This window comes from Neomonachus schauinslandi, chromosome 7, assembly GCF_002201575.2.
Source record: "Neomonachus schauinslandi chromosome 7, ASM220157v2, whole genome shotgun sequence".
NCBI lineage: Eukaryota > Metazoa > Chordata > Mammalia > Carnivora > Phocidae > Neomonachus > Neomonachus schauinslandi.
The window spans coordinates 101,568,259-101,694,187 of NC_058409.1; the positions used below are offsets into that span (position 1 = coordinate 101,568,259).

General features: G+C 38.2%; 1 protein-coding gene across 1 annotated transcript; it reads left to right on the forward strand.

Annotated features, from left to right (window-relative positions):
* Positions 1 to 40,199: 40,199 nt before the first annotated feature.
* Positions 40,200 to 95,293, forward strand: RNF145 (ring finger protein 145). Its single transcript, XM_021697856.2, has 11 exons — positions 40,200 to 40,567; positions 46,391 to 46,593; positions 55,007 to 55,115; positions 66,545 to 66,636; positions 73,798 to 74,033; positions 76,600 to 76,775; positions 80,428 to 80,568; positions 83,565 to 83,747; positions 90,201 to 90,348; positions 91,246 to 91,602; positions 93,674 to 95,293. Exons 2-11 carry the CDS (start codon positions 46,410 to 46,412, stop codon positions 94,055 to 94,057), a joined length of 2,010 nt encoding a protein of 669 aa, XP_021553531.1. The 5' UTR covers positions 40,200 to 40,567; positions 46,391 to 46,409; the 3' UTR covers positions 94,058 to 95,293.
* Positions 95,294 to 125,929: the final 30,636 nt, after the last annotated feature.

Consider the following 125,929-nt stretch of genomic DNA (forward strand, 5'->3'; position numbering starts at 1 on the left):
GACTCCCATGTGCTACACACACACACACACACACACACACACACACACACACACACACAGGCGCGCGCGCGCTCTCTCTTGCTCTTGCTCTCAAAAAGGAGGGGGAAAGAAAACCCAAAATTAAAAGAATTTGTACAAAAATCACATGGTAGCAGTTCAGCCGAAGAGATGGTCAAAAAACAAGGGACTGAACTCCAGAATGAATTATAATTTTCTTTCAACCCAGTCTGTTCCTTGTTCATGTGCTAACCAGCTGCTTGGCCACTTTATATTTTTTACTGTTTCTTGAGAAGCTTGTTTTTGTTAATCATAAATGTCAACTAAGACATTTTAAATTTTAAATCTAAGCAAAAGGATGCATAAAGAAATTCTTGATAAAATAACCATTGTATGAAGAATCTGATAAGTTTGGTGTTACTCAAGCATAGATAATTTAATAATTGCAAGCGTTGAACAGTGGTATTTCTTAGAGAATAATGGTAGCAGAGTATTTTGGACAAATAGTCCATTTAACAGAAGATTTGCCCATATCTCAGTTCTTCCAAGTCCATTTCTATTTAGCTAAACATTCATGAAATAAAAAAAATCTTAAGAATTAAGGAGCTGGAAATTTAAGAAGTCAGGAAACAAGAAATGTTGGTGTGGATGCGGAGGAAGAGGAACCCTCTTACTCTGTTGGTGGGAATGCAAGCTGGTGTAGCCACTGTGGAAAACAGTATGGAGTTTCCTCAGGAAGTTAAAAATAGAGCTACCCTACCACCCAGCAATTGCACTACTAGATATTTACCCCAAAGATACAAATGTAATGATCTGAAGGGGCACGTAAACCCCAATGTTTATAGCAGCAATGTCCAGAGCCCAGATGTATCGACAGATGAGTGGATAAAGAAGATGTGGTATATATATACGATAGAATATTACTCAGCCATCAGAAAGGATGAATACTTAAACTTGCATTGATGTGGATGGGACTGGAGGGTATTATGCTGAATGAAATAAGTCAATCAGAGAAAGACAATTGTATGGTCTCACTCATGTGGAATATAAGAAACAACACAGAGGATCATAGGGGGGGAAAGGGAAAACTGAATGGGAAGTCATCAGAGAGGGAGACAAACCATGAGAGACTTTTAACTATAGGAAACAAATTGAGGGTTGCTGGAGGGGAGGTGGGTAGGGGGATGGAGTAGTTGGATGATGGGCATTGAGGATGGCATGTGATGTGATGAGCACTGGGTGTTATAGGCAACTGACGAATTATTGAACTCTACATCTGAAACTAGTGATGTACTATATGTTGGCTAATTGAATTAAAAAAAAAAGAAGAAGAAAGGAGCTGGACTCCTGGGAACTAGGAATAAATACAAAATGGACATTAAAAAAGTTCTCAGAGCAACTCACAAAGTGTCATTAGGAAGAGAATAATTAAATAATTAAATTTCTCCTTCCTATTGCTCACTAGATCTTCCCTTCTAATGTGTGGAGAGTAATATATTTGTGCCTCACTCATAATTCTTTGCAGCAACTAAAGATGCCTGGGAATTCTTCCCTGGGTTTTGATAGGTTGTTAGGTCTAAGAGACTAAAATAAATACGGAACCAATTTCATAAAATCAGATGATAAGCTGCTGACATCACTGTGATCATATTTGGATTAGAAGGCTAAAGGACTTTCCTGCACCCCAGCCAGAAATCCACCACCACCTTGCTTTTATCCCCACATTCCCCTGACCTGTTTACTTCCTTCCCCTTTTCTCTCAGGCCATTTTCTCTCTCCTCCCAGTTGAAAAACTATCCTTTCTTCCTCCTTCCCTCTTTTCTCCCTCTCTCTTTTTTCTTTCTTTCTTTCTTTCTTTCAAATTTAGATACTATAGCACTTTGTTTCTCCTAATACCTATTCCCTTGCCTTTTCCCTGATGGCAGTCAGGGTGCTGAAAATGATTAGAATATGCCCCATAGGGCACACTCTACAGGCCCTTAATTCAGGCTGGCAAGTTTACTATCTTTCTCTATTTAGCTTGCTTTCCCAAATGACAACTTAAAACCACAACTCTCTTTAAACCTCAGATCTTCCAATTTACATCCTTGTTCTTGGTGGATGACATTGTCTTATATTTTTGATAAGAAAATGGAAGGTCTCTGGGCGCCTGAGTGGCTCAGTCAGTTAAGTGTCTGACTCTTGATTTCGGTTCAGGTCATGATCTCAGGTCATTGAGCCCCATATCACACTCCGCTCTCAGCTGGGCATCTGCTTGAGGTTCTCTCTTTCCCTCTCTCTCTGCCCCTCCCCCCTCAAAGAAAAAAAAAGAAAATATAAGATCTCAAAGAGGAATTAACTTCAGACCTCTGAATCTGTGAACTAAGTTACATCTGCACCTGTCTTTGCTTATTTTGCTTGTTTTTATATGGCAATTTCCTTCTATCTGAAGCCAACCCTTATACTTGTGCTCTGGCTCCTTCCTTGTCAGCCTTCTTTAAATCTAGTATCCTTTCTGGCAACTGTATTTTTAATCTTTCTCTCTACTGGTTAATTTCCATCAATGATAAGCATGCCATGGTATCTTGCCATCAAGATACCTTTCCTTTCATAGTTGGGCATTTCAAAAACATAGTTTACCTTTTGCCTAAAGTTTACCAAGTTTACCTAAACTTGACACAATCTGTAATTGTGTATTTATTTCAGAAAATTTTTTTAGTGACAGTCTCTCACTGTACTGTAAGCTTTGTGAGGAACCAGACCATGTCTGATTAATTCACCATTGTATCCTCAGAGTCTAGCATGACGTTGGCTAAAGCAGGTAATCAAATATTTGCTGAATGGATGAATATTAATGAATAGAACGTCAAGTAATGAGAGCTTGTTATATATTATGCATATAATAATACATATCCATGAATGATTATAATTTGTATGTGGCTTTGGATGCATAGGAAAGTTCTGAAATATACACCAAAATGCTAACAGTTCATGGCACCATAGGATACACTCAGTATTTAAGTGAGTTAATTGAAATTATCTCTGGATGGCATCATAGAGCAAGTGCTTTTCATCATGTTTTTCTATATTTGGATTTTTTACAATGATTTTGCATTCTTTTTCTTTTTGATATAAGAAATTAATGAAGGCATTTTTTAAAAAAAAATTCAAATAATACAGATATATCCTTAACACATAATTTAATGCCTATCCTTGCAAGTCTTTTCTATGCTTTAGATGTATATACATTTGTATGTACAGTTTATATATACTTTTAAAAAATAATTATAGATTTATAGGAGGTTGCAAAAAGATCATATGCACCCTTCACTGAGTTTTTTTCTAATGATTATGTCTTTCATAGCCTTAGTACAGTGTCAAAAGTTTGACATTGGTACAATGTGTGTGCATATAATTCTAGGCCATGTGTTACCACATATCGATTCATATAACCACTACAATCAAGATACAGAACTCTTCCATCACTACAAAGATGCCCTTGTGCTACCCATTTATACCCACCCCCACCCCCATTCCTCTTACCATTCCTAGCCCTTGGTCATTAATCTGTTTTCCATCTTTATGCTTTGTCATTTCTAGAATATTATGTAAATGGAATCCTACATATAGGCCTTTTGAGATTTTTTTTTTCCCACTCAGCATAAGACACTTGAGATCTATTCAAACTATTGTTTGTAGCAACAGTCCATTCCCTTTTATGGCTGAGTAGCATTTCCTGGTATGGATTTACCACAATTTGTCTAATTATTCACCTGTTTGAATTTTTTTTCCAGTTTTTGGCTTTTACAAATGATATAGACCATTTGTATGTAATATAATTATTGATATATTAAGGCTTCAGTCTGCCAATTTATTGTTTTCTGTTTGTTCCTTCTGTTTTTGGTTTTTCTGGGGTTTTTTTCATGTCTTTCTGTTGGTTATTTGAACATGATTTTACAATTCCACTTTGATTTGTCTGTAGTGTTTTTGAGTATATCTCTTTGTATGAATTTTTTAGTGGTTGCTCTAGGTATTGCATTATATATACCTAACTTACCACAGTCTACTGGTGATGGCGTTTTACTAGTTTGAGTGAAGTATAAAAACCTTAACTCTGGGGCGCCTGGGTGGCTCAGTTGGTTAAGTGTCTGCCTTCGGCTTAGGTCATGATCCCAGCGTCCTGGGATCCGGCCTGCATTGGGCTCCCTGCTCAGCAGGGAGCCTGCTTCTCTCTCTCCTTCTCTCTCTCCCTCTGTTGCTCCCCCTGCTATGCTCTCTCACTCGTTCTCTCCTTTTCTCTCTCAAATAAATATATAAAATCTTAAAAAAAAAAAAAACAAACCTTAACTCCATTTATGTTTCTTTACCCTCCACAGTTTATGATTGTCTTAAACATTTCTCCTACATACATTGAAAACCATATCAAACAATATTATAATGTTGGCTTCAATCATCAATTATAATTTAGAAAATTTGAGAAGGAAAGTATTTACCCATATTTTCACTCCTTCCATTGTTCTTTCTTCCTAATATCCCAAGTCCCTTCTATCATTCCCTTGTTGTTTAGAGAACTTTTAGCCATTCTATTAGGATAGCTCTGCTGGTGCAAATGCCTTGAGACTTCCTTCCTTCGAGAATGTCTTGACTTCCCCTTTATTACTAAATGATAATTTCACTGGATACAGAATCTGGATTGATAGTTCTTTTGGCACTTGAAAAATGTGCTACTTCCTTTTGGCCTCCATTGTTTCAGAAGAGAAATCTCATCTGAATTGTTCTTTCCTACTCTTTGTAAGCTGCTGTTTCTTTCTTACTGCTTCAGGATTTTTTTTTTTTGTCTTTAGTTTTCAGAAGTTTGACTGTGATGTGTCTTGGTGGAGATATATTTAGATTTATTGTTTGAGGTCCACTTAGCTTCTTTAATCTTGGTTTATGTCTTTTGCCAAATTTGGGAAGTTTTTCAGAAATTATTTCTTTAAATACTTTTTCAGGTCCACCCTCTTTCTCCTCTCCTTCTAGGACTCTACTGGAACAAATGTTAGATCTTTTAGAGTAGCCCACAGGTCCCCAGAACTGTTAATTTTTTAAAAATCTATTTTCTTTTGTTCAGATTGGGTCATTTCTATTATCTGTGTTCAGGTTCACTGATTCTTCTATAATCCTCCATTCTTCTGTTGAGCCCATCCACTAATTTTTTTTAAGTTTTATTTTAGGGTATTGTAATTTTTCAGTTCTAAAATTTCCATTTGTCTTTTCTTTATATCTTCCATTTCTTTGCTGAAACTTTTTGTTTGTTTCAAGCATGCTCATGATTGTTTATTGAAATATTTTTATGCTGGCTGTTTTAAAATCCTTTTCAGATAATTCCAACATCTGTCTTATCTCAGTGTTGACATCTGTTGATTGTCTTTCTCATTCAAATTGAGATTTTCCTGGTTGTTAGTATGACAGGTACCTTTCTATTGTAGCCTGAACATTTTGGATATTATATTAAGATACTCTGGATCTTATTTAAATCTTCTGTTTAAATAGGCCTTCTCTGATACTGCAGAGTGGGGTTAGGGAGATTCTACCTTATAACTTCCTGGTTGAGGTACAAGCTCATATTCCCATTAGGCCCTCTTTGTTACCCCATGTGGGCAGGAAAGGGCACCTCATTACTGTTGCATAGGAGTGGGAGTTCAGTTTCTCCACCAGGCTTCCACTGATACCCCCCTAGTTGGGAGGTCGAAGGATGCCTCATCACTACTCCCCACATGGCCTCCACCAACATTATGGGTGGTGTGGGGGAGGACCTCATTACCACTGGAAGATGGTACAAGTTCTGGCTTCCCACTCAGCTTTCTCAGACACCGTCCTCATAGAGGGATTGGGATAATTCATTATAGTCTGGCATGAGTGAAAGTCTAGGTTTCCCACTGGGCTATTGCTGACAGAGGTGGGGGTGGGACCACCACTTTTTCTGTGATACTTGGAGTATGGCACTATGTTGGGGGTCTCCATGAACACTCTCCTGTTCAGTGATTCACTAGGAGTACTCACTGGACTCAATATACAGTTGTATTCACTGATGATATTTTCAGCAAAAGGTTACAAAGCACAATCAGCAAAGAGAAAAGTTTTGTGGAGTGAAGTCTAGTGAAAAACAGGCACAAGATTCTAAGAGTTCTCTCCCAATAGAATTGTCCAGGATGCACTTAATTTTTCCATCAGTGAATTGTGACAATAGGTATTAAGTATTGTATTCCAGGGACTTTTTTTTTAAGATTTTATTTGTTTATTTGACAGAGAGAGAGAGCGTGCGCACAAGCAGGCAGAACGGCAGGCACAGGGAGAGCAGGGAGCCTGATAGGGGGCTCGATCCCAGTGATGACCTGAGCTGAAGGCATGCTTAACTGACTGAGCCACCCAGGCACCCCGAGTCTTCCAGAGAAGTTTATTAGAGACTCAGTACCCAAGGTTTTTTTGCACTGGTCATATAGGTACCCACTGCCTAGCACCAATTCCAGACCCCCAGAGGGAAAGCGGGTGTACAGCATAAACCATTATCACTTGCATGAACAGTCTAGGCACAGTGAGACATCCATATCATTTAGGGAAAGTTTAATATCAATGTAGGGAACTGTTTTATCAGTGAAGCTTCTAGATGATAGCCAAAGGCCAACCTTCAAGCAAGACTTTTTATGGCTCAGGCCTCCCACGTTAACTTTTTTCTGCATGAGTGGTAATTAACCAAATTTTTTTTTTCCTTGCAAGGCTGTGCCTTTCCTGGTCCTTTGTCTAGAGAGAGCAGGCTTTTGGGGGCAGTTTTTGTCTGAGCCTGCTGGCATTTCTAGGTTGTCTGCATCTGCCGGACCCAGTCTGAGGAATATGAAGCAAAAGGAAAACCCAGGGAACTCACTGCCATGTCTTTCGAGATAACTAGCCAATCTGCCTTTTCTCTATCTTTCAGAGTCTTCCTGTATTTGTTTCATAATACCATTCAGAGTTTTTAGTTGTACTTAGCAGAAGGAATCGGGAGAAGTGCAATGACTCTGTCTTGTCCCCGACCTGGAAGTCTCTGTATTACTTTTATTATTAGGAAAAAAGAGATTTTAAAATTTTCCATTGTTTTCATTGAAAACAAAACATGTATATGACATAGATTTAACTTTTTTATTGAATTAAGAACACTTAACGTGGGATTTATTCTCTTAAAAAAATTTTAAGTGTACCATATAGTATTGTTAACTGTAGGCACAAAGTTGTAAGGTAGATCCCTGGGACTTAATTTTAAGCCTGAAATTGGTAGGTTTAAATTAATATAGGGTCTAAAAATTACCAGTTGTAGGAAAAAAATCATGATTTGATTCTACTTATTCTGATAGTAAAGTGTATTTCTGCCAATTATGAAAATAATATGTATTCATTGTAGAAAGTTGATTTTATTTTTCTTTGTTTAATAAATGGAATGAGACTTTAAAGTCAATAAAGGCTACAGGGTGGCAGAAGATCCAGATTCATTTAACTTTGCCATCATCTTATAGGGAAAATATCAAGAGGAGAAATTTTCCTGTAGTTGAAGTATAGAATTTAAACAGGTCTCCATAGGTGGCCCTGCAGGCAGTTTCCCATACCCAGTGTTAATGTTAAAACTTGTGCTTCTTGTTTATATCCAAAGTTCGTGCATAGGAGAGAATATCTTTTCAATTGTGGGAGAAATAATTACAAATGTCCCTATCCACCAATTCTAGACTAATGAACTATTTCTGAAATGAAAATTTTAGTATAATATATTGCTAACTAAGCAACATTCAATTTGAAATCTTAAACAAGAATATCAAATTGTTATTATGTTGCAGCATTTCACATTATGAGGGCAATTTCATTTATTTGTTTTTTATATCCATGGTGACTCAAGTGGATAAATTAATATCTCCATTCTTCAAGAAATATTAATGAAATGTCTAGACTGTTACAATCTAAACATTTACAGCATGACAAAGCAAGTTTTGATCACCAATAAGCTATCTATAATGAATAGGCTACCATTATTTTATTCATTATACTTCTAATTGTCAGGAAACATTTCTTCAGCAATGTGTTTATGTCCAAAGAGCATTAGAGAGGGTTCTAGAAGCAGCCTTGCCTAAAATTATCCTCCTGACCTTGAGGTAATCAATTTCCCCTGACCTCAATCCCTGTTTATAAAAATTAGCTTATTGAATAAACAAAAGATTTTTTAAAATTCTGTATTTCGGAATCTCTAGGGTTTAATTCAATAGTTCCTAAACAACATGGTATAGACCTGTACTAGATTATGACATAGTTTCCATCAGTCTTCTGCTTACAAAATGAGAAATAAAAAGATCATGTAGTGCATTGGTCATAAGGCCAAATGGAAAACCATGTTCTTTCTTTTTATTGATAACTATTATTACCTCTCTCTTGTCTGCATTTATCTTTCCTGGAATTTCCAGAGCTTCATTATTCACATTGAAATAAACTTCACAGAATCTACATTTACTATTTAGAATTTCACTGGTAATATAAAAGTGGTACATTTTTTGATGCTATATAAATATTACTTTGAATGATTTGTTTTGAAATATTTTTTCTGGTTTTAAATAATAGAAACTTAATCAGCTAGCTTGAGCCAAAAAGATGGGGCTGGGGAGGGAAGAGAGGTGTCAGGAGGGCACAGTACCTGGCATAGGGAATTAGTTGAATGTTGTTGAACCAGGAGCCAAGGCAAGTTTAAAGTCCTTAACAATAAATCTATAGACCTTATTTATCCCTAGAGTACCGCTACTAATATGACTCTGATTCCCAGTCTCTGTCACTCAGCTCCAAATCCCCAAATCCTGAGATAAGATCTTAGTGGCCTAACTTAGGTCATATTACCTCTGGACTGATCAGCTCCTCAGAGTGCATCAGGTTCTGCCTGAGCCTGCCCTTGTCTACCGGGAAGGGTTCTAGAGAAGAGGCCTCTCTGTAGGTCAAACAGCCACTCCTGAAGTGTCCTCTACACGGACAGTCAATGGTGTCAGTTCTCTTCCTGACCACTCTCAGTATTACTCTTTTTCTCTTCTTAACATTCTAGCTAATTCAGTATTCATTTATCCATTCTCTTGTTTAATGATAGTCACATTTTATCAATAAGCAAATCATTCATTTTCTTTCTCTCCACCCATATCGCAGCTCTTTGGATTTACATTAGTTTTAAATTTTGCCACCTGCAAATGTATTTTATGCTGTCACCGTTACTAGCATTTATAAGAAGTATTAAACCATTCCAAATTAGTTCATGGTTCTCAAATATTGAAATGTTTCAAATTTTAAAATAATGTGAGTCTCTCCATTAAATTTTTCTTAGAATTGCACCCTCTGAATTTGATTACATTTTAATAACTCCAATTTTGACATGAGTCACAGTTACTGTTCTCTTTTTGGTATAGTGAATCTAACCTGTAGCTTTTTTTCTCTTCATTACTTTCCCATAATAATATTTCTAATGGTAGATCTAATAATGATATTCCTGCAAGCACCATAGATGTGTTATTTCATTTAATTCTGACAACAACATTATGGATGTCAGATTAAAATATTTTTTGTCCCAAAACAAAAAAAGGGCAAACTATGTTCTGCATTTGGCTCATGGTTTGAGAAAATCATTGGCAGCAGTCTGTTTAAAACTAGAATCTGTTGCTTGGTGCTCTACCTCTGACCTCAGTTTAATTCAGTTTCTACGGGGGAATGCAAACTTAGGACTCCAGTTAACATCCACAGACATCTCATTGGTGTTGCTTTTTACATGTATTGATTTTTATTTACAATCAACGGTTAGCATATCTGATGTCTGATACCATTCCCTCCAAATTTCTTCTGTAACAACTAATATGGACATGATACTTCTATGACCATGTTATTGGGAAGTTTAAGTTAAACAACTGAAATACTATCTTCAGACTATCGAGAGACAGAGAAAATGACATTCACTTTTAAATAAATTTATAAACACTATCTTAAAAATTACAGTTCGATTGAGCTTCCATTTGAGCATTCGTGTAATCACATAATGACAGCAGAAAGACTAAAGAAGAGAAAATTGAAAAATACTTTAGGAGACAAAATTATTGTGTTTTTCTGGATCAGTGGAAGAGACTTATTTAATAGCAACATCAAAAATACTATACTTTATGTAGAAATTGAATAAAATGCAAGCAATTTACTAATGAAACTCCCATTTATGTAATGTATATTTGTGAAACACTGTCCTGAGAATTGTGATTCTATCATGTTTCCATTTGAGCACTTGTATATCACTTAACTAATAATAATAAAGCTAAAAGAGAAAATACTCAAAATTATTTTATAAGGCAAAATTTTTGCTCTGTTCCTGGATTATTTTAGTGGACTTGTCAACAACAACAAAAATACTGTAATAATCATACCTACAAATAGAATAAAATGGAAGCAATTTCCTTTTAAGATTCATGCTTAAATAATCTACAATGATAAAACAATATCTTAAGAATGATAATTCTCTCCATCTTCCACCTGAGGGATGGAATGATCACTTAATAGCAGTAAAACTAAGAGAAAATATCAAAATCACTTTAGGAGAAAGCAAAAATGCATTTTTCCTATGATTCTGATCTTGGGCTCATTAGAAGCCTAGATCAATTGTGAATGTGTCTCACTTGTGTGGACAAAAAAACAAAATCCAGCACTTGTTTAGAGATGTTTCTTATTGCCAGTAGAGAATGTGCTAGGCTATGAACATCCCTCTGTGGAAAAGATTCTTGGGGAGGCCCAAACTGGCTTTCCAGAAAAAAGAACATGACAGGAGGTCTCTTGTCAGGAACCATTTCCTGGGACCCACCTGTGATATCTGACCTCTGATAGGCAGATGACTTAGAAGAACAGAGCCTGGGTCAGCTGCCTTCCATTCAGCTGAAAGGATTGAATCTGGCATAATTAAATGGCCAAGATCATATGTGGTATCATTCTATTGGCCTGTATTTCTGAAAATGTATATGTCTTAGAGTTGTCCAAGGAAGGTTTTGAGCATCTGCCAGCATGAGGAGCATCAGGACAAGTTCTGTCTTGCTGTTGTGGAGAAAATGCTATGTCAGGATGGAGTTGGCCTGATTGGAGAATGTGGTCCACACAGACACAAGATTCTGGATCTTTGAGCCATCCCAACTTAGAGGACCCCCTTCCTCATACCAGGGAATTCCAGCACCTCTTTGAACCTCTGGCAAATGCCCCTTTTAGAACACCAGGGACATAAAGATACTTTTTGCAAAGTTGAGATTTAAATTCTTCCTAAATCATCATTTTTCCTGAAGTATGGATTTTATTTTCTTATCAAAGTTTTTTTTTTTTCAGCCAACAGATATCTCACCAAATATCATGAGCCTTTTTTTCCTCATGATAATTGATAATCAGAGACCCAGTGATTCTTTCTGATTTTCTAAAAGGATTTGGCTTATATTCTGTAGGTGTCCACCTCTTGGCATGCATAAAGGATCTTCTCATCTGCTTTGGACAGATTCTTTTCTTCCTTTCCAAAGTAAATCACTTTAGGTGGAGTGCTCCATTGTCATGTTACTTTATTGATGTAGTTTTGAAATGACTAGGTTTCTGCTGAAGCTCTGGAATCTCACTTTAAAACTGGATTTTCTTTTTTTAAAGATTTTATTTATATATCTGAGACAGAATGAGAGAGACAGAGAGCACATGAGAGGGGGGAAGGTCAGAGGGAGAAGCAGGCTCCCTGCCGAGCAGGGAGCCCGATGCGGGACTCAATCCAGGGACTCCAGGATCATGACCTGAGCCGAAGGCAGTCGCTTAACCAACTGAGCCACCCAGGCGCCCTGGATTTTCTTTTTTTTTAAGATTTTATTTATTAATTTGTTAGAGAGAGAGGCAGACAGAGGGAGAAGCAGGCTCCCTGCTGAGCAGGGAGCCCAATGTGAAGCCCGATCCCAGGACCCTGGGATCATGACCGGAGCTGGAGGCAGACTCTTAACCAACTGAGCCACCCAGGCATCCCCAAAACTGGATTTTTCTGACTGCAACGAAGCTTGTGAGTTTTTGTGACTAATATGATCTCTAAGTACCTTTATTATTTTTACTTCTTCAGATAATTTAATGTATATTTGGTTGCTTTTTTTCTTTAACAGTCTTTAAAGGCACATTTACTTTAGCCACATAAATCCAGTTTATTCAAAACTCCACTTGGCTAACATAAGTAAATCTTCATGACCTTGGATTAGGCAATGGCTTCTTAAATATGATGCCAAAAGCGCAAGTAACAAAAGAAAATATTGATAAGTTGCATTTCACCAAAAGTAAAAATCTTAATCAAGAAAGTGAAAAGACAATCCACAAAATAGAAAATATTTGCAATCCTTTATCTCGTAACAGTCTAGTATCCAGAATATACGAGGAACTCTTACAACGCAACAACATAAAGACAAACAACTCAATTACAGATGGGCAAAGGAGCTAAATATTTCTCCAGAGAAGATATATAGATGGCCAATAAACTTATAAAAAGATGCTCAACATCATTAGTTGTTAGGGAAATGCAAATCAAAACCACAATGAGACTTCTCACCCATTATGGTGGCCATTAAAAAAAAGATAAATGTTGGCAAGGATGTGGAGGAAATGGACCCTTGTAAACTATTGGTCAGAATGAAAAATGGTTCAGCTAGGGAAACAATTTGACACTTCCTGAAAATGCTAAACATAGAGTTACCATAAGATCCAGCGATTACACTCTTAGACATACACCCAAGAGAATTAAAAACATTTTTTGAAACAAAAATTTGTATGCAGATATTCATAGCATTATTCATTACAGCCAAAAAGTGGAAACAACCTAAATGTCCATCAATGGATGAATGAATAAACTGTGGTAGATCCATGCAATGGAATAGTATTTGGTCATAAAAAGAAATGGAACTGATATATAGATGAACCTTGAATACATTATGTTAGCTAAAAGAGGCCAGATACAAAAGGCCACATATTGTATGATTCCATTTATATGAAATGTCCAGAAGAGGCAAATCCATGGAGATAGAAAGCAGATTAGTGGCTGCCAGGTGGGGGGTGGTGGGGCAAGACTGGGGAAGCAGTCGAGTACTTATTGGGCATGGGGTTTCTTTTTGAGGTGATGAAAGTGTTCTGAAATTAAAGAGTGAGGATGGTTACACACATTGTGAATGTAGTAAAAGACACTGAATTGTAAACTTTAAAATGGTGAATTTTGTGTGAATTTTACCTCAATTAAAAAATTTGTTAATATCCTATGAAATCTCCATTGTCTAATGCATTCATTATATCCAATTCCAAGATCTCATCCATGTTCTTTTTTTTCTTTTTATAAGATTATATTTATTTGACAGAGAGACAGTGAGAGAGGGAACACAAGCAGGGGGAGTGGGAGAGGGAGAAGCAGGCTTCCTGCTGAGCAGGGAGCCCGATGTGGGGCTCTATCCCAGGACCTTGGGGTCATGACCTGAGCCGAAGGCAGCCGCTTAACGACTGAGCCACCCAGATGCTCCTCATCCATGTTCTTTTGTCTAAGAACAGCAACCCAATCTCCCATCTTCTGCAAGTGTTTCTTTTTTTAAAGTTTATTTGCTCTTTCTTTCCATCCTTTAGCTTCTTATGGAAGCAGATTTATGCTTTCCTGCAGGTAGGCATTTTCATCCAAACCAAGCTTTATTGCCACCTTGAGTTTTTCATTAGCTATTGTATTTTTAATATTGTTTGGTTGCAGCTACTTGAAACTGGGTTCGTTCTGATGCATTTTTTTTTTAAAGTAGGCTCCATGCCCAGTATGGAGCCCAAAAGGGGGGTTGGTGGGGGAGGGCGCTGAGGTCACAACCCTGAGATCAAGACCTGAGCTGAGATCAAGAGTCGGATTCTTAACCAACTGAGCCATCCAGGTGCCCCTTGTTCTGATGCATTTTTAAAAGATTTAAGTCTCTCTTATAATATCAGCCATCAGCTTAACTTGTTCCAAATGCTTGGATATCTCTTCAAAGTCTCTCTTTTAGCCCCAAGTAAAGAGTTGGATATTTCCAAGTATTTATTAGTGGCCACCAGTTTTTGTGTTAATGATCTTGTTCTCAAGCCTGGTTTACATTAAAAAAGATTGAAAACCTCCAAATTCTTTCTGAATAAGGCTAAGCTTCTAAAAATATTGATCTCTTTTCTCCATAAGGGCAGGAACTCCAATGGGCAGTCTTTTGTTTTTGTTTGCATAAAACCGTATCTTTTAAAAAAAATCTGACTATGACTGGAAATACCATTATAGCTCACAGCTACTGATGGGTATCTGTGAGAAGCATTGTCTAATTGAATTTTATTCTTCAGCTATCAGCTCAAATGCCCGTTCCTCATGTAGGCTTTTGTGAATTCACAGACTAGGTGAGGCCCTTGATTATGAACTCCAGAGAAACACAATCCTTTTCTTCAGAAACTTATCATAGTTCATAATCACATGCCCCATCTCCACCCAGAGATAGCCATCATCCTGAATTTGGTGTTAAGCATGCCCTTCTTTGCTTTATAGCACGCCACATAGATATATACCTCTAAACTATTATTCAGTTTTGTCTGTTCAACTACATCAATTAAATCATATTTGGCATTCTGTGATTACTTTTACTCTTTTGGAGTTCAGCCATTTTATGTGTGTGCTTGTATTAATTTTCACAGCTGTATAAAAAATCCATGACATAGATAGATCACAAATTTATTATTTGTTTTATTGTCAATAGAAATTTGAATCTTGCCAAAGTTTTTGCCTATTGGGAACTATTATGGGCTATTATACATCGGAGTTTCTTAAAGGTGTCTTTTGCTTTACATGTGAACAGATATTTTAATTTTATTTATTTATTTATTTTTTTTTAAAAAGATTTTATTTATTTGACAGAGAGAGACACAGCAAGAGAGGGAACACAAGCAGGGGGGAGTGGGAGAGGGAGAAGCAGGCTTCCCGCCGAGAGGGGAGCCCGATGCGGGGCTCGATCCCAGGACCCTGGGATCATGACCTGAGCCGAAGGCAGACGCTTAACGACTGAGCCACCCAGGCGCCCCAGATATTTTAATTTTATACTTAGGAATAGAATTCCTTGATATATGATCTGTGCTTGTTTGACTCTATTGGGTGATGCCAAATTGCTTTCCAAAGTTGTACCAAACTGTATCTCCATGAAGAGAATATGAGTTTACCCTGTCCTACATTCTTGTCAAAACCTTGGTAGTATCTCATTTGTGCCAGTCTAGTGAGCTGAATTGTTTCTCACTATGGTTTTAATTTGTGCTTCCCTGATTACTGATGGGGTTAAACTGATGCCCCCATTTCTGGGCATTTGGATTTCTGCTTCTGTGAAGAATCTTTTTGCCTATTTTCTATATGGTTGTTTGTCTCTTTCTATTTGGGTAATAGGAGTTGTAGATTGTGGATACTAATATGTTGTGCATTATATGTGTTGTGAACTATCTTCTTCCAGTTATACTTTTCCTTTTCATTCTCTTTATCATGTCTTGTTGAACAGAAGTTCTTAATTCTGAGTATGTTTAATGTTTTATCTTTTCCATGATGGGTTGCTCTCTTTGTATCTTGTATAAGGAATTTTTCCTTAGCACAGATCATAAAGATATTCTCTAGTTTCTTTTAAAGCTTTCAAGTTTACCTTTTATATTTGATCCATGGAAATTAAATTTTGACTATGGTATTGGGTAGGAATCCATTTTCACATGGGCTTGTTTCTCTCTTATGTAAAACAAATCTGAAGGTAGGCAATCTAGCAATGCTACTCCAAGGTATATGCCCTGGAAAGAGACTACTGGACGGATGTACCAGGAGACATGAACAAGTTCATTATAACATTATTCATAAGAGAAAAAAAACCCTGGAAACAACAGAAGGAATTTAATATGGAGAACTAGTTAGAGAGCATTGGCAGAGCTGAAAATGAAAAGGTGAGGCATCTCAGAAATCAACAATTGTAGGGAGCTTCAGCCATCCCTAGGGAAGACAAAAGGAAGAGAGAGTGTCTTTAGAGCCTAGGAACCAGGGTATATGGCAGGATCTGGAAGTTAGAGGAAGAGCCTCCAGCACCACTGGAGCCTGACTATGTAGCCGGAGTTGCCCAAAAAAGCTGGAGCCATGGTAGGGTGTGAGCAGCAAGTCACTGCCAGAGATGCTGCCCAAAGCAGAGAGAGAAGGAGAAATACTATGCCTTCTCCCCCTCATCCTGCCCTCTAGTCTATCATTGGTGCCTCTATTGGCCAAACCTAACCAGAAGCCAGTGGGCAAGGCAGCCTGAGAAATGTGGGTTAACAAGGTCAGCGCCCTGTGATACAGAGGTAAGCAGAAGGACAGGGAATGGATCTGAGCACTAATAGGCCAATGATAGGCACAAGACACCTCTCACATCTGGCCCTAATGTATCTTCCTTCTCATTTCCACCACTCCCTGCCCCCTTGTACTATTGTCTCAGTCATGTCAGGTTATTGGATATTTCAAGGCTATGTTGTGCACATTCCCATTCTCTAGGCCTTTGTTCAGATCATCCCCTCAGCTTGGTATTCTTCCTGGTCTCCCTTGAAGTCTTATTCATCCTTCAAATATTAGTTGATGTCCTCATCCTTGAAACCTTTCATCCCAGTCACATTTGTAAGTTTCTCACCCTCCAAACATCCTTTAGGTATTGGGGTTCATAGGATTCTGTCTTTGGTCCTCTTTTTATCTTTTATTTCAAGTTACTGGGTGACCTAAGTAGGTGATTTCATCCACAACTTCCACTGAAGTAGTGATGATTCACAAATTGTGTCTTTCCTAAACACCAGACCCACATATATAGCTACTGATTAGACGCTTCCACTTGCCTTTTTTATAATGCCTCAGACTCATTATGTCTAAAACTTAACTACCAAATTCCCTCTCCTGGTATACTTCTACTATATTTTACTCAGTTGCCCAAGGCCAATATTTAGAAATCACCCAATGCTACTCCTTTCCTCTGATCCCTTCCCCAATTATAATCAATCATACCAAGTCCCATCAGTGCTACCGCATTTACATTTCTCAGAGATGTGCTCTATAAATTTGGCAACATATATTAAAAGTCTTAAAGCTATGTCATAGGTTGAATTGCGTCTTCCCAAAATTCATATGTTGGAGTCCTAACATTTAACACTTAAGAATATCATTTTATTTAGAGATAGGGTTATTGTAAATGAGGTCATAATGGAGTAGGGTGACCCCCTAATACAATATGGCTGGTGTCCTTATAAAAAGGGAAATTGTGGACACAGACAGGCAAATAGGGAGAATGTCATGTGAAGATAAAGACAGAGATTGGGATAATGCAGCAGAAGCCAAAGATGGCCAAAGATGGCCAGCAAACTGCCAGAAGCCAGGAGAGAGTCATGGAACAGATTCTCACGCACAGCCTACAGAAGAAATCGACCTTCTGACAGCTTGATCTTCACTTTCTAGCCTCCAGAACTGTGAGACAATAAAATTCTATTGTTTAAGCCTCTTGGCTTGTGACACTCTGTTCCAGCAGCCTAGAAAACGATTATAAATATGTGTACTCTTTGACCAGAATTATCCCACCTAGTAATTAATCCTTTGAAAATAATTGCACAAATGAACAAAGGACAGCAATAGTGTTCACAACTGTATAATGGGAAATAACCTAAGTGTCTTAACAGTGGGATACCAAGTCCATCAAAAAACAGTGGGATGCCATATAGCTTTTAACAGTAAAGTACATATAATGCTTGAGAGAAAAAGATATTCACAATATAATTAAGTTAAAGGGGGCTACAAGAGCTATTACGAGGCGATTTTTTGCAGCTTAAATGTATGTGTATTATAAATGCATAGGAAAAAGTCTGAAAGTATAGTAGACATATTTACAATAGTAGAATTTCAGGTAATTCGCATTTTCATCTTTTTGTTAATCCACCTTAAGAAATGTGGTTTAAGGGCGCCTGGGTGGCTCAGTTGGTTAAGCAACTGCCTTCGGCTCAGGTCATGATCCTGGAGTCCCTGGATCGAGTCCCGCATCGGGCTCCCTGCTCGGCAGGGAGTCTGCTTCTCCTTCTGACCCTCCCGACCCTCCCCCCTCTCATGCTCTCTCTCTCTCAGTCTCTCTCTCAAATAAATAAATAAAATCTTAAAAAAAAAAAGAAATGTGGTTTAAAAATTAACCAGTGTTTCTAGTTTTCTTTCTCCACTAGTCTCTTATAAAAAGGATACTATCTTTGCCTGTTTAAATTCACAGTCCCTCCCTAGCTTGGGAAGGAGGAAGGAAGAAAGAGTAGGAGGGAGAGGAGGAGGGGAGAAGGAAAGGGAAGTTAAATTGATTAAAGAATTAGAATACAAAGATTAGGGAATTTAGAAAGCAAAGTATCAGTGTGAACTGTAGGAGAAAAAGTTTTGGGGAGGTAAAGTTGTGAATGAGAGAATCCAAAGCAATACAGGTTGTGGGAGAAATGTGGAAGAAAGAAAAAGGACATAGGAAAAATGTACCTGGGGGTTAGAAATGAGATCCTCTGCGGGGTGCCTGGCTGGCTCAGTTGGTACAGCACGTGACTCTTGATTTTGGGGTCTTCATGAGTTCAAGACATTGGGCCTAGAGCTTACTTAAAAATTCTAGAAGAATAATAACAATAAAACACTTAACAAAAAAAGAAAAAAGAAGAAGAAATGGGATCCTCTGTAAAGATTTTTTTTTTTAAGATTTTATTTATTTATTTGACAGAGAGAGACACACAGTGAGAGAGGGAACACAAGCAGGGGGAGTGGGAGAGGGAGAAGCAGGCTTCCCGCTGAGCAGGGAGCCCGATGCGGGGCTCGATCCCAGGAACCTGAGATCATGACCTGAGCCGAAGGTAGACGCTTAACCATCTGAGCCACCCAGGCGCCCCCTCTGTAAAGATTTTTGAGCAAAGAAAATTAAAGCTCAGAATTTCATTTCACTTTTTAATCATTTTTAGCTGTTTAGACTGTACTTTTTTGGATGCATATAGAGAAAAGACCCAATGAGTCTAGGATTTATTGTTTATCGTTTCTGCACTAAACATACAGACTCCAGTTCACAAACTGAAGTATGCAAGAAATGTGACTTTATTTTTCTACCTCTCAGCTTAATTTTTATTTTTTTGTAAGTATTCTACTAGTGGCAGACACTGCAAAGTTTCCTGAGGTAACATTTAAGTGGAGGTAGGGAGTAAGCACAGGCTTAGTTAATATGAGTCATGTGGGAGGCCCATCTGGGCCTCAGTTCTTAGGACAGTGGCATCTTTTGAGATGTGCATCATCCCATCTGGTCTTTGGTCATCTGTCCACCCACATTCCTGTCTTTTCTGGTCTCGTGAGTCATTTTGCTAGGGCCATGCTGTTTTGAGGCAAGGAGGACACTTTAGGCAAGGGTCTACTTTATTCCCTGAACCACACTGGGCCATATCTACTTAACTCCCTACCACACTGGGCTGTGGGTAAACTCTGGGGTCTTGTCACCTTCAGAGCTTAATATGGGACTGGGGTAGAGGCCCATAAATCCACTTAAGCTACCAGATGAGAGTTTGTCACTCTCGATTCTTTCTAGGGTTTCTGCCATTGGATCTTTAACTCCCTAGCTACCTCCCAACACATACCATGAGTTCTTCCAACTTCTTTCTCAAGGAAACTTAATCAATATTTATCTCTTTTGCTTTATCTCCAATTCCCCACCCTGCCCTTGGCCCTGGGAAGTCTTGCCACAATTTTGTGCTTTCTAGATTCGTTTTAAGCTTCTGAGCATCCCTTCACTGTCTCTTTCTTACTTTCATTCTGTCTTCTGTCCATGCAATATTCAGCTTCCTAGCATTCCATTTTTGGCCCACCATCTCTCTGTTTTTCCAGGTTCCTCTTCCATTCCCAGAGATTTAACTACCACTTCTATGCTGACTCCTGAATGTACAGTTCCAGCCCAAAATCAATGTCCAGTTGCTATATATCTCTTCTTGATCTCCCACAAGCCAATAAAAACTCAACTTATCCCAAACTCTATGTATCTTCTAGAAACCTGTTCTTTCTGTCTTTGTTCTGCATATTCTCTCTCCGCCCCCCCCCACCACTTGGTAGATATGATTATAAACTGATGAGGTTATTAAGGAAAAGTACTTAGTGATCTGAGGGTGTTCAATGAAACCATTTGTTTGAGATAGGGAATGGGGATGCAAAGAAAGGATTTCTCACTTAGATATAACTGCAGTTGGCGTTTCTGTACCTGTACAGCTCAGGAACCTGACCATGTCACTTTGCTCCACATCTTGAGGAAGAACATGCAGTGGTCTACCCAGGGGAGTGGCCACTTGACAGAGGGAGTATTTTATCATTGTTTAGAATTGTTGGCAATGTAGTCATTCTTATTGTTTTCAAATACTCCACAGTCAATGCAGCCCCTTTTTGTCTACACCCAGGGTGGACCATTCTAGTTGCCTTCTCTTTGGTATGTCACTGAGAATCTGGAGGTCTCCACCCTCCTCTCCTTATTCCCTTCTGCCTTTCAGGTAAGGTTCTAAAGACTGCTTTGCTATTTCTCACATCTGTGGTTTTTGTCATGCTCTCTCCTCTGCCTGAAATTCCCCCATTCCATACACATACTTCATCTGGTTTCCCTCTACTCTTTAAGATTCAGTTTAGTGTCACCTCCTCCAGGAAGCTCCCTCTGCTCACTCAACTATGAGTCATGTGCCCCTCTTGGGCTTCCATAATATCTTCTAAATGCTGAACTCCTGCATTGCCCCCATTGTACTCAAATCTGTTCATGACTCTGTCTTCCTCATTATTATGCACAAAACCAAGATAGTTTTATTCATTTTTATATCTCCAAGATCTAGGGAAATACTTGTCACTTAGTATGCCTTCAACAGAGGCTTACTGAAAGAATGAAAAGATGAGGTCATCTTTTATATTTCACTTTTTTTATTAAGGGTTAACACATTTAGTGTTTTTCTGAACTATTAGATGTACAAGCTGATGATAAAGGGTGTTTAGTATTATTCTTAGGACATAGGTTATAAATTCTACAGAACACTTACTTTCATGGAAAAAAATGTTTGGAGCAATCTCTTAGTATCTTAGTATCTTCTTCCACTTCCTTTCCTGATGCCTTTTAGAAATCCTTATATGAACTTTCCACATAACTTTTTAAGGCCTGGGTCAGTCTCCACACAGGCTGCCTTGATTCTGCAACATTCACAAATTGGAAAACATTTTTTGAGTTTTAAAGAATGTTCTCTAGATCTCTACAGAGCTTTCATTTTAACAAGACAGTTACACTCAATGACTGAGAGTTTGGAATTTAATTATTATTCCGTTCATTTAACTATACCAGTAAATGGTGATAGAATTCAGAATTCTGAGCAACAATAAGGTGGAATTTTAAAGAGACACTTGAAATCCTTGACAGCCGAAGCAGGGACATTTAAAACACACATGACAGGGAACCAAATTCTGAAATGTTCTCTTTACAGTCTTCTCCAAAGAGATGTGTTTGGAAATGACTCCTTTCTCCATGGGAGAAAATAACAATCTGCTCCTCTTTTCCTATTGCTGTCATTAATAAACCACCAAGTCTTACAGATTTTTTTCCTCCCAGTGTCTCTTATAACTATCACATGTGTTTTAACTGCAGCAGCCTTATGAATGTTCTACCACTTCTTACCATATCTTATGTAGTGATTCTTTAGTGTTGAAATATTTTTCAAAAACTGGAAGCAGTGGTGTGCTAGTAAATGTATCACAACCGGCTCTTTGGGGAAAGAAGCTCTGTTTGCAGCACTTGCCAATTTCCATGGTGTAAATACTCCCACCAAGGCAGATTTCAAGCTATCAACTTGATGTCACTGAATGATGAGTTGGAGAGAGGTACATACATTCAGCTTTCACGAGCCAGTGCAAGCTGCTACAGGTCCGCTCCAGCACACCACTGTCTGGAAGATTAATTTTTCTCAAGCACCATTTAAATCAGGCTACTCTCAAATTCAGGAATCTACCTGGAATTCTAATGCTGATTGTGGAAACTGCAAATATGGTCTGTTCACATTTCTCTATCACAAGTACTATGCTAGGCCACTTGATTGAAGATGCATTAGCCATTTAAATGATCACCCTGCTTCCACTCTGGCCCTAAAATTCTTCTCCACACAGCACCCAAAGTGATCTTTTAAAACTCCTAATTTGATTATGTCACCTGCAGGGAGGCCGTGTTGTGCTGTACCAGGGACCCTGCTGGCTGTATTCTGTGAAGTTCTATTCAGCCCCAGCTGTACAATCAGCCTTACTCAGCACCTCTGGGCTCTGCTTAAAATCCTTGGTGGTTTTTCATTACCCTCTGGGATTTGTATAATATTTGTATTTGTGTAATGGATGGTGTAACATGGCCTCTGAGGGTCTATCTGATCTGACCTAAGCCCCCTCTCAATCCAGCTCCATCTATTCTGTTCTAGCACATCAGGCCCTTCCCAGGTCACCACCTGGAACTCTCCTCTCCTTGATCTTCCCATGGAAATCCCTTTATCTGAAGTCTCTGCTCACAAGACACTTTCTTAGAGAGGACTTCCTTGAAGCCCTAATCTAAATTAAGTCCCTTCAATTAGTCTTCTTTTTCTTCTAGACAAAGACTATCAAAAATATGAATAATATTTTTTTATTTTCATAAGAGAAGGCTTTGTACTTTACTGTCATTAATTCTCACATTTAAGTTAAAATGAATGGAGGGGTGCCCAGGTGGCTCAGTCAATGGAGTCTGTGACTCTCGATTTCGGGGTTGTGAGTTCAAGCCCCATGTTTAGTGTAGAGATTACTCAAAAATAAAATCTTTTAAAATAAAATACAATCTAGGATTTTATTTTTCTATTAGTCTCTTTCATGACACCATATTCTTTCCCTTCAAGGCACTAGAGTGGGTACTGTCAGTATGAGTTTTTTTGGTGTCAGTGGCAGTTTTATGCCCAAAAGAGATTATATATGATTAGTTTGGTTTTAAAAATTAATACTCCCCTTAAGGTTATAAGATCAAAAATCTATTCATCCATAAGCTTCTAAATTCAAAATAAAAATGATATCATTCTATTTATAAATAAACAAGAATTTTAACATTCCCCTTTATTAAAAAAAATTTTTTTTTTTATAGCTGACACACAATGTTACATTAGTTTCAGGTGTACAACTTAGTGATTTGACAAGGTTATACATTATTTTTTTTTTTTTTAAAGATTTTATTTATTTGAGAGAGACAGAATGAGAAAGAGCACATGAGAGGGGGGAGGGTCAGAGGGAGAAGCAGACTCCCCGCCGAGCAGGGAGCCCGATGCGGGACTCGATCCAGGGACTCGATCCAGGGACTCGATCCAGGGACTCCAGGACCATGACCTGAGCCGAAGGCAGTCGCTTAACCAACTGAGCCACCCAGGCGCCCAAGGTTATACATCATTAACATTCGCTTTTAAGGGGGCCTTGGTTAATGTGTAAGCCCATTTACAAACTTAATTTTAGTTTCTCAAACATTTAAATTACATTTATAAATTTAATGTAATTGTTTTTACTTTAAGACATTCAATGCCTAACAAAAATACCTTAAGTAACTGTAATGTATTAAACACACAGAGACGGTGAATATTAGGTTCTCTTAAACATTCCAGTGCTGCCTTTAAATTTAATAAAATTATCTTATTAATTGAACTTAAAATCACAAGTCTAATCAATTTTCAATTACATAGTATAATTTGAAACCACAAGGCAATTGTGTTTGATTCGTTAATATACTAAATTCTCTAAGACATAACAAGTATTCCAAATAGTTAAGCATACCCCTATTATTCCTCTACTTACTAAATACAATAGGTTTGAATTAACCAGTTATCATCACTTACTCCATTATCTTTAGTCTCTATTCTAAATCTTCCTGGAATTAAAATGGACAGATGAAGCAGACAATTACACATACCAAACAATTTAGGGTTATCTTTCGAGGAGGAGGGCAATGAAGATATACATTGACCCATGATTTGGCTGGAACTCAGGATTTTGTGTTCTCCCAACATACCAAGGCCTATCTGTGTTCATGGTAACAGGGATTCCATAGCCGGCAAGGGTCCCATGTCCACGTCTATAATTCTAGTCAAATTTGAATCTATAACCCCTCACCCAGGTTGTTTCACTTTATGATTGGATTAATTTAATCTCTTAAATTGTCTTCTAAATTAAATTATTTCTAAATTCTTATTCTTCCTAGCTGGCCAGGGTCAGCTTTTTTTGATATTTATTTATTTTTTATTTTTTATTTTTTTAAAAGATTTTATTTATTTATTTGACAGAGAGAGACACAGTGAGAGAGGGAACACAAGCAGGGGGAGTGGGAGAGGGAGAAGCAGACTTCCCACGGAGCAGGGAGCCCGATGCGGGGCTTGATCCCAGGACCCTGGGATCATGACCTGAGCTGAAGTCAGACGCCCAACGACTGAGCCACCCAGGTGCCCCCGGAACATCTCTATTTAGTGACAGGGATGGATCTCAATCTACAAACTCAGGTATACAAAAACTCTTACTTTTTTTTTTAATATAACTCACCTTAATTGGTAATTTGACTCTCCATTCAACCAGGAATTGAAAACAATACTCAGAACAGTCAGTTTTCACCCCTCCTTTTCTTCCTTGGGTTTTATCTAGGTTCCAGGGAGCTTATTGAATGCCATGACATTAGGGGAGAGAAATCTGGCCTCTGACAGCCATCCATTCAAGCTAATCTCTGCTGTGAGGGCCCTCATCCCTTCAGTTTCACAGGAACAGCCTACACCAGCCTCTGCTGTCACCTCCTAGCTCCTGTCCAGAGGGCCCTCCAGGCACTGCTCTGCCTTGCTCCTCCCAAATACCCTATAGGCCTGGGACAGTCCATTCTGTTGCTCCTGCACCATGCTAAGCTAGGGAAAATTCTTTGAAGCCTTCTAACACCCAATGCGTGATATGATAAATAATTATATTTGGTCTTTGTTTCTGGCTCCTGGCACAGTGCTCCTAAAACTCTAGAAATTTCCTGATAGTCGTTAGTGTCTTTTGTCATTCATAACAAGCCCCTTTCCACCACACTTGAATTTATTCTAATGAGATGATTCCTGGCCTTTGGATGGCTTCAGGGTGGGGGCTGGTTACCAGAGGAAACAACCACATGATCAGAAGGTTGGAACTTTCTGCCCCAGTCCCAACCTCAGAGGAGAGGGGCTGGAGATTTGAGTTCAATCACCAATGGCCAACGATTTAATCAATCATGTCTCATCATTAAACTTCAGTAAAATCTCTAGAACAACAAGGTTTGGGGATCTTCCAGGTTGGTAAGCATGTCCTTGTGCTGGCAGGGTGGTGTGCCTGGAGAGGACATAGAAGCTCTGTGTACCACTCCCCACTCCTTGCCCTATGCATCTCTTTCATTTAGCTGTTTCTGAGTTACATCCCTTACAATAAAACTGTAATGGTAAGTATACAGTAATTCCCCCCTTATCTGTGATTTTACTTTATGTAGCTTCAGTTAGTTACCCATGGTCAACCATGGGTAGTCTGAAAGCAGATGGTCCTCCTTCTGATGAATCATCAGAAGGTCGATAGTAGCCTAATGCTACATCACAATGCCTATGTCCTTTACCTCACTTCATCTCATCACATAGGCATTTTATCATCTCACACGATCACAAGAAGAATGGTGAGTACAGTGCAATAAGATATTTTGAGAAAGAAACCACATTTATATAACTTTTTTTTACAGTATATTGTTATAATTGTTCTATTTTATTATTGTTGTTGCTAATTTCTTACTGTGCCTAATTTATAAATCAAACTTTATCATAGGTATGTATATATAGGAAAAACATAGTATATATAGGGTTCAGTACTATCTGGTTTCAGGCTTCCACTGGGGGTCTTGGAATGTATCCCTCTTGGATAAGGGGAACTACTGTAGCACTTTCCTGAGTTCCTTGAGTCATTCCAGTGAATTATCAAATCTGAGTGGGGAGGGGTCATGGGAACTCCCAAATGGGTAGTCAACTGGGCAGGTGCATGTAGCTTGGGGACCACATTTGTGGCAGGCATGTGAAATAGGGGCATTTTTGTGGGACTGAGCTCTCAACTTGTGGGTCTGGCTAACTCTAGGTAGTTCATATCAAACTTGAATTGGATTGTTGGATGCCCTGTGAGTATCAAAGAATTAGAGAATTAGTTGTCAGAAAATGACAGAGATGCTGTCAACAAAACAATGCTATGCTTCTTTGGAATATTACTCCTCTTTAGATCAGTTTGCTTTTCTGCGCCAAGGGGAAGCACAGGCAATTCTGTGAGGCTTCAAAGGTGAAGTGCTTAGACCTATCACAAAGCCATTTCTTCTCCGAGGTTGGTCAACTTGTTGAGAAAGGGAGCACTGTTCTCCTCTGCTGTCATGTGCCACAAACCTATCTTGGATTTCTGTCACTCACTGGAGCATGGCGTGGGCAATGAGATAGGATAGAGGCTCCCTTTTCCAACAGCACCTAACCTCTAATCACTTCCCTTCTGACACTCCTCTCCTTCAACCTTTGGAAATGTCTCCAGTCTGTAGACCCAGAAGCCTTTCTGACTCATCAAGTATTTTCCTAAATCACTATTCATCCCAGAGTTATGTTCCTGCCTTCTAAAGCGTAGATTTTGAAACTTAAGAGCTAGGACAAGATTCCTGTTAGTTATGTTTTGGATTCCACTGTGTCATACCTTTTCTGCGTCATTACATACAGAATACTGAGCTGAATGAATGGGTAAGGGCCAAAGAGAAACAGTACTAGGGATAAAAACCACATTGATTAATGTTACAAAAATACTAGGCCAGCACACACTTTGGCAGTTTGGCAATTCCAAAAGTTCATGGAATATTAATACTTGATATCAGTCTTCCATTAGATTATAAACACTATTAGGGCAGAGAGCATGTCTCTGTTGTTTATTATTGTATTAAAAAGTACCTAGAATATTACCTAGCACACAGTAGAAACTCAATAAATATTTGTTGAAGGCATAAATAAACTTAAACCCATTAGGTTGATATTCAATATATTTAACCAAATGATGATAACTCCTTGTTTTGATAAGCTAATTTTACTTCTGTACTGACTAACTTTCTATGTCACCTGAGGTAGTACAGTTATAGCCTCTGTTTGTCACTTATTCAAGAAAAAAAAGTCACTTTTTTGAATATTTTGTTTTCCTTGCTAAAAAATTCTCTCTCCTCTCTAATAGTTAATCATCTTTTCTCCTTTCAAACTATGCCTTAAGACCTCCAAAGAACCTTCTATGCTTGACCTTACTTATCTGTTCACTCAGTTTCATTCATTCCTCCTTTTAAAATATATATATTAAACAGTTACTATGTATTAGACACCATTTGGGGCATTGGAGACAGAAATATAAATACGATGGAGACAGTCTTTGTTCAAATAGCCAAATACATAATTAAGGTATTTCCAAATAGTAGTGAAGGCTTTTAAAACAGAAATATAGGATGGTGTGTTAGAAAGTGACTGGAGCACAACATTAGGTCAGGATTTAGGAAATAACTTTTTGAGGAGGTGATGTTTGAGCTGATGGGAAGAAGATGTGAGGGTGGAGCACTTTCAACAGCATTTCTGGCATGAAGATGAACAGGTACAGAGTGCCTGGTACAGGCATAAAGTACTCCTGGGAAAGCAGGGGTGAGATCACGACTGGAACTGTGTGAGCAAGAGAGAGAGTGGTAGGAGTCAGGGTAGAGAGGTGGGCAGTGCCAGATCAAGCAGGGACCTGTAGGCTAAGAACAGGAGTGTGCATTTTATTTTGAATGTAAGCGGGCATGTTATGGTCTGATTTGTGTTTCAAAAAAACTCATTTGGCTGTTGGGTTGGAAGCAGAAAGTGGAAGCAGAAAGACCAGGTAGAAAGTAGTTGCAGTCACTCGAGAGATGGAACTAGGGTGGTAGCAAAAATGGAGCAGACAGATTGGGGATCTATTCTAGAGGTAAAGCTAATAGGCTTCTTTGGATTTGTTGGGGGTGGGAATGGAGGCTGGCATGGATGTGGAAAGAACAAAATCAAATTTAATTTCTAGATTTCTTTTTTTATTTGAGCAACTGGGTGTTGGTGCTATATACTAAGATGTGAGAACAGGGAAAGAAAGATTAAGATGGGAATGGGGGGGTGTCAGACATTCTATTTAGTTCATGCCTAAGATGCCTATTAGACATGTAGGTGCAGATGTCAAGTTTGAAGTTGAATGTATGAGCCTGGAGCCCAGTGGGAAGCTAGAGTATATACTGTTCAGGAGAAGAGGCTCTGGACCCAGCTTACCCAGGTTCAAATCCTGGCTCCTTCTCTCTATGTGGGCTTGGACAATTTATCTAACCTCCTTGTGCTTCACTTTCTTCATGGGAAATAAAAATAATACCCCACAAATTTGTTGTAAGGATTAAATGAATTAATACACAATTAATTACAAGCTTACAGTCGGGTCTGGCACATAGTAAGTATCCAATAAGCGTTAACTACTATTATCAATATGGTTACAGGTAAGGGCTGGAACATAAATTTGGGAGTCATCAGTGGAAATTTAAAACTGTGGGATTAGATGATATCTCTTCGGGAGACAGTGTATTTAGAGAAGGCAAGGGGCCCTGGGCCAGGACTTAGGTCCCTTCACTGTTTAGAGCTGAGGTAGGGGAAGCAAAGTAGCCCCAGAAGGAGAATGGGGAGGAGTAGCCAGGAGAAAGGAGGAAAACCAGCAGTGTGCAGTCACAGAAGTTATACTGAGTTGAATAGTGCCTCCCCATTCATGTCCATCTGGAATCTCAGAATGTGACCATATTTGGAAATACGGTTTCTGTATATGCAGTTAGTTAATTCAGATTAGGTCATATTGGCTAATGGGATAATGGTGGCCCCTGAATCAAATGACTGATATTCTTATAAGAAGGCCGTGTGTGACAGAGGCAGAGATTGGAGTGATGAGTCATCTGTAAATCGAGGAATGCCTAGGATTTCTGGAGCCACCAGAAGCTGGAAGAGGCGAGGAGTGGTTCTTCCCTGGAGCCTTCGGAGGGAACATGGCCCTGCTGATACCTTGATTTTGGACCCAAGTCTCCAGAACTGTAAGAGAATAAATTTCTCTAGTTTTTAGCCTCCCAATTTGTAGAACTTTGTTACAGCAGCCCTAGGAATCCACTGCAGAAATCAAGAACTGGAAATGTTTTAGAAAGAAGATGGCGGACTCTCTGGAATGTTATTGGTAGTAGGAGTGAATAAGATGAGGACTGGCCAGGGACCATTGGAACTGCTGTTGAGGAAGTCTTTGATGACCTTGCTAAGAACGGCTTCAGTGAGGTATTTATGGTGGACTTCCAAGTGGAGTAGGTTGAGGGGCAAATGGACGGTGAGGAAGTTGAGACAGTATCTATAGACAACTCAGAAAATATTCACACTGAAATGGGGGTGATGGTTTCAGGACATGAAGTTAAGGGAGGGATTTTTTTTTAAAGATTGTCATCCTAAGCATGTTTGTATGCTAGCGGCAGTAATACATGAGAAAAGGAAGAGAAGTTGATGGTACAGGGAAAAGGGGAATTATTGCAGGTTCTAAGTCCTTGAGACAGCAAGAGAGGCTGTGATCCAGATGGCTAGTGGAGGACGACGTGACCTTTGAAAGGAGCAGGGAACCCTCTCCCACGGAGGAGAAGAAAGGCCTAGAATATCACCACAAAGGCTGGTAGATCATAGCAGAAAGACGAGGAATTTGATTGACTGCATCCATCTTTTTTTTTTTTAAGATTTTATTTATTTTGACAGAGAGAGAGAGAGAGAGTACAAGCAGGGGGAGCGGCAGGCGGAGGGAGAGGGAGAAGCAGGCTTCCCACTCAGCAGGGAGCCTGTTGCGGGGCTTGATCCCAGGACCCTGGGATCATGACCTGAGCTGAAGGCAACTGCTTAACCATCTGAGCCACCCAGGTGCCCCTGCATCCATCTTCTTAGCTACTCACTCAGCTGAAAGTGAGTGGAGGAGAGTGGGTGGTATCGGAGGTTTGAGAAGAAAGCAGAGTGAGCCACTCTGGGGAGTCGAGAACAATCTTACAAGGACAATGCAGTGCTGAAGGCTAAGCTTTGAGATTCATGGTTGCTTGTATGGTTTATCCAGCAATATCAGCCTCACAGGTGCAGGTGCCGAGCAGATGGTGGGGAAGAAAGTTAAAAACATTTATAAGTGAGAAATTTAAATGATACACTGTAGAGTCTATGCTGGGTAAAGAGAGATGTAAGGACATAAGGATGGTATGTAAAGAGTTGGTAGGGTCAGTGGATTGGAAGCTTGAGGCTGAGAAGAACACATGAGTATATATAAAAAAGAATCACAATATTTGTAGGAGTGATTGGAGAGAAAGATGCTCAAAATTGAGGGTTTGGAAATTGATGTTAATGGCAGTTTAAGATGTAACTATGAGAGAAAATAGGAGGGAGGAAAAGATCATTTAAGTGAGAGGGTTAAAGGAGATTAGGAAGGGGAGAATGAGAAACAGCAGCTTAACAGGCATGGGGTTCCATTTTGGGGCAATAAAAATGTTTTAGACCTAGACAGAGGTTTGCACAGCATTGGAAATATACTAAAGCCACTCAATCATTCAAGTCTTTAAAATGGCTAATTTGATGTTATGTGAATTTACCACAATAAAAAAAAGAAAAAGAAAAACACCCCACATGGATTATCTATATTGAAGTCACCAAGAATAAGGACACATTTAATGCTACAAAAATACTATGAAGTGAATAGGGTAATTATCTTCATCCTAAAAATGAAGGAACTGAAGCGGTCGAGTAACTTGCCCAGTGTCACACAACTAGTCAAGAGTAAAGCTTAGATTGAACTGGAGTTTGAGTTCTAGACTCTGAGATGTGGAGGCGCCTGGGTGGCTCAGTCAGAAGCATCCGACTCTTGGTTTTGGCTCAGGTCATGATCTCGGGGGTCCTGGGATCAAGCTTTGCGCATCGGACTCCACACTGAGCACAGAGTCTGTTTGTCCCTCTCCCTCTTCCTCTGCTTCTCCACCTGCTCATGCTCTCTCTCTCTCTTTCAAAAAGATAAATAAAAATCTTTAAGGGGCGCCTGGGTGGCTCAGTTGTTAAGCGTCTGCCTTCGGCTCAGGTCATGATCCCAGGGTTCTGGGATCGAGCCCCGCATCGGGCTCTCTGCTCTGCGGGAAGCCTGCTTCTCCCTCTCCCACTCCCCCTGCTTGTGTTCCCTCTCTCGCTGTGTCTCTCTCTCTGTCAAATAAATAAATAAAAACTTAAAAAAAAAAATCTTAAAAAAAAATTTAAAAATAGACTGAGAGATGTGACCCTGTGAACAAACTCGTTACTTCTTCTGTTATGGTTAGTCTGATAAGCAGGGTACAGTGTGATAATTCATGTGAACCACCTAGTACAAAGCCAAGAACACAGTAAGTGCCCAATAACTATTAAACTCTCTTGCGCAAACTCCTCAGTATTGCTTCATTTGCTGTTAAAAGTCCAGACTCCATAGCATGGCATGGAAAGTCTTTCCCTAGCTCCTGAATAGATCCCAGTTTACTTCATCTCTCCCTACATTCCCTCTGTAAATCTTTGATCCGGTCATAATTATATTGCTTTTCATTTCTTGCATGTACTTTACACTCTGGGGGGTATCTGATTTTGTTACCCACTAGCCCTTAACATTTTTATTTAGTAAATTTATCTTCCCTGCCCTCCAATGCAAACTTGGGCAGATTCCAAGACTACTTAATTAATGGGCAGTCACTTTAAGTTACAAATCGCAGTCTTGATTCGGTAATTAGAATGTGTCCAGTCAAGAGATGAATTTAATGCTTCAATCTCCCTTCAAACAGTGAGAGTTCTCTCCATATGACAGAGCAGAAGTCCTCCACTTCCCTCTTTCCTGTGTACCAGCAGCTGCATCAGACCCCACCTGGGTGGAAGCTGCCCGAAGCAGGGCAGGTCAGGGATGGGGGAATTCATACTTGTTTGGTGGCCTTCAACTTCTCTGGATCTGGCAGATGGCTAAACTTCAATCTTTCTCTTCTGGTGCCTGGTGCACATTCTTTTTTTTTTTTTTTTTTAATAGGAGTTGATTGAGAAGGATATTTGGGTAATACAGCAGAAAGTGACATACTGATGAGAGAGGACCCACAATATCACGGACCTGCTAATGGCCCTAGGATGCTAGTCCATGCAGTGACTTAGAAGGGGGACCTGCTTGCAAGACTGCTTGGGCTGCTTCCACTGTGGTTACTAGTTATTTTGTAGAATCTGAACAATCAGCACCGGACTGCTACTGGTATATCAACTAGGAGAAGCTCACTCGCTTTTTATAATTGGTCAACTAAGGCAAGATGTTGGTGACCCTCGTTGGGTTGGGTTGTTTGAAGATTCTTATAGTATCAATGACCTGGGTGGATGCCTCTCTATTCTATGTGGTCACATGTGACCCTTGGAATTGGGTTTTTATCTCCATCCAACTTTTTTTTTTTAAAGATTTTATTTATTTATTTGAGAGGGAGAGAATGAGAGACAGAGAGCACGAGAGGGAAGAGGGCAGAGGGAGAAGCAGACCCCCTGCCGAGCAGGGAGCCCGATGCGGGACTCGATCCCAGGACTCCAGGATCATGACCTGAGCTGAAGGCAGTCGCTTAACCAACTGAGCCACCCAGGCGCCCAATCTCCATCCAACTTCTTACTATCAGTTCCTCTGCCCTTCTATTTAGTCCTATTGTATAGGACCCCAGACGACTGGGGCCAGCCTTGTTTCCCATGTGGTGCACATCTGCCCCATGGGAAACACCCACACACCTCTTGCTTCCTTTGACAAACTCTAGCAATGATTATCTGTCCCAAGACATCCACAGTTGCTTTCACTCTCTCAGGTGTGCAGCAGGCACCAGCCCTTTGCAGGGAACGCATTTCAAACTCTGTGAATGGTCCCATGGAAGATCTCAGCACCATTAGACCATAGGAGGAGGCAGGGTCCTCCATGATGTCTCCTTTGCTTGGCAGTACTGACAGCAACAGCTCTCTCCAAAGAAACCTTTCTCAAATCCTCTCTCTGCTCACACTTTTACACCATTTAATAAACTTGTCTGGCTAAATGGGTCCAGGAATCTTGAAACTAGCTTGCTCACATTCCTTTTGTAAATTATGCCCACAGGAGAATTTGCTTCACACCCATGCTGACATCTGATTCTAATGTTTTGGCACCTCACTTGACACTGAGTTAGGAAGTGTCCCATGCTAACATCCTGAAATGTGTGTGTGCAATGTGTGCTCTTCCCCTCTGTGCCTCCACTCTTTACTCACCAGCTGATTCCTATCTATTTTTCAACACTTAGAATGCCTTTCCCTTCCTTCCACCCCATGACCCCACAGAATAGGCAAATCCATGCCATTTGTATTTCCATGGTAACTTTTGCCCACCTTAGCATAACCAATCCATTTCACTTTATATTAAAACCATTTATGTGTCTGTCCCCAAGCCCAAGAGATTGGAAGTTCTTGGGGACATGGACTCTTGAGATTTACTGTTACATATCCAAAGATTAACATAAAATGTAAATTACCATTAGCAGTAGCATCAAAAACATAAAATATCTAGGAATTAATGTCATAAAAGGTAATGTAAGACCTTCATGTTGAAAACTAAAAATCTCAACTAGATCTTAGGAAACTTGACAAGCCAAAATTCCAAATTTGATTCCAAAATTGATAAGGAAATGCAAAGAGCCTGTTCTTTCTCTTGAAGAAAACAAAATAAAACAAAGAAACTCAAGGGAAAGGACTCGCTTTACCACTTATCAAGACTCTTTAGCTACAGTAATTGAAACAGTTTGGTATCCACACAGGATAGACAGATGAACCAGTGGGATGGAATAGTAAGTTCAGAAACAGACCTACTCAGATATACACACCTGACTTGGGATGGCACTGTGGAGCAGGGGGGAAACAGGCTTAAAAGAAGCATTCAACATAAAAAAACAAACAAACAAAAAACACATTAAATTAAGAATTTATGCTCATTAAAAACACAATTTAAAGAAAGAAAGGGAAGATATGGAATAAGATTTTTGCAGTGTATATATTTGACAAAGGACTTGGATTCAGAATATAAAGGATTATAAAACAAAAAGCAAAAGACAACCTAGGAGAGAATTGGGCAAGAGACTTGAACAATTCACAAAAGAGGAAGTCTGAAAGGCCAGTAAACATATGAAAAGGTACTCAACCTCATCAACATTTGGGGAAATGCAAGTTTAAAACCCCACTAGAGTGTTTAAAATTTACAAGACTGACAATATCAACTGTAGGCCAGAATATAGAGCAATAGGAACTCTGAGGGAATGCTGTTGGGATTGTAAATTGATGGAAACACCTCGGAAGACAATTTGGAGTCATCTAAGAAAGTTGAATACCTGCAGACTATGGCCCAGCAATGCTCTTCTAAAGAAATGTGTGCCCATGTGCACTGGGAGAAAAGTGCAAAAATGTTGATAGCAGTGTAATTTGTAGTAGCCCCAAACTGGAATTTGGGTGTTCATGAACCTAAATGTTCATATCTAGCAGAATGAATAAATAATGTTCTCTGCATGTGAGAGAATTCTACACTACAATGAAAATGACTGAACTACAGTTTCACACAAGAATATAATTGACTCTCAAACACAATGTTGAGTGGAAAAAGCTGTTCACCAAAGAATACATACTGTATGATTCCATGTATATAAAATGCAAGTACAGGCAAAACTAAACAGCATTTAGAGATTCATACTTAGGTGGTTAAACAAAGCAAAGGAAGTGACTATATTAAAGTCAGAAAAATGGTTACCTCTGTGGTAAGATAGTTGTGATGGGAAAGAGTATGTGGGGATTTTTCTGGGGTATTAGCAAGCTTCTATTTCTGGAGAGTGGTTAAATAGTTGTGTTTTGTAATAATTTGTTAACTTATACAACTTTGTTTCTACTTATCATAATTATTTTTTTAAGTTACATCCTATGTTTATAAAAGCATATTACTCCAACAAATTAAAAGGATTGAATGCCTTAGGATTCTTTTAACTGCAAATAACAGAAAACATAACCCAAACTGGCTAAGCAAAAAAAGGTAATTTATTGGCTAATATAGTTAACAAACAGGAGGTGGACATGCTGGCTTCAGATGAGGGTTAGAACAGGACTCAGACACTGTGACCAGGTCTTGGTTTCTTTTTATGTTCTTTTACCTGCTTTGAGACATTTTCAGGTTCTTACCTTTTGGATCCAAGATGACTGCCTGTGGTCCCTAAAATTATAGGATTCCTTTTTTAGATCTAGCAGGAAAGAGAAACCTTTTTCTCTCAATAGTTTAGTCAGAAGCTCTGGTGTTGAGTCTTGCCCTGATTGACTCAGGTCATGGGTCCTTCCCTGGACTAATCACTATGGGAGATAGGATAAACTGATTAATCCACCAATAGACTACATGGCTAGAATGTTCAAGATGGTATTAAAAAGAGAATAATAGATACTGGGGAGGCAACTAACAGACGTCTATGACAATCAATAGCCATTCTACTTAGCTGAATATCCTCATGCTTGAAAAGCAACACACAATTTTGTATTACTACCCATCTCAGTCTCCATCAGAATCAATACAGAGAAAGTGACTGGGTAGGATAGAGGTACACCAGCAGAGCTTAAGTCTGAAAACAATGGCAACAATACATTTTTTGCCCTGCTGATGTTAGAGATTCAAAACAGTCACAAGCACTCAGATTGATGAAAAGGAAAGCTGGTTTGTAACACCTAACAACTAAGGAAATGAGTGAAACTTGATTGGATCTTGGTTAGGAAAAAAGGTACCTGTAAAAGGTATTTCAGGGAGAGCTGTGGTAGTTAAATAGTAAAAAGTAGTAGGGAATTAGTAAAAGATTAGGGAATTCTAATTCATTTTCTTAGGTGTGGTAAGGTCATTTGGTAATAGTGGAGAAAGCTGTTATTTTTAGAAGAGGCAGGCTGGAGTATTAAGGGGTGCAGTGTGATAATGTCTGCAACTTACTCTCAAATAGCTTAACACACAACACACACACATAGGTAAGGCAAATATTTAAAACTTTAACGATTGCAGAATCTAGATGGTGAGTATATGAGTCATGACTGCAATTTTAAATTTGCAGTTTGAAACTCTTCAAGATAAAAAGCTGGGGAAATAAAAAAAATGTGGGAAAATCTGAAAAATCCAAACCAAACAAATATAGGACCTGTTTCTATATTTTAGGTCTACAGGAGGCAGAAAAAGATAAATTTATTTTGTTATTAAACCAGTATAAGTTCTATTGCTTTTCCAATTATCCATGAAAAATATTTATTCAGCACCATGTGTATGCATTTCTTACTGTTAATAGGGAGTTATAATTTTATCTCTATCTGATTTTATTACAGAATAAATGTTGCCAACCAGATACCAAAGACCGAGGGAGCCACTAATAACATATACTGAGGGCTTATTTTGTACTGGGAATATTAGCATATGTTATTTTATTTTTTATTATAACCCTGTGAAATAGAAACTGTCATTATCCCTGCTTTACAGATGACATATGGAGATGTTTGTAAATTATGAACACTTGGCACAGGGTCCCATATCTAACAGGTAGGGGTATCTGAATCTAAGAGTAAATCTCTCCTCATACACTGCTGGTGGGAATGTAAAATGAAGCAGCCACTTTGGAAAACAGTCTGGCAGTTCCTCAAAAAGTTAAACACAGAGTTACCGTATGACCAGGTAATTAAATTCTACTTCTAAGTATATACCCAAGACAAATGAAAACATGTGTCTACAAAGAAACTTGTAAATGAATGTTTGTAGCAGCACTATTCGTAACAGCTAAAATGTGGTAATCACCCAAATGTCTATCAACTGATGAATGGCTAGACAAAATGTGATATAGCCATACAAAGGAATGTTATTTGGCAGTAAAAAGAAATCAAATAATTATACATGCTACAACATGGACGGACCTTGAAAACATGCTGCTAAGGGAAATAAGGCAGACACAAAAGATCACATCTTGTATGACTTAATTTATATGAGATGTCTAGAATAGGCAAATCTGTGAGACACAGAAGGATTAGTAGGTGCCCAAGGCTGGAGAGAAAGAGGGTTACTGCTAAGGGATACAGGGGTTTTTCATTTTGTTTGTTTTTTGTTTTTTTTGGAAGGGAGGTGGGGATATAAATGTCCTAAAATTGATTGTGATGGTCACACAACTCTGTGAATCTATTAAAAACCATTGAAGTGTACACTTTAAAAGTGTATTGTATGGTATGTGAATTGTATCTCAATTATATCTCAAAAAGAGTTAATTTCCCCTTTACTGAACCATGTTGCTGAAGAAAACTAGTTTTCCTCTTAGAACTGACTTTCAAAATCAAACCATGAGGGTAGTCAGGTTGAACGAAATTTTTATATATCATTTGACTCTTCTATTCAAGAAAGTTAACTAATTTTGGAATTACATAGAGAAAACCTCAAAGTGCCCGTAGGAAGAAAGTGTGTGAATAAATGAATACATGATAAGTCTCCTTTCCCCCATATTTCCAGTGTTGGCTATCTGAGTTTTTTGGATTTGGGCCCCATTAAATGAAGTCTGTTATATGAGCTCTTATCTCTGGATCCAGAAGGCGTAGTGAATTGGCTGTCAATTATCTGCAGATTTGCAACAGAGGACAATTTCTATGGGATTATTAGCAATAGTTGGTTTCATAAGGCATTCAGGGATTAGTCTTTTGGAATGGCTAGGGCTGTAACAAACATTAATTTTTCCAAACTTTATGCTGACTTCCTCCTCAATGTTGGATACATTTAGTGAACAGGAAGATAACCTTTGGAATCCTGAATGGTCTCCCATTCCACAGTCATAAACATTCCAGTTCTTTACTTCTGGCCCTGAAGCTAATTCCTTTCATGGCAAGGTTGTGGCATTTGGGCATTTTCTTAAGCCTGGCTCCAGGTACTTAACAATAAGTTTTGCTCCTGACCTTTGCTGTTTTGGGTGAGTTTGGGTGCCTCTAGAAAGTACTTTCTACACTGTGGCTGCTTTTTATTTGAGCAATCTTCTCTACAGCCCCACCCGCAGTTTTTCTCTCTGCTTTTTGTCTTTTTAGTTTGATTCGGTTACCTGTATCTGGCAATGTGGAGCTTTCCCGAAACTGGATTAGCCGCAATATAATAGCAGTAACCCTTTCATTACCAGAGTAATTTTCTTTGCTTGTTTTGAACTTTAGCATTTATAGGCAGCTGCTGTAAAATTCAAAGGTGAAAAAGACATGTGACTTTTTCCTGCTTTTGCAAGTCTGGAGTACTTATTAGTGAGGGTTATAGGACTTTGAAGCCATTTTTTTTCCCCTTTAAAAAAGGAAATGTGAGAACTGAGGTAACCTCTTCCTCCATTTAAACAAAACACACAAATCCGGTAACAATACTAAAGGAGTATTTTCAAGATTCTGCAATTCACCCTAAAAGAATAAATAAATCCAATTAGAATTTAAGGTTATGTAGATTTTGACTTCTTTGTAATCTTGTTTCTGGCCTTACATTTTCTTGCCTGAGTCAGTAGTAAGTTGTTAAAATGGGGAGGAAACCAAGGAATAAGGCTTTGCTATCTTGGGCAGTTTTCTATTCTAGTCATTAGTCATGTGGCCTCTGTAATTTCTTACTTACCAGGCTATAAATATAAAGAGACTCATAAAACTGCCTCTCTAGGATGTAGCAGGCTTGATTATTCTAAAGTAGTCTAAGGCACCAGGATGAAAGGCTGTCTATGGAGAGTTACGAACCCACTTCCCAGAAATTTTTAAAGCTTCATTTCTATAGAGCTATCAAACTGGTGGAAGGGAAGTTCCTCTGAATCTGATAGACTGATGCCTCCAGGAATTACATTTGCTAAATGTAGAGCTTACTTTTACAATTTTAGCAAGATACAAAGGTTGTGAGGAATTGGAGGTTTACCATTTAAAATACAGAGGACAGAGACTTGAATTTCCAAGGAGGGTCCCCAACACAGAAATTTAGATTGAAGTACATTAATTTCTCTTGTAACATGCAAAAGTTGAGGTTTCACAATTTCAGTTTGATCCAGTATAATTGCAACATTTTACCTACTGGGTGTGTATCTTCTGTGTACAGAAGTCGCTGTCAACATCAAAGGCCAGACTGGTTTCTAGTAGCGACTGGCTCTCCAGGAACTAACCAAAGACACAGCAAGGAACAGGATAGGGTTTTGTTTTTTTGTTTGTTTTTTCCCGGGGGGGGGGGGGGGGGGGTGGGGGGGTGAGGGATTTGTGGAGATTCCGTGAGGTCCTAGAAAAACTGGGGAATGAATCCCTGCCGAAGCTCAGAAGAATAGCAACATCTTTGTTTTGTTCTGTGCACACACGATATGTTGACATTTAAATTAAGGTAAGAACGCTGGTCAGTGGGACCCTTGGGAAGGGGGTGTATACACTAATCTCTGTTTTGAAACTTGAACCAAAAGAAACAAATACCATTTAACTTCATACTACAGTAAAATTCTTTGAACAAATTCTTTAAACCAAGGAGCGAAAATTTAAAATTAAAAATAGTGAACATTTTCAATTCATTTATTCATGCATCCACTCACTTATTCAACAGAGGCTTATGGAGCGCCTGTTCTGTGCTAGGCATTGCTGAGCCATCACAGACTTCGTCCCTGACGCCATGGAGTGGACAGTCTAGTCCAGTCAGTGAGGGAGTTAAAAAAAATTCTGGCATCATTGCTACTGCGGTTGCACCGAGTGAGGATCAGCCCCTCCAACTCTCCCACGTGGTCCCGGCAGGTGAGTGTGGGTGTGAGCGCCTGTGGCTCCCGGTGTTTGAGGAGTGTGAGAGCACACGTGTGTCAGAATGGCGCGTGTCACAGTGCGCGTGCAGGTGTCGGCGTTGTATGCGTCTCCATAGCTGCCTGAGCCCGGCGGCGTGGGCCAAGGGAGGCGCATGTCTCCCGCCCACGTACTGAGGGAGGCACGGGAACCACCCCGCGGTGCGATTGTGAGTGAGCGCGGGAGCGCGCGCGCGCGGCGGGGTCGAGGGGAGGGGCGCGGCGCGCGCAGGCGCAGAGCGCGAGAGCGGACAGCGGCCGCCGCAGAGCGCCGGGGGCGGGAGGAGCGAGCTCAATAGGCCATGGCCGCCGCCGGCTGCTGAGGGGCTCGGCCCGCGAGCGCCTGCCGCCGCGGACGATGGTGACCGCACGGGTCGGGCCGCTGCCGCCGCCGCTGCCGCCGCCTCCCAAGACGCTGCAACCAAGGCCCGGCGCGGAGGAACCGCCGCTGTGAGCCGCGCCATCCCGGCCCCCGCCGCCGCCGCCGGAGGAGAACGGGAAGGCGGGCGAGAGAGCCGGGGAGTTGCGGAGCCCGCCTGCCCGCCGGCGGCACAGCCCTGCCGGGAGGGAGGCCACAACTCGAGGTGACCGAGCCGTCCGCCCCGGCCGGCCTCTTCTCATCCTGTCGCGTCCCCGCCCCCCCGCCCCCCCCGCCCCCCGCACATCCTCCCTTCTCCCCTCCCCCACTCCTTTGCCCGCTCCTTCCTCTTCTCCCCCTTCGCCCCGGGGCCAGACAAGAGGGGAGCTCCCTGCCTCGGTTCACCTCCCTCCTTCCTCCCAGCGTCGGCGGTGTCCCCATCCCCTCTTCACCCGTTGCGCCCCCTCCCTTCTAACCGTCTGTCGCTCCAGCGGACCTCCTGGCCCCCCACCGGCCCTCTCCGACTCTGCCTTCCCCTCCCGGGGCCCCGCACAGAGCCCCCTCCCCCAGCTCTCGGGCCTTGTGCGCCGCCTTCTCAACTACTCACCTTCCTGGAGACATTCCTCACCTATCCTGGCATTCCTAAGATGCCCTCTGTCTGAGCTCTGCCCCATCGCCTCCCCAGGACCCCATTTCGAGGCCTTTTCTTAGCCCCTTCCTGAGCTACTCGTTTCCTAGCTGCTCCTTTCCAGCTCCTTTTCTCCCGTTCCACTCCCAACTTTCCGTTCTTTGCGTCTTTGTCCACTTCGCTTCCAAGCTTCCCTCCCATTTTTCTTTTGACTTATCCTTCTTTGGTCTACTCAGCCTTCTCCTCCCTCTTTTTATGCGGTTTAAGGTTGTTTGGGGGTGCGGAAAGGCCTGCCAAGCCATACTTTGAATAGGGGCCCATTTGCTCTGCATCCCATCTGTCAGCCCTGTTTTGCCGTGAGAGCGCTCCCCATCCCTTCCTTTTTGTCCCCATCGCTTCCTTTCTCGTCCGCCATCCCTTCTCCACCCTACTCCTGTTCTGCTTTTTCCACCCGAGACCCTTGCCCTCCCTTTAGGAATGAGTCCCTTTGCTGCTCGGGGATGATGAACTTCGCCCGCGTCTGTCTTTGAAAGCTTTTTGGTGCGTGGCGCCGCGGAGCCAGCACCCTTAGCCAGACAAGAGGGGAGCTCCCTGGCACGGGCCTCTCTACTGGCAGAGTTTTTTGCGAACGTAATCCCCTAGCCCCGCGGCGGCCCTGCTGCTGCGCTGCCTGCTTTGCAGCGAGCTGGGTTGGGGTTACTATAGTTCAAACGCAGCTGAGATCAGCAGGCAGGGCGTGTGTGTGTGGGGGGGGGAGGAGGTGCGGGGAGAGAGGAAGGGGGCTTTGCAGTGAGAAGGCATCAGAGATTAATGGATGGCTTTGCATCGCAGTCTGCGGTAAACAGGAAACTAGTTTGAAAGGAAAGGAGAGGACTGTGTGTCTTTATTTTTTAAAATACGGACTGTGCCGTTCTACTGAATCTTGAATCATGCCCAAAGGATGAGCTGTCGGTGCTGCAGTCGTGACCCAGGCTGAGCGCCCAATGGCAGAGAGCAGTTTTTATTCCCTCGCTCTGGCCCTTTAAGAGTTGAAAGATGGTCCGGTTATTCAGAGTGGACTCCGTATCTTTGCCACTTTGGAGATACCGAGAAACCACAGAATTGCTAGTAGTTTATGTGGAAATCAGGTACATACAGAGTTAGGTAGCAATAGTGTGGGAGTGGGGGGGACCAGCTATATTTAAAACATGTGCCAATGCTTATGTAAGGAGTGCGTTCTCCTCCCGGGTATCTCAGTTTTGGGCTGAGTTTACTTACGATTTTAGCTTCTAGTTTTGCCCTCTAACATTTTCAGGGCTTACCATCCTAACATATGGACAGACAAAAAACCTTTCTTGAGATTGGTTTTAGCGGATGGTAGAATTTTTTTTTTCCCGTTGGATTGGGCAAAGAAAAATGATTTTTTTCTTTTGATGGGAGAAAACGGTGTAGAAACTTCCAGCCTTAAATTTTCTATTGTATTGAATTTAAAATTGGATCATACAGCTTTCTTATTTTTGCTTTTTTTTTTTTTTAAAGAAGTTTATCTAGGAGATGTGAATATCCTTTTTTTTGGTAAGATTGAATTTTCTGTTTCTTTTTCTTAACGTAATTCTTCAACAGACAAGCCATGACTTTAAAAATGTACATTTTCTGAATTGTTCAGGGTGATTTGTTTGATTTCTTCATATTCAAAACCAAAACACAGTGTTTTCAGGAAAGTGTAGAATGAGACTCCTGTGTTTCCTAACCCACAAATATGAATGTTGAACTGTGCAACGTTATGCTTGTACAGGACAGTACTGTGTAAGTAGTGATTGCTGTTTCCAAGCCTGGGAAAGTCATTTAATGAAATCATTGTGGTGCTGTTTTTGGTTAGCATTTGTTGAGTCTTTTTTTGCTGTTTTTGGAAAGGATTTTTTTTAAAGCTGTCCCACTGTGTAAACCATCTTTAATTTTGAGTCACATTTAGTTTACATTACTTGCTGAGATGGTTGTTTTGGCATATTACTTTCCCAGTTCTTATAACACTTAAGGAGGAAATATAAAAATCTTTGATGTAGGAGAAAATTTGTGTAACTGTACAGGGCAGGAAATAGCTTATATATTTGGCTGTAGGAGTATCAGGGCTTTAAATTTTCTTTGCTTTCAGTTCCTCTGCTTATTTTTGAGGATTATCTAGTATTGTTTTGATTTTAAGAGAATTTTAAGCTTCCTCTGACCTGGAATACGCTCATTAGCTCTGATAATAAATCTCGGAAAAAAATAAATTAGGCTTGAACCAAACATCATAGAAATATAATCTTTTTACCCCAGGAGAGAAATCTCCATTTTTACTTCATGCTTCTAATAGAGTGGCTTGGCAAATGTGAATGAGTTCAGTGATTTTATTTTATTTATTTATTTTTTTAAAGATTTATTTATTAGAGAGAAGGGGCAGAGGAAGAGGGAGAGAGAATCTCAAGCAGACTCCCTACTGAGTGGGGAGCCCAGTGCGGGGTCCATGCTAGGCTGGATCTCAGAACCCTGAGATCATGACCTGAGCCAAAGTTAAGAGTCAGACACTTAACCAACTGAGCCACTCAAGCGCCCGATTTTAGTGATTTTAAACAAGGTAAATGTTTCCACATTGTGTTGAGATGTTAATTTAGTGTGAGGTGCTGGAGTATAGTATGCGGTATTTACTTGTGATGGTGATCACCCTGTCATGTGGCCCTTACACTTTAGACAGGTTCAAAATTATAAAGTTGGGGGGGGGATTTTTTTTTTTTTTTGTATTTCCACAGCTTTTGTGGGTAGCATTTTAGACTTTTTTTTTTTTAAGTAAGCTCAACATCGACTGCTGGGCTTGAACTCATGACCCTGAAATCAAGACTGAGCTGACATCCTGTTGGATGCTTAACTGACTGAGCCACCCAGGTGCTCCTTGTGGGTAGCATTTTATATTTAGTTTTACATATATTGAATTTGTTTCCCCCGTGTCCATATACGGGCCAGCTTGCCAATGACTTGCTAAAATATCGCTCACATACAGAAATAGGTGAAATGTTTAGTGAGCAGTAGAGTTGTTACTAAGTGGGCATATTTCATTCTATCCAAGGTCCTCCTTAATTCAGACATTTGAGTCTTGGATTTACTATACAGTAGAATTTGGGGATCAGTCTCCAATATTCTTCTGTAATGAGAGCTTTAGGAATTCAAGATTTTCTTTTTATTCTATTTGTGAGGCAGGAATAGTGGTAATTGAGAGGGAATTTGTCCCTTCTGCTAAGGGCCCTCTTTTGTAATAGAGATAATCTTCTGTAAGAATTAGGGAGATTTTTTTTCCCTCTAGTTGTTCAGATCTTGATTTCTGATGCAGGATTGGTTATTTGTTTAGTTTAAATTTTTTTTCTTTACCCTTTTGAGAGCTAGAAAAAATGGTGAAAGTGGGTACATTTAAAAAAAGCAAGACATTAAAAAAGGGGAAGGCTCCAAGTCAGATGAAAGAAATATAGACCACAAGTATTAACTCAGTAGTAGTCCCTACAAAAGCAGTAGTGATTTATATTGGATTCTAGAATATGGGAAAAGAGTTACTTTTCCGTTTAGTATAAAGCCTGTCGGTGATGTTACTATCTCAGTCTGTGATGACTTTCACACGACTGGTGGTTTGTGAGAAAAATCTACTGTTTATGTACTTTGAAATAAACCAAACTGAGTTATCTGTTTGACCACCTGAGTAAGTATATTTCCTTAGTTATCTAGATAGCTTAGATGTATTAACACTTTTTACAAAGGAATTTCTTTTTTTAATTCCCAATAATGGATATTCGACATTTGGCAAATAGAAAAAGAAGGGAATAAAAATCACCTTAGCCCTACTATTGAAAGGATGTTAATGTGATATTTTGGTGTATTCTCAAGATTTTTTTTTTAATAATATGAGCTTTGAGAAATTGAGGTTTCTGAATGCTGTAATTTGCAATAAATGTTGATTAGAGTTTTTATTTTTCAGTGCTTTTTTTTCCCATTAGGATACAACATTCAGTTTTGATTCTCTCACAGTATTTTTTCTTATGTAGGAAAATTATTAAAGTGGTCTTGTTCATTTAAAGTAATCAGAATTTAGTATTTATTTATGAAAATGTTTATTTTGCATTCTTAGGATATATCACTTCCGAGTAATGGGAATGATATATGATCACTCAGTGATCAATACAATCAGTTTTTCAGTGATTGAGAAACTTATAATAATGGTTTGTCGAGTTGAACTCCTTTTTTTTAAATCCCTCCCCAATGTTTTTTTTTTTTTTTTTTTTAACTGAGCTAGGAAGCTATGAAAATTAGAGGGTAAAATGGAAATACTGACAAATATTTAACCATAGCATACCAATCTGTCACTGTAATTTTCTTCAGAAATAAATGTTTTCATTTGTCCTGTTATTCTGAAATTACTGCCAAAGCTGGAAAATTTGTTTAGCTTTCTCAGCAAAATTCTTAAAAGGATATTGTCAGAGCCAACAATCCAGAATTATCATTACTCTTAAAATTATCTTTAACCCACTTGTTTGCCTTATTCTCATAATTCTTTGGATTAATTTAAAGCTGTATCATATAAAGCAGTGTTGCACAGAATTGTCCTTTTAAATAATGGATTGTCCTGGAGATCTTCCATTTCCTTCCCTTCCCTTTTTTTTTTTTTTATTCTACTCCTACAGCTCATCAACAGCTGAGCAAAGACAGGGGCTGCAGACTCCAAAGCCTGACTTCTTCCTTGTGCCAGCATATCTGTGAATCACAGGAAGAATTTGATAAGCATTATTTCCCCACTTTGAAGGCAGATTATGGGAATTTCAGATGGAGATTTTAACTTTAATGATTGAAGTAAATAATATTGCAAACTATGTTTTCTTTATCTGTATCATGAGTTCTCTGAATTATATCTATATCATATAAATTCAGTACTTCAGTTTTGGTTGTAAGTAATACAGAAAAGGATAGACTGTGAGATGCTGCAAACTGAATGTGTAGTTACCAAATTTTTATTGAATAGCTTAGGTTTTTTTTATATAATAACCACTTAAAATTTGCTCTTTTTAAAGAGCTACATAAATCTCAATTTTATAGGAGTGAATTTTTCCTTTCAAGTTAATTGGACAAAAACTATAGTATTATTAGGGTGTTTTATTGCTAGTGCCTAGAGTTGGAGTTAAGCTTTTTAAAAATAAATTTTGAGGCCTTAACACTTAATCAGATTGGGAAGAACTGAAAGAGTCCATGTGAAAACCCAATACAAGGATTATTTTATGAATACCTGGAAATAGTAGATGTGGCTAAAGAGTTTTATACGTTGTTACATAGTTTTTGTGTAGTTTGTGACAATCCTTTAGATTCATAAGAGGATATCTAAAAGCTATTTGGACGTGACTTAATTTTATATATTATGTCTCCTGAATTTAGGTCTGCTCCAAGAAAAAACATGGCTGCAAAGGAAAAACTGGAAGCAGTGTTAAATGTGGCCCTGAGGGTGCCAAGCATCATGCTGTTGGATGTCCTGTACAGATGGGATGTCAGCTCTTTCTTCCAGCAGATCCAAAGAAGTAGCCTCAGTAACAACCCTCTTTTCCAGTATAAGTATTTGGCTCTTAATATGCATTATGTAGGTAAGTGTCTACATTACCTTTTCTCTTTTTTTTTTTTTTTTTTTTTTTTTAAGAGAGTGAGAGAGCACGCGTGGGGGGTGAGGCAGAAGGAGAACGAGAGAGCATCTTAAGCAGGCTCCATACTCAGCACAGGGCTCCATCTCACGACCCTAAGATCGTGACCTGAGCCAAAATCAAGAGTCGGACGCTTAACCGACTGAACCACCAGGCACCCCTACATTACCTTTTCTAATCTTTTAGTGGGCATTCTGAATTATGTCTTTGTAGGCTTTTACATTTGAGTGAAATGAAATTTGGTTACATTGAGATGACAGTGATACAGCCATTGATGAATGTTTAGGAATCTTGTTTGTAGTGTAATTGGTCTTACCACTGCATATGAGTTATTAGGGCTAGAGGAAAACAGTGTTGGATTTATTTTACTGGATGAAGCTAGAAAGCAGAAGGAAACATTTTATTTTATTTTATTTTATTTATTTATTTTTTTAAAGATTTTATTTATTTATTTGAGACAGAGAGAGCACATGAGAGGGGGGAGGGTCAGAGGGAGAAGCAGGCTCCCTGCCGAGCAGGGAGCCCGATGCGGGACTCGATCCCGGGACTCCAGGATCATGACCTGAGCCGAAGGCAGTCGCTTAACCAACTGAGCCACCCAGGCGCCCTGGAAGGAAACATTTTAGATTTTAATATGATAAAATGAAAATAATGAGAACTACCTTTCCAGACATTTGGCCTGTTCTAATTTGTCCGTTTTGGGGTTTGTTAGTAATTCAGAAAGCTTTTTAAATGCAACATTCTTTATTGTTCCAGAACATTAACATCAGTTGAACATAAGGCATTTATTTCAGTTAAATGAAATGTTGGAAATGACATTTATAATATTTTTAAAAAAGACTCCTTGAAATATAATTGGTATGATTTGGAGTTAACAGTAAAAGCAATATTGAGAGGTTAAAGAAGTTAAAGTCAAGAAATACAGGCAGGAGGGGTGCCTGGCTGGTTCAGTTAGTAAAGCATGTGACTCTTGATCTCAGGGTTGTTTTAAGTTCGAGCTGCTCCCGCTTGGGTGCAGAGATTACTTAAAAATAACATCTTAGAAAAAATAAAAGAAAAAAAAAGAAATAAAAAAGAAATACAGGAAGGAAACATAAAAATTTATCTAGAATGAAAGTTAAGATCCTTAATTTTTAGGTTAATTTTTTATTTATATGTAATGATAGCAATAATACATATTCACTTGACATTGCTATTGTATAACTCAAGATATGGTTTGAATGATGTACTATAGTGGTTTAATAATATTTTTATTATTAGAATTGCCCATGCAAGTAAATGTTTTAGAAAATTGTGAAGGGTCTGTCCTGTTTCTTTGAGATTTATTTTTATCTATAGAAGGACTTTTTGGGTTCCAGAGCTTAGCCCTGAAAACCCCTTACAGCTCTAAGAGATTCCCAAGTAAGCCATTGTGGGAAGAAGTATGGTATAGTAGAAAAGGCAACACACTAGAAGCAGAACATCTGGCTACAATAAATTCATCTCTCTTAAGTGGCACTACCTTGGGAAATTCTGTGAAATGAGAAGGTTCTTTTTTGCTGCAAAACACTATAATTCTCAGCCCTTTATTAAAGGCTTTGTATGTTAGCCAATTTTTGGAAAATAATTCCAGTCTGTTATAGAAGAACAATTCGGTACTTGGCTTAGATTTTTAGCTTAATCAGCAAAGTAATTCACACTGTGGTTTAAAAAAATGTGCTTATCACATATATTATTTCTGAATAGATTGAAATATTTATTTTAAAAGCAGCTGCCTAATAACCAGAAACATTAATTTTAGAAATTTGAATGGGTTCTTGTACATTGAAGTTCATACTCTGCCTTATAACTTTAGGAACTCAACTGAGCCTTCCTAAATACACTTACTACATGCTTTGGTAGAATAAGCTCAGTGATTACACCATCTACATAGACATTTTCAGCTTGAACAGGTTTTTGGTTAGAGTAACTTCTGTGTCAAAGTATTTAGGTAGTGTTTACATAATGTTCCAGTTTACCAAATTTCACCCTTAAGTACATTTTTAAAATTCTTACTTTTAAAAATTAGTAATGTACTTATACATTTATTTATGATAAAATCAAAACATAAGAAGTGTACAGTGAAAAGTATGTTCCTCTTTGGTCATTATCCACTAAGTTTTCTGGGCCCCAGCAAGTAGCTAGTTTTATTTCCTTATGGAAGATTCTAGACATGTTTTTATGTACCTATGTCAGTATAAAGATATTAAATATGTAGTTATAAATGTATGTCTTCCTTTTTGTACGAATGATAGGATGATATACACTGTTCTCGACCTTTTGTTTGTTTTAACTTAATGATGTATCACAGAGCCATAACTACTGCTTTTAGATATTCATGAAATAAAGCTTTGTTCTCTGTTATGTTGACACTTTCTGTTATGCCAAATTTTAAGATTCTGATTAAATGGTTAAGGCCTTATTTTCCCCCCAGCCCTCCCAATTCTGTTTTGTAGTGGCATAGTATCCTTGTATGGCTATACCATAATTCATTGAACTAAATACTCTTTTTTGCATTTTCATTTAGTGTTGCACTACATAATTTTATATAGCTATGATTTTTGATAGGTGCAAATATAGCCTTGAGATAAATCACGGAAGTGAAGTTTCTGGGTGAAAGAGTATACATATCTGTAATACTGATCGATATTGCTCTCCATAGGGTTTTACTGTTTTGTACCTGCACAGTGGTTGAGAGTTCCTGCAGTTTTACATCCTTATCAAAACAATGTTACCGAACTCTTAAATTTGGCTACTCCAGTAGGTGAAAAATGGATGTGTTCTAACTAGTTCTAATTTGTATTTCTCTTATTATGAGTGAGATTGTATTTATCTACATGTTTAAGAAAAATGTGTGTTTCCTCTTCTGAGAGTTGTCAGTTCGTGTCCCTTGCTCACTTTTCTATGGGATTTTAGCCCCCCTCCCTTGTTTTTCCCCAAAGGCACAGGCAAGGCTTTATTGGGGCTACAGCTCAAGCTGAAGGGAGACACAGCACCAACAGAGTAGTTAGGCTGGCCTCCTATGGATTGTAGCCTTTTCTTGCTGATTTGTGGAGTTTGGTATACATTAGGGAAATTAGCCCTTTGGGTTGAAATTATTGGGTTGAATTTCAGTTTGGGTTGAAATTATTTTTTCCAGTTTTGGTTGTCTTGATTTTGGTTTATGATTTTTTTTTTTGACATGCACAGTTTGTTTTTAATGTGATCGAATTTCCTTTTTTATAACTTAGAATTTTGACTCAATCATTAGAAAAGACTTCTCTATCATGTTTTATTCCGTTATTTTTGTTTCATTATTTACATCTTTGCTTCACTTAGGATTTTATCTGCATGTACATTGTGTTAGAGGTAAAAATTTCTTTTCCCCAGATAACTATCTGGTAGTCTCCATGTATTTGTTAAATAGTTCAGCTTTTCCTGACTGATTATTATATACTAAATTCTCACATCTATTTGGTTTCATTTCTGAATATTTTTTCTTGTTCTTTCAATGTGTGGTCTTATTGAATGCCTAGACTATATTTTACTGTCTGGACTTAGTCCCTTCGTTGGTTTTTATTTCCCTTGCAGAGTTTTTCTAATACTGTTTGCTATGTGAACTTTAGAATTACTCAGTTTAAGTTAGGATGAAGAGATAGCTTAAAGATGTGAACTCTTCTCTATTTATGACATAGAGAGCCTCCCTATGTTCCAGATTTCTTTTGAGCCTTCTGGAGTGTTTTAAAGTTTTCATTATAGAAGTCTTGGGCATTTATTGTTAAGTTCATTCCTAGATTTTTTTTTATTGCAATTGTGACTTTTCCCCCTTTTATATCCTTTAATTGTTATTAAGAGCTTAAAAATCAAGGTAGGGTGTGGTTAAAGTTCATGTTTATGGAATATAATTGTACTTTCAAATTGGGAAGCTTTCCAGTGTGGGTTCTGAGAACAGCAAAAAGAAGTGATTGTTTAAATATAATTGGTGGAATGTTAATTATAAAACTCTTTTGCAAAATGTAGAATATAAAAAGGGAAATAGAAATAATATTGAAAAGGCAGAGTGGGGCCATTTGTGAAAAGACCTGAGTACATATATTAGGTATTACACTTAATTTGGTATGTAGTCATGGGTCAGTGAAGGATTTAGAGCAGGTGAACTGCATTTTAAGAAAACTGATTAGGTAGTGTTGTACAGACTGCTGAATTGGGGAGGGGAGGGCAGGTGGAGAAACCAGAGGTAAGAAGACCAGTTAAGATTTTAGGCAAGAGGGGGCGCCTGGGTGGCTCAGATGGTTAAGCGTCTGCCTTTGGCTCAGGTCATGATCCCGGGGTCCTGGGATCGAGTCCTGCATCGGGCTCCCTGCTAGGCGGGGAGCCTGCTTCTCCCTCTGCCTCTGCCTCTCTCTCTCTCTCTCTCTCTCTCTGACTCTCATGAATAAATAAATAAAAAACATAAAAAAAAAAAAAAAAAGATTTTAGGCAAGAGGTACTGAGAGCCAGAATTAGCCTTGTCGAAGTTGGAAAGGGAAGAGTAGATATGAGAATAATTCCATTGAAACTGCAATCACTAAAATGATTAGTGACTGACCTAAAATGTAAAAACTCAAGCTTCATTTGTGTCCTCATTCTGCAGACCTTCCCATGTTTATGAAGTTGTTGACTGCTTCCTCAGGACAGTGTTTCTGGATTCTTCTAACTTTCAGACCATTCCTTCTGACTCTTGCTTTTTTCTTTAGACTTCTTGAGTGTTGATAGGGCCCAGAATTTGTGTTTAATTTTCATCTTTTGTTGTTTGTGTGATCGCACATAGTTTTGGCTGCAAATCTCTATCTCCACTTTCCATTGCTTTTTTGACCACTAGTCTGTCTGTTACTGTTCCTTCTCTATTATCCCCTGGCACCCAGTTCATACCTCTTCCATGGCACTTACTCTGCATTCTAAGGGTCCTTATGCTTGCCTACCTTCTTAACTAGATTGTGAGCTCCTTTAAGGTAGGAATGGGGTTGTCTGTTATCTCAGTATTCCCAGCACCTAGCTAATACCTGATACTGAATGAATTTCTAACTACTGTTAGACATTTCCACCTAAATATTCTGTAGACACTTCAATTTATGGTCACTGAACTCATCATGTTTACTTTAACTCAAACCTCCTCCTCTTTGTTTCCTATCTTTTTTTTTTTTAATTTTTTTAAAAGATTTTATTTATTTATTTGACAGAGAGAGAGAGAGAGAGAGACAGCTAGAGAGGGAACACAAGCAGGGGGAGTGGGAGACGGAGAAGCAGGCTCCTGGCCGAGCAGGGAGCCCGATGCGGGGCTCGATCCCAGGACCCTGGGATCATGACCTGAGCCGAAGGCAGACGCTTAACGACTGAGCCACCCAGGCGCCCCTCTGTGTTTCCTATCTTAATAGCAAAGCTATCCTCTTGATTACTACCCAGGCTAAAACATCAGAATCATCTTCACTTCCTTGTTCTCAGCCACTCACCCATAGATCACCACTAAGACTTAACTTAAATATCTCATAGCTGACCCTGCTAACTCCATACCAAAGCTGCTGATTTATTCCACGTCCTCATTTCTTTTTCCCCATTACTAAAATCACCCTTAAATAGCAGAAATTCCTACATTTTGTTAGGAGCATTCATTAATGTTATTTTAGGTAGGTCATCATTTTTAAATGCTGCTGGTCTTGCGTTTTAATTATAAATTACTGTTGCGTTAGCTTCATCATTATCAGTTGAGTTTGTTGTGGTTTGTTAGAGTGAATAGTGATGCATATTTGTGTCAGCAGTGGTTTTGGCTTTTATTTTTCAAATAGATTATATACATGTTGTAGTTCAGATAACTAATTCATACTGTTCTTGCTTTAGCAGAATTCATAATTGCTTAAGAATCTTCTTGTGTGATATATTTTGTTGTTATCACAGAGTTACTTTTCCGCTGGAATGTGAAATGGGGATATAGGTGAGGCATACGGTTTTTGTTTTGTTTTTTGTCTTCTTACCTCACCTAAAGTGTATCTCAAGGATTTGAGAACTGATGGCCCAGTCTGAGCTCCTTATTATTGTGTACGTTATTGAGGCGTTAGTCACCAGTTCCATCGGCATTATCTGCCAGTACTTTTTTATTTACACCAAATTCTAGTGTAACCTAAGAGTTTATTGTTTCCTGAAAATACCCTTTGTTTTTTTAATGGTTTTCATGCCTACTATTTTCTTTTCCTAGAATGCTTCTTCTTTCTCTTAGCCTGGTAAAAATCCATTCATCCTTCTAGGTCCAGGTCAAACTTAATCATTTAATCAACCATAGCCCTTCTAATACTTGTTTATTGTAGCACCAATATTGTATCATACTTTTGTCCATGTTTATTTTTTCCTAAACTGTGATTACTTTATTCTTTGGACCTACCATGTCTAGGAATGCATATGGGTCACACTTTGCATGTAATAATTGGTTGAGTGACTGGATAATTGAAAGAATGAGGATTTGGCAGCTGTTTTATGAGATGTGCATGAGAAGGGAAAGATAAGAATATCTGGAAAGGAAAAGACAGTTCATTAAAAGAGAATTTAAGGAGATGTTTCATGCAGTAAATTGAATCCTTTAGCCACAAACACTAAACATACTTGCTTAATATAGTAAACATTCTTTTAAATACCTCTGAAGTCCTTTGAGGTGGGGATTAACAAAATAAATTGGAAAAATTATTTTAAGAAATTAAAAGCAAATAGAAATACTTATCTCTAGTTTCTGTTGGATTGTTCTTAAAGTTAGGATGTGTATAGGAAATCTGGATTCTACCTCTTTAGTCCCTAGTATATTGCTCCTATTTCTGTAGCTTTAAGCATGATTGATTCCTTAGCTTTAAGCGTGAGAGGAGCATTGGGTACTAAGAAGGGATATCCATGCCCTAATAAAGACTCATTAATAAGTGGAAAACAGTTATAGAAGATTAGACTAGAACCAGATTTTGCAAGACCTAGAGTGTCAGACTGAAAAGTTAAGAATTTTTGGAGGTTTTAGAGCAAGAGAGTTGTCTAGATGAAAGGGATGGTTGTGTACTGAAGTATAGGATGGATGAGGGTGGAAAGAGACTGCAAGAATAGCAGTATACTGTCCTGTCAGAGTGGACTGGGATGGGGCATAGGGACTGGAAAGGAAGGGTGACATGAGACTTACTGGGGAAGACTCAGCAGGACTTGGTGATGACAGAAAAGATGACTTGGGTTTGAGTCAGAGTGAGTGGGATTTAGGAGAGAAAGACGGTGAGCTAGCCTGTTGAGGGATGAGGGCGGGAGCTCAGTTTGTACATGTATATGAGAACATTTAAGTGGTATATATCTCTGGCATTGTGAGGTATGAGATGTTTGCTTAGAATAAGAAATGATTACTTTTTTGTGTATGTGTAGTAGGTAGATTCTCAGTAACTTTGTTGATAACATACATTTGGAATGGTATGTTTGAAGCAACAACATAAATTCTTTGAGCTAGATACTTTATAGAGAGAAAAAACAGTTGTTCAGGGACTAAATTTCCTATGTTCATTTGGGGGAATAAAAAAAGTGGAGGGGAGAATTTGGAGGTTTAAAGAAAATCCACAGAGCCAGTTTTGAGGGTTGTTGCTTCAGGTGCTGGGACAAGGATAAGCAGGATGTTTTAGATTTGACAAGTAGGCAGTTGTTGACTTCTGAGGTTTTTAAGAGTGGAAGAGTAAAGAGGGCTCTGTAGAGTTTGTAGACTGTAGAGGATAAAGAGGGAATAGTGGATGGTTAGAAAATGGAAGCATTGGTAGAGATAGTTTATAACATTTGTCAGTGGAATGAGAAAAATAGGTAATAGAAAAAGGAAAAATCAGCACAAAGAGAAGTTTTTCTTTAAGATTGGAGGAGGAGCCCTATACATCCTTTGAAAATAGGTGAGCACTGGTGTCGGGGATGATGGAAGATGTAGGAGAAAGAGGGTGTTTAGGAGTTGGAAAAATAAGACCTTGAGTCAAGTGGAAGAGGCAACATTAGAGAGGGACATTAAGGACAGTTCTTCCTCTGGGACTAGAGAATGAGAGAATTGGTGTAGAACAAATAAGTGGACATCAAGTAAGGGTAGATAATGAGAGGAGTCCTGCTGTACCTTTGTGTGCTGTTTTGATTATAAAGTAGAACAATCTACAAAAAAAGTGAAAAATGCTTTGTTTTCAACAGATAATCCATAGTGATTTTTACTATATTAAACTTATTTTGGTAGTGAAGTAAAAATCCTCAAAATTGTTGAAACCTAATTGGAAAATAATTTACTTCAATTAATTGGGAGACTAAATTAGAATCGTATTTTATTTATAATTTCTTTTTATTTCTACTACAGGTTATATCTTAAGTGTTGTGCTACTAACCTTGCCCAGGCAGCATCTGGTTCAGCTTTACCTGTATTTTTTGACTGCCCTGCTCCTCTATGCTGGACATCAAATCTCCAGGTAAGAAGGTGACCTCGTTTTTGAAATGTATGACTGAATTTAAAGTTTTTCATTACTGAAAACATACTTTTCATGAACACTGTTAAGAAGCTGCAGCTTTGCCAAGTATCCAAAACAGTTTTTTTGATATTTGTTTCCTAAGTAAATATTGTTGTATAGAATTAATGGCTGGGATATTATGCTTCAGATTTTATTTCTGCTTTTAAAAAACGATCTTAATATGAAATGGGCTTTAAGATTATGTTTACAGAGATACTTATGATCTTTTCTGTATTACCTAAGAATTTCCAAAGACAGGCTATAGAACATTTTAACAATTATGGACTTGATTACTTTCACCATTTTAGGAAGTTAGCTTATGCTGCTTGAGAAACGGCACAACCATGTATACAGTGGATGATTTATATAAATTATTTGATGAGGTTCATGGTATAGCTCAGAAGTTCTTCATCTTTAGTAATATTGTGTTTGCTTAGGTCTGCTAGTCCTAAGTTTTAAGACTGGTCTGCCAATGAAAATGAACTTCCTGCTTTGGAACAGGATATTAAAATACGGGGGAACTAAAAACCACACAGTAAATGTAATGGGGTATAAATAAACGTGGTGGGTATCATTTCTTTTCTTTTCTTTTTTTTTTTTTGAGAGCGAGTGCATGTGTAAATTGGGAGGGGAGAGGGAGAGAATCTTAAGCAGACTCCACACACAGTGTGGAGTCCCATGCGGGGCTCGATCTCACAACCCTGAGATCATAACCTGAGTCAAAATCAAGAGTCAGACACTTAACTGACTTAACTGGCTGAGCCACCCAGGCGCCTCTAGTTTCTTTTGTCTTGATTGAAATGTATAACCATAATGAAATATACTCCCAATCCTAAAAAGAGTGATGGTTACTTTGCATATATAACAAGATGTAGCTGTCTGGAGGTCTGAGAAACAGATTTTGGTGTTGGCTTGAAAATCTTAAAATAGCATTTTTATATTACTAGAATTGAATGGTTGAGGTAGAAACCTTTTTTACTTTCTGATTGTAAAATAACACTGTTCATTGTAGATGACTTTTGGGAAATACAGAAATTTAAAGGCAGTAACAATCACCTGAAATTAGACCACCCAGAGATAGACCTGTTAAAATTCTGGCATTTCCTTCCAATTATTTTTAATACCTTCCAGTTTCCACCACTTTTATGGATATGAAAGAGTGAAAATAACAATAGTCGCTGATTCTTGGCCCTTGTTGTTGAAGTAGGACCGTCATCATCCTTTACCTCATCCGGTTATTTCTCAAAGGCTCCAAAATGTTCCGCAGAAACTCAGTTTTCTCACATTCCACTCCTCTGTTTGTGTCTGGTCAATTTCCTCTGCTAACTTCTGCCGTTTTGCCCAGCTTATGTCCTTGGGTGTTAAAGTTGCAAAATCTGGAGCTGCCAGAGTAGTACTGCATTTCTTGTAATCGTAACAGTGCTTCAAACTGAGCTGTGTTTTACTCTGAAGACATGAGTTTTCTCATTTTGTGTCACACAAGTATGTCTCTGTGTCTTGGACTCCTTCATGGGAACATGAAGTAGATTTGTAGCATCTTTCTCCACATAGCTTAGAATAGGAGTCCAGGGGCCAGGACTAGCACAGACAACATGATGTCCTTCCCATTATAGCACCACCAGCCCCACAGCCTGACACAGTCTGTTCCTGTGGCTTTACCCAGGACACCTCTGAATCTGAGCTCAAGCTCAAGGTAGAGACATTTCTCTATCTTTATTCATTTTTAAGCAAAAATTGTGTCTGTAGAGTATAATGCAGTAGAGTATATAGGCTTCTGATTCATCATTTTTGTGTGTAGATGAGTGCCTGGCTACCTACGAGTGCCATATCTTTTGAGTGGACGGGTGACTGGAGAGTTTCAAATACCATGTTCCTTATTTCTATAACCTCAGTGTCACTTATTAGAAAGATAGTTCTCAGTTTCCTTACCTATAAAATGGTGGTAATATCTTAAGGGGCTATTGTAAAGATTCAATAAGATAAAGCATATAAAGCTCTTAGCATAATTTTTGACATATAAGTGCTCAGTGAATTTTTTTCCTTTTTTGTTTTTAAGTTTTTAAATTCCAATACAGTTTTAACATAGTGTTATATTAGTTTCAGGTGTACAATATAGTGAGTGATTCAACAATTCTATACAATTCTGTACTCAGTGCTCATCATGATAAGTGTACTCTTTAATCCCCATCACCTGTTTCACCCATTCTCCCTCCCCCTGCCCACATCCCCTCTGGTAACTTTCAGTTTGTTCTCTATAGTTGAGTCTGTTTCGTGGTTTGTCTCTCTCTTTTTCCCTTTGTTTTGTTTCTTAAATGCCACATATGAGTGAAACCATATGGTATCTGTCTTTCTCTCTTTTGCTTAGCATTATATTCTTTAGCTCCATCCATGTTGCAGATGGTAAGATTTCATTCTTTTTTTATGGCTGAATAATATTCCAGTGTGTGTGTGTGTGTGTGTGTGTGTATGTGTGTGTATGCATACACACCACATCTTCTTTCTCCATCATCTATCAGTGGACACTTGGGCTGCTTCCGTAATTTGGCTATTGTAAATAATGGTGCAATAAACATAGGGGTGCATATATCCTTTTGAATTAGTGTCTTTGTATTCTACTGTAAATACCCAGTAGTGTGATTACTGGATCATAGGGTAGTTCTATTTTTAATTTTTTGAGGAACCTCCATACTGTCTTCTGCAGTGGCTGCACCAGTTTGCATTCCCACCAACAGTGCAAGAGGGTTCCTTTTTCTTCACATTCTCGCCAATACTTGTTGTTTCTTGTGTTTTTGATTTTAGCCGTTCTGACAGGTGTGAAGTGATATCTCATTATAGTTTTGATTTGCATTTCCCTGCTGATGAGTGATGCTGAGCATCTTTTCATGTGTCTGTTGGCCATCTGTATGTCTTTGGAGAAATGACTATTCATGTCTTCTGCCCATTTTTTAATTGGATTATTTGTTTTTTGGATGTAGTGTTCAGTGAATTTTCTTTTTTAGAGGGAGAGCAAGAGCTTGAGTGAGCAAACGGGTGGGTGGGGGAGCAGAGGGCAAAAGAAAAGTACAAGGACAAGCAGACTCCACACAGGGCGTGGAGCCTGCCATGGGGCTGGATCCCATGACCCCTGAGACCATGACCCAAGCCAAAATCAAGAGTGCTCCCGGTGCTCAGTGAATTTTAACTAACATTGTTATGTTTTGTTTTTATTGTGCAGCAGTGTTTTATGAGCATTCTTTAAAAAATGACTTTAAATCAGAGTATTTCATAGAACCGCTTTGTGATAGCCTTTTAGAGTTGATGTGATTTGTTTGATTAATCTTCAAAATCCTAAACTTGAAGGTAGAGGTATGAAAATTGTTGCTTTTATTAGTTATAATTCTGGGTGAGAAAACAATGATCCTGCTCTTTCCCTCATGCTTTTTTGGTTTCCATGTGGTTTAATGGTGTAGTGATGGCTGAAAGCATGTAGCTCTATTTTTATATACAGTCTTACCATCCAGGCATTTTTAGAGGTCAAAATTCTGTTATGTAAGGATAAAGGGAACCCTGACAGTGTCAGAGGTAAAGACAAGCCTTTTTCTGACCATTCTTCTGGTGGCAATTTTAACTTCTGACTTTTAATTTATGGGAATGTTTCTTCTAATATTTAAAGTTTATTTTTATTATTAGAAAATCAAATTTATTTTAAATAATAAAAATAATTATAATAAAATTTTATAGTATACAAAAAACATGTCCTGTTTTTTATTTCATTTTGATCCTTATTAGTAATCCTTTTGGATTTATTGAAGAAAAAAACAAAGTGGGCAAATAGCTGGGAAGGAACAATCTCAGACTTTAACTTGAATGTAGGTTTTCTGATTGCTAGCTTATTCCTCTTAGGGAGGCAGCATGTTTAGGGGAAAGAAAATGAGTTTTAGAATCAGAGTGGGTATGAACTAGTTTCCCTACTTAGTCAATATGTTACCTTGGTAAGTTGCTTTTTTGAAAATGTAAAGGAAAACAGTGCCCATTTTATGGAGTTAGTTTTGATATCAAACTAACAAATTTCAAGAAATGGTGTGTTTTAGAATTTTCTTAGTATATAATGTATACTATATGGTGCTATCTCACAAAAGTTTAGCAAAGATGTATTATCCTTGAATTATTCATAATATGTCACATTTATAAATATTGAGGCTTGAATGTATTTCATTTATAAAATTTTAAGGCTGAAGTTTTTAGTTTTAAAAAATGTAATGGTTCAGATTTCATGTGGCAACTTCATAACTATCTTTTTTTTAAATAACAGCTTTATTGAGATATAATTTACATACCTATTTAAAGGATACAGCTCAATGGTTTTAGTACATTCACAGAACTAAACAAACCATCACTACAATTGATTTTAGAACACTTTCATCACTCCAGAAAGAAACCCTGTACCCATCAGCAGTCACTCCCTATTTTCCATCAGTCCCATTACCCCCAAGCCTAGGCAACTGTCAGTCTATTTTTTGACTCTATGGATTGGCCTATTGTGGACATTTCATGTAGACACAGTATGTGGTCCTTTGTGCCTGGCTTCTTTCACTTAACATGTTTTCAAGGTTCATCCATGTTGTAGCATGTATCAGTACTTTTTCTGTCCAGATCATATTCTATGGTATGAATATACCACATTGTGTTCATCTATTCACTGATGGACACAGGTTTTTTTCTACTTTTTTGGCTATTATGAGTAGTGCTGTGAATATAATGGGTAAGTTTTTTGTGGACATACAATTTTTTCTTGGGCATATACTTTGGGGTGGAATTGCTGGATCATATGGTATTTGTGTTTAACCTTTTGAGGAACTACCATACTATTTTCTTTCTCTCTCTCTTTTTTTTTTTTTAAAGATTTTATTTTTAATCTCTACACCACATGGGGCTTGAACCTACAACCCTGAGATCAAGAGTTGCATGCTCTACCCACTGAGCCAGCCAGGTGCCCCTGCCATTCTGTTTTCTAAAGTAGCTGTACTATTTTTACCAATAATGTGTGAGGGTTCCAGTTTCTCCATATCCTTGCTAACACTTGTTGATATCTGTCTTTGTTAGTATAGCCATCGTAGTAAGTGTGACGTGATATTTCATCTGGTTTTGATTTGCACTTCCCTGATGGCTAATGATATTAAGCATCTTTTCATGAGTTCATTAACCATTTGTAAATCTTTTTTAGAAAAATTGGCGTATCTTTTGCCAATTGTTAATTGGATTGTCTTTTTATATTATTGAGTTGTAATACATCTCAATTCTAGATATAAGTCTTTTTTTTTTTTTTTTTTTTAAGATTTTATTTATTTGACAGAGAGAGACACAGCGAGAGAGGGAACACAAGCAGGGGGAGTGGGAGAGGGAGAAGCAGGCTCTCCGTGGAGCAGGGAGCCCGATGCGGGGCTCGATCCCAGGACCCTGGGATCATGACCTGAGCTGAAGGCAGACGCTTAATGACTGAGCCACCCAGGCGCCCCTAGATATAAGTCTTTTATCAGTTATATGATTTACAGATATTTTTCACCATTCAGTCTAGTTATCTCAAGGCAGAGTGTAGTATGGTACTAAGAAGGAGAATCAATACTTGGATAATTTAATAATTTAATTATTTAAGTAATTAATTTGGTACTTCAGAAACTGGCTATATAAAAAATCATTGCAAATTGAAAATTTCAATAAAAAGCTGGGTTTCTGTTTTCCCTTAAGACATGTACTAAAATAGGGGCACCTGGCTGGCTCAGTTGGTTAAGCATCTGCCTTTGGCTCAGGTCATGATCCCAGGGTCCTGGGATAGAGCCCGGAGTTGGGCTCCCTGCTCAGTGGGGAGTCTGCTTCTCCCTCTCCTTCTGCCTTCTTCCCACCCTCAAATAAAGAAATCTTAAAAAAAAAACAAAAACAAAAACATGTACTCAAATAATGAAGCTGATTACCGTTAAGTGAAAAAAACTTGTTTAGACTATGTCTAGAATGGATTTTGCTTGTAGTTCAGAGGAATTAAACTTCAGAAAATCCATGGCCTTGGTTCACATAGTATGAACATTTAATAGTCTATTTGATATGTTTCAGGTTCCTTAACTCTTAAAATTACTAAACTGTGTTTTTCATTTTGAGTGATGTAAGGAATATATTTTCCAGTATCAATCCTACTTTAAAATTGAGACTATCCAGAACTATAGGGGAAAAAAGAAAAACTCAACAACTGACATGACCATTCCTATGAGGGTATGGTCTTGATCACAGTTGTGTGTTTTTCTCTAAAATTTTTAAACTCCAGTATTCTTTTTTATATATTTTTTATTTTTTTAAAGATTTTATTTATTTATTCATGAGAGAGAGAGAGGCAGAGGGAGAAGCAGGCTCCCAAGGAGCAGGGAGCCCGATGCGGGACTCAATCCCAGGACCCTGGGATCATGACCTGGGCTGAAGGCAGACGCTTAACCATCTGAGCCACCCAGGCGCCCTAAACTCCAGTATTCTTAAATTCCTTGTTTTATTGTTAGATTTCTGAACTAATGTGTCAGTTTTTTATGTGTATAAGTTGAATTAAGAGCCCATGGGTTTCACAAGATTGAAAGTATACTCCTTTTCATCCTGGTCTCAGGTATGTAAGTAGGGTTTCAAATGTAAAACTTCCCCAAGAGTTATTTATATGTAAAATACAGATAATTAGCTCCCCATTTCATAAAAGTTTGTCTTATTTAAGGTTTCTCTATTACAGGACTATTAGCACTTGGGGCCAGGTCATGCTTTGCTATGGGGGCAGTCTTGTGTATTATAGGATATTGGTGCCTCTGCTCCCTAGATCACAGAGAACTCCCTCTCCAGCAGTTGTGAAACCACAGAGTGTCCCTGTCAAATGTGCTTTCCTCGGGAACAAAATTTTCCTCAGTTGAGAACCACTGCTGTTAAATAAAGGACTTGTTAAAAATGAATTTTATCATTCTATACCCCACTTTTAATTTTGACAGGAATAAAATTGACCCATTTCAGTGTTTGATATATTTTCTTCTTTTGAACATTATCAGCTCCAGACACTAAATATTTCAGTAAGGGTTCAGAAAGAAGCTAAGAGAGAAGCAGGGTGGCAGAGATGATTTAAATAATTAAGCCCTGGGTAAATGAACTATTCAATTACTAGCACATTGTTAGGGTGTAGTAGGTACTCAAATCCAGGTGTTAGAACATCTCAGTCCCTGGGATCCCTTAAATTGAGCAATGCCTTTTGTTTGCACATATTGCATAAGATAGCTTTGAGAGCTCACCACTTAATTCTCTGTAAAAGTAGATTAGGTTTCTTTGGAACTAACAGTTTGAAAGCTTTAAGTAGCCAGAATGTACAAATTGTTCTAGATTGTTCAGGTTGCTTAAGAGATTGTTAAGTTAGTTGGTCAACTGGTAAGCTTCTAGATTTTGTTGTTGTTACTTAGTTTTTTTATAACTTGTATGCTTCTCCTTATAACAAGAATTTTTCTAATTGCAAGCTATCCTTGAGGCCCTTTTCATATATCTCACACATTCTTATGCACCCAAACAGTTTCAGTCACTGGAGAATAGGCTAGCACTGGGGATTAGAGAAGTAGATTTTCAAAGTGTTTAGTTTATTAGTGCTCAGGGGCTGATCGTCGCTATTGCACAAATTGCACAAATGAAAAAAGTTTAAGGAAAGATATTTTTCAGTTTTAAGTAGATGGTAGGGATTCTTGCTTCTGACCAGCTTAATACATTTTACTATTTAAATCTAAATTAAAAAAATCAATAAATAAAAGCTTTTAAACAACGTTAAAAAAAACGTTAAAAAAAAACTTCTAAATTGAAAAGTCAAATACTGCTTTTGAACATTTCATCTGATTCTCTCTTAAAATAGTTACTAAATTTTGTTAAAAATTAGAATTTCTTGGCTCACGAATCAGATTAATTTTTGGCCTAAAATAACTCTTGGAATTTTGCATAATTCCTACTCTGGATCCTTCTTATTTGGCTTACTGTCTTGTTTATTTACATTGTGAATGACCCACTCTCTTGAGAGACTTGAGTAATCAAGTTTTCATTTCATTTCATTGTCAGCATGGGATGCCATGAAGTTGTTCATAACTTAGATATAGAGATCTTTGTTCAAACACTGATCCCTATTATAGTTCTTTTGTATAGTTTGGGATGCAATGTCCAGATTCTTCTTTCAGAAGGGACAGCTCATTAGTGGCTACTTGGTGAGACCAGTACTTTAGCCCTCACCGAAGCCACTGCTCTGGCTCTGGCACTAAGCTCAGCTGGCCCAAAGAGGGACTACAGGCTTTCTGGGCCTGGCTATCTTTACTGAGGTGGTGCTTACTGGTGAGTCAGCCAAACAGGGAAAATTCTGAAGGACTGTGTTGATCGAGAGGAGTTGAACAAAGGAGAAAGGGGCTAAGTTGCCTAGACAAGGTGTTAATTTCTATGGTAGGATGATTGGTTCAGCGGCTCAGGTCGCACATTAATGGGGGAGGTTGCAGCATTGAGGAGAGCTATTCTTAGAGTCCTAGAGGAGAGCAACACAGAGAGCTAGTGGGAGGAAGCTGTTTAACACCATGGTGTTGTCATTAGGGCCTAAAGGTTGATTGTTCTTCTGGAAGGCAGATCCCCCTTAGTGTCCTGTAATCTTGTCATACCACAAAGTCATGAAATATGGAGACCGAAAAGGAACTAAAAAGAAAATCATTCTGTTTTTATAGCATTTCTCACAATTCTAATTAATTATTAAATTAAGTAATTTGTTTAATGTTTGTTTTTCCTCCTGGTTTGTTAAGCTCCATGCTAACAGGATTGTGTCTTTCTTGCCTGTTGTAGTATTCCCAGAGTGTAGCAGTGTGCTAGCAACATATTATGTATATGGTAAATTATTTTTGAGGTTAAAAGAAAAAGTATAGAGAATGTTAATTTTCCTTACAAATTTCATTACGTGAAGTTAGAATTCTTTTTTTTTTTTTTAAAGATTTTATTTATTTATTTGACAGAGAGAGAGGGAACACAAGCAGGGGGAGTGGGAAAGGGAGAAGCAGGCTTCCGGCCGAGCAGGGAGCCCGATGCGGGGCTCGATCCCAGGACCCTGAGATCATGACCTGAGCCGAAGGCAGTCGCTTAACCAACTGAGCCACCCAGGCGCCCCTGAAGTTAGAATTCTTAAAAGGCAAAGAAGCTGTAAAAAAAAAAAATAAATTATAAACTAAAATTCCTAGCCAGGAAATAATACAAAACAATTAACAAATGTTTCAGCAATAAGAAATTCTAGAATAGTGGGTTTGCTGAGTTATATATAAAACATCAGTAATATGATGACAAAAGCAAACAAGGGAGAGAAAACATGTCAGGGAATCCAGCTCTGCAGTCCCCTCCCAACCCCCCCCCCCCCCCCCTTGAGAGATGATCTGAGGACTGACCCCTTTGGGAGCAACTTTGGCTCTTCCCGGGGGATAGTGCTCTTGTAGATACCCCTATTCCCTTTTTATTGAATTCACATAAAATTAACCTTTAAAGTGAACAATTCATTGGCATATATTAAATTCATAATGTTGTGCAACCATCACCATTATCTAATTCTAGAACATTTTCATCACCCCACAGTAAAATCCAGTACTCATTATATGTCCTTTCCATTTTCCTACACCCCAGCCCCTGGCAAGCATCAATCTGCTATTTGTCTTTGTGGGTTTTCCCTCTTTGTAATTGGACCTATTGGAGAGGGATCTGCTGTGGCCACAAAGAAATTATTTGGCTTTAGAGGCCTAGAACTCAGGTTAGACCTCTTACAAATATAAATTTCTTTCTTTAATAGTATTTTCAAAGACTAAATGTTAAGTGGTATTTATATGTGTATTTTATTTTAAATTTCGTAATTCTCTTAATTCTTCAGTTTTCTGCCCTAAAACTTTATAAAGTATGATAATTTTACATTGATGGTTATAAATCAGATATGTATATGTAATTTGCATGTATAGCATTTATGCCTCTCACAGGGTTTTGACCACTGACCTCTGGACTGGGTAGTCCTTTGGTGTGGGGGCTGTCCTATGCACTGTAGAATGTTGTGGCAGCATCTTGATCTAGGTGCTCATAGCAGCCCCAACCCTTCTAAATTGTGACAACTAAAAATGTCTCCAGACATTGCAAAATGTCTGTCAGGGTCAAAATCACCCCTGGTTGACCACCACTGCATTAAAATCATTCCTCTTGAGAATTTCAGTAAAAAGAGACTATTAGTATATTATTTGCTAGAAATAGTCATCATAGAATGATAGAGGAGAATTGCTAAATCACCGATGAATCTAGGCCCATTATTGATTTTTATAATTGTCCCCCAAACTACTTCCCATTCATAAAATATATTTTAGTTTTTAATTTTGATTTTTTGGCAGTACTCTCCTTGCGGGTTATGTAAGGGTCATTTCTTATTTGGCTGTGCTACACTAAAGGATTTTAACTTGATTGCCTAATAGGAAGTAATTTCATGGAAAAAGTAAATACAGCCGTGGGTTTGTTGAGAAATACTGGAAACATTCAAACTCTTTTAAATACAATGAATAAAAGCATTCAATAATTGAAGAAAAGGAGAATTTTTTTTACACAAATTTCCCTACCTGATGTCCAAAGAACTTAAGACCATAGTCTTTTAGTGCTACTACTGAGCTTACTGATAGTAAATTAAATTTTCCCTTCCTGTGCTCCTGGATGTGCACTGAAAGTTCTGTTTTCTCAGTTTGTAAAGGTTCTTTCCTACTTAAATCTTGTTATTTCTCAGTACTCACATGTTAAATGAATTAAATTTTAAAAGGAATATTGGATGTGATTTAAAATTTGTTTCAAAATAAATCTGTAGCCTACTTACATATAACCCTAATTATAGATTCTTGATAGAGTCAAAGTGATAGTTTTTAAGGATTGTTCTGTGAGCCAGTTTTCTAACTAGTTTGTGATCTACTTGTAACTAAGTACAACTGGGGATAAAACTTTGGGGAAAATAGGATAGGTAAGATGGTGGAAGAGAGCCACAAGAGGGGAAATTTGATGTATTATTATTGGGTATTATCAGTTAAGTAGTAGGGTTGAGGGATGGTGTCTCAACTGTTTTTTTTTTTTTTTACTGGGAATAGTTCTTTAATAAGGCCTTGGGAAGAAAGAAAATCCCATAAAGTAGAGCTTTGGCTGTCTTTTCTACATAGAAGGAAATGAAGTCCATCCTTACATAATTATTTATACCTAAACTTTTTCTTAGTATACATATGGAGAGAGATGTTATTAACATAATACGCTTTTTATAAGAATACTGTGCTTTAGCTGTTTTTCTTTTCTGTATGTGCTTTGAATGTATCTAATACATTTTTACCATTTTACTTATTTAGGGACTATGTCAGGAGTGAACTGGAGTCTGCCTATGAAGGACCAATGTATTTAGAACCTCTGTCCATGAATCGGTTTACCACAGCCTTAATAGGTAAGTATTATAAAAGAATTAAAAGTGTAGGTGAGGATCAACCAGTTTTACTGTCTTCTTTACATGCTTAAAATCATACGTAGCCTATAGTTGCTTGTGTTTTTTAATGATATTTTAACTATTTGGAAGGTTAATAAAGCTAGTTATTACTTTGTAAGATTATTTTTAAGTCATTTATTGTTATTGAAAGCCATCACTATAGTCAAAAATAAATTGCCAGAAACATCACTTGAGACATGATTGAAATATTTAGGTAGCAGAATGTTAAAAATAGGAGTGTTGACTAAGACCCCAAAACAATGTACATATAGTTCCAAGTGACATACCAGACCCTACCTACCATGACAGAATTGCAAAAAAGGAGGTGAGAGAAAACCTATTTTGTGATTCTTAAACTCACCCATATAGAGGGTGAGAAAAGGTTGAATGTTGGAGAAGGAGGATTTCTGGAGAGAGCTCTTTTCTCTGAAATACCTCCCCAACCGTTCACGTGTGGAGAATTCAGCAGTAGACCATTTGGAGAGTCACATGTCTTCTGTGGCTTAGGAGGGATACTGTGAACTGGTGTCTGACCCACGCCTGCAAAATCTCAAGCTGCACCATCTAAAATTAGCCACATGTAGCTATTGAGCACTTGAAATGTGGCTAATCCAAATTAAGATATGCAGTAAGTCTAAACACCCAATTTCTAAGACTTAGTATAAAATAGGATGCAAAGTTTGTTAATTTTTTAATGTAGATTGAATGTTTATATGATCATATTTGGGGTATATTAGGTTGAATAAAATATATTGTTAATTAATTCCACCTGGTTTTTTTTTTGTTGTTTTACTTTTTAAAATGAGGCTACCAGAAGGTTAAAAATTACAAATGTGGCTCATATTATAATTCTAATATGATATCAAGGCCAACAGTGGGTTGGCTGGCTGTTGAGTTTTCTGACTATGGACATAGTGAAAATGTCTTGTGGAGTTCTCTTGTATCTTCTAATCTATGTAGGCAAAGAGTATTAGTTTCCTATGAACTAGATAAGGGCCCCAAGAGTCTATGGGATTTTTTTAGGTCCTTCTAAGAGAGCCTTTACAAGGATAAGAAGACTCCAATGGGGATTGAATTTCCAGGAATTAAGCAAAGAACCAAAAACAGCCAGAGGAGAGTATATAACAAGCACTAAGGGTGGGAGAGCCATAGTGACGGAACAGTTTCAGAAGAACCCGTAAAAATGCACAAGAGAAAGGCAGTGAGTTTAAAAAAAAAACACAACATTTTTTTTTAAGGGGGAGTGGTACGTACAGGGATGGGGGGCAGAGGGAGAGAGAATCTTAATCTTAAGCAGGCTCCATTACTAGCGCAGAGCCCAGTGCAGGGCTCTCAATCTCATGACTCTGAGATCATGACCTGAGTGGAAATCAGGAGTCAGATGCTTAACCGACTGAGCCACCCAGGCACCCCAGGGGGATTTTTTTATGTCCCAGCTTCAGGTGCACCCACACTCTATCATTGTAAGAGCATAGTCGAGTAAGAATTTTCTACTTCCCTCTCTCGCCTTCTTCCCTACATGCTTCAACCCTGGATAAGTCAGGAAGAGCGGGCAATGGTGCTGTCAGAGAAAGAAGATGAAGCCTGCCATAACCTTTCCACCTCTCTCACAATTGCAGGTTTTCAATCTGTAGTCCTGTAGGAGGCCTGAGCTAGAGTAAGGGAAAAGCCTCAACTTTAAATCAGTTTCAGAGTGTTGGTTATTGTTCAGTTGAGACTGTAACCTCAGCTAGATTAGAAAAGTTGATAGGACTTGCTATAGGAGCAGGAGAACACTAGTCTTCACAGAGTGAATTTTAAAAGACAATAGGAGAAAAAAAATAATGTTGCTTTATGACTATATCCTAGGAGTTGGTGTATTCAATAGTGGTAACATTCAAGTGTGAAAATACAGCTGACCCTAGGGCACCTGGGTGGCTCAGATGGTTAAGTGTCTGCCTTTCGCTTAGGTCGTGATCCCAGGGTCCTGGGATAGAGTCCCGCATCGGGCTCCCTGCTCAGCGCGGAGCCTACTTCTCCCTCTCACTCTGCCTGCTTGTGCTGTCTCTCTCTCTGTCAAATAAATAAAATCTTAAAAAGAAAATACAGCTGACCCTTTAACAACACAGGTTTGAACTGCATGGGTCCACTTAAAATCCAGTACTATAAATGTATTTGCTTTTCCTTATGATTTTCTTAATAATACTTTTTTTCCTTAGCTTACATTACTGTAAGAATACAGTATGTATTACATGTAAAATACAAAATGTGTACTAATGTTGGTAAGAATTCCAGTCAACAATAGGCTGTTAGCAGTGAAGTTTTTGGGGAGCCAAAAGTTATGCAAGCATTTTCAACTGTGCAGGGTGTTGGCACCTCTAATCCTTGCACTGTTTAGATGTCAACTGTATTTGCTAGGTTAGAAAGCTTGTCAAGTATTATTTTTTATTCTGTGATGGATGCAATATAGTATAAATTTGAAACATTTCCGTAAATTTTCCTATCAGTGGCTATGAAACTCTTCTTACTAAACTAAGATTCAATTAATTGGAGATAAAATCCATAAACTATTACTATGTCTTCTTCCAATTTGGATTTTGAAGTACTTTCTACTCATTTTCTTCCATTTCATTAATGAACTTTTAATGAAAAACTGAGTAATATTGATACGCCATCATTTCTTAAGAGTTGCAAACTTCTTGGAGCTATTTCTAATAGTGGAATCCTGACATCCGGAGATTACTTTGTGATTTTGATTTATTCGGAATTACTAATTGAACAGGCACATCAACTTAAACAACTTCCAGTTCTTTTGTTGCTGCAGGAAAGATTTCCACTCCTTTTTTCACCTGAATGGGAGAAGTGGTCTTCTCTTAAAGAGAATCATAGCCTATGAGTCATATTCTTCTATGAAAGAAGATAAATGAAGCCTGTAACCCCAGAGTTGAGCACTGAATGTGCTGGCATAGACTTAGGGGAATTTTCGGAGTGTAGAGGAAGTTTACGTCATGCTGAACAGGCAATTTCAATATCACAGCTATGAGTACAGTGAAAGAAGTAAGATATGCCAGAATGAAAATTCCTAATCATTCCTAGTATTAAAGTGTTTCCTCCAAGTACTTTCTTTTAGAGTTTTTGCTAATTTTTTAATCAAAGAAATACACTTATTTTTAAAAGCCAAGACCTACCACAATTTTGTGATGAGAATTGGCTCTCTCCTGCCCCACTCCTCACCACACTCCTGTATCAACTCCCCAGAGGCCTTTTTCCCTTCTAGTCACAATAATATCTTCCCTGCTATTTTCTCTTTTGTCCTACTCTGGAAATCCTGTCAATTGGATAATGTTCCTCCTACATTGACCCCCTAACTTCCTTACTGTTCTGTTTTCCTTCCTCCCTCCCTCCCTCCCTCCCTCTCTCTCTCTCTCTCGTTTTACTTTCTGGGTTTCCCAACTTTATCTTCCAACCCTTTTACTGTACCTTTTTTGTTTTATATTTTTAATATCGAGGAACTTGTTTTCATTGAATGCTTCTTTTTACTATGACAGTGTTTTTATTTCTTAGATATATCATTTATCTCTTTGAAGCTTTCTTTTGTTCCTTGAATTATCCATTTCCCCTGAAATCTTTTTTCTGTTTGTTTTGGTCTTTTTCTGTCATGGGATAGTAGTGTTTCTCAAACCTGGATTTGAAACACCTCGTTATATTGAACAAGGATTTATAAATACTGATGCCTAGGCCTCATCTGAGGCTGATTAAACCATAAGTTTTACTTAAATATCTGGGAGTCCTTGGCTGATCATTTGTATTAAAGTAAGTTAAGTTGTTGATTGGAATCTCTTTAGGGTTTACCAACTGGTATCTTTCACAGTTGATGTTCATGTGGGATTGGCTGGTTTTGAGTATTTGTATGTCTTTTCACTTGGACTTGGTCATTTTCCCCAAAGAGGAATCTTTCTGTCCCCTGTAGGGGAGGCTGTTGTCAGTGACTAGAATGGGTGACAACAAACATGGCAGCAGTGCTTAGATACCTAGAGAGCTCTTATCTCTCAGGGTGCAGACTTTTGGGTTAATCCCCTCTTTTCATTTGGGCATCTCACCTCTGCTCTGGTGTCCAGGAACCTGTTTTATTCTCTCCAGAGAACAAACTTTGGTCTTCCTTCTAGGGTGTGGGAAAGAGTAGTGGTTTGGCTAAGTTAGTTGCCTCCTATCTCTTCATCCTTTGTCCTTTAAAATGTTGTCATAACTCACTTGGTGGCCTCTCCTCTGGGTTTTGTTGTTTGTTTGTTTATTTGTAGTATTTTGGGTTTTCCTCCTTTTATGCCTTTATGAATATTTTTCACATTATTTAGATATCAGTTCATTAAAGGCTAAAATTAATACTTTGTGGGAGAAGATACCACATTTTACAACATGGTAGATTGTTAATAAATGTTCAGCTTTGTGTAAAAATGGATGCCATTTTTGTAGTCTTTTAATAGTAATATAGACTGAACATAAAACTAAAATCTCAAAGTATTGTTTTGCTTTTCATTGGCAAGAAGGAAGAGAATTTGACTAAATGATTCTCAAGTTAATCTGATAGATAACATGTTAAAGAATTCAAGAAATTCTAAAGGGATTTATGGAGGCTTGTTTAGTCAGTGAAATGGGACAGTGTAGTACTGTCATTAGAGTAGATCATTGAAAAAGGACAGCACGGGGGCGTCTGGGTGGCTCATTTGGTTGAGCATCTGACTTTGCTCAGGTCATGATCTCAGGGTCCTGGGATCGAGCCCCGTGTTGGGCTCCCTTCTCGGCAGGGAGTCTGCTTGTCCCTCTCCCTCTCCTGCAACCCCTCTCCCTGCTGGTGCTCTCTCTGTCTCTCAAATATATAAACAAAATCTTAAAAAAAAAAAAAAAAAGAATAGCAAGTTCTGACGTAGACACAAATATACAAAAAATGTAAAAGTATACTATACTGGCATTTCAAAGTAATGAGAAAGGAAATGGATGATTCTAATCGCTAGTTTTGAGACAGCTAACTAAACATCTGGAAAAACAAACTTAGATCATTACTTCTTACCTTATTCTAAAATAAATTCCAAGTGTGTTAATTTTTTTTAAAGATTTTATTTAGAGAGAAAGAGAGCGTGAATGAGGGGAGGGGCAGAGGGAAGAGGGAAAGAGAGAATCTTAAGCAGACTCCATGCTGAGCACAGAGCCTGATGCCAGGCTCGATCCCATGACCGCAAGATCATGCATGACCTGAGCCAAAATCAAGAATCGGATGCTTAACCAACTGAGCCACCCAGGCGCCCCTCAAATGTATTAATTTCTAAATTAAAGAATACTAAAAGAAAATGTAGGTGATTACTTGTATAATCTTGAGTAGGGCGACCCATGTGATTGAACCATGACACCAAAGGTAGAAATCATCAAAGAAAAGATTGATAGGTTTGACCATTTATAGTAAAATATCCTGTACTATAACAGAAAAAAATTATTAAAATATTCAAATGACACACTGGGAAAATACAATCGTAAGACAAAGGAAATTAATATTTTGATCAAAGAATTCCGGAAGGCTACATTCTCCAGTAGAAATGGTCAAAGAATGTGAACAAGCATTTCACCAAATAATTACAAATTATTTTTGTATACTTATTTGTAATTGGTAATCAACAAATGCAACTTTTAAAAAGCTTAGGAAATATTCCTTGCCCTACCCTTCCTTAAATTATTTTTAAAGCTGGCAAGTCAGTGGGAAAATGGGCACCATGTACACTGGGTGTTTTGTTTCTATAGGGCAATCTGATAGTATGTGTCAAAAGCCTGAAATATTTCTTTGACCAGTAATTCCACTTTTAGGAATTTAGTCTAAGAAGATATTGGGAAATGTGCTCCAAGTAGTTTATACAAGGATGTCATACATGTATAGGCTTATTCATAACAAAACATTTTATAATTATGAACTGTTTGAAAACAGCCATATGTTAGTACTGTGTCATATGCATTCAGTGTAATATCCCATACAACTAAAGACAACCATGTATATGTACTTCCTGGTGTAGAGAGAGACACATGCATTGTATGTATTAACTGAAAAAAACTGATTGTGAAATAGTATGTACACTATAATCTCCTAGAAAACATTTGTGTATATTCACATGCGCAGAATAAATCTGAAAAGGGTAATGGTGTGAATACCTAATTTTTAAAAAAGATTTATTTAGTTGTTAGAGAGAGCAAGCAAACTTACATGAGCGGGAAGGGCAGTGGGAGAGGGAGAGCCAGTTTCAAGCCAACTCTGCACTGAGCATGGAGCCAGATTCCGGGGGCTCGATCTCACAACCCTGAGATCATCACCTGATCTGAAACCGAGAGTCAGACATTCAACCATCTGTGCCATCCGAGTGCCCCTGAATACCTAATTTTTATTGAGCACTCAACTAGGTTTTAGATACAATGCTCTCTATGCAGTGCTTTGTCTAATGGACCAAAGGTATTAACAGGCTATCTTGGTGTGATAGGATTATAAGAGATTGAACTTTTACCCCCTTTTTATTTCTCTGTATTTTCTAACTTTTCTATAATGATCATACATAATCCTCTGGGAAGAATTTGTTGCTTAAATTTTTTAGTGTTAACTTTCACTATTGAGTCATTTGAAAAGAAGGCGTGCATGGTCCTGTAAAAGCAATTAAAGCTTGAAAATCTCAGAATGAATTTTGTTGCAGCATGATCTTAGAGAAGTAACTATCTCTGGAATTTTATGCTATCACCTATAGACCAGAACAGTTAAATATTGAGGACCTTTGTAAAAAGAGCTATATATAAACAGTAGTAATTGAATAACTATAATATTGAATTAGACATTAAAAAAACCTTTTTCTGTATTATATATGCCATCCAAAATGTGATGAAGACCAGTGGATATTTGTGCTGCTTTTTTCAGATCAGTACCTAGGAAATTGGTGCTCAAAATTGACAGAACATGTGAATATGTAATTATGGTCAGATGAGGTAAAAATTTTGATTTAAATTATTATCTAAGCGATATTAATTAGACTTCTTCAAAAGCTGTGTCATCTTTATTGGCAGTGTCTTTTGTTTTTATTTTGTGGATACCAAATCTTAAATGCGTTCTCCTCCCCATTTTAGGTCAGTTGGTGGTGTGTACTTTATGTTCCTGTGTCATGAAAACGAAGCAGATTTGGCTCTTTTCAGCTCACATGCTTCCCTTGCTAGCACGACTCTGCCTTGTCCCTCTGGAGACAATTGTTATCATCAACAAATTTGCTATGATTTTTACTGGATTGGAAGTTCTCTACTTTCTTGGGTCTAATCTTTTAGTACCTTATAACCTTGCTAAGTCTGCATACAGAGAATTGGTTCAGGTAAGACTGACAACCACACACAGGTAGATAAAATTCTACATAAAAATTAGTTCTATTAAAGATTTAGTTCATTTCATAGTCGTGGTCATGGTAACATTCTGTTGGACAGTTTCTAAGTAGCACCTATTTTCAACCTAATTAGGAGCATCTGCGATTCTTCATGATGAAGTGTTCTGTAGGGAGGCAGTGAACTGAAGTGATTCTGGGGAAGCAGAGTGTCTGGGTTTCTACTCTGGCTCTGCTGTTGACTATCTGTGTAACCTGGGGATGGTGGGTAGTCACTTAAGTTGGCTTATCTGTAAAATGGAGCTAATAATAACAGTTGTACTTAACTTGTAGGGTTGCTGTGAGATTTAAATGAGTTCAGTGCGGCAGACAGTGTTCAGTGTGTGTTAACTATTATAATGAAGACAAAAATAATACAGAATTGAAAACGTAGAGGTAAAATCTGGATTTTTCTTCTGATTAAAGTCCTGCTGTGACTACAGTTTTTTTCCTTGTATTTGCCAGCTTATGTAAACTGAGAAGTAGTTCTGGGCATTCATATGATGGATTTTGTTTAGATATACTGATTTTGCCCACATGACATGCTTCTGCCTATCCTACTTTTTTTAGCCTTTGCTAAAAAAAGTAAACAGATTATTTACCAGATAGAAACAATAGATATTTAAATATTTCCATTTGATTTGTTTGATAAGTTCAGTATATAAAATAGATATGAAAACTGACATTGATATAAAAAGAGAGTGGTAAAATGCACATTCTTTTCTACCTTATCACTGTGTGTATATGACCTTAAGGTACAGGAGCCTCTCAGATTGACTAAACTGAAACTACTAAGTGAAGTGGGTTTTTTTGTTGTTGTTGTGGCCCCAGGGGCAGATTTCCCAGAAAAATTTCCCTAAACTCTTGGCTTTAGGTTGCTTCTGCCTTCTTCTTTGTTCATCTTATGTAGTGATTAACTTGGGCAATTTTCCTGAAAGTAGGTCTTTCAGAGAAGAGGAAGTTATTTTCATACTCAATGAAGAGCTATTTCATGAGGAAGGGTTATAGTTGTATTCAGAATAAGAATGACTAAAATATGTATTTTTTCTTTGAATTCAGTCTTGTGGAGCTACCCTAGTTTGTGGGAAACAGAACACAATTAGTAAACATTAATTGTATACTGTTTATTTAATCACCCTTAAGGACAGAGCCCTCATTTCTCAATGTCATGTTTACTTTCTTGGTTGCCTTAAGATTCATGCATCACTAGATGTCATAGTTGAAAATAAATTCTAGGTTATGAAATCCACAACCTGGAAAGAATTGGATAGGTAAGAAATGGTGGAAACTATCAGGCTTTTTTGTCATCTGTTCCTTGAATGGAAAGGAGGAAAATTACTCTCTACCTCTCAATGATCAGTTTGCTGCTAATAAGAATTTTGCAGCTAGTTGGACAACTTGCTTTTTCTTTAAATATTTTCTAGTAGGGGAAAAATAGAAGTTAATCTTGATTGGATTTTAGAGAAAGCATTTGATTTACAGATAAAAAATTTAAATTTAGAATAATCTGTAGGTCACTGCATTTTATTTTAATACTTAAAAGATCTAGGTCTACCTAGAGATAGGTGTTAATTAGAAATCAGAAAAACTTGAAGTCAGTGTATTTTAATTTAAGGTATTTGAATTTTATTGAAACATTCTGGTATCACATTGAGAGTTCCAGCAAGACAATTTGGCTATGTAGGTTAGAGTTTGTAGCCTGCCTTGCAGAACCCTATTGTGTTACCAGGGTCTGGTCCCTGGCATAGTAACTCCAGAAACTTGGTTACATGTATGCTCTTAGGCTGAATCAGATTATGAGAATTGATTCCTCCTAATGAGTCTCATAAGCGATTGTTTTACAAACTGGAAAGCTAAGTTACTGATTAGTAGATTAATAAACTTTTTTTAGTTGTACCTTTTTTCCTGGTGTTAATGCACTAGGCAAATCAAATAAATTGAGAAGTGTTGTTTGATAAATAACACAGGAGGAGCAAGGGGAATTGATCTGTCTGGGGGAAAAGACTTGCTAACTATCTTTGCTCTCCAATAGAAGTAAACTCCAATGTTTATTCTGTCTTCCGTCAAACTGTTTCTCCCCTATGACATTTCCTGAATAAAACCGGAAAAATTCTTCCTTTTACATTTCCCCTTTTTCTAGCCATTCACGCACTATTTGCATCATTTATGGTAGTCCTCATCATTTTGATTCAGAGATGAGTAAGTTTACAAAGTCTACTCAACCTACCTTTGATGTAGTTTTACTCTGAAATAGACTTTACTCTGAACTGTAAGGGCAGTTTATGGTTGTCATTTGATGAATGTGTGTCAAGTGTTAATAGTAATAACGCAAAATCAGAGAATTTTAGAAAACGTACTAACTGTATATACAGAGCTAACTTTAAAGGAATTTAGTTGGAACAATCTTACAGTGAAAGAATAGCAATTTAATTTTTCTCTTTAAGTACTTTGAACTCTTTGGTGTTTAAAAGTGTTTATTGAAGTGATACAAGATGTTTTCCTGTCTCATTTTCTTATTCAGGTAGTAGAGGTATATGGCCTTCTAGCCTTGGGAATGTCCCTGTGGAATCAACTCGTAGTCCCCGTACTTTTCATGGTTTTCTGGCTCGTCTTATTTGCTCTTCAGATTTACTCCTATTTCAGTACTCGAGATCAGCCTGCATCACGTGAGAGGCTTCTTTTCCTTTTCCTGACAAGGTAATTAATAAGAACGTATGATACTGTACATAATCTTAGGAAGAGAAGACTTTGATCTAGGAATAGCAAGTTTTGCAAATTTCCAGTTACATTAGAGTGTACCCCATATTTAATTAAGGTAGGATTTTCATTTGGTGGATGCCTAGGTCTGGCAGTGCAAGGAGGTGCTAAGGTAATAATGGTATATTTGGCTGTAGCAAATGATTTGTGGAAAGGTACATAGCAAATTTTAAAAATATTTTTTTAATTTCAAGTTAAACTATTGGTTGGGTAAATAAAACATGTTACTAAAAATAATTATCAATTACTGAGTATTTAATATGTGCCACCACATTCCTGAACACTTTTCTTCACACTTAATCTTGACAGCAACCCTGAGAGATAGGTGCCTTTATTATCATTTACCATTTTTTAATAGCTGAGGAGACTGTACCGAGAGTACCTTGCCCCAGGTGACACCGTTGAAAGAAGCCGTGCTGATGTCAGAGCCCATCTGAGTTCAAACCTTACTCTTGCAACTAATGCCCTGTTATTTTTAATGTTTTGCTTCATTATTCAGATACAGTCAAATAATTGGAGAAGTGAGTATATCATATGCTTTGCTGTTTGCCCCAAAGGAATTCTAAGACTTGGTTTTTAAGATTTAGTTTTTTTTTTTTTTTTACATAGTCTTAAGTCATCTGAGTCCTTTTTCTACTAAAGTATCTTTGTTGTGAGCTACATCCACATTTGTCATTTTTCCACTCTTGAGTTTGAATCTCAAGCCCTCAGAACCTAGCACATGGCTATATATCTTCATTCCCTGGCACATACAGGCAAGAATAAAACTCTGTCCTTCGGGAGAGTACATATAGGCAGACAAAAGTGTTGAGTTTTAGTTAATAGAGCCATTGTTTCTCAGCCAACCAAGTGATGGAGCACTGTGCAGTAAGGGGTGCAGGGAAAATGTTACACAGTGTTAAAAAGCAATAAAAATGTCATAGAGCAGTACCTATTTCAGTAAATAAGCAGAATAAACTTATTGGCACTGAGTCAGATTTTGTACTTTCTAAAAATAACACTTTTAGTTGGTAAGTAGCTTCTATAAGCATGCAATAAATTGATATCAAATACATTTTAATAGCCAGTTCATTATTAATGAAGTTTTACTGCTATTGTTTATTTTTTATTTTTCTTTTAAGATTTTATTTATTTATTTGACAGAGGGAGAAACAGTGAGAGAGGGAACACAAGCAGGGGGAGTGGGAGAGGGAGAAGCAGGCTTCCCGCAGAGCAGTACCCTGGGATCATGACCTGAGCTGAAGGCAGACGCTTAATGACTGAACCACCCAGGCGCCCCTGCTATTGTTTTTTAATGTAAATATTATGGAAGTTTTATCAAGAATTTTAAAATGATCCAAAAAGTAATTCAATTTAAAGAGAAAGAAATAGAATCCTTTGGTTAGGATAATAACCTAAGTGTGAGACTGGGATTGGTCATGTTTTAAACCATATTATTAGCCATTAAAAAGCACAATCAGATCAAATGTAGCATAGTGTAATAGGCTTAACAAATCAGTAAGCCATGAATGAGTTTGGACTTATTTACAAAGTAAGAAAGTAATACTGAAATTTTTAGATGAGGTTTAGGTGTCTTGACAAAATGATTTTTCTCTCTATTCTGTTTTATACATGAATAGAGTACCCCTTCTAAATATAGGAATGTTTAAATTTGTTTTTTAACAGAGAAGTTAATTGGTTCTTCTCTTAATTTCTATCTCTGTAAGCATTGTTTGTTGTCCTTGATGCTGCTTTGTGCCAGATTACATTGGGTGTGTTTGCCTTGCCAAAGAACAACTTATTTACAAAAGGAAGATTGCAAATTTATCAGCATACTCTGACTAAACAAACTAAAAAAAGCACATGCTGGGCGCCTGGGTGGCTCAGTTGGTTAAGCAACTGCCTTTGGCTCAGGTCATGATCCCGGAGTCTTGGGATCGAGTCCCACATCGGGCTCCCGGCTTAGCAGGGAGCCTGCTTCTCCCTCTGACCCTATCCCCTCTCATGCTGTTTCTCTCTCTCAAATAAATAAATAAATAAAATCTTAAAAAAAAAAAAAAAAGCACATGCAAACAAAAACTTTGTTTTTGCAGCCAGCAAATAGAAACTAAAATCAGTAAAACATCTCACTGAAGAGAGGAAGAAAAGTTTTATAAAGTTTTCCAAATTCTTTCACTTCCCCAAAGTTAGGTTGAAACCTTTTGCTTCCTTATGTTCTCTTTTGAAAATACCCTCTTGAAAATGTAATTAAATCATACTGCTTGGGTGTAAAAGATTTCTCTAAATATTAAGACAAGAATAGAGAAATTGCATGGATCATCAGTAAAATTTTCAGGCTTTTCCAGTGAGAAGTAAAATTTTTAGTATATTTTTAGCCATGGTTATTACTTTTTAGTTACTAGACAATTTGTTTAAACATCCTGCATAAGGATTTCTCTGAGAAAATGTCACATTTCAGAAATTAGATTTGTAAGAATGCCATACAGTCATTCTTTTAGCTATCAACCACCATGACTCATAGATATCTTGACTCCTAAAAGAAAAACAGATATTTTTTTCTCATCATAATGTACATTGGTCTATGGAAAAGTAGATGTTTTCACTTAAAAACTTACTTATGAGCAGTTAATTGTGTAGGAAGAGTGACTATGTAGCAGAAGCACAGAGCTACATAGTAAAGGATAGGTATTGATTTGCCTGAATGAATTCCTCATGCATACAAATGAAATTCTTAACTGGAATTCTCAAACTTCTCTGAACATTTGTTAAATGCTGTATAAATGTTAAATCCAGATTATTTGTACATAATATTACATATGTTTGTAAAATATTTGTAAATAAGTTTCTAATATGTTCAGTGTAAGTATGGAATGTATTTCCATAAAGTGTGAAAGTATTTACAAGCTTTAGTTAGTGTAAGGTCTTCCAGTTCCTGTAAGTGGTATTTATAGCGAACTTTTATGTTAAAAGTTGATGATAAAATTATTTTTAAATGGTCTTAGGTTATATTCTTGGATATGCTTTTGAAATAACCTAGAAAAAATGCAATTATGTAAACCTAAATTAAATTAAAATTTAAAGTATTAATAATATGGAAAATACTGTTGTATTGAGAGGAGTTGGGAGCTGCAAAGTCAATATGGGCCTTCCCTGGTAGCAGTTTGGTCAAATAAGGAGTTTTGACAAGTAATCATATTAGCACAATTTGAATAGTCAACATTTTTCAGAAGGTACTATGGGCAACTATATATGAGTCTTTTTTGAATATTATCAGCATGTTAATTATACGTTTCTTAGGGTTTGAAGAAAATTTAAGCCCTTACTGCTTTTGAAAGAGGTGATAGATAAATAAAGAGAAGACTTTGTTTCAGATATGGTGCTGTGTACTGAGTATTTGCCAAAGAGATTTAAAAAAATGTAGGTTAGGATACTAGAAGAATGGATTTAAATTATTAATGGAGTGGTTAGGTGATTTTTACATCAAATTTTGGTTTGGGGTGTTTTAATTGATGAGGATCAGATCAAGATTGGTGGCTATTTGACTGCTTAAGATGGTTTCATTTCAAATGGAAAATTTTTATCTGTCAATATTTCCCCACCCCCCTTTTTCTAGTATTGCTGAATGCTGCAGCACTCCTTATTCACTTTTGGGTTTGGTCTTCACGGTTTCCTTTGTTGCCTTGGGTGTTCTGACACTCTGCAAGTTTTACCTGCAGGGTTATCGAGCTTTCATGAATGATCCTGCCATGAATCGGTAAGTTCTTGACTATGGATACCTCTAGACATTTAAATATTATATATAACTTGAAGAGGTAATGATGAATTTCAGAGGAAATGGAATTTTGAGATTTTTTTTTGAATGGTTGCAACTATTTGGATTTAAAATACTATGAAAATATAACTGAATTTCCATATGTAAAAGATGAATTTTTACTGTATGTACATATGAATGTATATTGGACACTTTCCTAGATTTAAGAGATTTTTTTCGTGGGGGAGGGGCAGAGGGAGAGAATCATAGGCAGGCTCCACACCCAGTGCAGAGCCTGACATGGGGCTCAGTCTCACAACCCTGAGATCATGAGTCATGAGCTGAAATCAGGAGTTGGACACTTAACCAACTGAGCCACCCAGGCGCCCTAAGAGATTTTTGATAGCTTGCTTTTTCCCATTTGAAGTTTAAGTGTAGACCTGTTAAAATCCAATTTCTATATTTGATACTTAAAAATTTTTTTTGTGTATGGACATAATTCGGATACTGATTGAAATTTCAAAGGATGCATTAATGAGAATGCAGAATAGTTAATCTAGTTATTAAATCACTAAGATCAGATATTGGGAAACCCTATTTCTAGAAGTTGTCACGATTTCTGTTAAAATAGGAATTTTTAATGGTTTCATTTATATAAATTTATATAATCTTAAAGTCTTTAAATCTTTATGGAATGTTTCAGAATTAGTAGATGGTGAGTATCTTGTAAATTGGAGGAAACATTTTTTTTGGGGTGTACAATATTTTTTTATGACAGAAGAGAAAAAAGTGCTTTATAATCTTCCTGCTAGTCCCAGCTAACACCTTTATAATGGCAAAAGAGGGAGGAGGGCAAGAAAGAAAAATAATTCATGTATAAGCTCACAAATTCACACCATTCAGAAAATATGAAATGGGAAGTGACAACTCTTCCTCCCCCTGCTTGCCATTTCCTCTCCCTGAAGGGTAACAGCTTATAACGGTTATTTTAAAATTTCTTTCTACACACACCTATATATTTGCTACTTTTGTTTTTGTTTCATTTCCACATACTATACACAGTTCTGCACTTCAGTTTTTCACTTAAATATGTTTTAGATGTTTTTTTATGTCAACACAAAGACATCCTCATTCTTTTTGATAAAGGTATAGTATTCCAAAGTATGGATGTATTTCTTTTTTTCTTTTTTTGCTATTAAGAAATGGTACCTTTGTATATGTCTCCTTTTTTTTAACTCTTAATTAGAAAACTTTTAAATTAACAAAGTTGAGAGAATACTGTAAAATGAACCTCCATATACCTGTCATCCATCTCCAGTAATATAGCCAGTCTTCTGTCATGCATGCCCCTGTCTACTCCACTTACTTTGTCCCCTCCATAATCCCCAGCTGCCTTTGTTTGGTGTAAATCTCAGATACAATACCATCTTACCCATAAATATTTCAGTCTCATTGTCTCATTTGAAAAAGCGTAACTACAATAGTACATTCATTCCCAGTAAGAGAAGAATTCCTTGACATAAAATTCCCAGTTGGTGTTCATATTTCCCTTTTTTGTGTTTTTAACATTTTGTTTGTTCAACTTCAGATCCAAATAAGGCCCATATGGCACTTGGCAAACTATTTTTTAAGTTTCTTTTAATATTTAGGTCCCTGCTGTGTCTGTATTTTTTCCCTTTCATTTTATTTGTTGAAGACACCAGATAGTCCTGTTTAGTTTTTCAGAGTCTGGATTTTGCCAGTTGTATCCCTGTGATATCACATAACATGTTCTATTATTCACTATATTTTCTCTTATATTTAAATTTTTTGTAGTACATCCATAGGGTAAATTATTACCAGTAAGATTATTGAGTTGAAGGGTATATACATTTCTAAATTTATTAGCAAGTTTTTCTCTAGAAAGGTTTTATCTGTTTTATCTCAACATTAGTCTCCCTGTTTTTTCTCAAAATTCCTTGTCAATGGTTGGGTCATCAAACTTTGAAATATTTACTCATTTGTGGTTTTGAAAACTGGACCTAACCTTTTTGTTCATTTATTTGTGAGAGTTCTTTATAAATCAAGTCAATAAGATGAAAAAAACGATCTCAAGATTTTTTATGTATTTCCCATATGGAAACTGAATTTCAAGAAAGTTTATATTTATGGGATGCCTGGGTGGCTCAGTCGGTTAAGCGTCTGCCTTCGGCTCAGGTCATGATCCCAGGGTCCTGGGATCGAGTCCCGCATCGGGCTCCCTGCTCCGCGGGGAGCCTGCTTCTCCCTCTGCCTCTGTCTCTCTCTCTGCCTCTCATGAATAAATAAATAAAAAAAAAAAAAAGAAAGTTTATATTTATGTCTTCTCTAGTTCTTACGGTCTACTTAAAGAGACCTTTCCTACTCCAAGATTATGAAGACATTCACCTATGATTTTATTTTTTATAATCAAGATACAGCTCATGATATAATTCAGTGGATATCTAAGAATGGTAGAATATCTGGCTCATTAGCAAAGCCTGGTTTAGAACACTTTTATTTATCCTAGAAGTTGCTTTTTATCTCCTCAGTGTATGCTAAAATAATAGCTATTACATTTTGCACACATATAATGGTATATTATGACTGTGTATTACTATTACATCGATGTTCTATATAAGTTAATATTCTTTTTTTTTTTTAAGATTTTTTTTTTTTTTTTTTTTTATTTGACAGAGAGAGACACAGCGAGAGAGGGAACACAAGCAGGGGGGTGGGAGAGGGAGAAGCAGGCTTCCTGCTGAGCGGGGAGCCCGATGTGGGGCTCGATCCCAGGACCCTGGGATCATGACCTGAGCCGAAGGCAGACGCTTAACGACTGAGCCACCCAGGCGCCCCTATAAGTTAATATTCTGATCAGGTTTTTTGTCTAAGTTAGACTAGATCACAAGTATGTAACAACAGTGTAAGTCTTTGGATTATTTTCTCTTGGAATGAAATGAGATTCTGATTGTTTTTCTGAAAACGTATGCTTTTTTTAGGGGCATGACAGAAGGAGTTACGCTGTTAATCCTGGCTGTGCAGACTGGTCTGATAGAACTACAGGTTGTTCACCGGGCATTCCTGCTCAGTATTATCCTTTTCATTGTCGTAGCTTCTATTCTACAGTCTATGTTAGAGATTGCAGATCCTATTGTTTTGGCGCTGGGAGCATCTAGAGACAAGTAAGAAACTTCCTAAAAGAAATTTTTGTAATATTCTTTATATGAGTTTGTTGTCTGAAGATTTAGATAATATTTAGAGACAGAAAATGGATGAATAATTGGTATTAGCGTAAGGTAACAAGTTTACCTTTTTATTTTTCTATATGTTTGACTTTTCTGTTTTTTTCCTCAAGATTCTTATAGTTAGAAATCACATCAAAGGCCATGTAATTACAAGTCAACTTTTTCTTCTTCAGAGAAATTTAATTAATACTTTTTATATTCAGTTTTAAAATGAAGAATGGAGAGCATCAAATTTAGTCCAGGAAATACAGTAAATAATATAATTTTATTCTGTGTAATGCTAAAGCAGAGAAAGCGTTGAGAGAACAGAGAAAATCATTTGAAGGAGAGAGAAAGGCTCTCAGGCAGTCATAAAGATAGGCATTTATGGAATAATGGCCTCATCTGATGGCCTTTAGACAGTTTTAACTTACTGAGGTTTTAATGGGGATTCTTGACACCTTATGGGACCAGGTGAAATTAATAGCTGCATTCATGTTCATGCCATATTACAGAAGTTCTCTTAAGGAATAAAAGTCAAGTTATTATTTAGCTCTTTAAGGTAGAATTAGGCTTACTGTAGTTTATACGAGGACATTCTATGAAGAATTACTAAAAATTCAGCACCACTGTTTCTTTCCAGCATCTGTTGACATTCTGGTGATTTTTGAAATAACCTTAATTTGTTGCTTCTTTGGTAGTGTTTTATGAGTAAGGGAACAGGCAGTCTTTTGGGAGATAGAATTTTGACAGCAGATTTTTAAAACATTTCAAATTAACATTTTAATTACAGTTCATCAGATTTATCTTTTTATTCCCGTATCCCACATTGCTGAACATTCTGAAATTTTTCTCAAATGGTGGAAAGGCTGCAAGAGTCAATTTAATTTAAATAAGCTTAGAGCTCTTTGATTTGTTTCAGATAATCATTTTAATTAATTACAGTTATTTGAGATTTGGTTTTGAGGTTTAATGTATCTCAATAGAAGCATTTAAGATGTTGAACTCAGTGGTGAACTTGGTTAAGTAGCCATTTAAATGGGTTGTTTTTGACCTAAGTACAACACTATTTTGTCATTTCTGGCAGTATCATTTAGTAGTATTACTTATACAAATTAATTTAGCATATACTGATAAGACTAATATAATACTATAGAAAGTATCAGAAAAGAGAAAGAAATACATAATTCCACTGCCGTAAGAACCAGTAAATCCAGTTCTGATTCCCACCAGGCTGTTGGAGTAGCCTCATTACTGGCTTTTTTCTCTAAGGTCAAATGGAGAGGAAATTTAAAAGGAAAGGAACAAAACTGAGAAGCCCTGTGTGTGGGTGTGGGGTGGTTAGTTTGCATCGTTGTCAGTGTTCTTGCTGGTGTCCACTGCAGCATTCGCCTAAGGCAAGAGGGGTTCTTGGCTGTGAAAGGATGAAAAAGGGATGAATTGTTAGGGTTAGGTTCTTCTCGCCCACCATCGCCTGTGGTAAATAAGAGAGAACTGTCAACAGCCAAATGCCAGTACTTTTTAAAAGAAATGAAATCGAAAAGTATGAGAAAAATGTAGCTGATTAGAACTGACTCAAGAAGAATTTAAAAGCTTGGATAGTTCTGTAACTGTTAAAGAACTGGAAGCAAATGGCAAACATCCCTTGACCCAAATGGTATTACAGGCAAGTTCCAAACTTTGAAGGAACAGATTATCCCTATTTGAAACACACACTTCCAGACAATAAAAAGAACACTACCCAACTCATTCTGTCCGGCTGGTATAATCCCTGTATGGAAATCAGACAACTTGAGAAAGATAAAGTTTTATTTCACTCATAGCAGGAGGTACTATGCAGATTTGTAATACTGGCTGGAGTATAGACAGCTTGAGCACTGGAACAGAGAGCCCCCAAACAGACCCATATATGTTGGACTTTGGTATATGACAAGGGTGGCATGTCCAATGAGTGGGGACAGGTAGTACTCTTCCGTAATGTTGCTGGAAAAAATGGTTTCTATTTGGAAAAGGATAGAATGGGTTCCTATCTCACACCATAAACAAAGGATCAACTCTGGAATGTTAGAGACCTAAAATGTCAAAAACAAAAAATTAAAACTCACATAGGCTAATATATTTTGGTCAAGTAGGAAACAGTTTCTTAAACTGACAGAACTGCTGTGGGAGAGCGAGACTAAGAATTAGGAATGACCGTGATTATGAAAGGAAAGAGTGATAAATCTAACAATTACAGTTAATAACTTTTTAGACCTAAAGTTAACTTTACAAACTGGGAGAAGATATTCATAGTATTTGCACTTGCCCAAGAATTGGTATCAATATACAAATAGCTCAAATGAGCAAGAGAAATGGATGAAATACATTTTTATCTTTAGGCTTTTAGTGAAAGAGGAGACACATGAATATGAAGAGAGAGGTTCAGCATCTTTAGTGATAAGAGAAATGTAAATCAAGACCACACTGAAGTGCTGTTTTAAACCTGTGGGATTGGCAAGGAATAAAGGAAGGAAGGAAGAAGGGAGAGAGAAAGGAAAGTCAGCTAATTATCTAGAGTGGAAAAGGTCTAGATGACATGGTATCCCTGGTTTCTGGTGGGAGTGTGAAGTGGTGTAATCACTTTGGAAACAGTGTGGCCATTCTTTCCTCCTACATGTATACTCTAGACGTTCTTACACATGTTCAGTAAGGACATACAGAAGAACGTTCATAGCACAATTCACAGTAGCAGAAATCTGGGAACAACCCAAGTGACAATCAAGCAGGAAAGTGGGTGAGTAAATGTGATAATAGTCACTATGGAATATTAGAAATGCAGTGACACAGAAAACAATATGCATGATTCATAGCATTATAAAGTTAAAAAGTAAATCCCAAAAGATGACAGTATAGAATGTTATTTTTGTGTTAAAAGGAAAAATTTAAAATATACTCTTTAGGAATACATATAGATTAATAAACAAAACTATAAAAAGGAAAAGCAAGCAAGAGAGTAAAGAACACAGATTCAAGTTAATGCTTTCAATGGGTGCAGGGAGGGAGGACGTGGAATAGGCAGGCCTGCTATGTAGTTAAATGTGGGTTATTGTCCGGGCCCTCACTTTTGTATGGGGAGACAGGTTCATGAAGGCTTGTTACAATATTTAAGATAGCTAATTAGATTACTAGCTCAGTAAAAAGAGGGACACCCAAAGACCAATGGTGACAGTGCATCCTGAATTAAGGATTATGACTAATTCAGAGTACTGGGGATTGAGAAAGGAAACGAAAAATATCTTAATTCTCAAATTAGAGAAATAATTAAGAGATAATATCAATAATTCATATAACACTGCTTCTCTCTGTCATTTAAGAAATAATTACTAGGGGTAGAAAAGCCTCACATGTCTTTGGAGTTGCTTGGACTAGAGGTAATTTCCAGTGTTTAACTTAAAAAGCTGTCTCAGTTTTAGCCATAGAGATAATTGTTGCCCTTATCTATAAATTTTATTCCAGTTTTTAACAAGGAATTTTAGGATAATGGTCCACTTATTCAAATTACATAGTAGATTTTCAAATGACGAACTTCTAAAAAAAAAATGGGTTGGGGTGAATGTAAAAATTTTTTATTTTATTTTATAGTGCTTAACCTATTAATAGGATAAGATTTCAATGTTTTCTGCTATTCATTTTATATTTAATTTTAAATTAGATTTTTATTGAATTTTAACTATTTAAATAAGGATATTTATTTGTGTGTATAATATACACACCTATGTTGGTATATATATATTTGTGTGTTGGTGTGTATACACACGCCAAAATTAGAAATAAAGTATAACTCTTGGCATAATGGTGTTTATGCTTCTCTCTGTATGTATATAAAAATAATATACTTACATCTATATGTAAATATATACCTGTTTTATATAAATGGATCATAGCTTGATTTTGAAAAATATATTTAGAGCTTTAAGGCAAATTACCCTATTAAAGAAAATGATTTATAATTTAATATCTAATAAAGTATAACTACTGTTACAGTAATTCCTTCCTGCCTGCCTTTCTTTGAAAAAATAAAGTAAAACTTTTTATGTTTTGGATCTCAAAGCAGAACTACTGACAAGTTTATGTTTCTCCCATAACTTTGGAAAGTAGAAAATGTTTGCAAGAAAAGTTGTAAAACAGTTCCCAAGTGCCTACCTTTAATTTTTACCGTAATAATAATTGTTCTCTGAATTACTAATTATAGAAAGTCCCATACAGTCTAGCATTTAACTTTGTGTGTGGTTATTTTTCCTTATGCCGCCTTTTTTTTTGTTTCCTTGAGACTGCATGGATTTGAGATCACAGATAATGATTTTTAATTAAAAATTTTTTTTGCAGCCATAAGCTCTAAATGATTTTGACTGAAATCTACATTTCCTCAATGATTAAATGAATAAATGTGCATCTTTTATAGGAAATCAATAATTTTAAGTTTTGATATTCAGTTAATAGATTGTAATTGAGTTTTGTGTTTTAGAAGAGAGGAAATCTGTTTTGGGTTCACACTGATTTCTTTTAGATTAGTGATCACTGTGTTAAAAAAGTATTCCACCTTTGGCTTTTATTTACCCAGGAAATGGAAATATCTAATATCTTTTTTTTTTTTTAATCCTTTGTGGCAGCCCTCTATCTTTATTTGCTTGTAAATCAGGTATATAAAGTAACTATAAGTAAAATTACAGGGGGTAGAAATGACCTTTTTTCTGTTGTAAGGAAAGATTTTTCAAAGTTCTGCTTAAGGCACTTGTTGGGGAAGGTTTTTGTTTATGTATCTTTTAGAACTTAGTATACAATCTATCTTAAATTGGGGTGTATTTAAGGAATGATTTATTAGAATATTTTGATATATGAAGAGGTACACAAAAGAAAAAATTATGTCCCTTCTCCTTTTTGCCATAACTATGGGGCTCCTTCTGTGTATGTATTCCACCATTGACAAGTAGGGTTCAAGTGGAATCCGAAACTGAAATCTAAGTCTAAGAAAGTCTCTTGATTTGTTGGGTGTCTTAAAAGCATAAAGTTTTATTATATGTAAAAAGTATATATATAATATATATACACACTAAGCTATATATAAAGTATATGTATACATTAAGCTATATATATGAAGTTATATATATATACTTACATGTATATAGTATTCCCCCTTGAGATAACCATGATAACTTTTGTCTTGCTTTTATCATAGGGCTTTGCATTTGGGTGGATAGATAGGTTTGGAAAAAAAAAGGTAGTAATAAATGGAAAATAATTTGAAAAATAGCAAGCAGAAATAAATATTCAAGTTTTATTTGGCACTTCAAACAAGCTTTGAGCTTAAAAGCTGAGCTATGTGAAGGAGTTGCTGTTCTTTTTTTCAAGGAGTTTAAATTTGGGTGATAAGACATTTTTATGTCTGTGTACATATATATTATTTAGATAATAACTATAAAATATAAATAAAAACGTTTAGGCATACAACATATAAATATCTGTATCATTGAAACAAGACTACAGTTTTAGTGTATGATTGGCTGGTACCAGTGTTAAGAATTCTGAGAGGGTCAGTGATTCCTGGAGAAAGGATTCACATTACCTGATTAGTTTGAGCTAGCCTAAAGGGTTTGGAACAAGAGACGGTGGGACAGAGGCATTTCTAGTGGGGTGTAAGCGTGCTTGTGTTTTTCTGGGAGTATAGTTAATTAAGCATCTTTGCTTATAGTGAGGAACAGGTGTTGACAAGTTTGGACCGAAACAGTGGGAGTCGAGGAGCTCAGATGCCAGGCTAGCAAGTTAGAGAAGGCATTGACAATATTACGCTAGTAGACCTTTAGGAAGATTAATCAGGCAGGCAGTGTCTGGGATAGATTGGGACTAGGGGAGGAAGACCAGCTAGTAGGTCCTACAACACAGTTGTTCATAGTTTTTCCACCTCTAGCCCTGACAGATGTGAGGATTAATATAGCTGTTGGAGAACCATTCCTCTTAGTAATACTGCGTTCACAGTAGCAGAGATTTTCATCACAGTGTAACAGGTGGGGAGAAGATGTCTTCATGACTTAAGATCACACATTATTGTTAAGGCTTACTGCTCCAAAAGCCTGAGATCACTGAAATTGGTAGAAATGGATGGAACTGAAAGTTAACTATTGAAAAAAATAAAAGAGAATTGAGGTGTTTGGCAATTTTGACTGAGTGGAGAGAAGAGAAAAGGTGACTCAGGTGGCTTTGAAATACCAGGCCTATGACCCCTGTCCTGAAATCTAGTACAGTGACTGGCAAGGAGAAGGATGCTTAGTAAAGTATTTGGGAAATGTCAGCATGGCCCAAGACCTATCAGTTGCTAACATGATTGTTGTGGTCCTGGGTGACAGGCGCTTTAAAGGAGTATTTTTCTTTTTCTAGGAGTTTATGGAAACACTTCCGTGCTGTGAGCCTTTGTTTATTTTTACTAGTGTTCCCTGCTTACATGGCTTACATGATTTGCCAGTTTTTCCACATGGATTTTTGGCTGCTTATCATTATTTCTAGCAGCATTCTCACTTCTCTTCAGGTAAGCCTGGGAATAATTAACTATATAATAACTGATTTTCTTATTTTTCCTTCCAGAAAAGGAATTAAGCTTTTTTGAGATGAATGATTATAAGTGGCCTATTTAGGTGATAACTTCCTACTTTACTTATCAGAAAAACATTACACTGATATGAGCATAGAAGTTAGATCGTAGGTTATTAAAATACCACACCTATCTATGTTACTGTATTTTTTAATCAAGGTAATTAAACTTTGCAAATGTTTAAAATGGATACAGAGCTATCGTGTAAAGCTTAAATTGATAAGCAACTATAAAATATTAAAAGATTTTGTAGCTTGTTTGGAGCACATTTTTTAAGTAAATACCCACTCGAAAATATCCTTAGTTTCGTGATGTGTATGAATATATGACATATGTGTGTAATACACACAAAAATACGCACAACAGACAGTATTGCCCTGGAAATAATAAGCTTATTATAACTTGAAAGTGGATCTTTGCTACCTGATCAGTAAGAAGTAAAAGAAAATATAACACTGGCAACAAAGATTTATTCATTGTTCCTTGTAGAGGTAAAGGTTCTTTGAAAGTTGAGGAGCATGTACAACTACAGAATTAGGAAAATTTAAATAGAATTTTAATGGTTTTGGTGATCTGGGGAATAAAAGGAAAGGATGAGTCAGAGAAAAGTGATGACTAATCAGAATTTTTTTAAGAAAGTCTCAAGATACGGCTTTTTGGTATCAAATGCCTGGATTACTGAGATCCACCCACATTTTAATTAAACCATGGTTTCCTCTGATTCTAAATATGGCATCCTAAAAGTATTAGGATTGTTGTTATTGCTTAAAGTCTATGAAAAGTCTTTTTTAGTGGTCATACTCTGTTTTAAAATACATGTATTTTTTCCCCCAGGTTTTGGGAACACTTTTTATTTATGTCTTATTTATGGTTGAGGAATTCAGAAAAGAGCCAGTGGAAAACATGGATGATGTCATCTACTATGTGAATGGCACTTACCGCCTTCTGGAGTTTCTTGTGGCCCTCTGTGTGGTGGCCTATGGTGTCTCAGAGACCATCTTTGGAGAATGGACCGTAATGGGCTCAATGATCATCTTTATCCATTCCTATTATAATGTGTGGCTTCGGGCACAGCTGGGGTGGAAGAGCTTTCTTCTCCGCAGGGATGCTGTGAATAAGATTAAATCATTACCCATTGCTACAAAAGAGCAGCTGGAGAAACACAATGATATTTGTGCCATCTGTTACCAGGTAACTTGCACAGTAAGAATCCATTTGGGTGGGTTGTTGGTGTATCCCCTGGGACTTTAACCACATTAACCAAATTTAAGTTAAATTTCTAGGCAGAATTATTTCCTTGGTTAAAAAAAAAAAAATAGGTCTCAAATTATTAAAGACCTGATAGAATATTTCCATTTTATTTCTGAACTAAGTTTTTAATTTAGTCCCTCAAGTTCTAATTTATTGTTATTTTCAACATTGCTCACCCATAAATAAAGGAAAAACAGGTCAGGTGTATTTTATATTTACTCCCAAATACATATACATACACACACACACACACACACACAATCAAATATATACTATCGATTCAGGAGTCAGCAACTTCTGAAAAGTGGTGTGCCAAGATTCTGATGGTTTTCCTCCTAGTATTTCCAGGATGGGGAAGAAGTATTCATTTACTTAACGTAGGTAGAGAGAGTATGTGTTTACCTGTGGGTTGATGGATATCTGAGATGGATACAAGCCTTTGTGTCTGGAATTGGGGGGGGCCGGAGGATATGGTAGAGGCAGCTGGTCCGTGTGGCATTGTAGTTGGCCTTCCTGGCATCTTTGGCATGTGTGTTATGAATAGCTGACGACTGCCTTCTATTAAAATTGAAAGATAGTATTTAAATGAGTTTGGAACTATCACAGCAAAGAATAGGCCTACAGTTTAGTCACCAGTAACCTGTGCAGGGGGGTGGTTGGGGGGTAGCAGCTTTTATAGCTAAATTGTACTGTTGGAAGTATGGATAGAAATTAAGGACCTTTGGGTCCTCGCAGAATAATGTTTTCCAGGTTGTTTTTGCATTTGGGGGACTAAGGAATATTGTAGGTTCCCCCCAAGTGAAGTGGCCATTGTCTTAGTTCTGCTTCTTGGTGCTTGGTAGCATCATCGTATGCAGGACAGAGCGCATCGAAGACAGGGCACATCAGCTTCAGCAGCTGATGTCTAAATATTCCATCTCTGGGATTTAAATAAGAGTCTCCTTTTTGTATTTCCTTTTGTCACATCACTTTTTTTGAGGTGCTAGAACTACCTGCTGATATCACACAGAAAATGAAAGTCAAATTGCTTAACTTCCCAGCTGGCTGCTTTTCCTTGAATGGCTTTCTGCTTAAAAGTTGATGCCCAGGTGTTACCAGTTCTTGGCAAGGAATTTCTGTGACAACTACAACTCCTTGTTTTGGGACTTAAAACAAAATTAATGGTTGAGTCCCCAAATATGTATTCTTCACAATTAAATCATGTCCTCAGCCTTCCCTCCCCGAGTTTATCTTCTGCGAGGAACATTAATGCAAAGTATACCACTTCTTAATCCAGTGGTTATCAGACTTGAGTGTGCATAAAAGTTACATGGGTGGCTTGCTGTAACTGTAGATTTGCAAATGCCATCTTCAGATATCCCAGTTCAGTGGGTCTGGGGGCACCCAGGAATATGTGTAGTTAGCAAGCACTCGGGTGATTGTGATGCAAATTGAGAAGCGCTGGCTTATACAGACCCTGTCTTGAAGACTGCATTACATACGTTGTCCCTAATGAAATTGCCACTTCCTTGCCAATACCCTGGTGTTATGTGGCTGATTTTGTCTCCTTGCCAGTAATTTCATCATGGAATAATCTCTTCAGCTGTGTTGAAGCAGAACTGTGGGAAGTCCTGTCTTCATCAGATTTTCTGAGGTTCTAATTACACTCATGCCACGGGGGGGGGGGGGGGGGGGCGCGGCGGAGGGACCCAGCAATCACACTGCAGTAGTTGTGTGATGCTCGTGTTCCATACGAAGACAGAAGCCAGTTAAGATGTTCGTTTCTTTCTCATTTTTGGTTTTTACTTCTTTTAACTGTTTAGCCAGTGGTTCTTGCATTGTTGGTATAAAGGAGTCTCTGAAGGCAGGAGGATTATCACTATAATCTAAAATGAGTTTTATTCTAAAATCTGTGTTACAGATTTTCTATGGGGACTTTGTGGGAAAGAAATGTTGGAACTAGAACTTTTGGGATTAGCCGCGAAGATTTTAGATAATAGGCATTTATTGAGGTATCTTTCCCCCCTTCTAGGACATGAAATCTGCTGTGATCACACCTTGCAGTCACTTCTTCCATGCAGGCTGTCTCAAGAAGTGGCTGTATGTCCAGGAGACCTGCCCTCTGTGCCACTGCCACCTCAAAAACTCCTCCCAGCTTCCGGGGTTGGGGACTGAGCTGGTGCCACACCCTCCTGCGGGAGCCGCGCAAAACATGCTCCCGGAAGGAACTGAGCCTCCAAATCAAGAGCATCCTCCAGGGACTGGGATGCGAGAAGGTTCTAGGGACAATAATGAGTGCATTGCCACTAGGTCAGATAGCCAGGAAGGGACTTGTGACCCTAAGGAATATCCTTTTAGTGAAAAAGATGAAGCATGTCCTGTTGAGGTCAGCGTAGAAGAAAAGAAGCAGAAGTAATGCTTTGATACTCTGGAGAAGTTAACTCACTATGAAATTCGAGCTCAGATTTGAGGAATGAATGTATGAGATGATGAGGTAGGAAACTTGACATTCCAAGGATCTGATCCAGGAAGTACTCTCAGTGGAGGCTGTTTGCGTTCATCCCCCTGACATTGTGGGAGAAATTTTGCAATGTATGCTAATCAAAATGTATTTATATATCCCATGCTGATATTTTGTAGAGGTTTGCCAAGAAAATTCAACTTCAACAACTTTAGAAACTGCCCCTGACTTATAAGGGATAAATAAAATCAGATTTGAGTGCTTGAAAGGGGCTAAAAAAAGGAGGATAAAGAGCATCAGGACAGCATGGGAAGAAGCGGGCAGAAGCAGAACTGACATTTCACTTTCTATGGGACAGGATCATTCTTACTACAGAGTATGAGTAGTGACCAGCCCTTTTCACCACCTCCCTTTCCCTCAGTTAATTGGAACTCAGTCAGGTGATAATTGAGTTTTGTACAGCACTGAAATGAAATCAAAGACTTAAGAGCATTGATTGTATTCCAAGATTGAAGCACGCTCATACTTCGTATGTGCTTTAGGGGAGGGGGTGGGAGGGCACTTGGGCCTTGCGGGTGCATTCATGTAATCTGAGACTCTTGAACTTTATGACGGAGTCTTCAATATTTTGATGTATATGGAACTTTTGTTAATATATTGTATACTGTGTCGGCTGTGTGAAGTAAACTAAAACTCTCATGAACACTTTGGGGTCCACGTTAGTGTAGGAGACCAAAGTGGGAGGGGCTTTAGGGCACTGATAAAGGCCCTAAGTGTACTTTTCAATCTGTGTAATGTTGAATTCTTGCGACTGAATCAAAACAGTGTTAAATTATGGCAATATTTGCACTTTGGGAATGAGTACTTAACTGTATGATCACACTCTGCAAATGCCACTTTTAAAGCTGTTAATAGACTTTGCACCTTTTCTTTGACAAGGATGTGTCATATTTAAATTTTTACATTCATCATGGCTACAGGTAGAACTGGGGAGGGGGGAATGTAATTTTTTATGGGAATTTTGATATGAAAAGAAACTAGTCATTTATTTATACAATATAGGCTTGGCTCAAAAAGTGTTTTTCAGACTCGATATTCCTAATGTGGGATGTGACTTTATTTTATTTTTAGTAGCAAATTTGGATGTAGACTGACAGACATAGCTGAATGTCTTAATAAATTTAAATTTGAAGATAACTGTTTTGTTCCTGTGATGATGATTATTATAAAGTATTTGAAATTCTGTTCTTAGGAGGTTTTGTTTTTATCCAACCAGGTTTCTTGTATCTTGATCCCTGTCAGAAATGCCTTGCAGATGGCAAAACTTTTTGATTGAGAATGACCAGCTCTTTGAAATCTACACCAGTGGAAGCAAACCTAGCTTTGCATTAGAAGCATTTGGGGAGAGCTTTTTTTTTTAAAAAAAATACACATTTCGTGGATGGACCTAGAAGGTATTATGCTAAGTGAAATCAGACTGAGAAAGACAAATGCCATATGATTTCACTCATGTGGAATCTAAAAAACAAAACATGAATAAACGAACAAAAGCAGAAATCAGACCTATAAATTCAGAGAACTGATGGTTACCAGACGGGGGAGATAGGGGGCCAAATGGGGGAAGGGGAGTGGGCAGTACAGACTTCCGGTTAGGGAATGAATAAATCACAGGGATAAAAGGTACAGCAGAGGGAATATAGTTGATGGTGTTGTAATAATGTGTGGTGAGCTCAGCAGAACATGCAGAGAGATGTCGAATCACTGGTGCACACCTGAAACTAATATAACATTGTGTGTCAACACACAACCATTGTGTGTCCAAACATTTTTAAGAATTACACATATCTGAACCCGACTTCAGACCTACTGAATCAGGCTTTGGGGGTTTCTGAGAATGTGCTTTTCAAAGCTTCCTGGGTGATACCAGCAGTTTTATGTTTAGAAAAGAAGCTAGACTAGAATGCCTTTCTGCCTGGGTGTAGCTCAAGTGGCTCACCATCCTTGGCAGATGGCCCCCTCTAGTGGTAGGCTGGTAGTGACCTCTGATTTAAAACTGACTTATCCTTTGAGCAAAAGGTGCGTGTTCAAATACTAAACTCTTTGGTGCTTTGTCAAACAAAGGAATAAAATTACAGGTAAAGTTGGAGTCATTTATGGCATAGTGAACTTGGCCATTTTTTAGCATTGTTTACACTTCTGGCCAAAGGACTCTGTTCCTATAGACCATAGGAAAAGTACTCAACTGTTTTAATAAAATTAGAGACTTCTTTGCATCAGTTTCATGTTATAATACATTTCATATCTCCTACTAGCACAGAGACCCCAGCTCTACTTACCAAGTCACATGAGCCTCTCAGGTCAGCAGCCTGGTGGACAAATCTCATTCTATTCAGTGTATATATCCTATTTTGTTTCATTCAGGAGAGCTATCTTAGGTTGTAGGAACAAAACCCCTCAAAATCTCAAGTGGCTTTAAAACAACAAAAGTTTCTGTCTCACGCACACTGCCTATGTGACTGTGGAGTTGGCCGGGTGCTCTTGTTTGGTGCAGACAACTTGGATGGAGGCTGCTGGAACAGCCACTGTTGAACCTTCCTGATGGTCATGGCTGAGACAAAGGGCCTGGGAAGACGGTCCATTAGCAATTCAGTGGACGTCTGCCCCCTCCGGTCACCCCCCCACCGGCACAGGACGCTGCAGAAGTTCAGTCCCCGCTCTGGGGCCTGGACAGAGCACGTGAGCGGTGTGGAGGACTGCCACACCGCAGCGGAAGCAGCACCTAGTTTTATTTACACAGTATTCAGACTTTGGGAGCACACCTGTTGGAAGTATACTGACTGGGAACCTCTGACTTAATTTGCTACTTGTTCCGATGTGCTGGGATTGTACCCTTGCGTGATGCCATCCGTATTTCAGATTTCTATTTCCCCATCATTTTTGTAATCGTTTCCAACTCACTGACTTTTGACTGAAAGAAGACAAAGTTTAACCATCTCTGAAGAGAAAACAGAGTTAGATTCGATTTCTCCTCCATTGCACTTGATCAAATTTAAGTGAGAAAATACAACATCCTTTTGGGGCCCTTTTTGTGTCCACTTGCTGATTTCCACTGTTTTTCAGACCATGGGTACATACACCCACTCGTAATCAGTTTTCTCTTGAACGCTTATTATCACCTTATGAACTTGGGCATCAAAGTTAGTACTCAACCATCTAAACCCTCATACTAGTTATTAACATGCATTTCCACTTTGTGGTGTTTTCATGTTATAAAACTTGTTCCAGTGATCTAAACCATGCTGTTGGCACAGTATGTCTCCAGAGGTCTGCTTTTCAAACACTGGCCCGAACACGAGGCTCTGCGATCCCCTCATTAGGGCTCCCATGTTGTCTCTGAAGTATGCCTGCCACGTTTTCATGAGCACATGATATCAGAAACACTCTGCTTTCCCTAAAGGTTTTGACGTTATGTCAAATTGTGAATTGAATTGGTTAGTGGAGAAGGAAAAATTATATAGTTTCCAAGTTTAAAAGGGAGGCCTTTTCTCCTACGGCTCCAGTAATGGGACAAGAGCCTTACAGAGATTTAAGGAATTAATAACTTGAATATGCTAAGTTTTGAAAAAAAAAAAAAAACACCTTCAAGAAAATAAGTTTTACACTCTAGTTGTTTCTACTCTGGCTTTCACAAAAAAATAGAGTCCAATATTAGAATCCCGGCAAGTTGAAGGTAGGAATTACAAGGTTTCGACTGTTTTTTTAAGTCCTATATGGTTTTTAAAAATACTTTTTCCTCATTTTTTAAACACTGCTTTTGATTTGGAAAGCAAAGTATTTTTTAAAAGATTTTATTTATTTGAGAGAGAACGTGAGCATGGGGAGAGGCAGAGGGAGAAGCAGGCTCCCTACTCAGGACACCAGGATCATGACCTGAGTTGAAGGCAGATGCTTAACCAACTGAGCCACCCAGGCACCCCAAGGAAAGCAAAGTATTTAAAAAGAATAAAAATCACCCATAATTTCACTTTTGGAATTAGTCTTTTCAAGTTGCTTTTATAGTCAGTGCTAACAGAACTCCCCTTGTTGACAAGTACACGCCCACTCACGCAGGAGTCATTTTTACTTCTATTTTTAAAGTCTGCTGCCTATCGTTCAGCTTCTGAAATTCAAACACATTCCAAACAATTCCGTAATTCATCCGTTAAGGTACACCTGTTTCTCCCAACTTTGAAAATACAGAATGCTATGACTATTTTTAAAGTTGCATTTAATAGATCGCACTTGCTTGGAAAATAATAAAAATACTAGGAGCAGCTTGCAGAACTAATTATTCTTGTGGCCACTCAGAAAAAGACTTCCTTCTCCAGCAGATTTGACAATCGGTTGCAGTATGGTTCAGAGGGAAGTCGGGACATTTCTGGTAGACTGAGTAAACCCTGCTATTAACCATGCTTCTAGAGTCATCCATTTTCCTTGTTCTTACTAAAACTGATGTTGGTGTTCTCCTAATCTATTTTTTATGAATGTTGGCTGTTTGACCCTTAGTTTTTCTTTCTATTCTTAATAGATATAAGTAACTCCTTGCTTTTCTATTGTTTTATATGCTCTAAGGTAAAAGAGAATGGCTTCTGACTAGCTGGAAGTAATTCCCACGAACCTAGAAGAACTTCTGTGTCAATTCTAGATGGAATACTCTATTACTTTCCAAATGAGAACTTGCCAAACTGAAGTCATCTCTCCGAGTGGCACCAAGCCTGCTAGTTTCCCCTGACAATCATTTACCGGTCCCCTTGGATTTAGGCAGATCGGCACAGAAGAGGTGAGAGGAGGCTTGACTAAAGGCTAGAGCTCTGGGCTATAATTTTTATTCCTGGTTGATCTGTGTGATCCTTGGCCAGACTTTGTTTTTCTGGGCTTCAGCTTCATCTGACAAAATGATCTCTGAGGTATCGTTCTGCTCTTATGATTTTGCCCATCTGTATTTCTAATCTTTGAAATGCTATGGACTGAGTGATAAGCTTCATGTATTTTTTTTTAATGTGCTATGCCAAATATTAAACTTAGTTAGGGTTCGGATTACTACTGTGTTTCCAGTGCCTGGGACAGAGCAGGAGGTCTCTAAATATCTGAGTGAACAAATGAACTTTATATGTGGCTCCTGTATAATAAACCCCATAGTTTAAAAATGGCAGAGAATTCTGTTAGTTCTAGGGTCAGAGAGCATAACATTACGTGCCAGCAAGTTGAGGTCATTTCTGTGAGTGGTTTTTGATTATCCAACTAAATTCAGATCCAGAACTCAGAGCTTTCTAGAATAGAGATTACAAACCTGGGGCATTCAGGTGAAATCTGGGCTGATGAATTTTTTCTTGGTTTGGCCTCAAAGGTGCACTTTTAAATGACTTTCTAAAAAACATTTGAATTAGTTGCCAACTGTTTAAAAGTTGCAGGCCTATACATACAAATCCAATTTCTGGCTTTTCTTGGAAAATTGGAAGAGCTGGTATTGGTCACTCGTTCCTGCCTGGCAGCAGTTGGCAGGGGCTGAAGTGGGTCAAACGGGCTTTCTCCCTTACCCCAAATCCCCTCCCCACCACTACCTGCTCTTGGAAATTAGATTGTTATCATCAAACTTCTGTCCAAGTAGGAGATGACAACTCAGATTTATTGGCAAACATGGCTTCTGCTTCTCATTTAATGACATTGTAGAGTGCACATACTCTGTGTGGATCAAAGCGGAAAAGAGAAGAGAACCAGGAGCACTGTGCATAAATTTGATGTTCACTTGTGCAGGTGTAGAATCTGTATTTTCATTTTTCTTTAATTATAGTAGTCATTAAGAAAAATCAGTAACCAAGTGTTTCATTTGAATGTATTTTCAGTTTGGGTCTACACTTGACGTTTGTGGTATCCCCACATGATTGCATGGACCTGGGCCAGTGTTCCTCTCTCGTTGTTGGGCACTGGAAGCCGGTGGGAAGCTTGTGAAAACTACAGATGCTTGGGCCCCAGCCCCATGGATTCTGACTGGGCATGTTTGGGATGGAGCCCGAGTACTTGTTCTTTTATGAATTTTGCAGATGATTCGGATCCATCGAAATGTGAGAGCCTTTGATCTAGGGCAAATATTCCTGCTATTTTGGTGGTGGTGGTGGTGGGGTTCTTGTTTTTGGAACTATTGCTTTTATGGAAGGAGTTTCTTAAAGTAGAAATAGACCTAGAGATGTGTGCCTGTGGGGAACATTTATGGCTGAGGACTCCAAGCAGCGCACAGGGCTTCTCTGCAGTGAAGCAGCAAAGCCTGGCGGGCATGTTGGTGCAGGTGCGCAAGGAGACCTGACCTCGTCTACCAACCATTGTGGTTGATTAGCCACCCAGAAATGTCTGAAACTATTTATATTTTCAGTTTTACATTGTCAGTTTTTTTCCCACAAACATACAGAATTTTGGAAGTAAACCAGCCTTCAAGAGATCCAGAACACTTGTCTTATTTTAACAAGAGAGCGCACTATTCAGCTTGTCCAAGGCCACACGCAGCTGATGGCTGAGCTGGAAATAGTTCTTAGATCTCTGAATTCCAGTCTAGGGCTCTTCCTATTTTTTCTGCTCACCTCAAAAACAAAAAAATTGAAATATCCCTGTGTATTCGGTTGTATTCAAGAGAACTGCTTTGTTAAATGGAAAGGTATTATACGTGAGCTTTGGTGAAAAGACGGAATAGTGAAAGTTTCTGAGATAGCATAATATTTAAAGCTATCAATCTGACATCAATTTTTAAATAAATTGTTTAAAAAGGGAAAACAAGTTAATAAAAGGCTGCAGAATGAATCTTGATCTATGGCAAGCCACAGCCCACCAGGACATGGAAGTTGGAAACTGTTGCCTATCAAATGTCCTTGCAGCACTTACTAGGAAAATGCTCTCGGGGTGGTTAGAAGCCCCAAGTGGTGTAGACCATGCAATGGGAGAGAAGAGATAGACAGTGTGTGAGACTGGGGAAGTCAAGTCATGGTTTAGAGAATTTTAAAATATAAAACTACTTCCTTCCCGACAGAAGTATTACATCACTGAGAGGCAACATGTGAGGGATAGATACAAACATTATAAATGCCCATTTTCTTTCTAGTTGTTCGATAAATCTTTTCCAAAACCCATAGTCTTCCCTAAATTACTCTGAAACTCTTCCTTCCCCCTTAGAAAAGATGAAGCATTGCTGAAAATTTAAGGGGCACTTACATTTTTGTTATTATGAGCTATATTGTACAACTCACAAAGAAGGGAACTTGGAAGATGGGAGCCTCGGTCTGTGTTTCCGTGTTGCTGATGGTGGAGGATTGATTTCTGAAGGGCCGTGTGTGCTTCCCCCCAACCCCACCCTGAACCTTCGTAGTCTCAATGCCCCCTCTTCTCAGTCTCGGGCAAGCTGATGTCTGATGCCTCTGCCAGTGTTCGGGCTCAGAGCTGGCAAACTGGCACCTAGGGGGATCAGTCTGCCTGGCAACCGTGCTTCTTTCGCTTAGACAATGTTTCTAAAAAATTTGAGCTAACATTTAAAAATTGTGAGATTTCACATAAAAAATCTGGGTTCTTGAGTTCTCTGGGAAAACCAGAAAATCTAAGTCCATTCCCATTGTGATATTCAATAGAAGCTTAGGAGCTCCTGCCCCTTAAACAGGCATCTACTCCCTGCCCCCTAACTATGCTCTAGTTAATGCATCTCAATAGAACATTCTATGAAGACTGTATGAAATGTTCTGTATCTCTCCTGTCCAACAGGGTAGTAACCATGTATGTCTTGAGCACTCGAACTGTAGCTAGTGGGACTGAAGAACTGAATATGAAATTTTATTTAATTTTTATTAATTTAAATTTAAATAGCCATGTGTGCTAGTGATGACCATATTGGAATGAGTCTAGCTGATTATTGCTGAGCAGAAGTGAATGTGAGGCCAGTGTGAGCAGATGTTCGTTTTTTTCCAGAGCATCCAGGAATCCAGATTTTTTAATGAAGTCTCTTCCATTTAAAATTTTGGCTCCATTTTAAAAATGTGAAAGCCAAACAAAACACATTGATGGCATGAATTACATCCAGAAAAAAGGGTAAATAGGCACCCATAGATGCCCTCTACCCATTGGATTAATGAGCAGGCAAGGGCAAAGAGAAAAACACCTTGCACATCTGTCAGTGGAAATCAAAAGGCACAGTTAAAATGTTATTACTGCTCTGAAATAGAGCCTTACTTTCACAAATTAAAGTTGGTTGAAATTTTCACATGGCAGAGATTATATGCATCCTATCCTATAAAAGCATTTAACAAATGAAGTGTAGACTGAGACAAAGGACAAAGAGAAGGTCTTTGAATGAGAGGGAACAGTGAGGGCAAAGGCCCAGGGGCAGGAGAGGGCATAGTTGGATGGGAACCTAAAGAAGCTTCATGTGTCTGCTCTGTCCAATATGGTAGCCACTAGCTACATGTGGCTACTTAAATTTAAATTTAAGTGAAATTTCAAAAATTAAAAATTCAGTTTCTCAGTCACATTATCCACATCTCATGCACTCAATAGCCACGTATAGCCAGTGGCTACCATATTGGACCTTCAAGATATAGAACATGTCTATCATTGCACAAAGGTCTACAGACAGTGTAGAGCTTAGAGACTGGAGATGGGCTAGAGAGATACTCAGGGACAAGGCCATGAGGTCCCAAGGGGGTTAGTGCCCCACAGTAGGAAGTGTGGACTTGGAATGAAGATTTTCTTTTAGGAAGGTCATGCTGCTGTCATGTAGAAAATGGAGTGGAAGAATTCACAAAAGTGGATGGTAGAGCCCCTGTTAAGAGGCTGTGGCAGTACAGGGAAGAGATGAGGATGCCCCAGCAGTCAGACATTATCCACTTATCTACCACCACATCATGCTGGGCCTCGGACGTAGAGGGTAGTCATTACTTACAGTGCCAGGTATAGAATACCCACCGGAAATAGCTCTAATTCTGCAGACGAGACGCTGGGGTTCATAGTGGTTAAATAAATCAATCCCACAGACCACACAGCTAGTAAGTTCCACAACCGTTGATTCTAACCCATGGCTATTTATTTCCAAATCCTGAGATTATTTTCTGTTTTTCTCTCTATACAACGTTCTCAACAACTTCCCCCCCCACATCCAGTGAGTCGCTTTCTCCATCTGCATCCTCACCCTTTTCTGTTCCTTTGAAAATGAGAGTGGTATTTCAGAGCAATTTTTCTTTCATACCTTCTTTTATTCCAAATTAAGAGTAATTACAGCTGGTTGGTTCAATGCCAGAACCCAACCTGGTAAGAGTCCTTTGTACATGATGGTATTAAATGTGTGAGCCTTTGAGGAACTCTTCAGACATCTGGGGAATTTAAATGAGTAATTTATAATAGATTTCCTTGACCAGCATGATAATTCCCTAGTGAAAAGAATGGTGCTTTACCTCAAACTATATGAGGAGTTAGAAGAGACTTAGTAGCTGAGACTGAAATTCTCAAGCCTCTAGGTGCGGATTTACTGATTTGCTTTGCCCTTTTTTCATTTGTTTTTCAATAAATAAGACTTTTAAAATCTCATAAAACTTTATTTACCCTTTTTTCTGGATGTAATTTCAAACTTACTGGAAAGATGCTGGGAGAGTACAAAGAACCTCGCTGTACCCTTCACCAGGATTCATCATTGTTACCATTTTGCCACATGGACTTATCATTTTCTCTCTCAACACGCACACATTATTTTTTGAACCACTTAAGAATAAGCTGCAGACATAATCCTGCTTTATCCCTGAATATTTTAGTGCGCATTTTCTAAGACAAGAACATTTTCTTATATAATCAGAGTAAAATGATCAAAAGAAGAAATTTAACACCAGCATGGTAGTATTATTTAGTCCACAGTATCCAATTCACAGGATTATTCAAATTTCATCAATTATCCCACTAATGTCTTTTTTTTAAAGATTTATTTATTTATTTTAGAGAGAGAGTGAGTGAGCACGGGGAGAGGGAGAGAGAGAAACTTCAGTGGGCTCCGCGCTGGGTGCAGAGCCCAACAGGGGGGCCCTCTCATGACCCTGAGATCATGACCTGAGCTGAAACCAAGAGTCCAGTGCTCAACCCACTGCACCACCCAGGGGTCCCCCATTAATGCCGTTTATAGCTGTTTACAGCTCTTTTCCCCACACCCTGTGCAGAATCTAATCCAGGATTATGCATTACACTGAACTGTCACATCTCTTATAATCGAACAATTCCTCATACTTTTTGAATTTCATGACATTTGTATTTTTGAATAGAATAAATAACAATAGTGATAGATAATGTGTAGTGTAAACCTGTACATAATCTATAATCTATTGATTATGTATAGATTACAGTCTATAACCTATACATGAATACATAATCTATCCTCTACATAATATTTTACATATAATATCTACTATATGATACATACATGAATATACTCATGAATTCTTACACACTATCATCTCTTGGGAAGAGGTCTTCAAATGAGAGGGAACAGCAAGAGCAAAGACCCAGAGGCAAGAGAGGACATGGTTGGTTGGGAACCTAAAGAAATTTTATATATCTTTATATATCTTCTCTAATTATGGTAGCCATATTGGATATCTATACATATAATCTATTGTGTAGATTATAGATGATGTAAGAAATTTATTTACTAATAAATATCTACAAACAGATAAGAGATAGGGAAAGCTCTTCTTGCAGTAAAATGATAACTAATAAAATGTAGAACAGCATGACAGAACTAGAGAAGTCCCATTTTGCAACCATTACAATAATGAAGAATTCAGGGGACAATTATCAATGGATACAAAAACTAGTGGAAGAAAGTTTGAAGAAGAAAAAGGTATTTATATAGCCTCAAAATATTGTGCCACAAATCACTTACTAATTAGAAAGGAAAGGACAGTAACCGGGAGACAACATCTTAGCCAAGCAGTCAAAATGAACATCATCAACGATGGGACAAATGATCAACACGTGCTTCTTGATATGATGCATAAGGGGGGCACTACTTCACTTACATTGTATTACTGTTAAAAATCAATCCATTCATGAGGACACCTACCCCAACAGGGATGTTCTATAAAATGTGTGTTTTTTTTAGATTTTATTTTATTATGTTATGTTAGTCACCATACAATACATCATTAGTTTTTGATGTGGTGATTCACGAATCATTGTTTTCATATAACACCCAGTGCTCCATGCAGTACGTGCACCCTCCTTAATACCCATCACTGGGCTAACCCATCCCCCCACACCCCTTCCCTCTAAAACCCTCAGTTTGTTTCTCAGAGTCCATAGTCTCTCATGGTTCAGCTCTCCCTCCGATCTCCCCCCCTTCATTTTCCCTTCCTTCTCCTAATGTCCTCCATGCTATTCCTTATGTTCCACAAATAAGTGAAACCATATGATAATTGACTTTCTCTGCTTGACTTCTTTCACTTAGCATAATCTCCTCCAGTCCCATCCATGTTGATGTAAAAGTTGGGTATTCATCTTTTCTGATGGCTGAGTAATATTCCATTGTATATATGAACCACATCTTCTTTATCCATTCATCCGTTGAAGGGCATCTCGGCTCTTTCCACAGTTTGGCTATTGCGGACATATGAACATCGGGGTGCATATGGCCCTTCTTTTCACTACATCTGTGTCTTTGGGGTAAATACCCAGGAGTGCAATTGCTGGGTCATAGGGTAGCTCCATTTTTAATTTTTTGAGGAACTTCCACACTGTTTTCCAAAGTGGCTGTACCAACTTGCATTCCCACCAACAGTGTAAGAGGGTTCCCCTTTCTCCACAACTTCTCCAACATTTGTTGTTTCTTTCCCTGTCAATTTTTGCCATTCTAACTGGTGTAAGGTGGTATCTCAATGTGGTTTTGATTTGAATTTCCCTGATGTGTGCTTTTTAATGAGAAGCCTGCCCAAACCAAGGTTTGCACAGGGAATTGAATTACCAAAGAGAAACCACTAGATGTCACTGTAGTTTTGCAAGTTGCACGAGTTTTCGCAGGTTCAGTATAAATTCCTTTGTGGCCTGCCTCCTTACTTTGACACTAGGGTGGACTGGACACATGTAGCCAATTCCAACACAGCTTTTGAGAAGGCTACAAGTTAAATAATGGCAAAACAGTGGAGGAGGAGACAACAGGCTTAGATGAACGCTTGCCTCTGCCATTAGAAAATCTGATGGCAGCTCCTGGCAAGCCCTGCCCTGTCTCTTTGAGTCTTGGTTTCCTCCTGTAAAATGAGGGGATTTGGATTGCTGGCTCCTCGTCACCTCTAGCTCTAACAGCTTATGATTTTAAGCTGATGTTTTCTCAACTAAAATCATTTCAGGGCCCCTTGTAAGATTTTTGCTCAACCATGTTGGTCCCACTACTGGTTTCTCTGTTTTTTGTTTTTGTTTTTATTTTCCACCCAGTACTCGAATTTATCTAATGCTTGTCTTTAAGTTGACTTGGCTTTTAAAAATGTAAATAAAGGAAATAATTTATAGGCCGATTACAAATGGAAACCAGTTCACTTGCCATAAATAGAGGGTAACCACAAAAATAAATATAATAAAAACAACATAATTAGAGTAGATGTTATTGTCTGCCAAAGGCTCAGAGCCTGTACCCTGCTCTGTTTTTCCTTTTTAAAGGGAGGTTTAGAGGTGTTAAAGAGAAGTTGAAGGCAGACTAGCCCTGAGACTTCCCTCTTGATGTAAGCAAAAGAATTGAGACTGAGAAGATCTTCTGTCTGTGTGGTTCAGTATTACTTAATTCTGTATCTGTGAACTAACCACAATATTTCATATACCATCTAAAACCAGTCCCATGCTTCCATAAGCTGTTCTAAGTTCGTTTGTTTTTTCTTTTCTTTCAATTCTTGATTCTTCAATATTTCTAATAGGCTCTAAAGAGTATGATTAGAAGTCACACATTATTGTTTTCTTCAATCTGTATGTAAGCTTTCATTTTATTTTGATATTCCTTTCCATTTAGTATTGGGTTAGCTTCCTTTGCATGTTTATTTAAATTTGCTTTTATAGTCCATCTTCTTCCATTTGAAATACTCACTCCCTTTTTAACAGAGGAGATGATATATACCCCTCTGCTGTCAATGTCGAAGCAATTATATGCCACCAAATGGTTTGTGATTTGGCATCTTCTCCTGATAAAGGCTTATGATAGATAGGATGTGGCAGAGGTCAGGAATTCTGCTGAGTACAACCTGAGGGTATGCTTCAAATTGCTTGAGCTTTATCCAAATCCCCTAGGACACAATCAGAAAACTGGTCCCCTTCAATTTTGGCGCAGAGCTTTCTTCTTCATTCTTCACAGAGATTCAGAGTGAAGACGTCTAAAGCTGAGCCATCTAATTGCACGCTTTACTCCCTGGCATTAGGGTAGCCCTTTCCTGCTTTGTATAATCAGTTATAATTACTAATTTGCTGGCCACAATTAGCATAGGGAGTTTTATAGGAGCAGAGACAATTCCTTAGCTACCCAATCATCCTAAATAATTTAAAAAGGGGAAGACAAAGAATTTCTATCAAATGTGTTTTGTTTTCTGAAAGCTGGTGTTGCCATTAAGGAAAACTATTAAAAGGTAAAAAAAAAAATCAGGAAATTCATAAAGATCAATACACCAAATATTTCCTGCATTACAAGAGTTATTTTTTCCTAATTTAATTTCCTTGGTGAGGTGAGCTTAATTTGCCATTAGAAACCCAAAAGCTGAGAGGTCAGCTTCATTGTTCAATGGAACAGAATGTTTTTTGTCTTGCATGAAACCCTGTTCCTATCTGCAAAAAAACCTAGAGGGATTTCTTTTCAGAAGAAATTTTCATTAAAAGGTTGACTTTGAATCAATAGAAACTTTTTTAAAAAAAGATTTATTTATTTGAGAGAGAGAGAGCAGGCACACAGAAGGGAAGGGAGAAGCAGGCTCCCCGATGAGCAGGGGCTCCGAGGCGGCCTCCATCCTGGGACTCCAGGATCATGACCCGAGCCGAAGGCAGATGCTTCACCAACTGAGCCACCCAGGTGCCCCAGAAACTTCTTTTTCTGTGTCAAATTTGGTAGAACTATACTCTTACCCCCCACTCATCCCAATTCAGAGTAAAATCCCGCTTATTTTCCCCTCTGTTCATTACTGTACCTAAGTGGAAATCCAAACCACAGTGAGCAGATATTAGAAGATACACTGAATATACTAATGACAATCAGATATGAAGCATGGTTATTTTCTGGTGAGAGCGTTACTTGAGCTTTGTTAAAGAATTCTTCAGGTTTCCTTTAGCCCCGTTTGTTCCTAATGCTGATTCATGTTTATGGCTCCATTATCCTTTTTATGTTTACAGATTCCTCCCTGCACACATTTGGTCAATTATTTGATTATGTGTTGACATCATTCTCAATGGAATGGATGATGGTATTCTGGCAGAGTCTCCTTCCAGGTTTTGCTGAGTATCACCAGTCAGTGTACTTTGAGCCAGTTTCCGGAACTATATCCCCAGGGTTGCAAATTATACTTTATTTCATTGTTTTAAAGTGTCTAGAGCCAACATGTCTATTTGAGATACTGAATCAAGTATTGTCTTCCTAGCACATCTATAACTATTGATTCCTATGAGAGACGTCTCATTATATTTGTGCTTATCTTCGGACCACAGCATCGAAAGAGGCTTTACAGATCCTTTCATCCCATCTGGTACCCAGGTCCCCACCATATCAGCCTTCTGTGGTGCAATTAATAGAAACCAACTCTGGGTAAGTTAAACCAAAAATGGTATTTATTTTATGAATACAGGGTGGCTCGTAGAATTAAAAAAAGTCCGAAGAACCAGCTCAGAAAGGTCAGAGCCTGTATCGACTCTGGGGATCTAGGTACTAGGTACTAACTGGCAGTGTCTTTAGGAATTATCTACTGGTGATTCCAAGGGTATTTTGGGGAGAGTTTTAACTGCCCCTTGCCAGTTCTTAGTCTGGGTAGTTGAGATTCCTTACATTTATTCCAAAGGCTATGTAAAAGTAGTTTAAAATTATCCCCCGAAACTTGCCCTCACCCAGATTGCCACCCCCGTCCTTTCTACACAGAAATGATATGGCTGCCACTTACAATAGATACGTTTGCATTTTCTACAGTTTATATGGTTGGAATCCTAAAATGTTTACTCTTTTTTGTTTTCGTCGTTTCTTTGATGTTTTATAATTACTTTGAGATTCATCAATGATATTCTAGGAGTTAGCTCATTCTTTTTTGTTTTGTTTTGTTTACTAATATTCTTTGGATATACTACTATTAGTTTATCCATTCACTTGCTTATGGACATTTGAGTTATTTCTTATTTTTGCCTATTGAAAATAAAGCATATACAAATATTTGTGTATAATTATTAATCTGGGGGGAAAAGGCTTTTTTTTCCTGCCTCAAAGGAAATCTTTATTAATCATGTGTGGTTCACACATGTTCTCTTTATAAAAATGTAGCTTTCTAGGGGTGCCTGGGTGACTTAGTCACTTAAGTATCTGACTCTTGATTTTGGGCTCAGGGTTGTGAGATCCAGCAAGCCTCCTTGGGCTCTGTGCTCAGTGGGGAGTCTGCTTTTCTCCCTCTCCCTTTGCCCCTCCTCCCTCACGCTCTCTCTCTCTCAAATAAATAAATAAATCTTAAAAACAAACAAACAAACAAAACTCCCAGCTTTCTAGAGAAGCACAGTCCTCAAGGATGGCTTCAGCTTTGCATCATGAGTCTTGTATTAAAAGAAAATTACAGTGGTATAATTTGTTTATATTATGACACCTCCTTTCTTTTTTTTAAGTTTATTTATTTTTAGTAATCTCTACCCCCAATGTGGGGCTTGAACTCACGACCCTGAGATCAAGAATCACATGCTCTGCCAATGGAACCAGCCACGTGCCACTATATTATGATGCTTTCTAAAAAAAAAAAAAAGTCTGGTTAATCTTTCCTTAAATGTTACATAAAACATATAAAATAGATAACAAATTAGAGTTTATGCTTACAAAAAATGGTAAGTGCAAACAGTTCTAGATCATACATGTATTATTTAATCAGTTTAGTGTGAGATTGGTTACCTGGTACATGATTGTGAAAAAGACATTAAAAAATATTCTTTTTAAAAAAATTTATTTATGTGACAGAGAGAGAGAAAGAGAGTGTACAAGCAGGTGGAGTGGCAGGCAGAGGGAGAAGCAGGCCTGCTGAGCAGGGAGCCGGACATGGGGCTCGATCCTTGGACCCTGGGATCATGACCTGAGCCGAAGGCAGACGCTTAATGACTAAGCCACCCAGGCGCCCCTACATTTAAAAATATTCTAAGATTTAATCTGCATCTCCCTTTCTACAGAAGAAAATTGTGATTTTGGGTCATAAACAGCATGGCCATCCAAACTCATTCCTAAAGGCTGGGCGGCCCTTCCCCGTTTGGTTTCCTTGGTGGTTCTAACCTTGCGACGTAGTATGCTGTACAGTCAAATGCAAAGAACCATTCTACTGAGAGAGATGACTTATTAAGGCCAACATTCCTGACATTAGTATGCTTTTCAAAGAGCCATTCCAAAAAAGAAGAGGTGCAGAATTGCTTTCACATGGTACGCAGTTAAAATGATGACTATAAAAACACTTCTTGCCCCTGGCAGCTTCACCTCAAAGTATGATGGGTCTACTCGAGTTTTGACGGTTGCAAGTCCTGCCCTTCCTTGAGCAGAATTTGGCCTCCCTCGGTTTTCGCTCACTCTCCTTCCCTCTACTTCCTTGAGTTCCTCTGGAGCAAATCCTTCAGACAATGATGTCAGCTTGCAAGTTCCTCTCATGTCACTCTCTCCTTCTCCAGATAGTTCTGAGCTCTGAACTTATCTTCTCTCTGTGGGAGACACTTGCTCCAAATCTTTGTATAGCCTGCTCCTTCTTGGTCCTCAGTTCTTGGTTCAAATATCATCTCCTCAGAGAGACCTGCTCTGATAATCCAGCTCAAGGCCCTCATCCTCGATGCCTCCCTCTACCCACCACCCTGTTTTTCAGACTCTTTATTGAAATCTGAAAATACTTTTTTGGGGGGGCTTACTTTTTGCTATCTCTCTCCCCATGAAACTGTAAGCCCCATAAGAATAGAGAACTTTCTATTACTGTATACTCATTGTCTGGAACAGTGCCTTTCATATCAAAGTTCCTCAATATGTATTTATTGAATAAACTAACAAACCAATAGTATGTTTTATATAAGTTTTATTGTAGGGTATAACACACATAAAGAAACACGCATAAAACTATACATACTGTTTAGGAAATGGTTGTAGAGTAAACTTTGTTAACCACCATCCAAGTCAAGAAACAGAATAGTATTGGTTTCCCAGAAACTATCCATTTCCACCCATGCCCCCTGCCCCCTAGAGGTAACTACTATCCTCCCTTCTGGGATAATCATTTACCCACTTTTCTTCATAGTATTACCACTTATACACTCATCCCTAAACCATGTAGTTTAGTTTTGCCTGCACGTAGAAATCAGTACATATGGAATTATACTGCACGTACTCTTCCGCACCTTAGTTACTTTATTTAAGATTATGTTTTTAGACTTCCAATTCTGGCATGACGGAGTGAGAAGGTTGACAAATCTTGTCCTCCAAAACAGCTATTAAGTTGGTTAAAAGTTCAAAAACAACCATTTCAGTGCTCTGGCAATTGATCAGAAACCTACCCCACACTGATGAAAGGCCCTTGAACTCTGGGTAAGAGCAGGTATGAATCTGTGACACTGTTGAAGGAGTTGCTCCCACCCCTTCCCTGAGCCCCAGTTCTGTGGTGGTCCTGCACCATAGGGGGGGGAGGGGGGCAGCCATGAGAGCCGGCGGCATTGTTGCCGCCCCCAGAATGGGCTCCTGGATTTGGAGCATTGTCCGTTCGCGCGGCAATCTTGGTGCCGAGCAGACAGGGAGAGCCAGCCGCGGGCCACTAGCCTCAGCTTGCAAGCGACGGTCTAGCAGGCGGCCCAGGATTTAACAGCAATGTCCCGACTTGAGACAGCCACAGGGGCAGAATGCATGTTTTGTTCAAATGCACATGTAACAGTCTCCAGAATAGATCCTATAGCCCATCACAAAATAAGTCTCAGTGCATCTATTTTATTTTTATTTTTTGATTTTTATTATGTTTTTTAATTTTAATTTCAGTACAATTAACATACAGTGTTATATTAGTTTCAGGTGTACGGTATAGTGATTCAACAGTTCTATAAAGTACTCAATGCTCATCACAACAAGTGCACTCTTTAATCCCCATCCCCTATTTTCCCCATCCTCCCCCGCCCCTGCTAACCATCAGTTTGTTATATGTACTTAAGAGTTTGTTTCTTGGTTTGTCTCTCTTTTTTTTCACCCTTTGTTTATTTGGTTTCTTAAATTTTGTATGAGTGAAATCATATGGCATTTATCTTTCTCTGACTTATTTTGCTTAGCATAATATATTATGGTATATATATATATATATATATATATACCACATTCATCTGTCAGTGGACACTTGGACTGCTTCCATAATTTGGCTATTGTAAATAATGCTGCAATAAACATAGGGGTGTATATATCCTTTTGAATTAATGTTTTTGTGTTCTTTGGGTGAATACACAGTAGTGGGATTACTGGATCGTAGGGTGTTCTATTCTTAATTTTTTGAGGAATCTCCATACTGTCTTCCACAGTGGCCACACCAGTTTTCATTCCCACCAACAGTGCATGAGCATTCTTTTTTCTCTACATCCTCGCCAATGCTTGTTGTCTCTTGTGTTTTTTGACTTTAGTTGTTCTCACAGGTGTGCAGTGATATCTCATTATAGTTTTGATTTGCATTTCCCTGCTGATGAGTGATTATGAGCATCTTTTCACGTGTCTGTTGGCCATCTTATGTCCTCTTTGCAGAAATGTCAGTTCATGTCGTCTGCCCATTTTTTAATTGGATGATTAGTTTTTTTTGGTGTTGAGTTGTATAAATTCTTTATATATTTTGGATACTAACTCTTTATCAGAGATGTCATTTGCAAATATCTTCTCCCATTCATTAGATTGTCTTTTAGTTTGGTTGATGGTTTCTTTCACTGTACAGAAGCTTTTTATTTTGATGTAGTCCCAATAGCTTATTTTTGCTTTTATTTCCCTTGCCTCAGGAGACATATCTAGAGAATGTTGCTACAGCTGATGTCAGAGAAATTATTGCCTAGACTCTCTACTAGGATTTTTATGGTGTCAGGTCTCACATTTGGGTCTTTAATCCATTTTGAGTTTATTTTTGTGTATGGTATAAGAAAGTGGTCCAGTTTCATTCTTTTGCATGTAGCTGTCCAGTTTTCCCAACACCATTTGTTGAAGAGACTGTCTATTTCCCATTGCATATTCTTGCCTCTTTTGCCAAAGATTAATTGACCATAGAATCATGGGTTTGTTTCTGGGCTTCCTACCCTGTTCTCTTGATCTATGTGTCTGTTTCTGTGCCAGTACCATACTCTTTTGATCACTACAGCTTTGTAGTATAACTTGAAATCTGGAATTGTGATGCCTCCAGCTTTTTCTTTTTCAAGATTGCTTTGGCTATTCTGGGTCTTTTGTGTTTCCATACAAATTTTAGGATTATTTTTTCTATTTCTGTGAAAAATGCTATTGGTATTTTGATAGGGATTGCATTAAATCTGTACACCACTTTGGGCAGTATGGACATTTTAACAGTATTTGTTCTTCCTGGCATATCTTTCCATTTGTTTGTGTTTTCTTGACTTTCTTTCATCAGTGTTTTATAGTTTTCAGAATACAGGTCTTTGACCTCCTTGGTTAAGTTTATTCCTAGGTATCTTATTATTTTTGGTGCAATTGTAAATGAGATTATTTTCTTAATTTCTCCGTCTATTGCTTCATTATTAGTGTATAGGAATGCAATGAATTTCTGTACATTGGTTTTAATATCCTGTGACCTTGCTGAATTGATTTATTTGTTCTAGTAGTTTTTTTTTAGTGGAGTCTTCAGGGTTTTCTATGTAGATTATCATGTCATCTGCAAATAATGAAAATTTTACTTCTTCCTTACCAATTTGGATGCCTTTTATTCCCTTTTTCTTGTTTGAGTGCTGTGGCTAGGATTTCCAGTACTATGTTGGATAAAAGTGGTGAGAGTGGACATCCTTGTCTTGTTCCTGACCTTGGCGAGAAAGCTCTCAGTTTTCCCCCAGTGAATATGATTGATGTTAGCTGTGGGTTCAATACATTTTAAAAGATGGAAATCATACAAAGTTTGTTCTCTGACCAGAAGAGAATTGAATTAGGGATCCACAACAGTGAGAATTCTGGGTAAGCCTCAAATATTGGGAAATTAAGCAACACACTTCCAGGTAGCCCCTGGGTAAAAGAAGAAAACACAAGGGAAGTTAAGATATTTTTTTTAACTGAATGAGAATGAAAATACAATATAACGAAGGGATGTATGGGACTTATGTATTAAAAAGGAGCTACGGGGGAAATTTTTAGGTTTAAATGCCTATATCAGAAAAGAATAAATGCCTCCAATCAATAACCTAAGCTCCTTTCTTAAGAACCTGTAAGCAGGAGGAGGTAAATAGTAAAGATTAGAGCAGAAATCAATGCAGTAGAACCCCCCAATACAGAAAAGTCAATGAAACCAAAAAAGTTCGATTTTTGATAATATTAGCAAAATTGGCAAATCCTCTGCAAGTCTGACAAATAAAAGGGAAGACACAAACCACCAAAAATCAGGAATGAAGAATAGACATCACTACCAATCCTAAAAAAACTAGAGGATGATATGGTAATATTATGAATAACTTTCTGCCAACCAATTGGACAATGTAGATGCAACGGACACATTCCTAGACAGACAGAAATTGCCAAACAGAAGAAAAAATAGAGACTGTGGATAGACCAATTAGAAATAAAGAAATTGAACATTCATGTTCATTGCAGTTCTATTCCCAATTGCCATAAAGTGGAAGTAACTCAAGCATTCATTAACAAAATGAATGGATAAACAAAATGTGGCATATACATACAATGGAGCATTGTTCAGCCTTCAAATAGAGGAAGTTCTAATACATGCTACAACATGGGTGAAACTTGAGGACGTTATGCTAAGTGGAATAAGTCAGTGATAAAAAGACATTTCTATAGGGGCGCCTGGGTGGCTCAGTTGTTAAGCATCTGCCTTTGGCTCAGGTCATGGTCCCAGGATCCTGGGATCGAGTCCCACATCGGGCTCTCTGCTCCGTGGGAAGCCTGCTTCTCCCTCTCCCACTTCCCCTGCTTGTGTTCCCTCTCTCGCTGTGTCTCTCTCTGGCAATTAAATAAATAAAATCTTAAAAAAAGGGATGCCTGGGTGGCTCAGTCGGTTAAGCGTCTGCCTTCGGCTCAGGTCATGATCCCAGGGTCCTGGGATCGAGCCCCACATTGGGCTCCTTGCTTGGCGGGAAGCCTGCTTCTCCTGCTCCCACTCCCCCTGCTCGTGTTCCCTTTCTCTCTGTGTCTCTCTCTGTCAAATAAATAAATAAAATCTTTAAAAAAAAAATCTTAAAAAAAAAAAGACATTTCTATAAGGTGGTAGAGTAGTCAAAGTCATAGGGATGGAAAGTGGAATGGTAGTTTCCAGAGGCCAGGAGAGGGAAGAATGGGCGTTATTTAATGGGTTTCAATTTTTTACAAGACAAAAAAAGTTCTGGAGTTCGGCTGCATAACAATGTGAATATACTTTACACTACTGAATTGTACACTTAAAAATGGTTAAGATGGTAAGTTTTAAGTTATGTGTATTTTAGCACACTTAAAAAAAAGAAAGAAAAAGGAAGCCTGCTTGGAGAGCACAAGACTTCAACACTTGTCACTCTATATTTGTGTGCCCCAAAAATTTTTCAGAAGAGAGAAGTAAAGAAATTGAATTGGCAAGTAAAGACATTCCCGCAGAGGAAAGTCCAGAACCAGATGATTTTTACTGGTAAGTTATATCAAATATTTAAAGAAGAAATAATACCAATCCTTCACAACCTTGTTCCAAAAATAGAGGAGGAGGGAACACTTCTCAATTCATTCTATGGGGCCACTGTTATCCTGTTACCAAAATCAGACAAAGACCTCACAGAAAAAGAAAACTGCAGACCATTTTTCCTCATGAACATAGATACAAAATTCTTAACAAAATATTAGCAAGTTTAATTTAACTATATATAAAAAGGTTTCTACGTTATGACCAAGTGGGATTTATCCCTAGAATGTTAGGTTGATTTAACATTCATTTCTATAGAACATATTCCTGGAAGTGGAATTTCTGGATTATAGGGTAAAAAGTTTTATAGATAATGCTAGACTGCTTTCCAAAGTGGTTGTATTATTAGCAGTGTAGGAGTATTTTTACAGGTATTTGGCAACGCTTGGTATCATCAGACTTTTTAACTTTCACTTATTTGATGGGTATAATAGTATCTTATTCTGGTTTTATTTTGTATTTGCCTGAATCATAATGAGGGTGCACCTTCTCATCTACGTATTGGTTATTCCAATGTCTTGCGTGCACACGCGTGTGTCTATGTGAAAAGCCTGCTGGGGTTGATGAGTAGCAACAACAGATAACATGCTGTTGAGTGTTCACTGTGTGCCAGGCACTGCTCTAAGTGCTGGATACAGAGTCACTTTATCATCACAATAGCCCTAGAAGGTAGGTAATATTATTATCTGTATCAATGTCTATTTTCCCTTTTGTGATGATGATAACATGAGTTTTCTCTTTTAATCTATTAATGTGGTGAATTGTATTACTTGATTTTCATTATGTTGCATTGACCTCAAAATCAAAGGCTAAACCCTACTTGTTGATGAGATATCCTTTCTACGTAGTGTGAATTCAGTTTGTTAATGTTTTGTTAACATTTTTAAAAAATCTGTGTTCAAAGGGGCGCCTGGATGACTCATTCGGTTGAGCCTCAGACTTGGTTTTGGCTCACGTCATGATCTCAGTGGCGTGGGATCGAGCCCCCAGGTGGGCTCCCTGCTCAGGAAGAAGTCTGCTTCTCTCCCTCTCTCTCTGCCCCTCCCCCCGCTCATGCTCTCTCTAAAATAAATAAATAAATCTTAAAAACAAATCTATGTTCCTGAATAAGATTAACCTGTAATATTCCTTTCTCATGATGGTCTTATTAGGTTTTGGTATCAGTATTATTTTTAATCTTCAGCTCATTTTCTTCTACTAGTTTGGAAGTAACATACTCTAGTTCTACAGTTTTCATTGTTATATTATTTATGGGTTGGATTGTGTTCCCTGTCCCCCAATTATATTGGAAGTCTTAACCCCTGGTATCGGTGAATGTGAACCGATTTGTGAATAAGATCTTGAAGATGTAATCAAGTTAAGATGAGGTCATTAGAGTGGGTGCTAATCCAGTACAACTGGTGTCCTTACAAGACGGGGAGACAGAAACTCACAGGAGGGGGATGGACATGTGAAGGCAGAGATGGAGATCAGAGCTATGCTGCCACAAGCCTGGGGCTACCCAAGGAAAGACTCTGAAGGAAAGAAGAGCCTTCAGAGGGCGCTCAGCTCTGCCAACACCTTGATTTTGGATTTCCAGCCTTTAGGACTGAGAAAATAAATTTCTGTTGTTTCAAGCCAGTCTGTATGTGGTTTGCTACGACAGCCCTCACGATCCAATACATCGTAGAAATCACAGCCTGCAAAATTAACGCTACGACAGCCCTCACGATCCAATACATCGTAGAAATCACAGCCTGCAAAATTAACGCACCTGAGTCTAGCAGCCCCGAGAACCTTCACCCTCTCCTGGACAAATAAGGAGCACAAGGAAACTGCAAGCAGAACCTTTCATCCCTTCTCCTTTATCCCTATTCCAACTCATATGCTTTTGTTGTCTAATACCTAAAGTTAATCCCTTTTCTTCGAAACCACTAGAAATTTTCATTACTATTTTATACCATCTATGCTTATTTTATTTAACCACATTTTCCACTTCCTTTGTTCCACCAACTTTCTTGCATCTCAGATCTTTTTTCTGGGACCATCGTCTTTCTGCCTGAAGCACATCCACAGAGATCCTGCAGTGAGAACCTGCTGGGGACAACTTCTCCTAGGTTTAGTTGGGTTTGCACTGGGTGCAGAATTCTATCTATGGTGGCCATTGTGCTCGTTTGATACATTGAAAATACCCGTCCGGGGTGCCTGGGTGGCTCAGATGGTTGAGCGTCTGCCTTCAGCTCAGGTCATGATCCCAGGGTCCTGGGATGGAGCCCCACATGGGGCTCCCTGCTCAGCAGGGAGCCTGCTTCTCCCTCTCCCTCTGCTGCTCTCCCTGCTTGTAATCTCTCTCTCTGTCAAATAAATAAATAAAATCTTTAAAAAAAAAAAAAAAAGAAAATACCAGTCCACTGTCGTCTGCCTTCCATTCTCGCTGTGGAGAAAACAGCTAGCTCTCTGTTAGAGGTCAGTCTAACTGCTGTGCTTTTCAAGGTAACTTGTCTTTTTTTTCTCTGGCTGCTTGAGGTTTTTCTCTTTACCTTTGTTCCTCTGCAATTTCACTATCATGTATCTAATTGTAGATTTATTTTCCTTCCTCCCTCTCTCCCTTCCTTCCATTTATTGAGATATCACTGACATATAACATTGTATATATTTAAGTGTACAGCATAACAACTTGGCGTTCCTATATATTGTGAAATGGTTTCCATAATAGGTTTACCTAACATCCATTCTCTCATATAGTTACAGAATTTTTTTCTTTGTGATGAGAACGTCTAGGATTTACTCTCTGAGCTGATTTTAAAAATTATTGTCTTGGGGTTCCCTAGATCTTTTTGATCTATAGATTAATGTGTTTCTTCAGTTCTGGAAAATTCTTAGTGATGTTCTCCTCAAACGTTTCCTCTGCCTCATCCTCTCTTTCCTTTCCTTCTAAGGTCTTAATCAAATGTATGCTAGATTTCTCATTATATCCCACTTGTGTCTTCCTCTCCTTCTATCTACTATGCCATGTTTCACACTGGATAGTTTATTCTAATTTATATCTAATATATTATATATTATGTTGTATATAATTTGTATGTACAATTAGATATAATTTTATATCTAAAACCTTCTTAGTTTATCCATTTATTACTTCTCCCTCTGTTTTATCCATTCTCCTCTTAAACCCCTTCACTATTTAACATTTGCTATCTTAGTATTTATTTATAAAAGTTGTTTCTTTTTCCAATTTGCTGTGACAAATTTTATAGTTTGCTCTAATATAATGTTTTCAATAATATACCTGTTTCCTGCAGATGTTATCAGTTTGTCATTTGCTTCTTTAAGCCTGGTAATTTTGGTGATATCTTAGTCTGTCCGATACTTTCCCAGTCTGAACAGAGTGCTGGTGTGTATCTGTTTTCTGTGGGTTCTGCTGGATTTCATTACAGAGCATTCCCTTGTGTTTCTGCTAATCTTGGATTGCTTGCCTTCTTTCCCTTTGCAGAGTTAGTTGTAGAAATAACCAAGGCCTGGCACAGGTCTACCCGTCCCTGAGATGCTTCGGGGTTGCTCATTCGAGCTCCTCGATGCCTTACCAGTCGGCTACCACTATTTCACAATTTAAGATTCCTTAACCAACTCAGGCTGTGAGTATCTGAGGATAAATCCTCCTGACGGCCAGTCTGGGGCCAGAAGTCTCCTGGCTTTGGGGGAAGCGGAATAAGTTTAGACGAATTTTGCTCTGATGTTGATAATGTATCTCTTTGAAATCCAAGCTTACTGTGAAGAGGTCTCCTGAAAATTTCCCCCCTTGGATGGGCTCTGAGCGTTGACCACTGCGCCTTATCCCCCCATGCAGCCCCTGTGCAGAAGCCCACGTGAACAGGAGCCAGAAATGCTTTGGGGCGTAAGTGCTGTAGTGTCCAATGGTCCACTAATCTCTCTGGTTACAGGTGTTTCTTCAAAAACCGGCCTAGAAACTCCCCACTGTTGTTTTGGCACTTCAGTTTTTTTTTCTCCAGGAGATCTAAAAAATATTTGAACCGGTGGGTGGGGGAATCGGGTGGGGCAGGGGAGGGAGGTGTTGAGGTGTTGATCTGAATGACAGCTGCCGTGATTGGAAAATGGAAACTCAATGATACTATTTTTAGTCTCTCACACCCTCAAACATGTCTATGGTCTTTCCAGAACATAATGAAATTGGAGTGTGTAAATGCTTGTGAAGGACCATACGCTATACACATGGCCATGGACTAGCATGGACCAAGGAAAATGAAGAGAAAATGAATTTTGTTTAGATGGCTTACCTAATTCCAGGTATTTAAGAATATGGTTCAAGTCTTTACTAAACATCTACTTGCATATCTCATATCTCATATGATTTTCACAAATCTTAATGTAAGAAGCTGAGCTTATACAGTCTTTTTAAGTGTTACCATGTTTCCTGGAGGTAAAATAGGTTCACTGGAATAGGTGATTAGACTTGTGAATAGAGGCCTTCAAAGACACACCGAGAATCCACAATTGCACTTGTTGATTAGGAATAGAGGCTGTATTTCATATTTGAAAAACATCAATGTTTTCTCCTACATGCCCTTATGCAAAGTTAATGAAATAGAATATTTTCATTATAACAGTTAATAATAGGGGGCACCTGGGTGGCTTAGTTGGTTAAGCTCCTGACTTTTGCTTTTGAATCAGGTCACCATCTCCGGGTTGTGGGATCGAGTCCCGTGACAGGCTCCTTGCTCACCGGGGAGTCTGCTTGTCTCCCTTTCCCTCTGTCCCCCCCCCAAATAAATAAATAAATCTTTTAAATGGTTTAAAAAAATCAAGACTAAGACTACTGTGAAGACCCAACACTTTTTATTTTTATTTATTTTTTAACCCAAATTATAAAATATTTTGGTTTGAAGATGTAAGTGTCCTGTTACTGTCCTCAGCTAACCTATTGTCAAGTTTAAACAACTGGGAGCAATCGCAAGTATCAGCTTTCCTACCCACGTGGCCACACATTTCAAAATCCCGTCTCTATTCTGTTTTATAGTGTATGCTTTTCAAAGGGTACAGTCCATCATACCAGAAAGTATTTTCTTTTTCTTACTAAGAAAACACACATGCGCATGCCGTTCAATATTAGAGTATAAATACTGAGTTGCTTGTTCTTTATTTTTTACCAGTGAAGTAAGAATAATGAGGTAAGAATAATGGCCGTTAAGTACATATAGAAAAGTTTTTCCTCTCCCTGTGGTTTCCAATGGTGATGATGAAGTTAAAGTAGGGGACTGAGTGAATGTCATGTGGGCATTTTCAGGGCCCAGGGCAGTGGTGTTCAGGAACAACAAGGGCTTCTTGCCTCAGGTTGTGCAAGAAGCCAGACGGATTCTGCCCCTCTTGACTCCATGGCCTTCAGATGATCCACCTCAAATTCTAGAGGCTTGAGGTTCTGAATGGACCTTGAGTAGCTGACTCAAGTCATCTTGCATGAGTCTTCCACATTGACTTTGCACATATACTCAAAGGGGGAAATATCTCTCTCTTCAGAATTAGCACAGCAGAGGGGTGAAGGGAGGAATATGGCCTCAGGAGGTGACCTAGGATGGAATGTTGATTTCACCACATACTGCCTTTGGAACTTGGACAAACTCTCTAACTTCTCTGTATCTCAGTTTCCTCATTTGTTCCAGGAGAATAATGACTATCTCCACTTCATAGATTTGCTGTGGGGAATATATGAGATCATAAATGGAGAGAATTTAAATAGTCATTGACATATAAAAATACTCAGTAAATGATATTAGTATTCAGACTTGAGAAATATTTTGCACAGGTTTGGTTAACTCACCTGGGGAGAGTAATATTCTTGAGAGAGAGTTTTGAATATAGTTCAGAAATAATTAAATGCCTTCCTTGATTGAAATAGAAAGGCAATTAAGACAATGAAGCATTTTCCTCTGTGTTATCTAGGACATATTTTTCTCATTTTCCTTGTGTAATGGGAAAATTTGAAACACACACAGAATGGTGACAAATTACTCATCCTGAGGTCAATTGTTCCCCAACAAATACATTTCAAGTAGGGAAGGTGGATAAGATTCCAGAGGCTGCAGAATCCAACTTTTGGTAGCATGATGTTTGGGACTCAGGCAGGCCTAGGTTTCTGATATTGCCAACATATGATTTTGGAAGAGTTCTTTAACCCCTCTGAGTCTCAGGCTCCCTGATTATAAATTAGGAGTAAAAATACCAAACTGCAATGGCGGTGTGTTGGCAGGTTTGTAGGTGACAAGCTGTAGAGTGCTGTTACACAGTAGCTGAGCAACAACCCAGAGCTGACTTTGCAACATGTTCCAGAGACCGAACGTAAGAGGGAGCAAACGGTTCACAGAAAGTGAACCAATCAACCGAGCTCTATTCACTCTACCCAAGCAAACTGTCTCTCAAATGTGTGGTTATTTGGAAGGGGGCACAAAACAATTCAGGTATGCCTCTAGGTGCACTTAGGTGGTGGGATGGAGAGAGGTGACAGTGACAACTGGGAATATCATAGACTTTGCATGACACACATGCTCCACATAGATGATTATTTATCTGATGGTATCTTATTTATCCCACTAACATGTATTGGGAAGGTTCTATGACAAATGAATAAGCCTATCTTTGGAGGGACGTGGGGAAGAAGGGAATTTCTATAAATCTAATATTTATAGAGAGCCATCTATGTGATCGGGTATTATATCGGTTGGTTTGAAACCTCAGGAGCATTCTGAGTGAAATCTAGCGCTGGCCCCCCATACATGGTGGGCAAGGAGAAGCTGAAGAAAGAGGCAGACCACTCTTGGTAGGTGGCAGCACTCTTGGATTGCTAGGTGGCAGGATTCATAAGCAAGGGAACTTACACATGAAGCTTGTCTTGGGAGGTAACAAGACAAGTAAATCTCTGCACCTGCCCACCCGAACCTTGAAAGTTTCAAGGCTGTATCCTTGAAAACAGTTCCCATTGCGGGAATGGTAGGCAAAATATATAATCAGAAGTGCAGGGGAGGGGATGAGGAGCCTCTGATTGCCTAGGTCCAGCTCATGGGTCAACCTGAGGTCACGTCCCCTCGATGACCTCCTCCAACAATACTGGAGTATTCAGCTAATGCTGAAAGACTCTTAAATCTCAATGACTTGACATAATAGAAGTTTATTTCTTGCTTGTATAAAGTTTATTTCCTCATGCAGTCATTTAAGGACTAGATTCCTTCTACCTTGTGATTCTGACATATTCTAGAGCAGGGTCAGCCAATGATGGCTCATGGACCAAATTTGATCTACAGTTTTTGTAAACTTTTTTTTTGTAAGTAAAGTTTTATTGGCACACAGCCATAATCATTCATCATGTATAACCTGTGCTTTGTAGCATAAACCTAGGGACACATTCTTTATGCAGATAGCATTTGAACCACTGTGAAACCAAATTACAAAATTAATGAAAAAGAAAAACTGCATAAAGAATGTGTCCCTAGGTTTATGCTTATGCATATTTAAGTAAAATAGTAAAATGAATTTTTTTCTTTATTTTTCTTTTTTTTATTATGTTCAGTTAGCCAGCATATAGTACATCAGAAGTTTTTGATGTGGTGTTCAACAGTCCATCAGTTGCGCATAACACCTAGTGCTCATCACAACACGTGCCCTCCTTAATACCCATCACCCGTTTACCCTAGTGAAATGAATGTAAATAAAGACATGAGAGATCCAGAAGAATATTTTCTTTCTAAAAGGTATGTGTATATAACTCAAGTTTATAAGAGTCCACCCAACAGAGATAGCTCTCTTTTACAAAATATTTAAATTTGAATTAGGAAACTGTACCAGTCAGGATAGACTATGGAAAGCTGCAATAACAAACAAGCCCCAAGTCCTACTGGCTTAAACCACTTGCTTATATTAAAGGGGTTGCATATTGCTAAAGAACTCTGTTCATTGGGGGCGCCTGGGTGGCTCAGATGGTTAAGCGTCTGCCTTCGGCTCGGGTCATGATCCTGGGGTCCTGGGATCGAGCCCCGCATTGGGCTCCCTGCTCAAGTGGGGAGCCTACTTCTCCCTCTCCCTCTGCCATTCTCTCCACTTGTGCTCTCTGGCTCTATCTCTCTGTCAAATAAATAAATAAAATCTTTAAAAAAAAAAAAGAACTCTGTTCATTGTGATCATGACAGCAGGACCCACACTGATGGGGCTACCTTCAATAACCCCCTGGTTGAGGGGAGTGAGTCCTCTGGGGGTTCTCTTACCTTTAAGTCAATGCTGTGGCTCAGGTAAGTCAGATAACCACACCTAAGTTCAAGGAGAGGACTATAATCCTTTTGGGTGCCCAGGCAAGAGAGAAACCAGGAATTGGTTGACAGAAATAATGTCTGCATCTTTCTGTAAAGGAGTGCCCTGTGGCCTGGTTTCAACACTTTCTATTCCCCAGTAAAGTTGCAGACAGCTTTCTTAATTTCATAGGCAGCTGTGGCTCTTGGGTTACGGCCAAAGCCTGCTGCTTGCTAGCCACATGGCATGGGCAAATCTAAACCTCAGCTCCTCCTCTCTGAAATGGGGGAGGAACGTCCGTTGCATGGTTCATTGAGAGGCAATCAAGGCAATACCTGATGTGAAACCTCTTTGTCAACTGTAAATTATAATCCAAATGAAGGTAATAGTATTGTTTCTGGCCATCAGTCATACCATGCTACGGGTAAAGAACAGATACTAACAATGGCACCTTACAGCACGCATCACACAATATTTTGTCATGCAAATTTCCCGAAAATTCACAAGAAATTTCCTTAGGTAGTCTGATAATGAAATCTGAAGAGAATAGTTCTTGAATAAAAAAGCAAATTTTCCCCTCTTGGCTAGAAAATGACAAAGCATTTTACATGGCTCTAAATCTATATGGCCCACTCTTCTAAAAAATTTGAGGTTGAAGAAAAAAAACACTATCTATCCTGCCCAAGAAGCAGTTGTTTTAAGTTGGGATCACCATGAAAAAATTGAAGATGTTCCGCAAAATAGTGCTGAGGACAGAAACACAAGAATATTCTTATACTGTTGCATCAACTCCTGAAACTGCTATCACTCAAATATCTCAGAATTCCAGCTTAGTAGAACTGGATGGCATCCTGAAGATGATCTTGTCTCACACTCTTACTTTCCAGATGAAGAAAATAAGGTCTAGAAAAATTAAATAACTTGCCCTAGGTCATGTTCCTTAAATATAAGTTGGTAGCCAAATATTTTTCCCTTTCACCATCCTGAAGTTATGGAAATGAACACACTGAAGGAAGTGATGTTTCTCTGTCCCCTCATACAATCGCTAATAAGATCTCTTTGAATCAGAGCCTTTGGTACACCCTTCACTGTGTATCTGCAGGCAGGCAAAAGGCCCCCCGGAAATTCCTGGGGAGGTCCAGCAATGATTCTGAGATTCCTTTTCAGCACTTCTAAAATTCAGTTGTTTTGCCCATTTCAGAGTTTTCTAAGTGATGTTTTGACCCACAGGAAATGTATGAATTGAGTAAGAAAACGAGATATAGGTTTCTAGTTCAATTAATGACATTATCTGATTATTTAATTAGATATGAAAATCTTTCACTCTGGGAGAAGAATTTTAACATTGTGAAAGAAAGAAAGAAAAAGAAAGAAAGAAAGAAAGAAAGAAAGAAAGAAAGAAAGAAAGAAAGAAAGAAGAAAGGAAAGGAAAGGAAAGGAAAGGAAAGGAAAGGAAAGGAAAGGA

Excerpts from the sequence above, each read along its gene's own strand:
- RNF145 (XM_021697856.2), top strand. The coding sequence starts at position 46,410 with ATGGCTGCAAAGGAAAAACTGGAAGCAGTGTTAAATGTGGCCCTGAGG. Across the intron at positions 66,637-73,797 it reads GTTTACCACAGCCTTAATAG|GTCAGTTGGTGGTGTGTACT; the intron begins GTAAGTATTATA and ends TCCCCATTTTAG. Across the intron at positions 80,569-83,564 it reads AATGATCCTGCCATGAATCG|GGGCATGACAGAAGGAGTTA; the intron begins GTAAGTTCTTGA and ends TGCTTTTTTTAG.